Source organism: Trachemys scripta, chromosome 11 (genome assembly GCF_013100865.1).
Source record: "Trachemys scripta elegans isolate TJP31775 chromosome 11, CAS_Tse_1.0, whole genome shotgun sequence".
Lineage (NCBI taxonomy): Eukaryota > Metazoa > Chordata > Testudines > Emydidae > Trachemys > Trachemys scripta.
Genome location: NC_048308.1, coordinates 18,365,753 through 18,506,400, shown reverse-complemented (window position 1 = coordinate 18,506,400; position 140,648 = coordinate 18,365,753). Strand labels below are relative to the sequence as shown.

Below are 140,648 nucleotides of genomic sequence, written 5' to 3'. Positions count from 1 at the left end.
CGAGGAGGCGATTGCAGCGCGGCGACGAGAGTGATGAGGAAATTGACATGGACATAGACCTCTCACAAGGCACAGGCCCCAGCAATGTGGAAATCATGGTGTTACTGGGGCAGGTTCATGCCGTGGAACGCAGATTCTGGGCCCGGGAAACAAGCACAGACTGGTGGACCGCATCGTGCTGCAGGTGTGGGACAATTCCCAGTGGCTGCGAAACTTTCGCACGCGTAAGGGCACGTTCATGGAACTTTGCGACTTGCTTTCCCCTGCCCTGAAGCACCAGAATACCAGGATGAGAGCAGCCCTCACAGTTGAGAAGCGAGTGGCGATAGCCCTGTGGAAGCTTGCAACGCCAGACAGCTCCCGGTCAGTCGGGAATCAATTTGGAGTGGGCAAATCTACTGTGGGGGTTGCTGTGATCCAAGTTGCCAGGGCAATCAAAGACCTGGTGATATCAAGGGTAGTGACTCTGGGAAACATGCAGGCCATAGTGGATGGCTTTGCTGCAATGGGATTCCCAAACTGTGGTGGGGCAATAGACGGAACCCATATCCCTATCTTGGCACCGGAGCACCAAGCCACCAAGTACATAAACCGCAAGGGGTACTTTTCAATGCTGCTGCAAGCCCTGGTGGATCACAAGGGACGTTTCACCAACATCAACGTGGGATGGCCAGGAAAGGTACATGATGCTCGCGTCTTCAGGCACTCTGGTCTGTTTCGAAAGCTGGAGGAAGGGACTTTCTTCCCGGACCAGAAAATAACCGTTGGGGATGTTGAAATGCCAATAGTTATCCTTGGGGACCCAGCCTACCCCATGAGCCAGGGCTCATGAAGCCATACACAGGCAGCCTGGACAGTAGTCAGGACCTGTTCAACTACAGGCTGAGCAAGTGCCGAATGGTGGTGGAATGTGCATTTGGACGTTTAAAAGCGCGCTGGCGCAGCTTACTGACTCGCTCAGACCTCAGCGAAAAGAATATCCCCATTGTTATTGCTGCTTGCTGTGCGCTCCACAATATCTGTGAGAGTAAGGGGGAGACATTTATGGCGGGGTGGGAGGTTGAGGCACATCGCCTGGCCGCTGATTACGCGCAGCCAGACACCAGGGCGGTTAGAAGAGCACAGCAGGGCACGGTGCACATCAGAGAAACTTTGAAAACGAGTTTTGTGACTTCTGTTTGTTTCTCCTTGATGAGCCCTCCGCCCCACCCCCCTACCCGGTTCACTCTACTTCCCTGTAAACCAAGCACCCCACCCTCCCATCCCCCTTCGAGCACCACTTGCAGAGGCAATAAAGTCATTGTTACTTCACATTCATGCATTCTTTATTAATTCATCACACAACTAGGGGGATAATTGCCAAGGTAGCCCGGGATGGGTGGGGGAGGAGGGAAGGAAAAGGACACACTGCAGTTTAAAGCTTTAACTCTTATTGAAGGCCAGCCTTCTGATGCTCGGGCAATCATCTGGGGTGGAGTGACTGGGTGGCCGGAGGCCCCCCCCACCGTGTTCTTGGGCGTCTAGGTGAGGAGGCTATGGAACTTGGGGAGGAGGGCTGTTGGTTACACAGGGGCTGTAGCGGCGGTCTCTGCTCCTGCTGCCTTTCCTGCAGCTCAACCAAACGCTGGAGCATATCAGTTTGATGCTCCAGCAGCCGAAGCATATCAGTTTGATGCTCCAGCAGCCGGAGCATTGACTCTTGCCTTCTGTCTGCAAGCTGACACAACCTATCATCTTTAGCCTGCCACTTGCTCTGTTCATCCCGCGATTCAGCCCGCCACCTCTCCTCTCGTTCATACTGTGCTTTTCTGTAGTCTGACATTGACTGCCTCCACACATTCTGCTGTGCTCTTTCAGCGTGTGAGGACATCTGGAGCTCCGTGAACATGTCATCCCGAGTCCGCCGTTTTCTCCTTCTAATCTTCACTAGCCTCTGTGAAGGAGAAACATTTGCAGCTGGTGGAGGAGAAGGGAGAGGTGGTTAAAAAAAAGACATTTTAGAGAACAATGGGTACACTCTTTCACGTTAAATTTTGCTGTTCACATTACACAGCACATATGCTTTCGTTACAAGGTCGCATTTTTCCTCTTATATTGAGGGCCTGCCGGTTTGGTGTGAGAGATCACTCACGCAGTGCCAGGCAACAGATTTCAGCTTGCAGGCAGCCATGGTAAGCCACAGTCTTTTGGCTTTTTTCACCTTCTTAACATGTGGGAATGGTTTCAAACAGCAGCGCCCTCATTTCTCATACCAAGCACCTGTTGGGTTGGCCATTTAAAATGGGTTTGCAATGTAAAAGGAGGGGCTACGGTTCCCGGATTAACATGTAGCACAAAACCAACTAACCCCCCCCCCCNCACCGCGTGGCTAACAGCGGGGAACATTTCTGTTCAGCCGAGCAGGAACGGGCACCTCTGAATGTCCTCTTAATAAAATCACCCCATTTCAACCAGGTGACCGTGAATGATATCACTCTCCTGAGGATAACAAAGAGCAATAAGGAATGGATGTTGTCTGCATGCCAGCAAACACCGGGACCATACGCTGCCATGCTTTGTTATGCAATGATTCCAGCCTACGTGCTACTGGCCTGGCGTTGTAAAGTGTCCTACCATGGTGGACGGGATAAGGCAGCCCTCCCTCTCCAGAAACCTTTTGCAAAGGCTTTGGGAGTACATGAAGGAGAGCTTTCTGGAGATGTCCCTGGAGGATTTCTGCTCCATCCCCATACACGTTAACAGACTTTTCTAGTAGCTGTACTGGCCGCGATTGCCAGGGCAAATTAATCATTAATCATTAAAAACACGCTTGCTTTTAAACCACGTGTAATATTTACAAAAGGTACACTCACCAGAGGTCCCGTGTGCCCTCAGGGTCTGGGAGCATGCCTTGGGTAAGTTCGGGGGTTACTGGCTCCAGGTCCAGGGTGATAAACATATCCTGGCTGTTGGGAAAACTGGTTTCTCCGCTTCTTTGTTGCTGTGAGCTATCTACATTATCTTCGTCCTCCTCTTCCTCGTACCCCGAACCCTCTTCCCTGTGTGTTTCTCCAGTGACGGAGTCATACCACACGGTTGGGGTAGTGGTGGCTGCACCCCCTAGCATGGCATGCAGCTCCGCGTAGAAGCGGCATGTTTGCGGCTCTGCCCCGGACCTTCCGTTTGCCTCTCTGGCTTTGTTGTAGGCTTGCCTTAGCTCCTTAATTTTCACGCGGCACTGCTGTGCGTCCCTGTTATGGCCTCTGTCCTTCATGGCCTTGGAGACCTTTTCTAATATTTTGCCATTTCGTTTACTGCTACGGAGTTCAGCTAGCACTGATTCATCTCCCCATATGGCGAGCAAATCCCGTACCTCCCATTCGGTCCATGCTGGAGCTCTTTTGTGATCCTGGAACTCCATCACGGTTACCTGTGCTGATGAGCTCTGCGTGGTCACCTGTGCGCTCCACACTGGGCAAACAGGAAATGAAATTCAAACATTCGTGGGGCTTTTCCTGTCTACCTGGTCAGTGCATCTGAGTTGAGAGTGCTGTCCAGAGCGGTCACAATGAAGCACGTGGGATAGCTCCCGGAGACCAATAACGTCAAATTCCGTCCACACTACCCCAATTCTGACCCGCTAAGGCCGATTTTATCACTAATCCCCTTGTCAGAGGTGGAGTAAAAAAAAACGGTTTAAAGGGCCCCTTAAGTCGAAAGAAAGGGCTTTGTCGTGTGAACGTGTCCAGGTTTAATTCGATTTAACGCTGCTAAAGTCAACATAAACTCATAGTGTAGACCAGGCCTTTGAGACTCACCCTCTCTACTCCCTGTCCCCTCCTATTATGGCCACCAGGGCTGTCCCTAGGGGGGTGCAGGGCCCGGGGCGGAAGTGACATCACTACCGGGACCGACCGTGCTGAGGGCGGGTAGGACAGACGGGGAGGGTAGAGGAGGATGGGGGAGGCGATGCCTTCCCAAATAGCCAGGCGTGCCCCGCCCACCTCCGCTCCCTCAGGGCCCCACTTCAGCAGTGCCTCTGGGCTCCAGGGGGCTGGAGCCTCACCACCTGCCTTCCCGGGGCTGGGGCAGCTGCGGTGGTGGCATTGCGCACTCTCCCTCAGGTGAAAGGAGCAGGGCTGCGAGTAGCCTCCCCCAGCCAGCGGTTCACCTGCTGCCCATGCGCCGCCGGCCAATCGCACCGCCCTGCGGGGGCCCCCCCAAAGCACGGGGCCTGGAACTGTTGCTCCAATTTGCCATCCCCTAGCCACGGCTCCAGTTGCCACAGATAACTTGAAATAAGATATGTTGTAAACTCATCTGGCGAAGGTGTCTGTACAGAGCCCCGCCAGATGAGGTCCTTGCTCAGAATTGGGACTTTGAGCAGTACCACAATACAAATAATGCCTAAGGCTGCTCTTTCTGTTGTTGTTTCTGATGTCTTTTTTTTTTTTTTTTTTTTGCAGACATTCCATTATTTTCCCTATATTTGTTACTTCAGCTGGCTGAGAAAGCTGGGATAGATGCCTGTTTATTGCCCTCCTGATCCGAGGCGATTGCACTGCATACTTCAGTTCATCAACAGACCCTTCAATTCACTGACAACGATGTTTCAATCAGCATCTCTGTGTCTGTACCTGGCAGTTTTAGCCACATCAGATGCAAATTCAATTTCTGCTTCTCTCTATTCTCTTGCCTGGTTCCCAGATGTAAGGCAGTTTAAGCTCTTTCATCACTATGCAGTCAATTAAGTTTTGAGTTACCTTATCTTAACAGCTCCAAATAAGCTGGTGATCTTCCTGAAAGGTGATATGTTGTAATTGGTTCCAAATTGGAAATAAAGAGAAAAGTGAAATATGAGATGAGGGGGCCATTGGCAGTTAGCCCTAGATTTAAAAATAGGTACAGAAGAAGTTAACAGGTTATATGCCAAGATTTCAGTATCAGTCAGTTTGGATATAACAAATTAGCACACTAATTACTTACCAGCAATCTTTTCTTTTTGAGATTTCATTAATAAGGCAGAAGCTGCCAGTTTCCAAAGTAGGTAACTTGCAACCAGATGCCTTGAACAATAGCGATTAAGTGATTCAGAACTTTGTCTAAGAAGTTTTCATGATTATGGGAGGAGCAGCAGGAACTGCTGTAATTATGGTTGCATAATGTTTTCCTTCCTAATCCCCTTTCTTTTCAGTCACTCCATGCTTTTGGGAAGTTTTTCAAACTTGGTCTCTGTCACGATCTTAGGGTTCATTAAACAGCAAACCAGTGAATGAGAAAGAAATAAAACTTTAATAAAATGAACTGGAGAACGTCTCTGGTGAACCATTGCACACAGCCAGGCAGCGGTCCCAAGCCCCAATTCCAGGGCACACATCTCAACTCCCACACTCGCAACACAGTCCCTTATGTGAGCATCAATCTTTCATAAACATATCTCTACATCTTCCCTGTTAAAGAAAAAAGAATTAATTCTTATATAAACAGTTAACTATCTAATAACACACATTACATTCTCAACCCATCTAGTACATTTCTGTAAACCTGGTGTGTCAGAGGAGAGGAGAGGTTACCAGCACATCACTCTGGAGTGAGTCTTTACTACTCACTTTCCTCAAATACCCCTTCTCAAGTCAGGTTAAGAAGTCTCTATCAATCTTTCAGGATGTTTAATCTCCAACTCTGATCTTCTTAGTATCAGCCTGTCATTAGAGTCTGAGTTGTTCTCTTGTTCCTTGACAGGTTTCTCCTTTGTGCATCGATGATAAAGGATCAGTCAGATGGGAAATCCCTTCGATGAATTGAAATGTGTCACCCTGGTCTGTCTGGACTACAGAAGACCTTGGATGTAGCTGTTCTTTAATGGTATCCCTTTGGCCCCAAGTATTAGTGGTGTGATTCCTCAGGCACACTATCACCTGGGTTAAGAGATGGGAGATCGGCCAGTTGGTTGAAATAATATTTCTGCTTCCACTTCTGATTTTCTTTCATCTTCAGCATGGTGCCATTGTTATGAGATTGCAGCAAGTTATTAGTAATTGGTAAATTAGATCGGATCCTTCTTCCCATTAACAGCTGAGCTGGAGAAAAGCCGTTCTCCAGGGGTGTAGTTTAGTAAATCAATAAAGCTTTATACAAATCATCCCCATTGTCAAAAGTCTTTTCATAAGGTTCTTTATTATCCGTATAGACCTTTCCACACGTCCATTTGATTGGGGGTAATTTGGACTTGATGTTTTCTAATGACAATCCCAATCTAGGGCAAATTACCTAAAATCTGCACTGGAAAATTGCAGCCCATTATTGCTAAAGACGTCATCTGGAATTCCAGGTCGGGAGAAGATTCCCCTCATGCTGGCTATCACTGATTTACCATTAGTATTGTGCAGTGTGCACATTTCTGGATACAGAGAATAATCATCTGTGACTATTAAGTAATCCTTTGATTGCCAGGTAAATAAATTAGTGCTGACCTTCTCATAAGGCCTTTGTGGAACTGGATGAGGTCTCAGTGGTTCTGCTTGTTGGCATGGCTTGTATTTCAAGCAGGAAAAGCAATTTCCTATGACATTAGTGATGTTGAGATTGATCCGCAGCCAATACAGCACCTCTCATGCTTGTTGTTTGCACTTCTCAATTCCTAAATGAACCTCGTAGACATGCTAAGGAAAATCCTTTTGGAGGTTTATTGGAATTACAATCTTACTGCCCTGGAAAAATCACCCCATCTATCTCAGTAAATTCATGTCTGTGGTTCCAATAGTCTCTTATACTTGGACAGCAACTGTTTATTTCTTCAGACCAACCTTTAATTATCACTTCTTTAAGGATTTCCAATGATTCATCTTTCTCCATTTCCTCTCTTATTTGTCGTAGTTTCCTGTTAGCTCTGGGAATTGACTTTACAATCAGATCTACAGAGACTTGCTGTCTCTAAAGTCTTCTCTGGTTTCTTGGCAGCCACTGCTCTGGAGAATGCATCTGCAGTGAACATTAATTTACCAGGCATGTAGGTCACAACCAAATCATACTTTTGCAGCTTTATCATCATTCTTTAAATCCTTAAAGTACAGTCATTTAGCAATTTGCTAAATAACATGATCAGGGGCTTGTGGTCCATTTCAACTTCCACTGTCTGTCCATAAATATACTGATGTAATCTCTCACAGTATTCAGTATCTCAAACAATATTCCTAAAAGCTCCTTTTGAGCTGTGCATATTTGGTTTCTGCCTCAGTCAGTGATTTAGATGCATATGCCGCTGGTTGCCAACAATCCTCATGCTTCTGTAAAATCACTGCCCCTAGCCCAGACTGTGAAGTATCTCCTGAGATTTTAATAGGCCTTCTTGGTGCATAGAACTTCAACACTAGTTCTTGTATCAGTTATTTTAAACCTTGTCATGGTTCCTCCTGTTCTGCACCGCAATACCGACCACGCTGGGGGTGGGTAGGGCAGACTGGGGGGCTATTCATTTTTATTCTCTAGGAGTTTCCTCAAAGCCACTGCTTTGGTAGATAGATTCGGTATGAATTTTCCAAGATAATTAACCATTCCCAGGAACTGTTGGACATCTTTCTATGGGGACGTGGCACCATTTCAGTGGCTGAAATCTTCCTCTTATCAGGTTTTACACCTTCGTTGGAAATAATGTCCCCAACAAAAATCAGTTCTGTAAACCCTAAAATACACATTTATCCCTATTTAGTTTGATATTTGCAGCTCTAGTTGCATGCAGGACAATCATGCTCCTTTTCATTGAGCCCAAGATGATGTCATCCATTGAGGTGTCAACACCATTAATATATTCATAGATCATTTGTATGGTTTTGTGGTACACTTCTGATGCTGAACCTATGCTGAAGGGTAAGCATGAGAATCTTCCAAATGGAATAGTTTTTGAGCTTCTTACTATTAAGTTTAGCTGCCAAAAACCCGAGGATGCATCCAATTTACTGAAATATTGAGCATTTGCAAATTGAGCCATAATGTTTTATCTGGTTGGTAGTTTGAAATGTTCTCTTTTTATAGCCTCATTGAGGTCTCTGGGATATAAGCGTATGCGTAACTGGCCCTTACTTTTCTCCACAATGACTAGGGAACTTACCCATTCTGTTGGCTCCTCAATTTTTTGTATCACTTGCATTGCTTCCATCCTTGCAAACTCAGCCTTGAGTTTATCATGGAGTGCAAATGGTACCTTTCTACATGGATGGATAGCTGGAGGAACCTGCTTGTTTATCTAGATTGTATGTTCACCCTGCAAGCAATCCAACCCTTGCAACAGATCATGATACTCCTGAAAGGGTGCTCCATAGCCAGGTTCAATATGATCTTGAAGTGAGAGCACCCATTCTACCAGATCAAGTTTCTCACATGCAGCCAAGCCTAAAATTGGTGTCCCCTCTTTCGGCACTACAATGAGCAGGAGCCAGTATATGGTGTTTTTATGGTTGATGCTAAGAATGCACCTCCCCTTTACTGGTATATTTGTTCCAGAATAACCAGTTACTTTTATTTTTTGTGGGACCTAAATTTTAACTCTCTCTCAATCTTATTCAGACAGAATATTAACCTGAGCTCCTGTGTCCCATTTCAGTGGAATAATTGTTCCATTCACTGTGATAGGCAGTGTCCAGTCCCTCTCAACAGGCTTGCTAGATCCCAGTAAATCTATGAAAAACTCCTAACCTGATTGTCTTTAACTTAATACACCTGACTTGTCTGCATTTGGGATCTGCAGCATTTTGCAAAGTGATTATTTCCCCCACATTTATGACAGAGTTTCCCAAAGAAAATACACTGTTTGAGGCAATGCTGTGATCCACACCTTCCATGTGATTGACTGTACCCAGTCTTCCCCCTAGCAGTGGTTTTCATAGCGAGTAGTTTCACTCTTTGATTTGACCTATTCTGGCTATATCCTTTTGCACTAAGTACATGGATAAACCCACCTGGTAAATTCAGCTCTTTGGCTTGTGCTTTCACGCATTCTGCTGCCCTGCATATTTGGAGAGCTTTTTCTAAAGTTAAGTCTCCTTCGCGGAGCTGTCTGTCTCTTAACACATTGTCTTTAAAGCCACAAATGATTCTCTCTCTGACCACAGACTCTTCTGTCATCTCACCAAAGTCACAGGTTTTAACGAATTTCCTTAATTCTGTGACATATTGCTCTATGCTGTTATCAGTTTTTTGCATGCATGTAAAAAATTTGTCTCTCTCAAAGGTTTCATTCCTTTTTGGCATGCAATGTTCCTCAACTGTCGGCAGTATTTTACTTAACTTCATGCTTTCACCTTCTTCAAATTTAAAGTTGTTAATGCTTCCTCCCCACCAACATGCAAAAAGACTGATTTCATTTTATCAATTTTCTCCTCTGCTCAATATGATTAAAATCTCTGTCTAAATTTTTTCCAGTTCTCTGCAACTTGGCCTGACAACTGCAGACTGGGTGGAGGTTGCAACACATCCATTTTTGGCTTTTTTCCCCCTTCTTAAGCTAGTCAAGCTATTACTGGGCTCACCAAATACATGCAAAAGCTTCTGTGCCTGGTGCTCCATATGCTTTTCCCGTAACTCCCTTCGTCTCTGCTTTCAGATGTTCGTTTCAAAATGACTGCAGTTTGCTTCTCATTCAACACTTCTGATACCATGTAACGATCTTGGGGTTCATTAGATAAGCCAGTGAATGAGAAAGGAATAAAACTTTAATAAAAACAAACTGGAGCGCGTTTCTGGTGAACTGCTGCACACAGCCATGCTGTGTTCCCAACCCCAGCCTCCATCTCCAAATTCCCACACTCACAACACAGTCCCTTATGAGGGAGCATCTCCAAATCTGTCATAAATATATCTCTACAGTCTCATGGAAAAGTGGATTTAATTTTTATTTTCTTTTATTTCTGAGTTTGAGCAAAATCATTTCATCCATTTTTGAGTACTGAGAGTGTCTCTTTGCCTCCACACTTTCTCTCTCTCTCTCTCTCTCTCTCTTTTTTTTTTAAAGGAACTTAATTTTGAACAACTTTACACCTGAAACAGTTGGGAGTAGAAAGCTGAAATTTGATATGTGCCTCATCTAGGAGAGGGCCTATATTCCTACAAAGCTGGCTTTCATTTGAATAACTTGGGACCATCTGGAAAATTGTCTGTATGGTCCATTTTAAGCCAATACAACTTGTGCTCCTAAATCCCATAGAACAGGTTGGGTTTTTTTTTAGTGGTATTTGAAAAATATGCAATTAAGGAAGGCCAGACTGTGCATGCATGCTCTGCTAGTGTTGTGGTCTAGTGAGGAGTGTACTGAAGACACAAATTTGTTAGAAAAGATAAATAGAAACGGATGAAAAATATTGCAAGATGCTACACTTGTGTATTTAAGATTATAGGACAAAATGCATATTATATTGTATTTGTCATCAGATGTTTGGCTGTGCGTGTGTTCTCTCCGCATGCTGTACTGACTCGGGCCAGATAGCCCATACAGCAGGCTCTGATCGAACTGCCCAAGAAATTCACAGATTCGGTTTTCAGTGAAGGAACTTGGTCAGGTTTATTGCCAACGAAGCACGGTGCAAATGCCCCAGTTCAATGGTTACAGGTACACTAACACATCTATGCCCGTGACAATGGACCAGCTCAGTGAATGGCGGGACTTTCCATTCTCATTGCCTCCGAGATACATCTTTATACACAGACACAAACAAATTATGTATTACCCCACATATCAGGGTGCCACCCTTTACCTTGTACATATTGGTTTGATCCAAACATCTCTATCCATCATGCTGTCATCCTGACCTTATCTTTAGGATGGGTCAGTGTGTTCCTGTTATGTTTGGGGAATGTGCTGGTATCAAGATTTTCTGGTACCACCTTTCTGGAATGTGTTTGCGTATATATTCTTATGCCTAGCACTACTTAAGAATGTGCGTTTCTGCAAAATCAGCCCTGTTCTTGCCAGAATCTGTGAGCAGGGCCTGCCTCTTGCTCACAATTTAACTTTACTTTATATAAGCAAGTTTTGACCATTACTTTAGCCCAGGCCTCAGACTAGGTCTCTAATACAAGGCCTTATGTTTCAGGCCCTTATCTTACTACAGTATTATTTGATAAATATGATTGTGTAATTAGTCTTAATGCATACACACTTAACTGTAAAAAGAACAGGAGTACTTGTCTCCTCAATATTTATTCCACTCTATATGCATCCGAAGAAGTGGGCTGTAGTCCACGAAAGCTTATGCTCTAATAAATTTGTTAGTCTCTAAGGTGCCACAAGTACTCCTGTTCTTTTTGCGGATACAGACTAACACGGCTGCTACTCTGAAACACTTAACTGTGGCATTCCTGACTTGAGTGTTTAACTCCTGAAACCATTCCTTTTGAATACAAGATTTTTAAAGTTTTATTTTAGTGAACACAGTATCAATTCAGTGTTAGACACATGAAAGTTTTAGGATTTCATTTTAAACTACTCTTTCTTTTTGACATTAGGTATTCAGTAAACTATGGGAATAGAATCCTCTTCCCCTTGAAATTCTTTTAAAATGTAAATATCAGAGTGTGAGGATGCCAACATCATCTCATACATGATACACAATTTGGTAAAAGAGTCTATTGTAAATCACAAGATGCTCAGATTAGCCAAAGTATCCTGTTCTTCACTCCTGAAAAATCTAGATGGCTGCTAACTTCAAGGGCTTGCTATTGACTGTCCTATAGGGTGATAGCTCCAGCCTCAAAGAAAGTTCTTTTCATCTGGTTTTAAGATTTAGGGGGTGGGGGGAGAGAAGTGGCCTCGAAAGTGAAGAAATTGGATATTGCAGGAATCCCGTTTCAACCACAGCTTTTGGGACATACCCAGGCACAATATAACTATGCAGAAAGTAAAAGTGCCATCAGATTAAACTGGAGTGCTAGGCAGTCTAGATTGATAAAGTCAGCAAAGCTGGTTGATGCTGTCAGGAAATTCAGGGAATCCTCACTCTGCAGGAAGAAGGGAATGGGGAGAAAAGATATTTGGTACCTAATGCTGTAAAGCACCTTTAAAAGCGTACAGCCCATTATTAAAATACAAGTACTGAATCATCTTCCCAAAAGTAGATTAATTGGAGCTTCCAGTTTAGGAAAGAACTCAGAGCTTCTTTCACATCCACTTTTATTCCCACTTGCATTAAGTTCCTTATGCTGCACCATCTCATTTGAATTTTTTGAATTGGTTTTATATAGTATCATTTACTGATGTACTATCTTTAATTACATAACACATATACACTCTCCAACTGCATTGTTAATGAAAGTGTTTTTAATTAAATGGCTCTCTGCATAATATTCAGTCATTAATTCCACATGCTCAGGATGTTCAGATTCTATTCTTATGGTCTGGGAAAAGTTTTTTACTTTAGGTGAGGGATAATTCTGAAGTGATAGTTTTAAAATTGAAGTTGAAAATGATTATGAGTATTGAAATTACCCTCTCAGCAGCTGGCACTGCAGTTCCAGTCTACCATGCATTATTAATTCTTCAGCTCAAATACTCCTGCTCTTCCATGTGTAATAGGGTGGCTTGTCCCTTACAGGCTAGGAGGCCTGGGGCCAGCCAACCCTGGTTACTAAAGAGGCACACCTGAGCAGGAATCACCTGATTCCCCTTAGAACAGCAGGAAGAAGCCAGGCTGCTGGCCTTCCAACCAAAGAGAGATTATATTCTGCTCTGTTCTCCCTGAAAACAGATATTGCTGGGAGTAGGTAGGCTCCAGCATAAAAACCTGGAAGTTGGGGAGGGAGGGAAGTCCTGGAAGTGACCCGATAAAGAGGTAAATGGATGGGCTTGAGAACTGTATTTTGAATGTTTTGTTAATTTAATGATGCATGTCTATTCCACAGCAAATACATGTTCGTAATCTATTAAGAAAATGAATGCTTGGACAATCCATGTGCGATGACATCCCTGATTGTATCATTGCCAGGGACTGAATCAAAGACGTCTGGATATAATAGCATGGACAGGGCAGGGGAAACTGGTATGTGGAATAGTGTGACAGGATGGGACTCACCTCTGCGGCACCTCCTGCTGGCTGTCCTGGGGATTAGCTCTGTTCGTCAGTGCGCCCTCTTCTGGTGGTGCCTTGCCACTGTCACTTCTGCTCCTGGACCCATGTCGCTCCAAGGACTATGACATCCTCTTCAGAACATAGCCCTCCAGCTGCGTCACACTTGGTTCTCCCCCCTTCTGGGGGAAAGGCAGTCCACTATCCAGCCACTTCCTCTGTCACGAGTGGGGGAGGGGGAGACCCAGGCCTACCCACTACTCCGGATCCTGGCCCAGGGACCCTGTAGATGGCAGCCACATGCTGTGTCCCCTCCAACCCCTCAGTCTACTTCTCTGGGCCCCTTCCCCGCAGCCCCAGCTCCTTCTCCACCCTTGTCTCAGGGCCTTAGCATGCCAGTAGTCAGCTGGGAGCTCATGCTCATGATCCTGCCCAGCACTGCTCTGTCCAAGGTGCTAGCTTTCTTCCGCCTCCTCGGCAGCCAGGCCTCCCTCCTCAAGCTCCAGGGAGCCACTGAAATTGCTCTGTTCTGCAGCCCTTCTTATATGGGCCAGCCTGGCCCTGATTGGCTGTCTCCTGTGCAGCCTCCAAAGGGCTCTATTAACCCCTTATGGGCCAGTGTGGGGCAGATGCCCCATCACAAATAGCACTGACAGTCTGGTTCTGCTGTGTAATTATGCAAGTCCCTTTATAATATTACCACAGTATGTCAATTTTTCGGCTGTGAGAAACAGGCTGAGCAAACACTGAGATAAGAAAACAATATTGTTTAATAAATTCAGCCATCTGAAAAAGATACTGTTCAGAAAGATCAGAGGCCTCAAATGCTTTTAATATGGATTTCATCAGAGAAAAGAAATAACTCTTGTTTTTCATACAACAAACCTAATTACAATATATGCCCATACTCCAAGCATTTAAATGTCTACATAAAACATTGCACCATAATGAAAATAATTGAAAGTATGACTTTCATCACTATTTAATTAGCATTTGGTGCTAGCTCATTATTTCGGTACAATTAATTTGACATCTTGCTGTATGTCCTGCACAGATTTCATTCCAGAGGGCTGTTTTATTGGTCGGACATAAGTAAAGCCAGACATATGCACCTTCCCTGAGGCTTCTGGAGGATACACTATGAAATATGGATAATATGATTGACATTTTAATCTACTCCAGAATATTGAAAGCATTATATATTGAAGACTAACATAAGCGGGTATATTTGTTTAATACACTTTTGAAATAAAGGAAATATTTTTACTAAACATTCTCAGAGAAGAAATTGCACCATTATCCCTGATTTTACACTGACGGTACTGGTGGGTTCATACGTGCTGTTATAACTCAGTGAAGTACAAGCAGCAAAGATTTGGTAGTCATCCCAAATATTAAATTTAAATATTCCTTTCCAACCAGCAGTTTTAAGATGACTACCAAAAAACCTCATGACTCCTCCATGCCAGAAAGTAATGGAGAAAGGCATTTTTGAAAGTTATCACCGGACAATAAAACATCACTAATTCAAAGTAATGATTGGGAGACTCTGTGAGATAGTGAACAAGTGAATGGCAATGATAATCCATCGCAAAATGTATTTTCCTCATTTTGACAGTTGTAGTTTAGTTTTAATGATTTATTATAGTATTTTATTACTATTGGTGCTTTCTACGTATATAGAAAACCATTCCTTACTCAGAAGAGTTTGCATTCTGATGGTAAACATGGCATTACAACAGCAAAGAAGAGACGGAAATGTAGTTAGTGAGGAGTTATGTCAGTTTGATGAAAGAAACTTGGAAAATGCATCCTTCAAGTTTTCACATGAGAGGGGCACACTCGGTAGTAGGTGGACAATTTCTCAGGAAAATCCAGAGTGCTGCACATAATTAGAGCCCTACCAAATTCACGTCCATGAAAAATGCGTCATGGACCATGAAATCTGGTCTTGTGTGCTTTTCCCCTATACTGTACAGATTTCACAGGGGAGACCAGCATTTCTCAAATTGTGGGTCCTCACCCAGAGGGATTTGCAGGGGGATCACAAGGTTATTTTGGGGGGAGGTCATGGTAGTGCCACCCTTACTTCTGTGCTGAGCAGCTGGAGAGCGGCGGCTGTTGGCCGGGCGCCCAACTCTGAAGGCAGCACAATGCCAGCAGCAGCGCAGAAGTAAGGGTGGCAATACCATACCATGCCATCATTACTTCTGCGCTGCTCCTGACAGCAGCAGCTCTGCCTTCAGAGCTGGGCTCTCGGCCAACTGCTGCTCTCTGGTCGCCCAGCTTTGAAGGCTGCGTTGCCAGCAGTAACAGCAAAGAAATAAGGGTAGCAGTACCGCAACTTCCCCTACAATAACCTTGTGACCACCCCCCCACAACTCTTTTTTTGGGTCGTGAACCCTACAATTACAACACTGTGAAATTTCAGATTTAAATATCTGAAATCATGAAATTTATGATTTTTAAAATCCTATGACTGTGAAATTGACCAAAATGGATATGAATTTGGTAGGGCCCTACACATTACGTTCTGAAGTCAGTAGCTACAAATCTACTTTCTGAGATAATACTGAGGTAGTACCCCAGCAATATAAAGGACATTACAAGTGGAAGTGTTGCCTTTTAGATTGGAGATAAAACTGAGGTCCTGAACGTTTGCAGTAATTAGAGATTCCACAGCACTTTTCTCAGCACCATGAGTGTATTATTCCCAGCAAAGAAAATACCTACTTGGGTAATTGCATTTTGTTCAAAATCCATCAGCTCCTCATCATACAGTTTAAAGCAGATATATTATTCTTCAGTCCATATCCTAAATTGTTGTGTAGCACAGCCTTGTGCTGTTAAGCTGCTATAAGCCCATTGGGGCACAGACCATCCTTTTGGTCTGTGTTTATACGGTGCCTACCACAACGGGCCCTGGTCCGTGACTGGTGCCCCTACGTGCTACTGTAATACAAATAAACAAATGTTCCACTCAACTGGAGCCTGCATTTCATTGGTGGGGATGTACACTGAAGGCATACCAAGTACTGTAGCTTGCAATGAGTTTTTTAAATTCTCCACCATTAAACCTAAGAGTATCTCAACAGGCCCTTTCCTTCCATCACACCTTGGTTGATGTTGTCTGGGTTAGTCCATGTATTGCACGCTCTCTTTTAAAGTTCGTGCAGCAGTGCTGCTTTTTTAAAATGGTTAAATAAAACTTGAGTTTAAAAATATACCCTCACAGGGTAATTTCATGCTCTATTTAAAATATACAAGTGTTCAGTGGAGTGTTCTACTTACAGCCCCCACAAAAACACCACAAATAAATTTGATTATAGCAAGCATTAAGTCAGGTAGCGGTAGCACAGTTGGCAGCACTGCAATTCCCAGTTGCAACATATGCAGAGTAATGGCACAGGATATCCATAATTCTATTTACATTCCTCTTACTGGTAGTTCTTGTCAAGTTCTGAACCAGAGGGTCCAATACTGGGTAGTGAAATATTGCTGCCTCCTCTGCACTCTTACTAGCAAACACTTTTTTTTTTTGCAGGGAATGGGTGTGGCAAGTGTTGTGCTAAATATAATATTCTGAATTCATAAAGGTGGCATTCAATGGCAGTCATTCCTCTTCAGAAAACACCTCCATCTTGCCTTGTATCTTCCAAAAAAGTCTGATCACCATTCTACAGCTAAAATACCAAGTATTTAAAAATGTCAACGTTCTATATTAAATTCTTTTCACCTTTCTTCTGTAGATGTAAAAGCACTTTGCAAACACTAATAAGGGCCCAACACGACTCTGAAGTACACTACTGCTGTGCTACAGCAGTGGCCAAAGGTCCCCCCCAGTCCATCAGCATTAGGATCCCTTTGTGCTAGGAGTCAGATGAGCACATGAAAAGACACTGTCCTTATCACCGAAAGGTCATCCTATAAAAGAGGAGGAGCAACATTAGGGAGGGTATGGAGGGAAGAAGTACAAATTAACTATATACAGATTTATATACAAGTAAACATAAAACATATGTATTTTTCAATATACACATAGGCCACAGTTTTCAAGTGACCAGTGATTTTGGGTACTCAACCCGGGAAACCCTGAAGTGACCTGATTATCAGAAATTGCTGGGCAACCGCCATCTGAAAGGTAGAACTCCTAAAAGCCGTCTCAAACAGAGTATCCAAAAAAATGGAGGCACCTAACATCATTAGACATTTTTTAAAGATTTGTCCATACACTTTGGTAAACATTAGTAGAGTCAATAATTCTTATGTGACTTAGGTGTTATGAATGGCACTCCAACAGATGTAATCTGGAGGTTTAAGATCTGTTTTTTCTTTACTTTGTACATATTCACTTTTTCATAAAAGAAATCCCCTCTGCCTGACTGATGCTTGGAAATTTCCTCACTTCTAAAGAGACTTTGAATCATGTATTATTGCACTATTTAATGAATGAAAATCTCTTCTGTTTCTTTAATTATGTTAAGTGAAGTCCAATAGCTATATGGATGGAATCTATAGCTTTCAAAAGTGACAGAAAATTTATAAGGTTTAAATTAAACTCATGTATCTCAGTATGTCTAAAGAAAAAACTAAATGTATTGCGCTAGCTCTCCTTAAAATAGGATCTGTTTTTCATTGATTGAAATAAGCACGTTACTTAAAGGCCTGTGGCCACTGTCATTTTTAACATTACAGACTCCCGTGTATATTTTTTTCAAATCCCATTCCAGGGATCCAAAGGGCTGGATTTACATTACAACAAAATAGTATTCCTGTGTTAGGACCAAAGAGAAATTGCTCTTCCTAACCAGAACTCACCACTAAATACATTCTTCTGATCCTCCCAAGGATCCAATCCAAACCCAGAGAAGATAAACACCTATACACGTATTCTCTCATATCACATTTATGTGCGCGATTACTATTCAGTTGTCCCATTCAGTGATTTAAATTTGCCAAGGCACAATGGAAGCAGTTTGTACAACGTGCTAAAGAAAATAAACTTGTGACTATGTTGTCGGTGTCTACTCTCTACCCTTTGGCTTTTTTTGCCCTCAAAAGAAATACATACACAGCCACATGCAAATTAACATCAGAATTAAAACAGCCCAACGACAGAGTAGGCCTGTTACTCAATGAGGGGGGAAAGACAATAACAGAAAATGTGGAAATGGCAGAGGTGCTTAATAACTTCATTTCAGTTTTCACCAAAATGGTTGGTGGCGATTGGATGTCTAAAATAGTGAATGTCAGAGAAAATGAGGTAGGATCAGAGTCTAAAATAGGGAAAGAACAAGTCAAAAATTATTAAGACAAGTTAGATATCTTCAAATCACCAGGGCCTGATGAAATGCATTCTAGAATACTCAAGAAACTGACTCAGGAGATCTCTGAGCCATTAGCTATTACCTTTGAAAAGTCATGGAAGACGGGAGACATTCCAGAAGACTGGAAAAGGGAAAATATAGTGCCCATCTATAAAAAGGGAAATAAGGACAATCCAGAGAATTAGATCAGTCAGCTTAACATCTATACCCAGAAAGATAATGGAGCAAATAATTAAGAAATCAATTTGCAAACACCTAGAAGATAATGAAGCAATCAATTTGAAAACATCTAGATGATAATAAGGTGATAAGTAACAGTCAGCATTGATTTGTCAAGAACAAATCATGTCAAACTAACCGGATAGCTTTCTTTGACAGGGTAACAAGCCTTGTGGATGGAGGGAAGCAGTAGATGTGGTATATCTTGACTTTAGTAAGGCTTTTGATACTGTCTCGCATGACCTCATAAACAAACTAGAGAAATACAACCTAGATGGAGCTACCATAAGGTGGGTGCATAACTGGTTGGAAAATCGTTCCCAGAGAGTAGTTATCAGCAGTTCACAGTCATGCTGGAAGGGCATAACGAGTGGGGTCCTGCAGGGATTGGTTCTGTTCAATATCTTCATCAATGATTTAGATAATGGCATTCAGAGTACACTTATAAAGTTTGTGGACGATACTAAGCTGGGAGGAGTTGCAAGTGCTTTGGAGGATAGGATTAACATTTAAAATGATCTGGACAAACTGGAGAAATGGTCTGAAGTATATAGGATGAAATTCAATAAGGACAAATGCAAAGTACTCCACTTAGGAAGGAACAATCAGTTGCACACATACAAAATGGGAAATGACTGCCTAGGAAGGAGTACTGCAGAAAGGGATCTGGGGTCATAGTGGATCACAAGCTAAATATGAGTCAACAGTGTAACACTATTGCAAAAAAAGCAAACATCATTCTGTGATGTATTAGCAGGAGTATTGTAAGCATGACACGAGAAGTAATTCTTCTACTCTACTCCGCGCTGATGAGGCCTCAACTGGAGTATTGCGTCCAGTTCTGGGTGCCACATTTCAGGAAAGATGTGGACGACTTGGAGAAAGTCCAGAGAAGAGCAACAAAAATGATTAAAGGTCTAGAAAACATGACCTGTGGGGGAAGATTGAAAACACTGGAGAAGAGAAGACTGAGAGGGGATATGATAACAGTTTTCAAGTACATAAAAGGTTGTTACAAGGAGGAGGGAGAAAAAATATTTTTCTTAACCTCTGAGGATAGGACAAGAAGCAATGGGCTTAAATTTCAGCAACTGCGGTTTAGGTTGGACATTGGGAAAAGCTTCCTAACTCTCAGAGTGGTTAAGCACTGGAATAAATTTCCTAGGGAGGTTGTGGAATCTCCATCGTTGGGGATTTTAAGAGCAGATTGGACAAACACCTTGCAAGGATGGTCTAGATAATTCTTAGTCCTGCCTTGAGTGCAGGGGACTGGACTAGATGACTTCTCAAGGTCCTTTCCAGTTCTATGATTCTGCTCTCAACTCTATTACACAGCCATAGGAATATCCATTTATTCAATTCTTGCTTTGCCTACAGCATAATTCAGACACATTAACTCAATAGCGGCACACAAGCCAACAGTAGGCTCAACTAGAACTTTAATGATTTTTTACACAAATAATCTTTTCCTCCTGGTGCACACCAGAATGGTTTATCTTACAGCTTTTTAAAATTGTAAGCCAGTGTTTTACTATTGGTGAAAGGTGCCAATATGACAGTTCTGGAGACTGAAGTCCATTCTTCTACTCAATAGGCACAGCACAAAAGCTGCAGAAATACAAATTTCCCCCTTATCTTATTAGAGTGTCAGTTAAGCCCCCCTATCTCCCTGAAGAGTGAAAAGTTGATTCAGTCTCCGTGACCATTCATAGTTTGGCTTGTAAGATGCCAACAAGGATGCTAACCAGTGCCAATTGTGATGATTCTTCTGTGGCAGGTATACTGTATATGACTAGATAATCGACGTATTTCACATAGATCAATGCCCTGACTTCAAATGGCATTGAATGTTAAGTTAATGAGCTGCCACAGATCTGAACAAGTTATTTTTATTCTTTAATGACAGGTTTCAGAGTAGCAGCCGTGTTAGTCTGTATCCGCAAAAAGAACAGGAGTATTTGTGGCACCTTAGAGACTAACAAATTTATTAGAGCATAAGCTTTCGTGGACTACAGCCCACTTCTTCGGATGCATATAAAAGTACCCAGAAGTCACCTCCTACAAGACAGGCCCAACAAAGAAAATAACAGAACACCACTAGCTGTCACCTTCAGCCCACAACTAAAACCTCTCCAGCGCATCATCAGAGATCTACAACCTATCCTGAAAGATGATCCTTTACTCTCACAGATCTTGGGAGACAGACCTGTCCTCGCTTACAGACAACCCCTCAACCTGAAGCAAATACTCACCAGCAACCACACATCACTGAACAAAAACACTGACCCAGGAACCTATCCTTGTAACAAAGCCCGATGCCAACTCTGTCCACATATCTATTCTAGTGACATCATCATAGGACCTAATCACATCAGCCATACCATCAGGGGCTCGTTCACCTGCACATCTACCAATGTGATGTATGCCATCATGTGCCAGCAATGCCCCTCTGCCATATACATTGGCCAAACCAGACAGTGTCTACCCAAAAGAATGAATAGACACAAATCTGACATCAGGAATCATAATACTCAAAAACCAGTGGGAGAACACTTTAACCTGTCTGGCCATTCAATGTCAGACCTGCGGGTGGCTATCTTACAACAGAAAAACTTCAAAAATAGACTCCAATGAGAGACTGCTGAGCTGGAATTGATATGCAAACTAGATACAATCAACTCAGGATTGAATAAGGACTGGGAATGGCCATTACAAACATTGAATCTATCTCCCCTTGTAAGTATTCTTACACTTCTTATCAAACTGTCTGTACTGGGCTATCTTGATTATCACTTCAAAAGTTTTTTTCTCTTACTTAATTGGCCTCTCAGAGTTGGTAAGACAACTCCCACCTGTTCATGCTCTCTGTATGTGTGTATAAATATCTCCTCAATATTTATTCCACTCTATATGAATCCGAAGAAGTGGGTTGTAATCCACGAAAGCTTATGTTCTAATAAATTTGTTAGTCTCTAAGGTGCCACAAGTACTCCTGTTCTTTATTCTTTAATGAGTCAATTGAGAGAGAAAAATCAGTTATATCAGGAAAAGTTTGCTTTTCTCTCTGTTCAATTCCACTAAAAAAGAATTCTATTTTAAAGATAAACTTCAATGGACTAAGATTTACCTCTTTATACACTTTTATGAAGCAGCACCAGGAGGAAGAGATTAGTGAGAACTTTGCAAACAAGTAAAGGGGGAAGGTCACCATTTTGCTGATAGCACCAACTTATATCCTAAAAGGACTCAGAATGCAGAGATAATTATTTTTCCTCTAATTTACACAATACAGGCAACTGGCTTGGACTCACACTTGGTCTTCTCCCCAGTGGGCGGTCTTAAACAGCTGATTGATACACCAGTTTTCACAGCACTACCTTTAAAATTCTTAAGAAGCATTCCATGACATTTAAGCTAGCTCCAATTCCTAAATGGAACAGTCATAAGGATGTATCAATATTCCCTCTTCATTTCTTTCCTAAACACCCAAAATATAACCTAATGGTTAGTGCAAAATGGACAGTGGTCTAGAACAGTAATATTAAGCTTCATATTTCATGGATAACTTAGCTAGAGGCTATGCTTTTAATTCTCTCAGTAACTCGGCCATTCAGGACTACAAAGAATATATTTACACCAACCACATTTTAAATGGCTTTTAACACCAAAAGTTTCCAAAGCATAAGCTACAAAATCTGAGAGACAAGGATGGATTAGCAAAGGGAATCCTAGAAAGAACAAGTTGTTCAATATCAGGACTGTGGTTTCTAAAAATGCAAGTACTCAAAGGGAGAGCTACAATAATGGAAGATGAGTAAATATTACCAAAGATTTTCTTTGAGTTCACTCAGGCTGTGATTTTCAAAGTACCCTAAAGAATTAGGCACTTCATTTCTATTACCTGTCCATATTCCATGGAAAGACAACTCCTTTAGTCTACTTTGAAAATCCCAACAGCACATTCTTAAGTACATTTGATTTATTCACCTTCACACCCTCTTATCTCTCCCCAAACATCCATATGAACAAATATTCCCCCAGCATAGTCTTCGGTATTTAAAAATGCACAAAGCATTCATGGAAGTAGTTGTACACTCATCCATTCAGAGCACTTGAAACTATAGCATGTGACTTAATTGACCAACCAAATGGCCAACAGAACTGTAATGCGAACCACTTGCAGAGATAAATTAGCTGAAAAATTAACAAAAATTGAAAATTAATGAATAAATTGTAATCTGCTGGTAGAAATTCCAGGAGCAGAGGTGCTAAATTTGGATACATGATTCTTTCACAAGTCTTTGTGATTTTTGCAAATTTCCTGAGCTCTCATAATGTCACAGACTCTCAACCTCCTGCCCATTCCCACATCACCTTTCAGCAGTAGAGCCTCTTCCAGTCCACTCACCTCCTCCACTGCAGCTAAGAAATCAGTCATCTCTACTTCAGTCTGGGGGCCAGATCCTTGGCTATGCAGAGGTGCACACACCAAGGGATGGGAGTTAGATGCAAAGGAGATAAATATTTTACCTAGGTACTTATGTGATCCTCATTACCATAATATCAAAGTGCCTCACGATCTTTAGTGTATATCTCCTCATAACACCCCATGAGGTAGGGGATTACTATTATCCCCATTTTACAGATGGGAACTGAGACACAGTGACTTGCTCAAAGTCACGCAGGAAGTCTGTGGTGGAGCAGGAAATTGAACCCAAGTGTCAGCAACTGGGACATGGGGGTCTGACGAAGATGTTGGAGATGGGGTCAGGAACCAGCAGTCGTAAGGGTCAAAGCCAGAGTCAGGAATTGAGAAAGGGAGCATGCCCAGAAGCAGGAACAAGGCTGGGCACAAGTCAGGCACAGGAGTGATCACGGGGGCAGGCATAAGCATTGAGCAGCCAGGGACCTGCTGCTGGGCTTAAAAGCACCCCTGTTGACTTCCTTCAGCCACACAGATGGGTTCCCAATCAGGTGGTTCTGCTGTAGCTCATCTGTGTTCATTAGTCTGTCTGGAGACTGAGCTAGTTAGTCCCAGGCTAACCTACAGGCCTTCATTCCTTACACCAGGTCTCCCAAGTCCCAGGGCAGCATCCAATCCACTGGACCATTCTTCCTCTCACATCAAGCTCACTTTTGCACTACCCAGATGCTGGGCCAGCTACAGGCAGAACCTACTCCTCAGGCACAAGAACAGCCTGTTTCACCAACCCTGAACAAACCCAGGGGACTGACAGGGAATACTGGAGCTGCAGTTATGCTCCCTATGCAAGCAGCAGGAAAGATGGGCTCCTTTGCTTCACCTCTGTGCCACTGGAGAAGCCCCTCTGCACTGCAGTGATCCTCCCAAGACTACCTATGACAGCTTTACAGCCAGACCCTGTTGATGGTGTGGCACAACCCCTAAGAATCTGGGCCAATGTCATCAAGTTTAGATATTCTACACTCTGACTTCCCTGCCCTATTTTTACTAGGATTACTGGTCTTTTTGCACCCTTTTCCTCCTGGGTTGTGCCAGAGATTCTTTATTGCTATATATAGATTCCGTAAGCAATAAGGATTCCCTTTACAACTTCCTGACATTCTGTAGTTTCCCAGCTTATTGTTGACTTCTGAAAAAGTGATAAAAATAAGAACGATCCAATTGCTGCACTGATATATGGCATCTTGTTAGCCGTGTTTTTGTCCTGCGTTCATGTCAGAGCACTGTCAATATTAGCCAAGATCACCTGGTAGGTTTTTGGCTTTCCCATCATTTAACTTCCTAGTGAGATGGGATCTCCAGCCAGCAACTCCCAGTGTCTGGGCACTGTGAAAGAGTATAAACATTTCTGGGGAAAATACAGTTACCTACCTTTCGTAACTATTGTTCTTTGAGATGTGTTGCTCATGTCCGTTCCAATTAGGTGTGCGTGTGCTGCGTGCACAGTAGCTGGAAGGTTTCTCCCCTAGCAGTCCCTGTCGGGTCGGCTGAGGCGCCCCCTGGAGTCGTGCCTCCATGGCGCCAGATATAGGGCCCCGCCAACCCCCCGCCACTTCTGTTCCTTCTTGCTGGCATTGCTCTGACAGAGGGGTAAGGAGGTGGGTCTTTGAATGGACATGAGCAAGACATCTCGAAGAACAACAGTTACGAAAGGCAGGTAACCGTTTTTTCTTCTTTGAGTGCTTGCTCATGTCGATTCCAATTAGGTGACTCCCAAGCAGGAACTCTGAGGCGGGGTCAGAGCTCATGAGTTCGCTAATTGGAGCTCCGCTCTGCCGAAGGTTGCGTTGTCTCTAGCCTGCTGGGTAATGGAGTAAGGTGAGGTAAAAAAGTGTGGATTGAGGACCACGTTGCAGCCCAGCAAATTTTCTGGGTCAGAACTTGGGCCAAGAAAGCCACTGAAGATGCCTGCAGCAGCATGGAGTGCGCTGTCAGTGCAGGAGCAGATATTTTCGCCAGATCGTAGTGTGTCTGGACATGCTCTCAGCTCCCTGATGTTGATGTGAAGTGAGAACTCCGCTTGGGACCAGAGGCCCTGAGTCCTGTACTCCCCCAGATGCGCTCCCCATCCCATCACTGATGCGTCCCTTGACTGACCCCTTGTCGGGGCAGGAGTCAACGGTGCCGGGCTAAGTGGTGCCGCACTTATATGGCCCAACACTTATGAGTCCTTCCGTCCCGGTCTCAGTGTGAGTGAATTCCCTCTGTCTGGCTTCTTCTTGTGGGGCACTGGGGACTGGGAGTGGTGCTGCACACTGCCATGCATGGAGCACCTGTGCAGGGAGCTCTGTCGGTACTGAGTGTCTGAATCTGAGTCCTTTCTCAGTGCCTACGTTTCTTGTGTCAATGCTGAAGCACTGCACTCCAATGTTGAAGTGCTAGGCGTCAGTTCAGCCAATCTTGGCTCTGAGTGGGGATGGAGGGCAGCCTCTATCAGAAGGATCTTCAACTGTTGGGTCTCTTTGATTTTTAATCCTGGGACAGAAACCCCTATACAGACCTTGCAATGGTCCTTCTGATGCAATTCCCCCAGGCACTTCAAGCAGGAAGTGTGAGGGTCGTTCCTGGGCATAGGCTTGTTACAAGCTGTGCAGGGCTTAAACCCCAGGGACCGAGGCATGCCCCGGGACTGGGGTGGGAGGAGGGAAACAGGGAGTACCCCCAGAACAATTCCCTACTGGAATTCTAACTATATAATGACTTAACTAACAACTAATTTAAGTATCAGAGGGGTAGCCGTGTTAGTCTGAATCTGTAAAAAGCAACAGAGGGTCCTGTGGCACCTTTGAGACTAACAGAAGTACTGGGAGCATAAGCTTTCGTGGGTAAGAACCTCACTTCTTCAGATGCAACTAATTTAAGTATTTACAGAAAAACAGTCTGAAGACTACTAGGAAAAAGGCTTGCTGAGGCAAGAGAAACAAGCGTTCCGGCTAACCGTCATAGGTGGTAAGAAGGAACTGAAGTGGCGGCAGATCGGCAGGGCCCTAGATATGGTGCTATTAAGGCATGACTCCAGGGGGCGCCTGAGCTGACAGGTACTGCTAGGGGAAAAACCTTCCAGCTACTGTGCATGCAGCACGCACACACCTAATTGGAATCGACATGAGCAAGCACTCGAAAAAGATGTACATATTTAGTATTCCACCCCGCTCACCCTGATCTTTCACAACTGCTGCCTGAAGCCCTCTTTTGTCACCCTTAGCTGAATCCTGCTATTCCCTCCTGCCCCCCATCCCCAAGGCAACAACATTCTGGTACTGAGGTGGTCTGGAAAAGACTGACATAGACTTGCCAAGTCGAGAGCTGAATCAGAGTGAATGTCACCTCCTCGGACTTTGGTGTGATGTCTCCATGTTTAATTGAATTGCATTGCCTTTTTTGCAAACTTTCATCTTGTGTTGTTCATGATCTCCTCTTGGCATTTTTCCTGCATTATTGGAATGAAGTATCTCCCTGAAACATTGAATCTGTTTCAGTGGACCATTCTGCCAAATATTAAGTTTTGTTTTTAAAAGTTGAATTTCCTATTACTCAGTCCCAGCTTTAATGTTCCCTTCCTGTTCTTTTTTGCTACAGATTGTGGTTTTTGGAGTTCAGTTCAGCTGCAAGTAGACATGTGTCCATAGCAGAAAAGGCTCTCTTGCTGGCCATATCAGTAGAGATGACAAGATTGAGTAGACACACAAACCAAACTACATCACTAGATCTAGTGGGAATTTCTTAACTATTTTTTAATAGGAAAATTCAGATTTGTCAAAAGGAAAAACTTTTTTGTAGGAAGTTACCAGTTTCAACAAAAACTTTTGCTAAGAAAGGTTTCCCAGGTCCAAGATAGACTGGTCCAAACAATATGGAGAGAGTGATATCCCACCTGGTTATTCTAGGGGGCATGTAAGACCCAAGCTCTGCCTCATTCAGACCAGGGACTTGAACTTGGATCTTCCATATCCAGGATAAGAGTCCTAACCACGATAGAATTGGCTATTCTGGGGTGGCAGGGGGTGTCTCAACATCTCCTGTTGGACCCATTGCACTTAAATTAAATATTCACTGGAGCAGGGACATGAACCAAGATCCCCCATATCCCAGGTGAGTGCCCTAACTACTGGGCTGTTGGGAATTCTGGGATCTGTCTGGCTCTGATTTTTCACAAAAAATTGCATACCTTCTTGGTTTTGTCCTGATGCAGGACAGGAAAATCATTTCTGCCCAGCTGTACTACTCACCCCTAAAAGGTGGCCCTTCAGAGTCACAGTTGAGGCATGCTGTCAGAGCCAACATAAAGAAGCTTGCACTCATATGGACTTTGTATCTTATGTGGACAGTTTTCTTCCGAATCTTGAACAAACAGTATTTTTAAACACTAAATTTGGCCTCCCCTTGTGGGTGCACTAAACGGCCAAGCTGGTAGAGAGAGCCCTTCCCCTCCGCCCAAACAAAGCAAAGGGCAGTACATAAGAGACAATAGACGCTTTACAGACCAAAAAAACCCAAACACACAAATGGGTCCATGTCCTGGGCTATGCCCAATCTATTTCCTAGGGAAAAATAGGTTAAACTCATTCTAATCAAACGACTAGATTCCTGTTCATTTGAAAATATACTGCAGCAGTGCATTTAAAGTGTTTTGATCTCCCAAGAAAATACTTGGCTTGTCCTCACAACAAATCTGCATTTTTCAGAAATACTGGAGCCTGAATATGCAAATGATAAGAATGTATTAATTATCATTAGTCATTCCTTCACAAAGACTAGAAGTAATTGGAGAAATAATTTGAGAAAATTGAAGTACGTGACAGAATGCATTAAGATTCATCAAGTTTCAATTCTCTTGTTCTGTCAGCTTGTCAAAAGTAGATGTCTGCTACTCCAGCATTACTGGGTTAAACATTTCATTCCCCCTCCCCCCCCCAAAAAACTTGTGTACCATTTAGCTCTCCTTATAATTTGCTTTGAAATTAACTAGATCTGGCATGGTACATTTTCTATTTAATGGACAATATTACAAACAAGATTAACAGAAAGGCTTGTAAAGCATTGTTTTTAAGAAACTTAATTAGGTGTGATTCTCACTATTAGAGCTTAGAGGGACAAGGTGAGTGATATCTTTATTGGTGAGTGAGACAAGCTTTCAAGCTCTCTCTCACCAACAGAAGTTGGTCCAATAAAAGATATTGCCTCACCCACTTTGCCTCTCTAATATCCTGGGACCGATGCTGCTACAAACACTGCATATTAGTTATCGAGTTTGCTAGCTGAAGTATCCTGTATTGTAACAATTGACTTTGAAGGTGCCATCATATAAATATGCCAGTTATGCAATTGGAATTAATTTACCCATAAGGTCCAAAACAAAGCATTTATATGTTGCTCTATATCTACACCCTGCACCAATTCACCTTAAATAGAGAAGTCTGTGAATATGCAACACCTTCCAAATATCATTTACTCAAACATCTAAAGAGAATTTGGATAACATCACATCAATATTTAAAATTACAGTAAAAAAATTAGTTTAGAAGCTTATCCCTGAATAATTAAAACAGTTCTGATAACTTCTCAATATAGGACTTCAAAATCAGCACCACCAATTAAAGCTGCCCCTTAGGTCAGCATATATTACACACCCCCACCTAAATGGAACCCAAGGACATAATCCTTGAAGCAGCTCATTTGGCAATTTAAACTATTCCAAGTATCATGAATGGTCTTTTAGAGCTGTGGTCTCAGCCTTTTGCCTGAATTGGCAGGGTCTGTAATCTGCCAAGGCAGCATACTTATTTCCTGGTATGGGATCTGGCTGTCTTATTAAATAATGATTAAGGATTGGTGACTGATCGGATGGGAGTCTCATCCATTAGTCCTCCTATAGTGTAAGGGTAGAGGTGATGTTATGAAAGCTATTCTATAGTAGAGGACTTGCAGGAGGGGAGAGTAGAATTTTTAGATCTAGTCTACACTATCCCTTCACAGCAGTTCACAGACCGATAATACTTGTTCATGTTGAGCCTAGAATTTAAATTTTGTACTTTCATTCCAGTTCTCTTAGTTACACATGCTTGTACCACCCAAAGCTCTCCCCACACTTTTCTGGCATTTGTATCTTCTCCCTAGCTTAGCCAAGCTCTACACACATTTACATGCAGATCACTGGCTGCAGCCAAGAAACACACGACAACTCAAGAGATGGCTACTAGGAGCAGTTATGGCAGCCAGGCACTGCTGCAGTGTAGACACACCCTGGTCACGTTCCCTCTTTCTCCCAGCTGTGGGCCCTTATGCCAGTTGTAGGCAAAGGAATAAGAGGAGCCACAACTCCAGGCATATGCCACTGGAAGAAGGCCCCCTACACTTGGGTGATCCTGGTTGGCTATCCTGGTTTTATGGGCCACTATGAGCCAGCATAATGCATAGCAAGCCAAAGGCAGGAGAGAATTGAGCCTCAGTATTTTCCAATCTTTCCTCACAGGTTATTTCCCTCAGGCTTTTATTTTGTGTCTGAAGACATACAGACAACATAGCGGCATGAGATTAGCAACATTTAATGTGCATCTTACTTTCTACAATGCATTGCATGGTGTGTCTAGAAACATCACTCGGGTCTTAATTTGGTAGGGTAGGGTGGTAGTGGCACAATGCTGCTACAAACGTAACTGAACTCGGTTGGAAAATTATGTGCACCTAATACATACAAATTAACCTTAACCCTTTCAGAGTTACCATTTTAAACGTCAAAATGATTTACTAGGGAAAAAGGTCAAAATATCCTGGCTCCCAATAACTTTTGTTTGGCATCTAAGGCCTTGGCTACACTTACCCGCTAGTTCGACAGCTGGAAATCGAACTTCTGGGTTCGACTTATCGCGTCTAGTCTGGACGCGATAAGTCGAACCCGGAAGTGCTCGCCGTCGACTGCGGTACTCCAGCTCGCCGAGAGGAGTACCGCGGAGTCGACGGGGGAGCCTGCCTGCCGCGTGTGGACCAAGGTAAGTTCGAACTAATTCGAACTAAGGTACTTCGAACTTCAGCTACGTTATTCACGTAGCTGAAGTTGCGTACCTTAGTTCGAATTAGGGGGGTAGTGTAGACCTGGCCTTAAACATACCAGTCTTTGCAAATACTTCTAAAATGTGCTTTTAGCTGTTAATAGTAATCAGTTAGCTACAGTGAGTGATACGGTATTGCAAAACATTTAGCAATAAAGTTACAGAATATTCATATATGTAAATACACACAAGGAAAGAACTTCAAGTTCCAGGCCACAGGGTGCTGCACTGGGACACAGGGTGTTACTCCCAGCTCTGTCACTGACTTACTATGTGACCTTGGGAAAGCTTTTAGATAGATCAGGATAAAAGATTTTGCATGGAAACTTGCACAGTATCTGCTTATCCTATTGCGGTCTAGACAGAACTATCAAATGTGTGTTTGTGAGCCTAAAAATTATTTAACTATTGAAATTTAAAAATAACTGAATAATGATGTCATGGCAGAGAGCAAAATAACTGATAATTTTAAACTCATCTTAACACTATAGTTACTCTTTGAAGAATGACTAAAAATTGTATAGGCCCATATTCTCCAGAGTTACATACACCTCTACCCCGATATAATGCTGTCCTCAGGAGCCAAAAAATCTCACCGCGTTATAGGTGAAATCGAACTTGCTTTGACCTGCCGGAGTGTGCAGCCCCACCTCCCCGGAGCACTGCTTTACCGCGTTATATCCAAATTCGTGTTATATTGGGTCGCATTATATCGGGGTAGAGGTGTATTTGCTTAACTTTATGAACTGTGAGTAGTCATATTAACTTCCCTGGGACTGCTCTCCGTGCATAAAGTTAAGCATGTGCATATATCAAGGGGTACCCGTGTTAGTCTGTATCCACAAAAACAACAAGGAGTCCGGTGGCACCCTAAAGACTAACAGATTAATTTGGGCATAAGCTTTTGTACTGACTCGAAACCAAAATGCCTTTCTACTATTTCTATAAAGTCATGCCAAACAGAAATTCTGCAGTCTTGTTTTTCCCTCCCAGGAGTTCCAAATTGCAAAGTAGCTTGTCTGTCATTTATAATATTGAAACAATGAAAAATTCAGTGGCACATTGTGCATTGGGTTGTCAACCCTCCAGGATTGTCCTGGAGTCTCCAGGAATTAAAGATTAATTATGTCATGTGAGGAAACCTCCAGAGTATGTCCAACCAAAACTGGCAAGCCTAATTGTACATAACTGAAAACATGGCTTCACATAAAACTGTCAATGTAAAATATTGGATTGAAATAAACTTGTTTGCCTGTAGTTGCAATGCCATCTCCTCTTTTCCAGAACACTCATGAATATTGTCAGCAGAATCTGTCTTTTGTGGTAGCAGTAGAAAAGGAAGTCCCTTGCATCACAGAGCTGAAGTGCTTTATTCCATTTCTGTGCTTGTATTTCTTCCAGCTTTCTCTAGCAGAAGAATGAATCTTCAAAATAGATGATGCAACAATAAAATAAGCTACTCAAGGTAGACAGTGGAAAACTACCAAAGAGGCTACAGCAAGATAAGCAGTCTAAGAAATCTGGTACAATTTGAGCAATCATAATTTTAAATGCAAAGTCATTTCTGTATGATGCACATAGTCCGTTTTATCTTTAATACAATCTGTTAAAAATAAACTCATCCAGTAATATTTGTATTGGAATTTAATTGTCCAATAACCTTCTGACATGCACTGCAAACAACTCCATCATTTGTAATGGAAGTTCAGACTGAACCTCAAAACCTCAAAACTAAATGTTTTCAATAAAGAGCATAACTGAGTGCATTGTATACTTGGTTTAAAATAAAGGCTACAAGAAGTTACATTACGATCTAAAAACAAATCAACATTTTAGATAGTTAAATTAAGCTTTTTAAAACCAGTGTATGTTATCTTGACTATTAAATAACTACAAGAGCAAGTAAAATTCAAGGGAGTAGCACCAAGATATACATTGTATGAACTGGCACTTCCCTCATCTAACCAATTGTCTAGACTTGGCATTCTGTGTAGTAGGGAAAATGCCTTTTATTTCCATGACTTATCCGACCAGCACCATCAAGATTTGCTACTCAATTTTCTCTTAAAATATAAAGTTGAACTATACATGTTGAAACAAGTAAACTATCCTCCAAAAGTTGCTGAAGACAATAAATGTTGCTAATGAGACTTGAGCTGAGATAAGATCCTGTTATATTTTTACTGTAGAATATTTGTGATCTAAAGTATTCGGTGAGGAAAAGCTTTCTTACATGCCCATCAGTTTCCCAATATGAAAACAGGAAGCAACTCACTAGACTTTAGCACAGGAAGAAAACAATTTTGTCTCAATGCTAAATTTAAATCTAGTAAGCCGCACAAAGCAAGGAATTATTGTGAGATGACAAAGTAAATGCCTCATCTCCACAGAAGGAAAGATGTCTTATAAGGTGGCTCCTTGATAAAAATACAGTAGGTCTCAAGCAGGCAGAGTTGGAGGAGTTAACCAGAAGAAAGAGTTTTCTTTAACATCAACTAAAATGTAGTGCCTAGTTAAAGAATTATTTTGTAATGACCTGCATAACATAAGCTACATTTCATAGTAGGTTTGTTTTCTGTGCTAGACCAATAAGGGTTGCTTTAAACTTAACTAGGTGGGGACATTGTTATTAACTGTTGGCATGGACCTCAGAAAGAAGTAAGTTAATTGAGTTCACTAGGCTGACTCCGAAGTGAGGTAACTGCTTAAGATCCTAGCCATAGGCAAAGGGAGTGAAAAGGGCCATCGGTGCTGACCAGTGTCAGGAAAACAGTTGAAGTTTAAGTTGCCTGGGCATTGCTGCACAGGTATTTCCTTTCGTTACAGTCAAGATGATCTTTTGGTCCCTAGTAATTGATGTAGTAACTTACCTTGATAGATTTTCAGAAATGGACACTATCTTTCTTAAAGTTTTAGGTTTTCCTCCAAATCCAATGTGATTTATTTTCTTCAAATCAGCAATGCAAACAGTTCTATGCATTTTTGCAAATATTTTAAAAAAATCAGGATACAAAATATCTACAATACATTAAATAAGTGAGCTATCAATACAGGTCAAACCCTATGTCCACTCATTTTCTTGAACTTTCAGTGAGTCTTGTATGATCCTTTTAAGGTCTTGGTTCTGTGGGAATGTGGTGGAAATGGAAGACACACAAGGATATTTTATATTGCCTTCACTACCCTCTCATTTTTATACCAAAGGATTTTAGCTCGGATACCTCCCCCAGTGATCACCACTTGTATTGCATGGGGAGAAGTTGGTCTCTCATGTATGCAGGTCTCAAAATATTTAGAGTTTTATAGGTCAAAACATTTAAAAGTCAGCCTGAGGACTAACCAAAAGCCAGTGAAGATTGTGGAACAAGGTTGCGATATGCTCTCTACTGGAAGAGCCACCACTTATGGGGGCAACAACATTCTACACCATTTTAAATTTCTGAATTGTCTTATGTATATTTGTGTATTAATATACGCTTATCTCAAGAGAAGCGGCATAGGTAACTACAGTGAATTCAAATCCAAAAGAAAATACAAGTTGCACAGAAGAAGTCTGTATAAGTAACAACTTTATTGTAACTTGATGTGCTGAAATGCAAAAAATATTTTCAGCAACAAGATACAAAAAGTATTTCACCATTAACATCAGCTGATAAAAATGCTGGATGGTTTGATGCAAGTGTTCACATATCTGAATTCTCAATCATTTCCACCTCAAAACAGGTCTACATCATTTCATTAGTTTCATTTCTAAAATAGGACGCATTTATTTTAAGCCTTCTTTTTGAAGTCTCAAAACCCAGGATTAGCTAGGTTACAGAGAGTGATGAAGCCTACCAATGCAAACACTTAAAAAAATGAATTCCCTTTCCAAACTCAGTCCATTTATTGCAAACAAAAGCCAAGTTGTGAGACTAATTAAGACAGAATATAAACTACACACCTACCATGAGATCAATGCCAGTTAAGAAAAAAGTTAATAGTCAATTTTAGTGTCAATTAAAATTAAGAATATTTAATTTGGGTAAAGTGTAGATTTTAACGTTCGTTCTGATAGCTATTAGTTCTATCTCAGTTTGCACTCTGGTATCTTCTAGAACAACGGTCTTGTTCTATGAGGGTAAGCAGTACATAGGCCTTACACTGTCTCTACACCCAGTGGTGAGTTTCACTCTAAATATTTAAATCACTATGAGAATCAAATACTTGAAGTGTAAGACCCAAATCACCCCAGATAACTTACACCTTCCTTTGTGTTTGCAATTTCCACATTTAAGAAATCACAGAACAAACCAAAAAAAAAAAAAAAAAAATCAGACTGTAATCATACAATACAATCATACAACCAGTATTTTTTTGCAGGAGACCATTATCTAATACACAAGTCTGTAAACCTTGCTAAAAGTTATAGTATATATTATCCAGACAGTAATCTGAATTTAAGAACCAAATAAGAACCAAGCAAAACATGGTGGAGTTCAAATCAATATTCCATAACTTGTATCTACCTCAACTCCAATTATTTTTGTACCAAACAGCATTCTCCTTAAGAACTTGTAAAATACCTTTTTTAAAGATTTAATATCCTATTAATCTTGTATTCATTGCAAAGGTATCCTAGAAAAGGCACTCTGTGTTCATACTTCAGAATGCAGTAAATGGACTATAAAACAAGGATTTTTTTTAAACTTCATCCATTCAAAACACCTCCCCAGAAAAAGTTCAAATGGAAAAATGATGTAATCAGCTCTACCATCATTCCAACAGTGAACTGAGTGCTTATTTTTAGAAAGTCGTTTAAAAAAAAAAAAAGACTACCACACAAAATCGCAGCTACACACACACACAAAACATGCAGGGTTCTCCCTAGAAAAGTTTGGAAGTGGTAACTATTGTCTATTTAAGACAGTAGTGTTAGAAAGACAAAACAAGATACCGTCACACTTTGTGCTCCAAATCCTTTAAATGTACTAAATACATTTTCAGGATTTCTGTACGTTGGCCCAAAAAACGGTACTTTTATACTAGAGTTTTACATCTGTTGAACTTAAAACTGGTCACTGTGTTTTTAAAAGACACACTCTTGAGATGTGGGGAATAAAAACAAGGGGCTGAATCTAAAGGAGAAAGTTGTTCTTACCAGCTATTTATTTGGGTCCAGTGAGAACACTGCATGTGGTTCAACCAAGAATGAGGTGAATAATTAGTGCACACTTAAGAATACAGCAATTGTTTTACCTTTTTCTTAAGCGCTGACAAAACTTAAAATTATACATAAATTAAACCAAATATAAGCAGATCAATTGTCATGATTTTCCTTTACTGTAACGTATGGTGTGCTCTGTCTTACTGGAAAAATGGACATTTCCACAAATGTAGATATTCTTACAGCACAGTGTTGGACATTTTTTGGTACAAAGTGTGCTATTATGCTTTTAAAAAAATCTTCAGAACAAAATCCTTAAGCTTCGCATTAGATAGCAGTATGTTGTAATTTAGAACAAGCTGAACTGGACAATCATAATTACAGTATTAAATATTCAAGTCACTTTGTATATTAGAGCTGCAAGTTTCAACAGCAAGCTTGTTCATGATGAGTACGAATATATTAGTTCTAATTTGTTATACACACTGCAACAAAAATGTCACTATTTTGGAGGGAACAAGGATCCTTATAAACCCTATCATGAAGAATGCTTACAAAATCTTAATGTAGGTAAATATTTAAAGAAAAATTGATAAATGATAAATTGCTCCATAGATAGAGTCCGGTAAGATGCCCCCTGTACCGTTCAGACACTTGTCTAAGAATGCTTCTGATTTTATATTTAAGCCACATAAAGATTTAGTTCAAACACAGTGTGTGCAAGCATTTGGAGGTTTGTTTTTTTAAAAACTGGACTGGGCACTTATTTCTGGTTGGTCTATGCTAAAGGTTTACTTGGTAACAAAATATAAAAGCATATATACTTTACCCTCCTAAAACGTCATTAGGATTAATTCAGAGAACTCTTAAAGAAATTAGGAAGGAGATATCTTTTCAGAAGGTAAATCTTAAATTTCATTTTTCATGTAAGTCTACAGGCAAACTGAAGTCTTTATCTTAATATGTTTATAAATTACAGTGAGATCTCCTCCCATTTCCCACTGTTAAATGCAATCTTGCCAAACAACAGATATAGCATATTATTACCCTTACAGTAAATTCAATGTTATAACTCAGGAAACATTTAGAATGTGCACTACTGCAGCTTCCCCCCCCAGTTGTAAACAAAGCTATCAAACACTGAAAATGTTGGTATTAAAGCTAAGGTTCATATAATAAAGAACTGGCCCATGATAAGCAGTTTACAAATGTTTCATCCTTTTCACATTATGCAGAATTTCAATACCATCCACAATGCTAGTACAATAACTGAAATGCTAGAAAAAAGCAAGTCTATGCTTGCAAATACTATCTGACATTTCAGGGACCTATTCTTCCTACCATCTGTTACTTCCACTGGTGTGAATGGGAATTGTGCACACATGTTGAGTGGAGAACAGACCCTCTTTCCAAAGTTTTGTTTTGTCATTCACATGCCCTTCTCAAAAATGTGAAAATATTCAACATAGAACATGAGAGTTTACAATATTCACGTTCAATTAAGTCTTCAAAGACATGCTTTTCTTGTTCATAATAACAAAACTAAATCCCATGTGGCTGTGGGCATCTTAAAATGTATTTAAAAAGTTACGCCACAATTACCTGTACCTCATTAATTCATCAAAAGCAAAATATATATGTACCACACAACATACAAAAGTTACGCATTAAAAGTGCATATTCAGAATCCATTTGGCCCATTTCTTAAATTTACATTTGGTCATTCTATGCATTCCCTTACTTTTCTATGTAACCATACATGTGGGATATAAATAATTTTTTTTTCAAATACAATACTATTCTCTCTTCACAGAAAAATCTTTACCTCTCACCCTATTCTCCATTAAATGTAAACTAGCGATGGACCATAAAGAAACACAGGCAAAAGGTTTATTATGTGTTTCTTTTTAAACGCTTGTTGGACAGCTTTGACATACACACAATAGGCATTACAAACTATATTGAAAATACATTTTTGGGCCAAACCATTGCATATTTGCCCCCACAATGAAAAATAAATTATGTTCAAAGCAGTATATTGCCATTAACAGCCTGTTGGCATCCTCTGTAAGTAAACTGGTTCTCCCTATGCATTGTACTTGGACTGGGGGCACATTATGTGCCTTCAGTTCAAATGCTTTTAATGAGAGTCTAGTTGAAACCTTCCAGTTAGCACAGAACCAAACTATAATCTTCATTTTTTTTTTTAAATAATGGAAGATCCCTTTCAAAAGTTAATCTTCAGTTATCAACTTTACTGCATTATGGAGCTAGTGCAATCCTGCATAGCCTAGTCAAAAAGACAAGGCACGATAAAAAAAAAAAATCAAGATACATTAGACTATATGGACTAGAGAGTCATTGAAGATAATTTAAGGCCTTTCAGTGAATTAGAGAGTAATCAGTCTAATTTAAAGCTGAGGATTAAACCATAAATTATCCAACTGAAAAGCAAACAATAGGCTTTTTCAGCTTCTGTTCTGTGGACAAGGATAACAAAAATTCTTGTTATGGTTTGTGAAAACACCTCTGGACATAGAGGAGTAGAGTCATTTCAGTTTCTCTAAAGTTCATGGAAGATTTCATGACTGCTTTAGCCGTTTGCGTGGAATGCCAAACTGTGGACACTGTGCAGATGCTAACGCTCGAAAGGCCTCTGCCACTAAGTGAGGATGAGAGTGGATCATGGACTTCCAGCCTGCTGTTTCCATTATGTCTGTTGCTTGGCTGAAAACAAAAGGTTTAAGAATAATCTCAGTTAAAATGTATTATGTCCATATAATGCTGAATCTTATAAAAGCGGAATCAGGAAAATACTTAGAATGATTTGACATGTGGAATACTGTAACTGACTATAGTTGTATGTTATTTGTAACCAACATTGTATTCACTTATACTTCAGTGAAATTACAGATTAACTGGAAGAAATATATTTAGCATTGTTCTGCAATTGGAATTTTCCCCAGAATGAAATGATCTATGCCATGCCTTCAGCCGAGACTATACACCAATTGTGTGGTAATATTTAAGAGTATCAACATATCCTATATGCCAGTTATAATTCTTCACTATTGAGCTCACTGACACTGTGGCAGTACACGCTGTATCCTGAGGGACATATGGATATAAAAACCTTTTGTTGCAGGCGAGTAAAGGAAAGGTACCCTTAGAAACTGTTCAGAAGGTCCAGCTCCCCTGTGCACGCTTTGGGAGAAGGCAAGAATTGACAGGCCAGGCCAACTCCCTCCTCAAGACCCACTTCAGTTACAATACTTACAGGAAAGCAGGCAACCATAGAGAGCTAGGTTGTACAGCAGCAGAGGATAGCTGATTTTTATATCTTTGTTTTTAAAGTTACCTTTCTAAATGATTTGGAATAGTCAAATTATGTTAACCTAGCTAACCTAGTTACCTGTGTGACCTTATCGATCTAGGTTCTTATACGGATGCCCAGCACTGGAAATATGTTTGTCACCTTATTTCTCCCTCCCCCTACTGCTTATCTCACTTATTTGTTGCCTCTTCTTTCATATTAGAATGAGAAGTCTTTATGTCTGCCTGTGTATTTGCAGAGTGCCTAATACAAGAGAGTCCTGATCCTGGCTGGGGCCTTTGTACACTGTCATAATACAAAATAGCAGCCCCCCTCCCCCCCTCACCTAGGGCCTCTTACTTTGCTGCAGCCTCCCTGGGCACAAAGAGAAACTTGGCAGGCCTATATATAAAGGGAGGAAAAGATGCGTTTGCACAGTTTGCTGCTGCTCTCTCATTGCTCCCCACAGCAGCAAACTGAACCGAAGTGAGTGAGTAAAAGCTAATGTTGGCTGCTGTTATCTTCTGGCAGAGGCAGACTAGCCTCACCTCTTTTCCTTTGTGGAAGGGAAAGTAAAGTGGGGGAAAAACTGTGGGGAAGTATCTCCCAGAAAGCAAGGCTACTGTTGCAGCAGCTTTACTTCACTTGCAATCAGCAATTATCTCAATCATGTGAGAATGAAGGTGGCATCGATGTTTACAAAGGACGCCCTCCACTGCTGAACAGACTATAGCGGGTTCGTCTTTACTCCCCTGGCAGTCAAAGCAGAGTCTGGCTCTCTCATACTAGTGGGTAATTTGGGATGTACTCCTGTGTAGGAAAAGGTAACTTTAAACTCTGTAAATCATTTTACTTACTTGCTATTCCAGTTTTTCCCATCTTTACACCCAAGTTGTCTAAGAACACTGCACCTATGACAGGGGAAGTTATACAAAAACATTTAGAAGGAAGGGATATTTAAGTACAGATATTTAAGGCATTATTTCAGGTGTAATAAAGGAACATTACTTGCCTGTTAATAAAATCTATTGCTTGTGCTTTCAACTGTTCTGCGCTGTGCAAATCTGCGAGGATAAGAATGTCAGCAACGTTTTCTACTGAGAGGTTACTACAGAGTGCCTCTTCACACATGACCTTCAGCCGTTCCAGGGCATACTAATGAAAGAAAAAACTATACTAATCATTCTTCACACTTATTCTTTCTGCTGTAATCTGTAAAGTATAACAAATCTAAAAAACAATTTGCCCCAATCCTGTGAAGTGCTTAGCATCATTCCTGATGATTGACTAGTGTCCCTCACAGGAAAAAGAACAGGAGTTCTTGTGGCATCTTAGAGACTAACAAATTTATTTGAGCATAAGCTTTCGTGGGCTACAGCCCACTTCATCGGATGCATAGAATGGAACAGACACTAAGAAGATATTTACACATACAGAGAACATGAAAAGGTGGAAGTACCCATACCAACTGTAAGAGGCTAATTAATTAAGAGAAGCTATTATCAGCAGGGGAGAAAAACTTTTGAAGTGATAATCAAGATGGCCCATTTCGGACAGTTGACATAAAGGTGTGAGGATACTTTAACATGGGGAAATAGATTCAATTAGTTTAATGACCGAGCCATTCCCAGTCTCTGTTCAAACCTAAGTTAATGGTATCTAGTTTGCATATTAATTCAAGTTCAGCAGCTTCTCGTTGGAGTCTGTTTTTGAAGCTTTTCTGTTGCAAAATTGCCACCTTAACGTATGTCAGTGAGCGATTAGAGAGGTTGAAGTGTTCTCCTACTGGTTTTTGAATGTTATGATTCCTGATGTCCGATTTGTGTCCGTTTATTCTTTTGCGTAGAGACTGTCCGGTTTGGCCAATGTGCATGGCAGAGGGGCACTGCTGGCACCTGATGGTATATATCACATTGGTAGATGTGCAGGTGAACGAGCCCCTGATGGCATGGCTGATGTGATTAAGTCCTATGATGGTGTCACTTGAATAGATGTATGGACAGAGTTGGCAGCGGGGTTTGTTGCAAAGATAGGTTCCTGGGTTAGTGTTTTTGTTGTATGGTGTGTGGTTGCTAGTGAGTATTTGCTTCAGGTTGGGGGGCTGTCTGTAAGCGAGGACAGGTCCGTCTCCCAAGACCTGAGAGAGTGAGGGATCATCTTTCAGGATAGGTTGTAGATCTTTGATGATGCGCTGGAGAGGTTTTAATTGGGGGCTGAAAGTGACGGCTAGCGGCGTTCTGTTATTTTCTTTGTCGGACCTGTCCTGTAGTAGCTGACTTCTGGGTACTCGTCTGGCTCTGTCAATCTGTTTTTTCACTTCAGCAGGTGGGTACTGTAGTTTTAAGAATGCTTGATAGAGATCTTGTAGGTGTTTGTCTCTGTCTGAGGGATTGGAACAAATGTGGTTGTATCTTAGAACTTGGCTGTAGACAATGGATCGTGTACATTGGCCAAACCGGACAGTCTCTACGCAAAAGAATAAACGGACACAAATCTGACATCAGGAATCATAACATTCAAAAACCAGTAGGAGAACACTTCAACCTCTCTAATCGCTCACTGACATACGTTAAGGTGGCAATTTTGCAACAGAAAAGCTTCAAAAACATTCTTTTTGCTGATACAGACTAACACGGCTGCTACTTTGAAACCTCACAGGAGAATTAACTGCTAACTTAAAGTTCATTTACTCCATCCTTCCCACTGTACTAACATGAAGAAAAGCTGAAGAGAAGCCATAAATATTATTAATATTATTTAAATAGTAAGATTATAGGAACTGGAATATCAGATCAGACCACTGGCTCAATAATCCAGTAAAATATTTGACAGTGTCCAGTCCCAGAAATTTCAGATTAAAGTGCAAGAAACCTCAGAGGAAAATTATGTAAAATTCCACTGGAGGGGAAGGTTCTTCCTAATCCCTGCCAGTGATTTGCTTATTCCCAAGACAGAACATCCATAATTGCATTATTAGACATATACATCTTTTAAACTCCTCCTGACCTCTTACCTCAATGGTATACTGTGGCAATAAGTTACAAAGGTATACATGAGTCCAAAAAAAGCTCTGGTCAGTTATAAATTTGTTGTATTTCATTAAATGTTCAATAATTCTTGTACAAAGTAAAGGGCGAATAAGGAGTACCTAATTTTCCCATCGAAAGCTTTCTTTTTTGTATACCTTTATAATAACCCCAACCATTTCTTTCAGGGAGAAATTGTTATAGGTACTATGTAAATAAAGATCACAATCTGTCCTTAACTTGAGTCGCATAATACAGAATTTTTTCCATGCCTCACATCATTTAGTTTTCCCATTTCTGTACCTCTCACATATCTGCTATATTCTTGAGATAGGGTGACCAGAACTGAACCCAGCAATCTAGGTAAAGGTATGCTATTGATATGTAAAGGAATCATTATGTGTATTCTCTTTGGTATAGTATACATCTTAACAGTTTACTTTTTGACCACTGCTGCACACTGAGCAGGTGTTCATTAAGCTGTACATAACACCGCCCAGATCTTTTTTCTGTATTGTTAGTTACTTTAGAATCCATCATTTGTATAAGTAATTCCAAAGTCTCCATGACAAATTTAGAAACAATCGCTGCACAAGATATTGATGCTGCCACATGTATGTGTTACTTTTTATTTGCATTTTATTTATATTAATAAATATCTGAACAAGACAAAGGAAAACTCCACTGCTTTATTTCTTAGCCAAATTTTTCTATTCTCAGACCACATTATTTTTATTTTAGATGTATTGTTGTACTGTTCTCTAGGGTGCTTCTATTTGGATTATATAAATAAAAGCCAGTTATGATAAAGCCATCCCTAGCAGACAAGATAGATGTTTAATAGAGTTGCTTTTGTAACATTGCAGAACTATTTTTTCCAGACTATTATTTTTCATTCATGAGAAAGGCAGAGCAAGGAGCCTTTGGCAGTTTCTAGTTATTACATTCTCTGTATTTAGCAATCATGCCTTCGATAAAAGTCTTCATTCATACAGAAACACTACTTTTCCAGTTCTCTCCACTCTTGAGTGCCTTTAACATCTGTCTCAAACTCAATGAGATCTTGAAGATGAGGCACTGTCAGAGAGAGGTATGAGAAGAGACCTAAACTACTACATCAAAGCCTGGAGAGCACTAATCCAATAGTTCAGAAGGAATTTAAGAATTAAGTTTTTGACAAATTTAGCCAAGTCAGTGCTGTATGTATGTTAAAGAAGGTGCTAGGGTTGATCATGGGAGCCACAAACTTTACTTCAGTACTAGGAAAATTACTTCAAGATATAATTTCAGGTTAGTATAATATAATAAACAAACCAGTACAGATTCCATATAAGAAAAAATCTGCTTCTCTAACCTAGTAGGAGTCTTTATGCAAAGTCAGCCAAACAGATGATGAGGGACCTGGTAACAGAGCTATATTATTGGGCATGACAACATATAAAATGTAGACAAGTCTAAGGTAATGCACCTTGAAAGGAACAAAGCGAACAGTTCACATATGGCTGGCTTTTTAATTAGCTATACCCACTTAGAAGAAAACAACTAAAACTTCATAGTGGACAGCTAGATGACATTTCAGCTCAATGTGCAACAGCAGTGGAAAGAGCAAAGAAGATATTACATTTGTACAGTATTTTTAAAAGATTTTGGAATAGTATGTTAAAATATGAAGTGGTATGCCAACACCTTGAATACTGTGTTGTTGTTTAAAGTCCCCCATTTCAAGAAGGGCAGAACAGAAGAAGGAACATTTCAGAGGAACAGTGAAAATAAAGGCTTAAAGGGTAAATATTTAAAGGCAAGAATTAAGTACAAGGACAGATTAGAATTATTTAGGATAATAAGACAGAAAGATGACAAAGTTAAGGAAGTAGTAATGGTTTAGAGAAGGTAGTCATTAAAGCCCTGTTATTTACCTTGGCTCATAATACAAAGATCAAGGACACACTTTTGTCAATACTGATTTTCTAAGGATATTTAATGCTCCCCCAATTTCTTGGAAAAATCTTGGTAGTACATACTCCTAGCAGCCATGGAAGGTTTTATATATTTCTAATCTTCCCACCATTCAAAAAACTGTCTCCCTCCCTCCAAGTCAATCTATTTCTTATATCTGTTGGTGCATCTGTTTATTTTTCTGAGACATCAATTGTGGTAGTATTTAAACAACTCAAAATATACATGCTTAGAACAGGGATTTCTAAAACAACAATTCTGAGGACTTTAAGAGCTAATTACTTACTTTGTCTGCAGCTGCCAACAAGTTGTCAGCCATTTTGTCAAGGTTTGGTGCTTTCCCTGTGTAAATGAATCTCATCATTTCTTTAAAAACCTCAGGGTCTACATCATTTATTTCTACACGATTCTGTTGAATAAAAACAAAAAAAGGAAAACCATAAAATCTATAAATTTTGGAGTAAAAATTTAAGATCACCTGGTTTGCGTACTACAAGTTTTTATTTCATATCCATCATATAGAACCTTACAAGGTTAAGTTGGCACTTCTAGATTCAACTATAGACCTATAGTCAAGCTCCTCTTTTGCCAGCAGCTTTATCAGTTAGTCAGACGGACATCACAGAACCTTTTAGATGTGGCTGGATTTGTATGGAATCTGCAGTGCAAAAGTATATACAGAGAATTCTAAATATGGTCTATGGAGTTTTTAAAAATACATCCTGGCCTGGATTTAAATCCATCAACATTCCTTTGAACCGCAGAGATTACAAGTATTGGAGAGAGCAAAAAGTTAGCCAGCAGCAAAGAGAAGAGTGAGCCTTAATTTTTTCCATTTAATAGGGCCAATTTGTTCTGCAAGTGATTCTTAAAGGAGGCCTGGCAAAGATTGTATTTGTACCTCACCTGAATCCCACAGTTTAGGGCCCTCCATTAAGAAACGCCTGGCCCTGGTCTTTGCAAGTTAGAACCTGAATTTCATCAGCATCCCTAAATACAGCTGTTGCAGTAGCATAGGGTATTGAGGCACAGGCTGTAAAAAGACAAGGATCAGGATCTTGAAATGGATACAGAATTGGAAAGGCCATTATGCATTTTGAAGCAGCTGTAGTTTTTAGTACAGGGTCCTCCTCACATGTGGGATTCACTTACAAGAGGAAACATCATTGTACCCTGCAGGACTCCAGGTGAGAACTTTCAGTGAAAGTGAGAATTGCCCATTAAAAATCCTTTGCGATCTAACCAAGAGCAAAGCATGAATCCACATTAATGAAATTCCACCTACTGCTGCTGCACCATGCAAGCTCTTAGCAGCACACTGTTAAGAACAGAGTTAATACATACGCATATATGTTTGAGCTGTGCATAGCCCTATAATCAGACTCATGTTCACCAAGGCTCAATGGGACAAAATTCTGTTGCAAGCCACCCTAATATTGCCACAGAATGTAACTCGTATCTTCATAAAATGCACTTCATATTCCATTTCTCACTCCCCAAACACACCCAATGATGGTTTAGTTGAAAATCCTCATGAACATTAAAATTAGTTAGTGATATTCAACTATGGTTTTATTTTTATTTTTTTGCTAGGTTCTGCAGGTGATCCAGGGGCTTTCACTTTGTTATCCAGGTGGCCTGCCTCAAAATCTTACTTCCCATGTATGCTAAGGAAGAAGGAAGCTTGCAACCAACTACACCAGCTCGGTTTTTGAAGTCAACAGGCTTGAGCTGCTGTGGTATTCGCCAGCCAGTCCAGCTGTCCAACCTACATTTAGGGTTCCCTATGCTCCTTGGCTGCAAGTCTATCTTGCTGCTGCCTAGCTACATGGAACAGGCTAGAGAGCATGCCCTGTAATCCAATTAACACCCTCCCATGGTGAAAACTGGAGAGCTGCAGGAAGTCCCAACAGAGACAGAAAAAAAGCCTTTCAGACACCTGAATGCAGCAAAATGTGGAATTCCATGTCATCTTGGAAAGATACAAAATTTTGGGCCATGAAATCGAGTTCATAGGTCACTAATTGTGATGAAGGGTAGTCTGCAAACCCAGGAAGAAAATACTGCACCGTTTTATGCTTTGTTCATATTTTCAATGTTATAAAGGCTAGAAAGAGAACCAAGGGCTGAAATCCATGGCAAGTTCTATAGCTGCAGAACTACGGAATACACAGGTTCACGTCTAGAACAATTCAGATGAGTGTCATCTCCAGATCTAATAGGGACTAGAAGGGCTCCAAGATGATGTTACAGCTAAGGTACAACTGGAATAGTTTAGCCATTATCTACGTGATCACCATGCCCAAGGAGCAGAGATTAAGAGATTTTGGGATAACTAGCATGTGATTGTTTCTTGAGAATGTATGTCCTTCCTAGATTTTCAAAATTTGTTAGGTTGCCCTCTCTCTCTTAAGGAGGTGATGACATTCACGCAGTGGCCCCAACCACTGAGAGCTAGCTTTCACTAACCAAGAGGAGAACGGATCCAGTTTGCATGAAGTGGCACTGATTTACCTCAATGCTTTTAGAACCGGTGCTTGCAAAGCTAGTCCAAACCCAGTCAGAGCAAGCAGTACAGTTACCTATTCTGCACTAGCTCCCCAATTCTATGGTATTAGAGAAATTGCTAGAATTTGAAGTATTCTTTTCCACTATATAGATAGATGGCTCCTCGCTACAGGAGATATAAAGAGCACGAAGCAGTCTGGACTGATTAAACTACTATCCCTGTAGACCAGTTGTATGCGTGAAGTGTTTGTGGAATCTGTGGTTGAACAGAAGGATCTCAGTCTCTCTCAAGGCTTCACTGCGAAGTTAATTTGAGTTACAACTCTAACCCTAACTCTAGTCATGTACACATAAAATCCCTTAACTCAAGTGCGGTGGAGCTTTTCACTCTAGTTGGCTGGCTCATAAGTGGTACAGGCTACAGCTGACGGGCGTGCAACTTGCCAGCTGCTAATACAACTACGCTAGTGTGGAGGTGGTGTAGCTCCACTTGAATGCCACTAGTTCTGCAGTATTTTACCACAATTCTCCTTTTGTGCTCAGAAACGACAGACTGAGTTTTCCCAATGAATTGTGAAAATCTGAGTGGCTCATCTTACTGCAGCACAAAAAACCAGGGGATACGCCCCAAAAGTCTTAGCGTCACACAAAGATGAGTGCAGCACCAGCATGGACAGAGCCGCTCAAGTGTAATTTCGTAATGTGGCTCAAGATAGCTTGAGTTACTGACATAGGGTGGCGTCAAGTCAATGACACCTTGAGATATTAATCTGATTGACATAAAACTTTTCCATGTTAAGCACTCACTTTTATCTTTATCAATCCATGAAGTACAATTGAGTTTTCTATAAGTTTTTCTTTTTCTTTGGAATCAGAACGAGAGTAGCACCTTAAACTTTCAGTCACGCTTACCTTTTTGCTTTCTTCCATTTCATGTTCAAACATTGCATTAAAAACTGGTGAACGAGCTGTAGCAAAAGAATTAAGCATTAAATACAATTAAATAGCTGGATTTTAACATTTTTATTTAATAAAACAAAAATGTTACAATACAAAAGTAAAAAAGTACCTGCAAGGACAGACTTATGAGCTTTGAATTCTTGTCCTCCTACATAAAAACTGCAATCTGTAAATCTTGTGGTTTCCCAGAGATTCCCTAAATCTTCTGCTAGTCGACATTCAGGTACCTTCAAAGTGTTTGTATTAGACTGTCCTGATATATTTACTGAGTCTTGGACCACGCTTACCTAACAGAAAATCACAGTAAGACAGAAACTCCTTCATAACTGAATCATTAAATTATAGCACCTACACTATAACTTGAGTAATTCTTAGACAAAGCAAAAATATGTTTGGTGCTTCTGTCTCTCACCCACAGCCCTAAACCAGTGAAAATGCAATAGTGGGAAAGACTACATTTCAGAGTGTCTAGGTTTTATGAAACAATACTAGAGCCAAAGAAACAAACCTTTTAAGAAGTGTAAGAGAAATAAGCTTTTTCTTTTCAATTATACAAACATTTGTTCATTTAGCATACTTATCTGACCAAGACAAAAATCAAGAGCATGATGCCACAAACAGCATGATAAAAAGGCCAGAGATTAAATCAAAGGCAGGCACTATGCTTGGGAGAGAAATGGAATCTTTAATTAAAAATTATTGCTATTTCAGAAACAAATCAACAAAATATAAGACCCTTCACACACCTGAGAAACAGAACACATATTCGTAAACCAACAACACTTAAAGGCTCTCCCTTTACTAAATCTAAACTGATTATGTGAGCAGAGAAAAAGCAGAGTTTCATAAAAGTGATCGTGGGTAGTTCTTATCAGTAAATTACCCCAATTAGTCAAAATGAACTTATACAACTTTATTTAAAATGGTAGACTGATAAAGCAAATGAACTAGGTACCAGTAAAATAAAGCCCCTTCATTTATTCACTTTGCCTTTGCCCACTGGGGCACAAATTAAATGTGGACACTTTCCTCTTAAAAAGTTTAAAAGTGGTTCTTCTAGAAAAAAATGAGTCTATAATGTAGCATCGAGGCACCATGTAAACTCAAATGTTTGTGTCTAAGATATGAAATTTGGTTTTAAATTAAATTAAACAAAGAAGATTGTGAAAGATGTGCATCTGAAGTGGTTCTTGACTTTTCTCCCTGTATTTTGCCGGCTTTTGTCGTCTTTGGGAAGGAATGGGAAGATAGTAGTGGAGTTCTTCTGATGTGTTTTCAGGGTATGTCTACACTGCAACTAAAAACCTGCCGCTGGCCCATGTCAGCTGACTCTGGCTCGCAGGGATCAGGCTATAGGGGCTGTTTAATTCCAGAGCAGACACTTGGGGTCGGGCTGCAGCCTAGGCTCTAAGGACCCTGTGAGGTGGCAGAGTCCTAGAACACAGGCTGCGGCCCAAGCCCCAACGTCTACACCACAATGAAACAGCCCCTTAGCCCAAGCCTGAGCCAGCTGGCATGAACCAGCCACAAGTTTTTAATTGAAGCGTAGACATACCTTGAGAGTCTGCTCACAGACTGACCACCATCTTTTTGCTCTATGGTGATGGGGAACAAATGAGAAACAGCTCAGCAGGGGGTCTGATCTGGTGACAAATGCCTGGAAATTAAGCTCCCTAAAGGAGAGTAGAGAGTGAGCCAAAGCAGTGCTGAGAAACACTGGACTGGTGCCGGTCCCTGAGATCTCCTTGACACAGTTTAGGAAGGCAGCACGCTGGTCCCTGGTATCAAAAAGGTTGAGAAACATTGAGCTAAAGGATCTTGATCAGTGATTCTCCAAACTAAGCTATAGAAATGTTGAAGTGGAATAGATAAGGTGAGAGCACTCAACTGACTGCTCTGTTTGGATCTCTAGAGCCATAGAATATGGTACAAAGGCAGATGGATGTGACCAAGCCCCATGGACATGTCTGAGTTGAATAATCTAAACTTCATCTGAGCAGTCCAAATGTCAGATAAGGAAAGGAAGGATGATCCAGTGGTTAAAACACTAATGTAGAACTTGGGTTCAATTCCCTACTTCATCACAGACTTCATGTGTGACTTTGGGCAATTCCCTGAGGCCTGGGTCTATATTACAAAAATGCTGCCAGTTTAGTTGTCAGGCTACAGTGCGAGGAGGCACACCTCACACACCCTAACTGGCCACCCTCACAGTAGATGCAACTATACTAGCAGAAGTGTGTTTCTGTTGGCATAGCTAAAGTCGTTCAGGAAGGTGATGTAGCTATGCTAGCAGAACTCTTTCTGCTGGCTTACACTGTATCTACACAAGAGGGCTCTGTCCATACAGGCATGCCAGCCATGGCTCTGTAGGTATTCAAGACCTAAGCATGTCCCTCTGCTTCATTTCCCCCTCTGTAAAATGGGGTACAATAGTACTTTCCTATCTCACAGGGATGTTGAGATGATAAAAACATTAAAGATGGTGATACTCTGACATTATGATAAGAAAGTCCATACAAGTACCTAGGTGATCTAGATCACGATCCAGAAAAAGTTTATGATGTTAGCTTAAGTGAACAGGATATTATATAATTTTTACATCTACACGATTTTAACATGTTAGGCTACACATTTTATTACAGTAAGGGATAATGAATTAGCTACTTAAATATTACATACTGACTCCAAAAGCTAAGTTTCATAATCTCTGCTATAGCCATAATGATTAGTATCAGGTTTTGGATGCCTGTTACATAGGCATTTTTTCTATGGCTGTTTTAAAACAATCCTGAACTATGTTTCTTTCTCCACCCCCACATAAATCCTTATTATCACGAGTTTATGACTTAACCATTAAAAACTTTTCAGGGCAGAAATTTGCCACACACACATTTTCCTAGTGAAAACACAGCACATGGTGCTTTATTAGTACTGAAAGGACCACCAGTGGCAACATGCAACAAAGTGAAGGGCCACAGCTAATCTGCATATAAATGGTGCAATCTGGTAACAGTCCACATGATTCCAAGCAGTATTTCATCTATTTCCTAGCCTTTCTCCCTTTCACCGACAATCACACCATCCCCACTACGTGACTCATTTCTTATGTGAGGTTTATCTTGGTCTTCTCCCACTCTTCCATCCTCCAGTCCCTTTTTCCTTAGTCCCTTCTTTATGAGTCTATAAGAATGGAGAAAGTTTAAGGCCAGAAGGTATCATCATGATCATCTAGTCTCTCCTGCTGCACATTGAGGCCACAGAACTCACTCACCCATTCTTGTCACAGACCCATAACCTCTGGCTGAATTACTGAAATCCTCAAATCATGATTTAAAGACTTCAAGTTACAGAGATTCAACCATTTTACACTACATTAGAACCTCAGAGTTTTGAACATGTAGGGAATGGAGGCTGTTCATAACTCTGAAATGTTCATAACTCTGAACAAAACGTTATGGTTGTTCTTTCATAAGTTTCCAACTGAACGCTGACTTAATACAGCTTTGAAACTATTATGCAGAAGAAATATGCTGCTTTTAACCATCTTAATTTAAATGAAACAAGCACAGAAACAGTTTCCTTATCTTGTCAAATCTTTTTTTTAATTAAACTCCCCCCCCCTCCCTTTTTTTTTTTTTTTTTTTGAAGTGGTTTACTTTTAAACACAGGACTATATTGCGTGCGTGTGTGTGTGTGTGTGTGTGTGTGTTGGGGGGCGGGGAGCAGCTCTGTTGCTGCCTGATTGCATACTTCCAGTTCCAAATGAGGTGTGTGGTTGACCGGTCAGTTCGGTGACTGGTGTTTGTAATGCTGAGGTTCTACTGTAGTTTAAACCTGCAAGTGATCCATTCCCTATGCTACCGAGCAGTGTTTCTCAAATGTTTTGTGCTGGCGACCCCCCCCCTCCCCCCGCTTTGGACTCAAAAAATTGTGCCACCTCCATCCCACACTAACACTTGAAAAAACTGCAACCCCCCTTCCTAAATATCATTAAGTAAATTATGAATAATACTCAGGACTGGCATGAGAGGGTGGCAAGCAGGTCAATTGCCCAGGCCAAAGCAGGCCCTGCGAAGCTAAGTTACATGCCCAGCCCTGGGCTGCAGGGCTTGGGCTTGTGCCCTGGCTCAGGCTTTGACTTGAGCCTCACCGTGTGGGGCTGAAGCATGTGACTTAGTTTCAAGGGCCCCCTGTGGCGTGGATCCCTGCTTGCCACCCCCTAATGCCAGCCCTGCACTTGTGACCCCCTAAATCCATCCTGTGACCCCCCCCAGGTTGAGAAACACTGCTGTAGAGGAAGACAAAAATAACCCTAGGATCTCTGCCAATCTTGTAACATGGGAGACCAGAATTGCACACACTATTCCAGATGAGGTGTTACCAGTGCCTTGTATAATGGTACTAACACTTCTCTCTCTGTACTGGAAATACCTCGCCGGATGCATCCTAAGATTGCATTAGGATTTTTCACGGCTGCATCGCATTGGTGGCTCATAGTTATCCTGTAATCAACCAATATACCTAGGTATTTCTCCTCTCTGCTGCTTCCAACTGATAAATCCCCAGCTTATAGTAAAAATTCTTGTTGTTAGTGCCTAAGTGCATGACCTCGCACTTTGCACTATTCAATCTCATCCCATTTCTATCACTCTACTTTTCAAGGTCATCCAGATCTTCCTGTATGATATTCCGGTCCTCCTCCATTTTGGCAATACCTCCCAACTTTATTATTAGCAACCATAAATGTATATGAATTAAACTTTTTTTTTTTTTTAAATGCCACTGAAGGTAGAATTTCCTATTTAAATTTTACAAAACCAGCATAGGCAAAAAACAAAATACTGAAAATATTCTGAACAGAATATTTTCTATTTCTGGTAGAATATCCTGTAATATTGAAAATTAAGGCCATAATCCTGTAAACGCTTCAAAAGGTACATAAAGTTACTCACAGGAATAATCCCATTGACTTCAGTGGGCCTACGCTGGTTTACAATTAAGAATACACAAATATTTGCATTTTTATTGAACTCAATGATAAAATCTGTGTCATTTCAAAACAAAGTTGCGCCAATGTTAACAATTAAAAGTTATTTAGACTTTCAATATGTAAAGAAAGTCACTATGACCTTTTTTAGATGTACAGGCCAGGATTTTATTTATTTAGTTGTTTTAAGATTCTATCTCTCCTAAACCTGTATTTAGGCACCTCAGACTAAGATTTTCAAAAGCACCTACATGACTCACTGGCACAAGTCTCCCTGTCTTCAAACTACAATCCTGATAGAGGAGTGTGGCCCAATGAAGCAATTCAGTTTCTTGACTTGCGAGAGTCAATGTGTCAGAGGATGGTGTTGGTTGCACATATAGCACGGGCTATTTGTTTTGTTTGAGTTTTTGCTGTTCTCACAGTGGGAGGTTAATGGGGACCTGGACTTGCCTCTTTCACAAGAGAGAGACAATTAAAATTCTAAACTTCTCAGGAGAAAAGAAATCTATACAAAATTAAAAATTCTATAAATAATAAAGAAATAAATACATCTACATTAGTACTTTAAGAGTATAAAATGGGAAAAAAGTAAAGAACTAGCAACATGTAAATAAAAAAGGTTAAACTTAAAAATAAATTGAAATTGAAAATTGATTAAAAATCACGCTCTTTATCCATCCTGCTACCTGTCAGTGGTGACTCAGCTTGTTAAGCAGCTGAGCATAACTCTGCTTGGTTGTTTGGCACTCCAGTCTTTGCTGTCACTGAAATCATAACCATATCACCATATCCTGCTGGTCACAGGAACACTAGGCAGCATATTACAAAAGACAGTCATGTGTGCAGCACTCTACATTAAATCTGAGGCAGACTGAGTAATTCCCCTTCAGCCTGCATGGAAGGAAGAAGTGTGTGAAGTTCTCCCGCCCTGACTTGGAGTTCTGGAACCCCGTGCAGTGATTCCCCCTGAAAACCAGGGCTAGGTGTATCTACTCATTTTTTTTCCAAACTGTGCATACAGTAGATTCACTTACAGTAACTCCTCACTTAAAGTCGTCCCGGTTAACGTTTTGTTTCGTTGTTACGTCGCTGATCAATTAGGGAACATGCTCATTTAAAGTTGCGCAATGCTCCCTTGTAACATCGTTTGGCAGCTGCCTGCTTTGTCCACTGCTTGCAGGAGTCTCTGGAAGAACAGCCCCTCCTCAAGGGGATTAGAACTAGGGGGGCTGGCAGCCCCCTCCCCCCCCCAATCAGCTCCCTTAAATTCCCTGTAAGGTATATGGCTCAGCAGCTGCCCAGCTGTCCCTCCCGCACTGCCGTGCTGCACCTGCCCTGCCCTCTGCCTTGGAGCTGCTGCCAGGAGCTTCCTGCTTGCTGGGATGGGAGGGGTGGGGGTAAGAGAGGTGCTGATGTCAGGATGTCCCCCTGCTCCTGCCCCCAGCTCCGTACCCCCTCTCCACAAAGCAGAGGAGGGGGACAGGGCTCAGGGACAGAAAGGAGGGAGCTTGCTGGAAGCTGTTGCTTCCTGTCTGAACTGGCTAATCTGCTTAAAAGGGCAACGTACTTGAAGTGCGGTCAGCGTAGTTAAAGGGGCAATGCATGTCTCTCTCACTCATGCATTCTCCCCCCCCACCACACCAGCACTTTGGAAAGTCAGCACCTGTGCAGTCGTGCATGTGCTGTCAGGAGGAGGGAGTGGTGTGCTCTAGCTGGATAGCATTGGCTCATCTCCATGTTCAGTTTTTGCAGGGAAATGTTTGCAGCTACTGCCCTACATCTATTGTGTTTCCTCCCTCCTGCTTCAGTCCATGCTGCCTTGTAGAGTGTGAGGCTACATTAACAACAGCGTATTAACCCTTGAGAGCTCAGCTGAGTGCTAGTTCATCATTTAGCAGCAAGGCGTTCCCTGGGAAATATCCCACCCTCTGACTCCACCATCTCAACCAAGCTTCACAATCATTCATTGCTGTGTACAATATTAAACTGTTTGTTTAAAATTGTTTAAAAAACTTATACTGTATATGCATACAATGTCTTTTGTCTGGCAAAAAAATTTCCCTGGAACCTAACCCCCACTATTTACATTAATTCTTATGGGGAAACTGGATTCGCTTAACATGGTTTTGCATAAAGTTGCATTTTTCAGGAACAAAACTACAGCGTTAAGTGACAAAGGGTACATCTACACTACAGCGCGGAGTCGATTTAAGATACGCAAATTCAGCTACGTGAATAGCGTAGCTGAATTCGACGTATTGCAGCCGACTTACCCCGTTGTGAGGACGGCGGCAAAATCGACTTCTGCGGCTTTTTGTCGGCGGCGCTTACTATCACCTCCGCTGGTGGAGTTAGAGCGCCGATTCGGGGATCGATTGTCGCGTCCCGACGGGACGCGATAAATCGATCCCCAAGAGGTCGATTTCTACCCGCCGATTCAGGCGGGTAGTATAGACCAGACCAAAGAGTCCTGTGGCATCTTATAGACTAACAGACGTATTGGAGCATAAGCTTTTGTGGGTGAATACCCACTTTGTCGGATGCATGGGTATTCACCCACGAAAGCTTATGCTCCAATATGTCTGTTAGTCTATAAGGTACCACAGAACTCTGTCACTTTTTATAGATCCAGACTAACATGGCTACCCCTCTGACACTTAACGTTAAGTGAGGAGTTACTGTATTAGTAACCTCTTTGTTGCCAGCAAAAAAAGTTGTCATTATCCAGGAGTTATTAATAAGAAACAGCCAGGTTTGTGGGGTCCAGGGAAGGAAGTGCTGGGAACATGTCTTCTCTGGCTGCAGATGTGTAAAGGGAAATCATGCTTCACCAAAGCCATGTTGACACTTCCCCAACATATTGTGTTTATCTAGGTGTCTGATAATTCTGTTCTTTACTATAGTTCCAACCAATTTGCCAGATACAGAAGTTATGTTTATGTCCTGTACTTGCTAGGATCGCCTCTAGAGCCTTTAAAAAAAAAAAAAAAAAAAAAAAAAAAATCGAAATTACATTAGCTATCATCCAGTAATTTGGTACAGAGGCTGATTTAAGCAATAGGTTACATACCACACTTAGCAGTTCTACAGTTTCATACTTGAGCTCCTTCAGAACTCTTGTGGGAATACCTCGTGACTTAATAACTGTTTAATTTATCAATTTGTTCCAAAATCCATTCTATTGATATCTCAAACTGGGACAGCTCCTCAGATTTGTCACCTCTCCCTGTTGGGTCGGAGGCAGCAACAGGGGAGCATGAGTGCCCATGGAGCCATCCAATATTCTTGTCCCTGTGAGCTTGAGTGGAGGCTGTGGGGAGGGCAACCATGCAGCTCTGCAGGCCCCAAAACACCCTTGTCTTCCTGAGGAAAGCCTTAATACCTGCACTGCAGCCTCCCTCCCCAATGCTGCTCTGCCCACAGCCTCCCCACCCAGCCACAGCACCAAGACTCCAGCAGGCGATGCGGGCTACCCAGCCCCTTACTTCCTGTATGGTCACCAGGTACAGGGAAGGAAGCACTGGGATGTGCCAACCACTTCTTTCCTTGACTGCAACCCTGCTAATCTACCTGCGGCCAGGGGCTTCCTTCCCAAAAAGGGAACCGTCTCCAGGCCTGTGTATAAGTGATGTAAAAACAGGGATTCAGAATTAAAGTTGAAAAAAAATTGTCATTTGTAGGTGGGTTCCTTTGTCATAGTGCCTCAAAACAGTGTAAAGTCTTTCACATAGCAGCCTAAAATAGTTGAATAGTGGAATAAGTGCAGTTTAAGCAAGATTTCAACCTTAATTACATAGCCTTTGCTTGAGTGTTAAGCCAGAAGTTATTTTAACAAATTTATTGTAAACTACTAAATATGATGCTTCTTTCTGCTTTTAGAGGCAGAATATCTCTAACACTTAATATTAGCTAATGATATTTTGAAAATGCGGAGAATTTTAATAGAGAAGAAATATTTGTTTTGAGATTAAATAATATGTTTGAATTTATTGTTAGGAATACCTATTTCTTAATAGAACAGATAAGTCTCCTATGTTCAAAATTATATATGTATTTTATCTTTAAAATTATGTAGTGCAAGTCATTTTCAAATATAAACGCTATCAGGTAAAGCTAGTTCAGTGTAAATGATTTGATACTGGGCAGGTTTTAAAAATTGCTCATGAGGATCCTTGCATAACCATCAAGTATTTGCTACATTTGCTTTTATCAACCAAATAATTGTATTCAGAATAAATTCATCATGCAACTAATTTAACTTGTCTGTCTAAGTGAAAATAAGATGCACTATATTTGCACCATCTAGTCTCAGGGGCCACATTTCAATTATTCTTCCTACACAGCATAATGACATATAATTAAGTTGTAATCTTGCCAAGACAATTTTACACATTTCCTGTAAATACGCAGATCAAAGCAAACTTATTAGCAGTTAAAGCATCTATCATCCCCCTAAGCCACTAATCAGTCCGTGGCAGCAGTGATAACCTGCCAATGTATATATAATACCAGATGCACTAAGATCACAACTGTTTTCTCTGGGTTCCATTTTTAAAAAGTCATAAGCTGTTTTACTGGATTTTAGTAAGACCATTTAGGTTACAGGCATAATTTATTATGATTTACATTTTATTTCCTCATATGTTTCTCCATAAGGCTAAAATTAACTCCATGATATGCACTAAGTATACAGGTATTTATTCTGTTCTGCTTTAAGTAACCTGCACATCTGTTCACACTGTAATGTTATAAAGGTAATAAGTTATGCAACTAACCTTCAGGCTAAAATCCAAAATATAAGTCAGAGCAGTATACCTACAGTAGTTTGATTTTAAGAATTTAAATATATCAGTTTTTAAATTCCCTCTCATGAGCAGAAGTTGCTGTAGGAACCTTGCCACTGGGTGAAAAATTAAAACAGCTATTCATTAAAGAACTGATGTCCATTCTACTTGAGAAACTTGCTAAAATATACTAGTTACGAATGTAGTACTGTTTCCTCTTGACATTTAGCTTGTTTTGTAATAACAATCTAGGATCCAAATATATTCCTGAGCTAGTGGAGAAGAGTCTGATTGTTCTTCTAAATAGATTGAGTTTCCATCTATGGGATGCATCAACCACCTTTTGTATAAGACGCTCTACAGCTCATTCCCTAGTCACTCAGAGAAGTCCAATAGGTTCACTGTAATAAGATCACACCCGTTTTGGGATTTAGTACATATATATCAAAGAAGAAAATACTCAACACACCATATTCACATTTATGGTTTTAAACTTGCTGATTTACCATATCTACAAGAAAGTGCATAATTTTATTAAATAGAATCTTTTTGCTTAGATTTTTAAAAGCTAACTTAATTAATTAAAAACCATACCTCACAAAATAATGTAAGCTTGTCATCTGGTAACAAACCATTAGCTTCATCAAGTAAAAAATCTCTTCGGATAAATTTTTTAAAACCCCAATCCTTGCCTTGCACAAATCGATATGCTCTTTGGCTTTCTGGTGAAAGAAAAGAAACAGAACAGGTATGCTCAAGCAAAACAATTTGTTAAACAGAAAGATAAGGGGTAACTGAGCTTAAAAAAAAAAAAAAATACTGAGAAAGCTTAAGAGTTAAATTGATTTAACTAAAGTCAGTTTAATATAGTTCATGTATTGTGTCATTTGTTAGAAAATCCTAAACAATATTTACTTTGTTTTTAAAACTTCTCCAGAATAATTTTTGCTATATTGTTGCCTAGAATTGTCTAGAATAATTTTTTGGACTAAATCAAGGACTATTCATTTAGATAGTTTCTCTCTAGCTAATTTGTGTAGTCGCCCAAGCTGGTTGGGAAAAAAATTTCAATCAGACAACTCTGATTATTCAAAAGCAAAATTGTTTGTGAGAAAGGGTTGGTTTTGGTGAATTTTAAAAAAAAAAAAGTTTTGAAATTGTCAATTTGTTTTGACAAAAACAAAAAAGTTCTGTTTTTCAGGTCAAAATGACCTTTCATTTAGATATTTTAAAATTATTTTATGATCAAATATAGAACAATGAAAGCAGTTGTTTTGATTTTGAGGTCTCAACTGATCATTTGAATTTTTTAGATTTTGGTTCATGAATTTTCAAGATTTCAAGTCTCTCCCTTTTGGATCAGGAAAATTTTTCAAAATCTTGAAAACAGTAATGCAAGCTTTAATCTTAATTATAAATCTATTGAGGTCAAAGATTGCACAGGTGTAAATGAGTTAATGAAGGCACAATATGGTGTGTAGAACCTGTAGTACTGGGAATAATGAACAAGAGAACTTTGTTTGCCTCTCAATAACTATATTGAGTTTATAGGACTGGCAGTTTGAAAAGCAATCATATGATCTGAAGTCAGACGCAAACATGGAAAGCTCTACCCCTACACCACCAAATGCCACTTTTCACTTTACCCTGGTATTAGTTATCATTCTGAACACACTGAAGATCAGTATATATACAAGCCAATGTTATTCACTTTGGTAAACATTATGGCCAAAAAGGCTTACCTGGATCTTATTTAGGTATCAGACATCCTAAATGTTTTAGTAATCAAACCTTTGGTATGTAAAATTACATACCAAAACACCCTAAGTTATTTAGATTGGAAAGCCAGGCACTTGAAAGTGAGGAAATGCCATAAATAAGGCTCCATGGACAACCTGAATTCTCCCCTCTTGGGCATTATTATACTGTTTTTAATTCCATGATCACATACTATTCCCCCCCACCCACAAGACCCTGTCCCATTCAGTGCATAAGGCAGTTTTTCAATATTTCTTTCCTCATTGCCCAATGCCTTGTTTACTGCAACAATATTGAAATCCTTCACTGAATACAAAGTTACTCATTTCTTCATGGTCTTTTCTAGTGTCCTCATCACTGTAGCATCTGAAAGTCTCTCAAACATTTATTCATCTTCACATTTTCTCTAGAATCCCCATTTCAGATATGGGGAAACAGACAAACCAAGTGACTTGCCAGAAGCTATATAGTGAATCATCAATAGAACAAGGACTAGAATTCATGATTTCTTGAACCCCAACAACATGCTCATGCAACCTCTCCTCTGGACTCTTTCCAATTTGTCCACATTTTTCCTAGAAGTATGGCACCCAGAACTGGCCTCAGCAGTGCTGAGTGGAGCATAACAATTGCCTTCTATGTCTTACATACAACACAACACAGAATTATACTTGCCTTTTTTGCAACTGCATCACATTGTTGACTTATTCAATATGTGATCCACTATAACCCCAGACCTTTTTCAGCAGTACTACTTCTTAGCTAGTGATATCCCATTCTGCAGCTGTGCACTGGAAATTTTTCCTTCTTATGCATAATACTTTACACTTCAATTTCATCTTGTTGATATCTGACCAATTCTCCAATTTTCAAGGTAGTTTTGAACTCTAAACCTGTCCTCCAAAGTGTGTGCAACCTCCCTCAGCTTGGTGTTCTCCACCAATTTTATAAGCATATTCTCTATCTCATTATCTAATACAGTAAGGAAAATATGGACTAGTACCAAACCCAGGACAGACCCCTGTGGGACCCCACTAGATATGTCCTCTCAGTTTAATAGCAAACCATCGATAACTACTTCAAGTACTGTCTTTCAATCTGTTTCACAACCACCTTAGAGTAATTTTATCGTGATTACATTTCTCCAGTTTGCTTATGAAGTTAATATGCGCTGTGTCAAAAGCCTTATTGAAATCAAGATACAGCACGTCTATACCTTCCCCCCGCCCCAGCCCACTCCCCTTCCACTAGGCCAGTAATCCTGTCAAAAAAAGAAAACAAAAAGAAAAAAATTAGGTTGGTTTGGAATTGTCAAGAACAAATCATGCCAAGTTGGCTAATATTTATCACTCTATTATCCTCTAGATGCTTTCAAATTGATTGTTCAATAATTTGTTCCTGTATCTTTCCAGGTATCAAAGTTAGGCTGACTGGGTTTATAATTCTTTGGTTCCGCTTTGTTTCCTTTTTTAAAGATAGGCAAACATATAGTACCTTTCTTCTATCCTCTTGGACTTCTCCCATCCTCCAGGAAACTCAAATATAACTGCTAACATTACCAAGATTACTTAAGTTTTTCTAAGGACCCTATGGTGAATCCTGTCAATTTGAATACATCTAACTTATCTAAATATTCTTTAATCTGTTACATCCCTATTTTGGCTTGCGCTCCTTGTTGTTATAAACCCCTGGGGGGGGCACGTCCTGCTCCCAGCACCGGGCGGAGAACCAACCCCTGGCAGGAGCACTCACCACACTTGCAGCCTCGCCGGCAGGCTCCTTTCTTCCCCACTGCCTCTGGCTGGGCTGGCGCCCTGGGAAAGCCCAAAGCCCCCACACAGGGCACTGCCCAGGAGGAGCCGAGCACTACATGTGCCAAAGCCACCTGGAGCCCCACGCAGCACTGGCATGGGGGAGCCTCTCTGCCCCTCAGATAAGCGCTGAAGTGGGGGGAAGCGATTTCCAGCCTGTTCTTGCCCTGAACTTGCAAGCTTTGCAGCAGTTAAGTACCTTATCACAATTTACCAGTTTAGTGAAGATTGAAGCAAAATAGGCATTAAATACCTCAGCCTTTTTGATGTCGCTCATTGTTAGCTCTCTTTCACACTAAGAAGAGAACCTATGCTTTTCTTCATCTTTCTCTTGCTCCTAATATATTTATAGAACCTCCTCTTAGTGCCTTTTACGTCCCTTGCTAGGTGTAACTCATTTTGTGCCTTCGCCTTTCTGATTTTCTACCTACTTGCTTGTGCTATTCTTTTCTACTCATCCATAGCAATTTGTCCAGGTTTCCTATTTATATAGAATTCCTTTTTGATTTTCAGGTAAATAAAGAGCTCCTGGTGGAACCATATTAGCCTCTTCCTATTAAACTCATAGACTCATAGACTTTAAGGTCAGAAGGGACCATTATGATCATCTGGTCTGACCTCCCGCATGATGCAGGCCACAAAGCTGTCCCTACCCTTTCCCTTGACTCTGCTGTTGAAGTCCCCAAATCCTGTGGCTTAGAGACTTCAATTAGCAGAGAATCCTCCTGCTAGCGATCCCTGCCCCATGCTGCGGAGGAAGGCGAAAAACTATTGAAAGGAAAGACAGGAAGAATAGGGATAGTTTCCCATTGCACCTTAATGTTATCTTCTTGAGACACTGCTCCCTTTTAGATTTCCTTCCCCTGGGACTTTACTCACTACTACTCTGATTTTTTTTTTTTTTTAAAACATTGTCCTTATTCTGATGTTCTCCCGTCTACCTTTTCTCAGAATCATGAAATCTATTAGTTCATGATCACTTTCACCCAAATTGCCGTCACCCTTCAGATTTGCAACCAATTCCACCCTGTTAGTCAGAATCAAGGATAATATGGTTGTCTTCCAGATACCTGCTACCACCTTCTTGAAGCAGGAAGTTGTCCCAATACAATCTAAGAATGTACAGGACATTTTATGTTTTGCTGTATTACTTTCCCAACACATGTCTAAGTAGTTCAAGTCCCCCATTACTACCAGATCTTGTGCTTTGGCACTTTCTGTTATTTATTCTAGAAATGCCTCATCCACCTCTTCCTCTTGTTCCCCCCCGCCCCCTTTTCTTCTGGTCATGTTGATTTGCCAACACTAATAGCTGGTCATTATGATGTAGAAGGCTTGACATACAGAATAATCAAAACTGGCAATTTATTTGGTTACATTTTGTCATATGCAGGTCCTCAGCCAGTTTCAGAAATATCAAGATTTGTTTTAAAAACAACTTGCCTCTCCACTCAAAAACCAACCCAATAGTTCTGAAAAATTCTGTAGTCTTAAAGGTGCCACAGGACCCTCTGTTGCTTAGTACTGAAAAATGTTAATTTTTACCTTCTTTGGATAAAAAGAAACAGCTTTGAGATGCCTGGGAATTCTGAAAAATACTTCAAGAATTACGTCCTACAAAAACTTTTATAGTGTGTATGTGGAGAAGCCTTCTCAGAACTGTGCCGACATGAAATCGTTAGTGATTTTTTTTCAAAATAAATCCATCTATAACAAAGGAGTGCCCAATTCCTACTTCAGCTATCTTCATTTGACAGCTCAGTAACTTTTATAATATGGTAAGGTAAAAAACTGTAGCACTGTCAGTCAAAATAATTTAATGAATACAAATAAGCTCAAATATAAAGTTATAGGAATGTCTAATTTCTTTCTTCTGCAGTTAATTTTATTTTTGTGGCAACACTGGATGGGAAAAAATTGAATACGGCAATAGAATTGATTGCATGATATAATGGACTGGGAAAACTAACTGCCGTCACTTATGGTATGATTCTATAAAATCTAGTCAAGCAGCCACTACCATAGAGTACAGAAGCAGAGGCAAATTCAACTGGTATAATGTTAATCTGGGCCTCAAGAGGCAAGAGAATAGTGGAAGATTGCCTGCAGACCTGTTGATTTGCCAGGCAGCAAGATGTTGTCCTCCTTCTTAGCCATTTAATAATATATTGTTAAACAGAGTGGATAAAAGTAGTTTAAAATATATTTAATTGTAAATTATATTTAAAAAACCCTCTAATTTAAATCATGACAATAAGCTTAGGGCTAACATAGGTTCTCATAATTTCAAATTTAATTTAAATACAAAAATAATATGAAGCAATACATGTTTGTAGTCAAGTTTTAAAGAAAATCAAACCATGGAACTGGTGGAAGGCAGTGACTAAGCACCTGGAACCAGAGTAAAAACTAGCCTTTGGCAGTAGCCTCTACTGCAGGTGCAGAGAGAATATTTTCTTCATTTCAGCTTATTCAAGTAGTTCAGTTCAATGATTAGTACATGCAAGGTTGAGGAACTGATTGAGAGTTGAAAGTCAAAAAAGCTTGTTTTCCTCTTCTAATCTATGAATAAAAAACTAGGTCTGAGGAAGAGATCTACTAGTTCTAGACACTGTGACCAGAACAATCAGATCACATTTGTTCCTTCTGGCCTTACAGTCTATGAGTTCAATTCAGTAACTACAGAAAATACTCCCTTTGTTTAATAAATCAGTTAGTTTTAAATGCAAAATGTATTTTAATAAACCTTTTTCTTGTCTATCCAGCACATTTAAAATAGTTTTATTTAACTAAAAGATTTTAAAATGCTGTTTTTGTGCATTTCAATGAATTTTCATCCAAAGAGAGCTTGCACCATTCACCATTTAACATAAATAAAAAAAATGTAAATATCAAGAATCTAAATGAGTGTATGTCAAGCTATAAAATCGCCTAAATAAGTTTGTATAAATAGCATATCCTCCTGGATAGCAAAAAGTACCAAGTTTAGTGTAATGGCTACATTTAGTTGTAAAACAACCATGTTTTAACGGATATCAACCAATGAAACTCACCCTCTCTTTAGTGAAATACAAAAAAGTATAGATGAAAAATAAGATTAAAGTCATTTAAATCAAGGTTTCCTGCTCGCTGATTTAAAGAATTTAAATCAATGATTTATACTGCTTTGATTAGAGTCAATCCTCTCAACTTTAAGGTACCTTGGGGCATGTTTTTGATTCTTCTTGACCAACATCTCAAAACTCATAACATTGTAAAACTTCAATCACAAAATAACTTCCAGAAAGAGGAAAACAAAACAAAGGGTGTTCAAATTAAATATCTCTAGAATCAGCCTAGCAATAACCTCCAACTTCATAAGTTAAAATTAGAAAGCTATCTACATAAAATCAGCAACCAAAATTAAACTGAAAACACAGCAGTTTGTTAGGGGTTTACAATACTGGAGAAGTAAAGTATCAGAGGGGTAACCATGTTAGTCTGGATCAGTAAAAAGCAACAAAGAGTCCTGTGGCACCTCTCCTCCCTTGGTTTTCACACCTCAACTGCTGGAAGAGGACCTCATCCTCCCTGATTGAACTGGCCTTATCTCCAGACTGATTCTGGCCTGCATATTTATACCTGCCTCTGGAAATTTCCACCACATGCGTCTGACGAAGTGGTATTCACCCTCGAAAGCTTATGCTCCGATACGTCTGTTAGTCTATAAGGTGCCACAGAACTCTTTGTTGCTTTTTAGAGAAGTAAAGCAACATGAAAATAGTTACTACACTAGAATTTAAAAAATTAAAGGATCAGTTCTTTATCCATTCCACACACAATTCCCTTCATGTCAAGGAGAATTGTGGACAGGGCTCTGCATCTTTAGTCAACATAATGGATGCCTAGAGCTTGGATAAATACAACACAAAAGGATGACTAAGGCTAAATAAAAATAAAGCAGCTCCAGATTCAGGAGCCAATAGGAACCTAAATAAAATAATTAGAAAGGCAATGAAAACAAGATTCAAGAGTACAGATATTCGACCATAGGGCCCAAAAGTGTGTCAGCTGTGGACTCTAAACTTAAGAGTTGCCACTACAAAAACTGCAAGGGGTGGGAAGTTTGCTTATTTCTGATTTTCAAACTAGAGTAAAAAACCCAAAACACTGGCTTCAGCATTTCTTGCTTGTCAGTGTTTAAAATAAAAAGTGAGTGAAAAGTAATAGCTCTCTCACAACATATGATCCCTCTTCACTTCTTATTTGAAATGGATACATCTTTTAGACATCATGAACTACACCTTTAATTAATTGCATGAATGGATAGGGAGATTGTATTAAACTAAATAAAGAATGTTATCCTGTCAACACATACAGGAGTAAACTAGAAGGCTTAAAGGGATGGAATATGTTGTTTCCGCCTATGGTAGACAGGAGAGGAAGAACTAGCTCTGGCAGGCATATAATTTGCATATTATAATGTTACCCCAAGGCACATCTGTACAGGGTTCTATGTTGTATTATTTGGGGCCTGTGTTCTGTTTTTGGAAATTATGTAAGTAATGCACACAGGTGTAGTTATGTAAGGTGAGAAATTACAGGAGGTATAGCCTGAGGAGTCTGGGTCATCCTGAGATAGAAAACAATAAAGACCCAAAAATTCAAGTAAGCCCAGTGGTTCTGGTGTGCTCTGAATTTCCCATCCAGAGATCTGCCAACCTGTGCAGACATCATTTTTGAGTGTCTGAACATTTAAACAGTTAACTAACTGCATTGCTGCACAGTCTCATCATATTTGGTGTTTTTCTTAAGCACTCCAGCTCCTTGAATCGTGTAGTTACAGGAGAATCTGAACTTTCATGTAAAAAAAAGTTTCTAGACCTCATCCTGTGAGACAAAATTTTGAAAACATGAAACCAAAGGCTCAAAAGCAAGAAGGCATATATACGAAGAACCCCATTTTTTTTTCTTTTTTAATCTCATGATCTTTTGGGGACCTGGCTCATGATTTCTGAAAGCTTGGGACTGACTATACTGCAACTGGGAAGAAGTAGACCAAAGTTTAGCGTTTTCCACCCGCGTGTAAAGAGATGCCAATAAAAAGTATTTCAACGTAATTAATATGGAAATCGATCAGCAAGTGTCAGCATATGATCAACAATAAGTAAATAAATCCTCTATAAAAAGAAACAAAATTAGGGGAACATACAACAGAACCCACTACAAGAGCCAGAAAACAGAATAAAGATTGAATCTGAAATGACTGTGGTTAGCAATCTATTATAATTTACGAGATTAGCTCAATGTTCATAGAGGTACAAAATATGAAATAAGTTTTTTTTTATATTGAATGAAGATCATATGAAGATCTTAAACATTAGATACTTTAAAGTTTGCCTCAGTGTTTAATTCTCTATTTTAAAAGTAAAAGTAAGTTCATTTCAGAGTTTAATTTCATGGGGATTTCCTTAAAAGCCTGCATTTCACCATTTGTAATTCCACTTACCCATTGCTTTTGTTTCTTCTCTTTTAGCATTCAGAAGAGAAAATTTGAATTTTGCTCTGACTTCACTTTTTGGACAACTGACTAAAAGCAAATATAATGACAGGTAGTCTTTGCTTTCATCATCTAAACCCTTTGGGTTTACTCTCAGGCACCTGAAACAAATGTAAAGGACTAAATTTTAAACTGGACAGAACAAATTTAGAAACATTTTGATAATACATCATGATGATGTACACCAACAAGTTAATGTTGCCCTTGTATTTCCCTCCCCCTTGATGATTGCTGTAACCATGACTTATCTGAAAAACAGTAGATACTCAGTGTTATAAGCCTTTCAGAAACTTCTCTTGATTCAGTGTGTAATATGTTACTTAACTTTTCAACCCCTTAAGTTAAAGGGACCACAAGCAATTGACAAAAATAAGAGATCTTACCACTTCATTTTGTCATTTGGCCCTGATGAAAATGTAGAACTCTTTAAAACTTCACCCATTTCTTCTCGGCAAAAACTGAAGTTATTAATGGTCCACATGTAGGAAAATTTTACTACTTTAACCTGAACAAAAGATGTAGAAAATTACTTCAATTTGATACTTCAGTTTTTAACTCACTTGTCATATAGGTAACTGCAACCAATGAGAGAACTAGTTGAATTGTCAGCACTGTTCAAACTGTTAAGAAAAATTTGTCTAGACTGATCTTGTGAAAAGAAAAACCCAATCACTGAAGTTTGTATAAGTTACCTGTGTGTAACACCAGCTTTCGGCCACAGGTCCACTGGACATCTCTCCAGGTGGTGGAGGGGTGGGGACTCTCGACATTGCCACCTTTATTGCAGATTTACAGTATCAAGGCAGCAGTCCACACTTCAGCAATTTTCCTACAAAAAAAATAAGATTACTATATTTAATAAAATGGAGTGACCAAATAATAGTTTAATGGGGGGGAGGGGGGGGGGAGAGAGAGAATAAGCTTATTACTACATTTTGGTACCCCAGCTATTTGTTTTAACTGTGTAATTTTGAAATTCTATTAAGGTAAATTACTGAAAATATCAAAAGCAACATCTAGCAGAGAAGGCAATAGTTTGTGTCTAAATCTACACTAGCTAGGTCCCATACACTCATTGAGAAGCACATTTTACCCAAAGATCTGCAAGCTGGATCCCAATGTGATATTTAGTTTTAGAACAGTACAGACAACCTATATATCGTACATCAAAAATAATTGTGCTATTAGAACATCGCCATTACCCCCTTGACCCCCCAGTCATATTATAAGCCTGGTGGACTGGGTCTTTTTGTTTGTAAAGCGCCTTGCATGTTGTATGCAATACATTAATAATGATAAAGTGAATTGAAAATGCCTGTGGGGCCACAAATTGTGGCTGAAAGGGATTTTGGTCATCTGGGGCCACAAGAGTCAAATGGTACAGGGATCCTTAGAAGAAAAAGTATGCTATTTTAAAGAGTAGTATTTTCTTCATACTTTTATTAAGTAGAATTAAAAGGACAAGGCATAAACTCAATTTTTTCTAAACGAAGTAGCCATATTACTGGCAATAAGCCATGAGCACATCTGTATGCAACTGCCACAATTATTATGTAGTTGGGAGCTCATTTAAGTGCCTCCAAGGCATAGCATAAAATGTTCTCGCTGTAATTTACTCTTATATCTCAGTATCATGCTTTCTCCAACATACTAGAAGTAGAGACAAACTGGAGTTTTGTAAAGCATGTTCCTACAATAAAATATTTTAGAAAATTTTTCTCAGTATGTGAAGCCTCTTTTAACCAAGTCACTAACTATCACTGAAACTAGAACGTGACCACCATACTACAGGTGTGATAACCACAGGCAGTTTTGTTTCTCTAAATACCAGAATTATTTAACTAAATACCACAAACATTTAATATACAAGAAAGACTTCACATTTTCTGATAAAAGGGACTTAAATAAGTTTACCATATTTCCCCCAGTATTTTAGGAATCATGATAAATATGGATTTTTGCCTAACTTCAAGTATATCTTATCAATTTTGTCCCAAAAAATCAATTTTTTAAAATTGTTTCAGTATGGTTTATATATAAAGCAACATGGCTAACTCTTAACAGAAAAAGCATACATATTTGTATTAAAATGGTAATGACTGACTACAATCCAGATTAAGTTCTGAAATCTTATTTTACTCACGTTTGAGTCTAACAAGTAACTAAACACACCTATATTGACAATTATTGCACTGAATAAGGAGAAAGCAGTGTCTTGCAGATGGTACTGAAACAGGAAAAAAAATGCATGAAATTTTCTGTAAGTGAAAAAACCAACACCATCATAGTTCTGCCTGCTTCCCTACTAAATTTTAGTATTGTCAATCCTTTCAAATTAAAAACACAAATTTGATTAGTTGTGCCATTTAGTTAAAAAATACCAAAAGAGTCCCCCCTCCCCCCTTCCTCCCTCCCCCAGGTCTGTTCCCTTCTCTTTCTTCTTCCTACAGCTGTCTTCCTACAACTAAGCTTGAATGTCCCCCCCCCTCCCCTCCCAAGCCACAAAGATACTGGGCTTACTGTATCTACTCACTGATTTCTCAAAGAAGTTACTGGTCTGGAATTCAGAATGAAGTCTGCAGAAACTGAACCCCTCTCTACTACATGGAGTAGGGCTCTGCATTTCTCCAGCAAGACCCAGCCTGGGATATCACAGAGAACCCCAGCAGGTCTGTTACAGAGATGGATTAGGGGGAGGGAGTTGGGCCAAAAGGCCCCTTATCACATTCTATGGTGGTGGCAGTTATCCATGCTGTATCTACTGTCTTCCATTGGCAGCCTGAGGGGAGGCAGAGACTGACCAGTCAAGAGCATAGCTGCTGTTGGAGGCTCTATTGACTTATTATAAGCATGATCCTCCCATAGACACATTGGCAGCACTCCCTTCATGGTGATGAGAAGGAGTTGCTTGCCTCTGAAGCCAGTTTTCCCCAATCCTGCCCAAGAGCAAAGAATTGGGTGACCCAACTCAGTCTAGGCTGTGAGGGGGAACTATGTGCTGTCCATAGAGCAGGCTGAGCTCCAGGAGAGAGAGATTTCTTTTTGCCTCTGGCCTTTTCCAGCCTAGCTCGTTCCCTGAAGGGGCACCAGCTGCTGGAAATGCCTGAAAAGGGGAAGCAGTGCTGAGGAGACAATCTTCCTTAAACACAAATCTACTGGGCACAGCTAGGAATTAGATGACAAATGTTGTCCCAAATCGTTAGAAATTTGAACAAAGTTTGGAATTTCCTCTCAAAAATTCTGCAGCAGCAAGGTCTGGCTAGATCACCACGGTAGGCAAGTAAGCCTGGAGGGAATTCAGGGAACAGGACATTCCCTTCCCGCCAGCGGCAGATACATTTGTCTCTGTCCTCAAGCTGAAATCAAGCTGATGCACCCATTCTAACAGATCTGTGGACCTTTGAACGACGAAGATATTTCCTTCTTCTCAGCCTCAGCAATTTTCCTTAGCTGTGCTCACTGCCAAATTCTGGTCAAATAGTTATTCTGCTTCTAGTAACCAGAAATTTTTCCTTCCCCACACAGGACAAGTGGTGGTAGAATCTTCATCCCTTTCACATTCCCCTAAAACCCCTGGCCTTGGTTTAATTTTCTTGGCCAGCAGTGCCATCAACAGAAGCCCCCCATTTCATCCTACCCCTCATAATCCTTTGCAGCAGAGACAATGCAGCTTCCCTATGTAATCCTCTATAAGAAACTGGAGCCCCAGTATACTGAGGGGGAGGGGGAATATCTTCCACAAACACTTCTGGAATTTAAGATTCCAGGAAACATGCTACCACCAAGAGAGGAAAGTCAGAAAGTGTGTCACATCTATATCCTTTGATCCAAAGTAACTAGCTTCCTCCCTGCATCAGTCTTGGCTCAACAGTTTTTACCTCAAAAGCAGCAAAAAGTAAATGCTGCCATGCTTTCCTGCAGCAGCATAATCTTCACCTCCCTATCACAAAGCCAGACTTTCAGTTAGCTTTTTCCAAATCAATGTGTTAATGAGATTTTTTTAAGTTGTACATGCAGCATACAATCTCAATTTTATTGCAGTACATTTTTACTTGGGTATTACTTTGCTGCTGATTGTAGTTCAGCTATCAGAGGATCATCTATGTCTGTCACTCATTTTAGATACTTTTTAACTCTCAAAACAAGTCTAGTTAGCATTTATAAGAGTCTAAAACCTAAACTATCAGATGTTAAGTACCTTAAAATGAGCCACAGCACACGTGAAATCTTTATGGAAAAGAGTTATTATACATCGTTCTAAATGGGATTACATGCTAGACCTTCTAAAGTTGTATTTCAATAATATAACATTTTAAATTAGATGTATGGATACCTATTTAAATAATGGTCCTCCAATAATTTATCCTTTAACTATTCAGATCATACTCCACTCCTAAGCACAGAATAAAGCTTACTGAATACCTATGATTTGAAGTTTACTTACATTGTCCTCTCCAAAAGTTAAGCAGTGAAGAATGATTTAGGAAGCCTGTTGAGGACCAGTGTTTCAACTACCCACACCTCTTATCCTGTAAGATCTATTCCAACAGGAACTCGGTGCAAAATAATGTACACAGTCAATGAAAACTTGCTCTATTCTAAACAGATTTTGAAGCAGTTTGTATCTGACCATTCCATCTTAAAGAAAAATACTTCAGTTAAAGAAAATACACTTATACTCATAGCACCATTTTGCAACATAGATTGTTGATGCTCACGTCACTATCTTTGATAGCCTTTTCCCCACCTAAGTTTCTTTAGCGGCCTGCAAACTTCCGTGTTCTCCCATTCCACCACCATACAATTAAAATTGTACTACTGGAAATTCTGACATGTCTTCTATAGTAAATGAATGAACAGACTGTGGAACACATATCTGTGTTATAGGTTATAAAGAGGGGGAAGGGATAGCTCAGTGGTTTGAGCATTGGCCTGTTAAACCCAGGGTTGTGAGTTCAATCCCTGAGGGGGCCATTTAGGGATCTGGGGCAAAAATCTATCTGGGGATTGGTCCTGCTTTGAGCAGGGGGGTTAGACTAGATGACCTCCTGAGGTCCCTTCCAACCCTAATATTCTATGATTCTTAAGAGCTGCTGGTCTGAAACCACTGGGGTATCTCTCTCACCTATCAATTCAACTAATATTTTAATTGCTTTTGGCTATTAATATTGACCTTAAGTATAGTGCTTTCATACTTTAGCTGTAGGAATAGTACAGTGAGAATAAATCTCCTTTTTTTAATCTAGAAAAACCAATACAGAAAAGATTAGATAAATATTTAGCCAAAGGAAACAATGCCATTTTTCCAGACACTTAGAAAGACTGTGGATTTAAATCAAAGCTATTGAAATCACCAATTTTAATTATGGATTAAAAGTAGCAAGCAGGAAAGCATGATTTTAATCTTTGATTTTAATTGAGTTTTGCATTTGTATTTTTTAGTTATTTTCCTAAAGACAGGTATATTCTAACTGGTTGGTAAACATTAAAATATCCGATTTGCACATACACTGCCTTAACACTAAATTTGATGCTTCTTCTTGCTAACCAGGAGGATATACTATATGAATACACATTTCTTTAAGCAATTATATAGCTTAACTATTTACTAGATGGCAATTTTTTTTTTACTTCTGATTAGTGTCAAGCTCTGTTTGGATGGAAATTCAAATACAATTAAAAATACACAATTCTTTGTATTAAATAAATGTGCTAGATACGGAAGAAGAAAAGTTTATCAAAACATGTTTTGCATTTAAAATGAAATAATTTATTAAACAAAGGAAGTTTATAATTAGTTAATTGAACTGATTGTTTCTGATCATTATTCCCTCAAGATTTTGGAACAAGTACACCTCCATCCTCTTGCACCTAGTTTTTATTCATATTGGAAGACGAAACAAACTTTCCTGCTTTTTCAGCTACTAATTGGTTTCTTAATTTTGAATGAAATGAAGTAATAAAATAAACAGAAATGAAGAAACTATTCTCTTCTGTACCTGCAGAAGAAGATAATGCAATCAAAATCTGGTTTAGCAGTTCAAAGAACTCCACTTTCAGGTGCTTAAGCTCCAGATTTCCACCAGTTCAGTGGTTTGACTTTCTTTGAAACTTGGCAGTAAACATGTACTGCTTAATATTTTTTTTAATTTAATTTAAATGTCTAATAGATAATACATTACGGCCTTAACATAGGTCAGCTTTTTCAAATTTAATTTTAAGTAGGTTTTTTTTTTTTTCAAATGAATCTGGTTTTAGTTTAAATCAAAAATATTCAACTTAAGCAAAAAAAAAATGTATTTAAAAAACTGATTTTTATCCACGCTGATCTGAATACATAGACAGACAACCATCAACTAATAACCAGAGTGATTCTTCTTTACTTTAGCCTGGAAGCCTACTGAAATACAATAGCCGCAGTAACTTGGCGAGAGAAATTACCTAAAATAATACTGTAATATGCAATATGGTCTTTAGTCAACTGATCCTCCAAGATAAGAGTCTTTAGATCTTACTGCAACTGGTAGTAATGTTACTAAGAAAATATTAAGGAAAAGACTAATAAAATGAAAGTATTGGCAACAGATCTAACTGTGTATTTTACAATGTGTTTCAGTTGTCATAATATTTTTCTGCATTTAGATGCACTGAACATGCTTCAACTATCATCCTAAAGAAGTTGACAAGCAAGGTAATCTTTTGTAGTTTACAGCTACCCAAATTTTGTCTTTGACGGAAATTTTAAAAATGCAGACTACTTCTCAAAGGTCAGCTAATATATGAATCAACTCCAGTAATTCCTGCTTTCATTTATTAAATATCTAAATTTAGAAAGCAGATATAAAGCAGATAAAGACTCCAGTGTGCATATTTACATGGACGAACATTTGATTTGTTAATTTGAAGTCAATACAATCCCCTCCCGAACAATAAAGTGAGTTTGCTAGCTGATTCAAATTAACATGGTCTAGCTCCACTGATACCATTCCAACCCCCATAACCAAAGCAGTTCCACTGGATTTTAATTTATTAAGATTTCCTGTGATTGGAATCAATATAATACTTTTTGTCATTTACTATTTGGGAGAAGGAAATATTAAGTTTTCAAATACCTGATCATTTAAAATCTCATTGGCTCCCAATCCTAGGTTAAAGCACAGTGCAAAAACCCAATTCAGGATGAAGGATGTATCACAGTATCAAACCAGCGCATAGCAAACCCAGAATATGGGGCATGCAAAACTGTCACAAGAACATCAGACCCGTACCGGGTCAGACCAAAGGTCCATCTAGCCCAGTATCCTGTTTACAGACAGTGGCCAATGCCAGGTGCCCCAGAGGGAGTGTACCAGGCAATGATCAAGTGATCTCTCTCTGTCTTAAATGTCCTCTTTCCCTTAAGCACAGCAGCATGCATGCAGGAGCAGTGTACCAGCTATCAATAGATATAGGTCTCTTACACTAGGGCAATATACCTATGTCTGGTTAAGATAGGTTTAGCGTCACTTTACCAGGGCAAGGTTTAGCGTCACTTTACCAGGGCAATCTTCTTCCTTTCCAAATCCTACAAATACTTAAAAAAAAAAAAAAAAATCCTCAGTCATGAGAAGTCTTATTTACGAAGTTGTTCTGTCAAAATATTAGTCTTGTAAACTGACCATTTTGTTCTTTAAAATAATTAATAAAATTTTATTGGAAAGAAAATCTTAATTTGAGGACAAGACAGTCAAAAAGCTAATTTAAAGGACCAATCTGTTACCCTTATCCGGACTTCTGTCTGTAAATTACACCTCATGATACAAATAATATAATCATTACATCTAATTACAAAGATTAAGTACACTTTTGTTCCAAATGTCAAACTGCATTCCCTGTATACCAAACTACGCTAGACTAATTTCCTGCTGGAAAATGCACAGCATTTACTCAATATGTATTTGCAAAGTAACGGCTATGCAATTTGCCAATCTGTTCATTTGTTCCTTAGAAGAGGATGTTAAAAGTAACAGGTAATTCTAAAAAGCGCATACAAAATAGTATTTACTTAATATTTACTAATTCTTATCACACCAACTACTCTGGCACTGGTATCTAAGCACCTAATATATGCTAATTCAATTACTGTACTTCAACTACTAAACCTTTTTTGTTAGATATGTTACTTTTACATGCAGTTAGAAATATTCTGTGGCCAAGTATATCTTTAAATTAGATGTTTATACCTTAGAAATATTAGAAATATAAAGACTTGCTTTCTTTATTTTTTGGAGGACTTGTTGGATAACTTGTATGAGGAGCAAGAGTGTCAACTTCTTAAAAGGAGATTCTCTCAAGTGCTTTAAAATAGATGCTGACAAGGACAATTTTCTAGTCTCTGTTTCTACATCACTCAAGTCCCACTCTCTGTCCTACCTACCTTTGCCTCCTTTCCATCACTGTAGTTTCTTTTTTGGCAGATTTAGAGCTACATACTCCATACCACACTGAACACCCAGATGTGTCCAATGACCCAGATCCTGATCAGAGCACCCACTGAAGCAGCAAGAAATTGACAAGATGGTTCACTTTCACTTCTGCTCTAAAATCAAAGCAGCAGAGCATGAGTTTTGTTAAATTTCTATGCACTTAACTGTAAAACTGCTTTAGTCAAGACCCAGGTTATCCAGCAAAAACGTACAACAGCCTGATCTTCAATTTGTTGGTCTTACAGGCAATATGACTCTTCATCTAAGTCACCTATCCTAGCTGCCTCTTGTCCCAGAAATAGCATTTTTTCAAGTCCGACTATACTAAGGATAGTACAAGTAGGGGAAAGCAAGAAAGTTCACATCAAGTTTTTGTATCTTTGGAAAACTGCCATTTCTGGACATTTAGTTAATCAAAGGGGTTACCAGAAACTGAGTGGGGCATATTCATCTAAAGATTCTTCCCACTGGAATCAGAAATACATATAGGAGTTTTAAAAACACCTCACAATTACATTTACCCTCCCCTTCAAACCAACAATTAACAGTCATTATTTTAGTGACACTGGATGTGTATTATACCCATTAATACAAGAAGCTTTAAGCATGTGAGTTTACAGTAATAACTAATATTCCATTTCTAATCCAGTATATTTCTAGCCTTAATATGAAGTTAGATTATAAACAACAGGACTGTTAATAGAGATGTAGTTCATTACAACTGGCTGATCATAAGTTTCCCATTTTATAAAATGTCATCTTCTCCATGTCTGTCTTTGATGCTACTAGTAAAACAAACATGAACTTACATTTTGGGAGGGTTTAAACTCACAATAACTCAGTTTTATGCTCTATCCACTGACAATGACAATGAAAGGTGGGGAGGAGCCAGATAAAAATTCTCAGCGCTAAATAAATTATACTATAGCTATACTGAGGGATTGCCAGAGGACAGGGAAACATTACCACTTTCCTCCAACCATGTATGTATTTCACGTAAAGACTGGAAACCCAATATCCTAGTTATCTTAACCCATCTTATCAGTTCTTATTTTCCAATCATCATTTGTGCTCTCCTCTGAATCTTCTCTAATTTTGAGGTGCTCAAAACTAGATGCTGTACTTAGTGAATTTCCCTCAGTCGCTGCAAAAAGTATAGTGGTATCCTTTCTTGGTTCACATATATTCCTATTAGCAAAACTCAGAATTATCCTTGCATCGATTATTTCATAACACAATGGATAAAAATCTGATTAAAAATCAGTTTCATTTAAATTCAATATAGAAAAATACATCCATTTAAAATTAAATTTGAAATTGACAGCCTATGTTACGGTCTAAGCTTATTATAATCATTTAAATGAAATACAAAAAGATATGAAGCAGTACATGTTCACTGCCAATTTTTAAAGAAAATCATTGAACAGGTGGAAGTCAGTGGCTATGCACTGGAAACCAGAGTTTGCTGAAGTGCTAAACCAGCTTCTGACTGCAGTAGTGTCTTCTGCAAGTGCAGAGAGAATAATAAATAATAATAATAATAATAATAATCTTCAGTTCAGTTTATTCAACTAGTTCAGTCCAATGGCTAGTTCATTCACAATTAAGAAACCAACTGGAGTTGAAAAAGCAGAAAAGTTTGTTTTCCGCTTCCAAACTATAAATAAAACTAGGTGTGAACTGTTCTAAAATCCTCAAGGAATGATGATCAGAAACAACTAATTCAATATGCTAATTAGGTACTTCGTTTAATAAGTTACTTGGTTTTAAATGCAGAACATGTTCTGATAAACTTTTCTTCTATGTATCCAGCACATTGAAGAGTACTATTTAATAAAACTAAAATACTGTTTTTGTGCATTTTGAATTATATTTCCATCCAAACAGAGCCTGACACAAATCACAAGAAATTAATCTAGTAAATAAAATTCATCATTCACCATTTTCTAATATAATAAATAAAATAATTTAAATAAATGTAATTAAAGCTACATAATTGTTTAAATAAATGTGTATAGATATAATGTACCTTTCTGGTTAACCAAAAGGAGCTTCAATGTAGTGTAAAAGGCAATATGTAGTTGCAAATTAATGTATTTTCATGGTTTAATAAATCAAACCAACCAAATCAGCTTAAATAAAACAACTAAAAAATACAAATGCAAAACAGTTAAAATCAGTTACTTAAATCAACTTAAATTCCTGCTTGCGGACTTAAATCATAATTAAAAATCAGTGATTTAAATTGTTTTGATTTAAATGAATCTACCCTGCATAATATTATAGGAAACTGCTGAAAATACTGATTAGGTCATCTAGCCCATTTTCCCCAAGAGACATTAGTCCATTTCCATGGGAATCAAAAGCAAGATTGTTACTTACAGTATATTTCTTTTGCATTACCCAGTCTTGTTTTTTGTGACCCAAGTGACAGGTTTTTCACCTCTATTCCTCTTGGAAGAGTATCCCATTCTAATAGTTTATTGCCATTAGGATTTTTCCTGGTATACAACCAAAATGTTCCTTTCCCTGCTTAGTTTCCCCACATTACTCTCCTCCTTACACAAATTGTTAGCATGTGAAACTACATTAAATGAACAAAATCTCTTTTCAAACAATGACATTTTGTGTATAAAAAAACCCAAGTCTGAACAAGCTGAAAGTTTTTTTACAATTGTTACATGGATGCAGAAACTATTTCTTTAGCAAACTTACAAAAAGAGTAACCTTAATTTGTAGGTTTGGGAAGGGCACTGGATTGTCCTCTCTGGAGACAGTAGTCCTATTTTGCCACAGAAAAGATTCAACAGGCAGTGCTAGCATAATCTTCATCATGCTGTCCTACCAATGTTTCACAACTCAGAGTTCACATGAAATGGTACCATCTAACCTCATTGGCCAATAGTTTGTGCCAGCCTAGGAAAATTCTACTAACTTGGTTAATGTATTTTTCCTCCCCTCAATATCAAACAACACGGCAAACAGTGAGCAAATAAATTTGTACACTTAGGCTGGTACATTTTCACAACAATTTTGCAAGGCTGATTTAACCTATAGCTCCTCTGCCGAGACAGCCAACAAGAGTACCTCTCAGAGCCAAATGTGACTTTCCCTTATATCCTAGGAAATTGAGAGAAACCCCTCAGAGGTAACATCCTGGTTCCAGAAATCGGGTTTATACAAACACAAAGTAGCAGATCATGATGGAACAGCATTCACTGCCAGCACCACCCGTCAAATTTGGGATGTCAAGTGGAGAGCTAAACCCTGGATCACTCACCCTGTCCCCAATAATGGACCTATTGCATCCAGGATGCAGCAAAGGTACTGCAAACTTATATCAGAAGAAGAGATTAATAGACTGTAGTTACTATCATGCACTGTTTCCCATTGCCAAAAGCATGACCGTCTTCTCCTGTTCATAATGTTCTTGATAACAGGGTGTTTCGTTTTGTTTTAAGCTAAGAAATAGGGAGGGTGAGAGTCAGAAGTGAGCCTGGTGGCCTTATGTTGCCCAAGTTTTTGTCTCCATTTCAGAAGGCACCCACCACTCAGTTATGCCTCAACAGGAAATATCTGCTCCCAAGGTCTAAATTATACAACCAAGCCCAGAATAATTAAACTAGCTACAAAATATTTAAGAGGCATCAATTAAAATAGTTATTCATAAGGCTGTAAGAAAATCGTGGGCCCTAAGTTTGTTGCAGAAAACTTTTAACACACCGCAACTCTTTATAGTTGCTGCAAATTTGAGTGGCTTTGAGACCCTATGTGCCAGGTAGAACACTGCTCATTCAAATTTGGCCTGGCCACCCCTCTGTCATTGCAGCCTGTTGCACGGGGACACAATGCTACTCAAATATGGCCCAGCTACCCCTCCTGTCATGCTTGTCTTTGGGAGCCAAGCAGGTTACATAGCGTCTCTCCTGTCCCGCTGCTCTGTTTTGGAAGGCAGGCTGCATTCCTTGAGTCACAACTGTAACAAACTGTGGCCGCAACTTTTGAACCAAAGATCACAATTAACAATCTTAGTTATTCAGATGTGTTTATATTGCACTCTCAGCCTTTGTAAGGATAAGGCCTTTTCCTGTAGCCATATTGTAAGGCCTAAGGCCTTTTATTAGGAGAGCAGCAGCCATTAGCCAAGAGGCAGAAAGTCACATCCTCACATTCCATCTAAATTATATAAAAACAATGTAATATCAGGCTGTTAAGAAGGCTCCTGTCCTAATAGTACCCACCATCACCAGAGAAAGAAACAGATCTTAAGATGGTTAAAGAAAACTTTGTTCGATGGCATTCTGTCTGGCAAGCTATCTAACTACTGACTCTCAGAGAGGTAGATTAGCTACATCAACAGAAAAGCCCCTTCCCTCAACAGCACTGTAGCTATGCCACTGTAGTGTAGACAAACCTTTAGTCCCTAGCATGGACAGATTTGGTGAAGGTAAGGCAACTTTTTTTCCCCCACCCAGAGGGGTAGGGAGATAAAAGTTCTTACAGTAAAGTCTCAATATTGGCCAAACCCAACACTCTATAATTCAAGCAATGGACATTTCCAGCTCATTAGACAGCAAGTAGGCGCAGGATTGTCCTCTTACCTAGAGGTAAGATTTCTTATAGCTGCCTACCTTTTCATTCATGTGGGGTTGCGAAGAACTCCCTCTGAGGGCCTAGTTCTTGAACTAAACACCTTGACTAAGCATCCTGTTGATCCTTCGGTCAGAAGTGCCCTTAGGACTTTTCTATCTTTTACAGCTATTTGTGATTCAGCAGTACCAATGTGATCCCTTTGTAGAAAGATCTTTTGGTATCTTTGTTTTCTTCACATGTATTAGTGATGACCTGTGGCTCTGATGCTCATGTGCATGGTTTGACAGTGAGCATGTGTGCGTGTTGTGCTGGGAGTTTAAGAGAATTTCTGTGGCAAAGGAGGGGTGTGTGCGCTGCGGTTAGGGGCTACATGCAATTGCGTTTCCTATGTGTGCTGCCTATGTTGTGTGGGTGGTTTTGAAGAATGGCAGCAGTTGGGCCAAGTAATTCACCATCTGTCTAGTCTCCCTCATACAATCAATGAAACTGTTGTAGGCAAATTAGCTGTACAGTAAGGATGGTGACTGATTAAGTTACCTCTGATATCTCAATGAAATAGATACATGTCTTACTATTGCAGGGGTGTAATTCATAAAGTCAAAATGGCTGAGAACTTAAAATTGGACAGTAACTGACCACAAATCCCAGTGATAATTGAACCTGGTGATATTCTGAACAAAAAGAAGCCATGTTTGTAGCTGTTTCCATCACTTCACACTGACTCAGACATTCTAGGCTTCAGACTGACACACAGGCAGTCCTGGAACATTAATAAACAGATTAGAATTGTTTTCGTATTCCATATTTAGAAAGAGGGTTTGACCTTGTTCTAACAGGACTCATTTCATTTTTTAAAATATAAAATATATGTAGTTCAGATGTATAGCAGTTGTTCAAGGGAAGAGACAATGAAACAGCGTAAAGCATAATATACAAGGATATATTACAAAAGCAAAATTAATCCTATTCACTAGGGGTGGTATTTTGCAAGTGGCCATATTGACATGTTTCAGTGTAGAACCAAACACTATTAACCAAATAGATATTAGTTACTCTATCACACTGCAAACTGAAAACTCTGATTTATCAATAATGTGCAGCTTTGCCTCCGCTCCTTTCTTCTCTGGGGCAGTATGAGGCGAGAGACAGAGAGGCAGGGAACATTCCACAGCCTCATTATATTAGTAGATCATAAAGTTCACAGAGTTATCTTGTTAGTGATTAGTCCTGCAATAATCTGTACAAAATTTAATAAAATCATATTTATGTAGCCCCTGTATCTGAAATGTTTACAAATTTATATGCAAACATGAGTAGAAGGGGGAAGGACTACATTATGACATCTGCAAGATCACTGAGTTGAAGTGCAGCAGATGTTTAACAGCACAACACAACAACAAATTATGTCTTATCTCTGACCCAAGTATAGGACAATCCGCTGAATGCCAGTCTAGACTCTAACACAGACTTGTTCTGTGGTCTTGGGAACCATACCTCTGTCTCATTTTCCCTATCTGGAAGAGGGATCATAACTTACAGGTTTTGGTGTTGAGGCTTAAGTGCTTTGAAGATGAAATGTGCTTTATAACTGTTTGGCCAAGAAACTAACCTTATTTGAGCTAAAACTGCGTAGGTAAGCAGTGTAACTTGTTTTGACATTATCTTTTGGTGGTGCTGGCAGCGAATGCTGTTCTACCATGCTCTGCTGCTTTGTATAAAAACATGATTTCTGGAACCAGGATTATAACCTGCGGGGTTTGTCTCAGCTTTCTAGTGTATAAGTGTCAATCACCACATTTGGCACTGAGAGGTACCCTTGTTGGCTGTCTCGGCAGAGAAGTTAATTATGAACTGGACACAGATTCAACTATAGGTTAAATCAACTTTGCAAAATTGTCATGAAAATACACCAGCTTACGTGCACAAATTTATTTGCCCACTGTTTGCCACGTCGGGTGGGGTGGAGTGGTGAATTATCCAAGCAAGTAAAATTTTCCTAGGCTGGGAACTATGTGGTCACTCAGGAAAAGAAAAGATTAAGATACCCAGAACCAGGTTGAAGATCTGGTACCTCCTTTTGTTGAAGAAACACTGCCAAAGTATTGTAAGCCATCAGCCATCTTGGCTGATCAGGACTAGTGTTATGGCTCTTAGGTTATAACTGATTGTTCTCAGCTTGATCCAAGTAATATGTTGTTGAGGTCTGTTCTTCCGTTAATCCTGGATGAAGCTGTTCCTTGAATAAGCTTCCCTCTCTTGAACCTGGCATGGACTCTCTCCACCAACCCCTTCCAGTTCTAACATAGGGTGATGGTGGTCCCATTACCAAGGGCTGACAGGAATGATAGATCCTATAGGCTCAAGAAATTAGGAACTTTGGAGAGGACCCATATGAAACCTCACTCAGCACTGTTCTGATCTAAGACATCAGAGTCCCGATCAACATGGCTGGAGAATGAACATCATTCTGCCTTGTAGCCACTAGTTTCTGAATCCTGTCCTCTGACAGATATCAATCCCTACAGAAGTTTTTCTATGACAACTCCCATAAATAACAGATTGCACAGAATCATTTGGCTCTTGGTTTTATTGAATAGCATCTGGGTTATGCGACTGCTGCTTTGTAGACCTTTTCAAGGAAGACCGCTCCAATAAGCAAGACATTTTACAATGGGTATACGAGACCCCTTCTCTGCTCATAGAAAGAACCCTTAGAGAAGCAGGTAGGTTAAAAAGTAAAAGTAGCATACTGTACATTGTCCATTTTATTTGTAGCTGAGATACCACCTATTGGAGTTCATATAACGATGTACAGATAATTGATCTGAAGAACACCTGATAAAAAAAGAAAAAAATATATACCCCTTTTAAAATTCCTACAATTGTAGAATTTAAATTCTCCATCCTGATTTGTGGCTTCTGGACTAATCTTTCCCAAAACTTCAGGTTGAGCGCTCCTCTGTTTTTGGAACACTTAGGTACTTGGAAGCAGATGGACTAGAGTACTAAGCCTTCTTGTTTGCTGGAAAATAAGTTTCCCCACTTGGAAGATGATATATTTCAGTCTTTATACTCTGTTTTTTTCAATTGGTTAGCAGAAAAAGGGGATGCCAGTCTTGATGTTGGCTTTGAATTTAAGTGTATGTGCAAGTGAGGCTGGATATTTCTCCTAAGATCCATTTTTCCAATGTAGTACTGATCTGACACTGAGTTTCCCTGCTACTTGACCCCTATTTGGGGAGCACCACATCAGAGAGTCATCCTGTAGTCATGCTTGCCTGATATAGAGGGCTTTCCGAAAACATTTCCTTTCTTCCTTATGCCAAGTGGTTTATTTGGTCAGCTCGTTGGATATCCTTCCTATAATTATCCAGATTGGTATGTGTGCCAAGACCTAATTTAAAAGTGGTTTCTATGACAGTGCTATCTACAGACTCACAAGAGAGCCTACCTGACAGGATATTTAGAGGTACCTAGTATCTGATTGCCTATGGATTGGCTTTCCATGGCCTTAGGCAGGTGGAGTTGGTGTTGTCGCACAGAATTAAGTATTACACACTACTCATACTGTAAATCTCAGGCTTGTTGGGGTTGGAGCATCTCCCACAACAGCCAGTTATGAAAATCTTGCTTTAAAAAAATGTCTGCAAGTCCAGAAGAGCTTTTGATTTTGAATGGCACTAAGGAGTCTGACCACGTGCGGATGGCACTAGCACCAGACATACAGGCAGCATGTCTACTAAAGGCTGCTGATGTAGCTTCATTTTATTTTTCTTTATTGTTATTTTAAATGAGACTTTTGGGAGAATCAATCAGGACAAGTTTACTTGTGGGTGGACTAACTCCTTTTCAAGGGCTCCTCTGGAGGAATACAGAGTCTGCAAAGTAGTCCTGAGAATGGTTTCAAAAAAACCTGCCTAAAAAAATAAAATAAAATAAAAATAGTTTCTAAGGTTCCTCCTCCTCCATGAGCTCTGGCTCCAAGTCCAAAAGAACTGTCTTTGCTCCCAGGAAGATGAATATGAAAAACATTCTTTGTGCTCCCTGGGCCCTTTCCTGTCCCTCTCAGAGCCTGCACACTGGAAGGATTTATATTATGTTACTTTTGTTTTACCGGTGGGGGGGGGGGGGGGGGAGATTAAGCCTTAGAAATCTTCCTCTGTGGAGGAGTGGCCCCTGTGGTCAGAATCTGTACTGTCCTTCCTTGATGCCTTTGATTTTCTTTCCCAAGTTCTCAGATTTATTGTTGGGGGGGGGGGGAGGGGTGGCAAGGAGGGAGAAATTAACCTCTCAGGATTCCAACACTGAGGGCTGGTCTACACTGGGCGGGAGGGGAAAATCGATCTAAGATACGCAACTTCAGCTATGCTATTCGCGTAGCTGAAGTCAAAGTATCTTAGTTTGACTTACCTGGCCGTCCTCACTGTGGCAAGTCAACCGCCGTGGCTCCACCGTTGACTCCGCTTACTCCTCCTGCCGAGGTGGAGTACGGGTGTCGATTTGGGGATTGATTACTACCCGCTGATCCAGCGGGTAGTGTAGACGTGGCCTAAGTATCTTTTCTTTATAGGGTTTTCACCCCTTCTTTGTAGTATAGAGAGAGAATGGCCTCTATGCCCTGAGATAAAGGAATTGAAAGGGGAAACTGCATCTGTCGCTGTGCTGTAGAAGTATGTGTGACACATGAAAGGTTCACTCTTCAGAGGACTCCCTAAGTGGACATAACACAAATTCTGATATAACGTGGTAAAGCAGCACTCCGGGGAGAGGGGGGGGCCTGCATGCTCCAGCGGATCAAAGCAAGTTCGATATAACGCGGTAAGATTTTTTGGCTCCCAAGGACAGTGTTATATCAGGGTAGAGGTGTATCTCTCAATGAGCAAGGCAGAGTTACATAAGAGTGGCATGAAAAATGGGGCCTCTTACTCCCTACTTGTTCTTCCACGTGTGGGCTGCTCTCCGTCTCACCCCTCCAAGGCTGGCTGTTTGGAGGAGAGTGAGAAAGCAGTGGTGGTATGGTTAATGGATGGTTTGAGGCTCTGGTTAGCACAGCAGGAGTAGCATAGCTGATCCACAGCAAGCTGGATCCAGTTAGCCCAGACATTTTTGTGCTCTGTTCTGCCAGCTTCTTTATTTCTCTGGTTGCCTGAGAGATGTCCTTACCAAAGAAGCCCTCACAGACAGACCGCACTACAATCTGCTACAGCCAGCTACCTCAGTATCAGAAGAGGTGTTTCTAGCAAGCTTGCTATAGACCCAGTGAGGCTAAACAACAGTCCAGTGATGCTTATAATCAAATAAGTCAAACACTAAAAATAAAGAGGATCCCTTTTTGGTTGTTTTGTCCTATTTTCTAATTGCTCTGAGCAGGAGGTCTTGTAAAGCCTCCCTGCAACTGTTGGAGACAGAATGATCTGGTTGGGTCTTCACAGGAGTGACTACTGCCTTGATTGATAGGTCTGGTTCTGCCTCCAAGGTTTTGCATGCTGGGGTAAGATCCATCAGAATGAATCTGCAAGCTTTCCCAACAAAGAAGAATGTCAATAGCATGGACAAAGACACACAGCATGGATCACTCCTAGAATGTCTCACGGAACACCGCCCCGCCCATTGCGGATCATGTACTATCCCTGTGGCAACTACACCAAATTGCTTTAATAAAAAAATATAGAGAAGTGTTTAATGTAATTTAGTAGTTGGAAACCAAGAGGAGCGCCAACATCACGTAACCATCCTGCTCTCTGCAGACCACAGGTTTAAAACTGCTGTATTACAGCGTATTAATCTAAATGCTTATAGATAAATCCAAACTACAGTCATCGGGTATCTGATAAAAGTATATTTGATAATGCAGCTATTTGAAATAACTGTTCCCTCACAAAATTCAGTTAACTGCAGTGAGTGCCTCATTATTTTGGGAAGCTGTTTCTTGCTGCAATTTTTGCTATGATATGCTTCAATTTCTTATTAATCTTTAGACAGGTTCTTTGACTATTAACCTGATGCTGAATAAATAAGGATTGTATATGATGCATGTTAACATTTTATTGCAACTTTGCTTTAATAAAAAGATTTTTTTTAAAAAACAATGCCCAAAATGTAATGTAGTACCCAAACTGAGGACAAGCCAATACTGAGCAAGAATACAAGTTATTTTGCTTAAGTCACATGATAATCCTATTAACATAACCCGATATAACATTTGGCTCTTTGTAAAGCTAGACTGCTAACTCATCAACTTTACTCACACTCTTCTGTAGTGTTACTAATGTAGTTTTCCTCCCACCTCTTATATCCATGCAGTTCTTGCAGAGAGAACTCATCTCAATTAGCTACAGCCCCCAGGAGCAAGGGGTGTCTTTAGTAAGAATGCAGTGTAATTGTCCATGAAATTAGTAGCCATTTAGAGTGTCCAATGCTTTGACTGATTCTTCAAATGTCTTTATTGACTTTTTTTTTTTTTAATTTCAGCCATTTCTCCAATGTATTATTCAAAGTGTTTTAAAATTCTAACCTCCATAGCATTTGCAGTCTCTCCCAGCTATGAATCATACATGTTTGATTACTATAAATACAGCCCCTTGCCACTATTACTACTTTATTTTCAAAGATCAGCGAAAAAAAGTTTTGTTAAATGTATGCATTCAGACAGACAGGAGAACCAGCTCTGAGATATTCTGCAGGAAGATGAAGGATATACAAGTTCTATAAACTGAATTCTGTCCATTCTACTTCAGTTATTACTATTATATGCCAAATTCGTCACAGCCCTAGTTGGGCTTCTCTTGCTGGCAGCCCACCAGATGAAAGGAATTCCAGCTTCTGCTTTCATGGGTGTTTTAAGACTTCAAAGTCTGCACAGAGTCCAGGCTCAGGCACTGTCTCAGTTCTAGAGTCCTAGATGCACTGTCAGAGCGAGACCCTTCATCTAATACTCCTGCCTGAGAACTGTTACCACATGGCCCACACACCTATCCCATGGAACCAGTATGGACTCCTCAGACTCCCCTCATAACTTAAATACTCATTTTCTTAGAATTCCATCCACATGTGAGTGTTCTGATTTATCTCTTTAAAGGGAACACAGTAAGTGTAAAACAACACACACACAGTTTGCACAGGACTCAAATACACCATTGACCTTTAATAATGACCTTCCTTCCTTAGAGGTTTTTAAGGTCATGCTTGACAAAGCCCTGGCTGGGATGATTTAGTTGGGAATTGGTTCTGCTTTGAGCAGGGGGTTGGACTAGATGACCTCCTGAGGTCCCTTCCAACCCTGATATTCTATGATTCTAGGAGAATCACAGAGATCTATACAAGAAAAAAAAAAACCCAAACCTTACATACATTTCCCCTCTCTAGATCATCCTTCCCTTCGAAGTGCTTGGGGGACTATATGTGCTCAAATAGACAAAGTGTGTCTCCCCTTCACCGTTGACTCACTCGGTTCCTGCAGCTTCCTCATCTTAAGACGGTGAAAAAAATGGCCAAAGAGAAAATAAACAGAGTAGCCTCTTTATAACCTTCTAGTCAGTCTCCTCTGTCAGGTGACTCCCTAGTCAGCCAGAACAGGTAACCCCCAGGTCATTTCATTGCTAGGTGACCTCTCCCCAGATAACAGTTCCTCTGTGAAGGGAAGGGGTCAGCCTTTTTTCTAGAGTGCTTCCTTTTTGAACAGGACACCATCAAAGTTTAACAATCCTCTACTGTTACACCTTTGCCAGTACCCCCGTTGGAATTTCAGTCCAACATGGAGGTAAAAGGACAACAGTAAAGACAACAGGCTGTATGCACCTTCAAAGTGGAGTTTGCAACTTGATCAAGGTACATGCAGAGTTCATAATCTAACACAGAGTTCTTAAATTGTACAGACAGATTCAACCAAATCATTGTCATAGTAAATTTGCAATTTTATTTTGTAGAGATACATGCTTTTCTACATTAAAAAATAATAACTGATCGCTTTAGGTTACAATTAATCGTCCAACAAGCCAACTCCAGATTTTTCACAACAATTTATTTGTTTGTTTTAAAAAAAAAAAAAAACAGTGTACCCTTATAAAAATCTTTAAAGCAATACAAAAATGGAATGTAAACTTAAATATAACTTTTGAACAGGGTGGATAAAAATTGAGGTTTTTTTTTTAAAAGAAATAAAAATCAGATTTTTAAAAAAAAATTAAATCAGTTTAAGTTTAAATTAAATACAGGCTGTTTTTTTTTTTTTTTAAACTTATTGAAAATTAAATTTGAAATCAACTAATCCAAAAAATTAAGTAATACATATTTGATGTCAAGTTTTAAAGGAAGTCAAACCACTGAGCTGCTGGCAGGCAGTGGCTAAGTCTGGAACCAGAGTTTGTGGAAATTGCTAAATCTGTTTTAGATTCCATTAGCCTTTTCTGCAGGTACAGAGAATATTTTCTTCATTTCAGTTTACTCAACTATTTCAGTTCAATGACTAGTCCATTCAAAGTTAAGTATCTAAATCATTAAGTCGCAACCACACTGGAACACAGCCTTTAAACTTTTCGGGACAGAAACAGTCTTTTTATTATATGTTTGCACAGTGCCTAGCACAACGGGGTCCTCGGCTTTATCTCAATACAAAAGGAACAACTGGTATACTGTCAACGTCAAATGAGCAATCTGTCTGGTCTGACAGCTGTCCATGTACAGAGTGACAATTTCTCTGCCTTGCCTGGCTCTTCAGTCCCCCTCATTATCCCAGAAATGTTCCCTAGCCATGATTCCCCTCCTCCCATGCCCCAACTAAATCTTCAGCTAACGGTGGTTCACCAGCTGAAACCCTAACTCTGGAAAGAAGACATATGTGAGAGGGCATGACCAAGAGGTAAACAGTGCAGTCTCAGCCAGAGAGCCTCTGCAGAAAAGCAGAGAGGGAAGGGGATATGGTGGCAGTAGTTCAGAGAGAGGATTCTTAGCCTGTAAACAATGGGTACATCTACACTGGAAAAAACAAATGTGGCAATGAGTCTCAGAGCCTGCGTCAACTGATGCAGGCTTGTGTTACAGAGCTACAAATAGTAGTGTAGACATTCCTGCTCAGGCTGGAGCCTGGGCTGTGAAACCCAGAGAGGAGGGTGGATTTCAGAGCTCAGGCTCCAGCACCAGCATGAACACCGACACTGCTATTTTTCACCCCATAGCATGAGCATGAATCAGTTGACCCAGGCTTGGAGACTCGCTGTTGCAGTGGATTTTTTTGTTTTGTTTTTCTTTTTTTGCAGTGTAGAATTTGCCATCTGAGGTAGCAATCTGATCTGTCAGAATTGACAGAGCCCCAGTTGTGTCAGCATGTTGCATAGTCAATTGAGCTGAGAGTTTACTTCTGTAAAAACGTTGGGTTAAGTTGTATACCAGATGACAACCCACACCTCACATTGGGGTAGGGCGACCAAAGGATGGACGCAAGGGCAAGTGTTACACTCAGTTGTTGATACTTCAGTATATATGATGCTAACAACTGAAGCACAATTAATCGAGTGCTCTAGTCTAGACAAAGCAGAAACCCCAAACTCTTGGCTTGGTTTTAACAAAACATATTTAGCTCATTGTCAATGTCAGTTAAAAAGGATGCTTTTTAAAAATTTAAAATGTTCTAACCCTTCACGAGCTCACAATTTACATTCCCTAGAACTATCCACTCCCCACTTCAATCCCATTAGAAGTCCAACACCAAAAAAAGGGAAGAACACACGGATTACCCTCAATGTATCTGAGGCAATACTTCTGTCGAGGTAACCGGAATTCAGTCTGTGTAGAGTGCACTTGAAATCAACACAGCCTTGCCTCACCCTCTGGAAAAACAGCACAGGAAGGGAAGAAGTATTGATAAATTAAAATAAAGGTCAAATTATCAAACCGCGTATGTTACTTTAGTCCCTCCTGCAACAAAGTATTTGTACAGAAATGCAGAATGGTAGCTGTTCATTTTGACAGGAAAGTATAAGAGGTAAGTCACTTTTTGAGAGAAATAAGCCAGTACTAGTGATGTAGATAAGTAACTTGATTCACTAAGCTCGTAGATTCAGTCTTTCAGAAACTCATTGCTACTACAGGATCTAGAATCAGCAAAGAGAAATGTGTTACACTCCCTACTAAGTTTCCTAAGCGACACATGCCCACACAAATCCAAAGAACACTGGCAGTCAGTTAAGAGATCACATAACAATTTACATACATTATATCTTGTACATTTTTAAAAGACCTCTTTCTTTGACAAATTAAAATTTTCACTAGGTCACTGAAACTAGGGTCCTTTGCTCTGTCAAATGTTCTCAAAAATAGGCAAACCAAGTTAAAATTTTTAATAAGTTTGCTCCCAAACTGAGCATAAACCTGCAAAACTGCAGCTAAAAAAATTGTGAATGTTACAAACAAATGAAGATGACCCCTAAAAATAATACCTTCCATTGTTGTTTGCAGTATTATTGTAGCCGTGTCAGTCCCTGGATATTCGAGACACAAGGTGGGTGAGGTAATATCTTTTATTGGACCAGCTTCTGTTGGTGACTGAGACAAGCTTTCAAGCTTACACAGAGCCTGAAGAGCTTGAAAAGCTTGTCTCTCTCACCAACAAAAGTGAGTCCAAAAAAAGATGTTACTTAACCCACCTTGTCCCTAAAACTGCATTATATAGGCACAGCTACACACTTTGCTTATACACACATGCACGCACAGTACTAGAAAAATCTACTAAGCTACTGTGAGTAGTCATCTTCTCAGGATGAACAACAATTTCTACCGAATCCAGGCTTTCATTTAAAAACATTTCTAGCCTTTATGGTGCAAACATTACCTTCCAAACATGCATCAATGCAAATTAAAGCAGTGATGTCTGCCCCAATGTGTACACAAATAGTTGCGGCAGTGCGGTGTCACTGCCTCTGCTTAAGGGGACAGCCACTGCACAGGAAGTAAGGTGCCTTACATGGATTGTTGTGAAAAAGTATTCTGAGAAACCCAGACAACATAGCAATGGGATATGTGGGGTAGGACAGGGGAAAGGAGGCAAGAAAGGTTCCTGTCACTCCAACATGCAGAGGATTCTCCTGGAGTAGCAGTGAAAGGTTCCGACAAAAAGAACTTGCCACAGAATCATTCATTGGGTGGGATTGTTTTTATTGCAGCAGTGCTTAAGGGGGACTCAAAGAAGACACTTTGATAGGCCTCTTATAAAGATATGGGGAAGAAAAATAGCAAACAAGCGGGACAATGGTCATACAGTGAAGCTGCCAAAGAAAAGGACCTCAGTCAGTGCAAAAACTGGAGAGGCATTCAACTGCTGTCCATCCCAATTAAAATATTTACATGCATCATTCTAGACAGAACGAAGAAAGCTGTAGATTCAAGGGTATGACAACAACAGGCAGGGCTGAACAGGAGAAATCATGCATAGCTCAAATAGTAACCCTACATATCAAATATCAGTCACACACTATGAATTTAATAGATTTCCAAAAAGCCTTTGTTTGACACAGTGGATAGACATGTCTTATGGAAGTTACTATGCCACTATGGAATTCCTCCAGAAATGACTCTGATCATTCAGAGTTTCTATGAAAAATATGACACGTCAAGTAATACATAACAGCAAATTGACTAAGCCATTAGAGGTAACCACCAGAGTCAGACAAAGATGTCTTATGTTATCTAAGTCAAGACCTTCATCCTCTGGTAATGGATGGGGTACTGAGAAAGAAAACAACCAAAAGGGATACAATGGACTTTCACAGAAAAACCAGAAGACCTCGTCTTTGCAGATGACATCAGTGTGATGTCCCATACCCACAGAGATAGGCAAGATAAAACAAATGATCTCCAGGCTTATGCACAACTAATAGGGCTGAATCAACACCAAGAAAATAAAAACCATGAGAATCAACACAATAAAAGTCACCAACAGCACTTCCTGGAATTGACATAGATGAGGTCTGTTATATTAATTCTGATGGAGTCTGGGCCTAAAGTCAAAAAGTGTTAGCATGACCCTGATACTGTACAGTTTTAACCAGGGTTCATGGTTTGGTATATAGATACATCAATCTACTTAGAACCATGGAAACCACACCATTAATCTTTTTAAAACTTTTATTAAAGATACAGAAAAAGGAAAACAGTTAAAGCATTTGAAATGAAAAATATTAAATAAGGTTTTCCTTTTCGCTTTAGCTGGAGAGAGTTTTTAGAAAGAAAACCCTGTGGTCTGACAGTCTCTTAGATGGTATTAAAGATGGTAATAACTATCCTTTTCTTTTCCCCAAAAAGAAGTTAGCTGAGATGGGCTGAAGCTGACGTTTTGCTGCTGCTGTTCAAATCTGATTCTGTTTCCTAGAAGGCAAAACAAGACAAACACACAACAGGGGAAAGAAAAGAACAGCAGAGCTAGAAAATGCAGCTTCTGTCGCCTAGTGTTGACCCTCAGTTGCAACCTTGTTGATCGAAAAAACACAAGCACAGCCACATAGTCCTATCAGCCACTCCCAAGGCAGGCAAACTCGCACCAGTACCTGGCTGTTTAGGGCATTGCTTTTAGCTGTCTCTTTGGTCACAGGCTTACTGTAGTGTTGTAAAATATAGTCCTGGCCAATTGAGCCAGATTCTTATTAAAAAGAAGGCAAAAAAAGAAGGATAGGAAAAAAGAAATATGGTGGGGAAGGAAAAGAACACACACTGGGCAGGGAGGTTTGTGACAAAGTATCACATCCTGGGATTTAGCCAGAGCCACAGGAGAAGTCATTGAGGTCCCTCTCTGACCCAGATTGGTCAGTACATCTTTCAGAATTAGAACAAAGGCAGCCCAGGGCCCAGGAGGATGGGATGGCAGCCAGGATGGTGAAGCTTCCCTTTCTCTTGTTTTTCAGTCATCCAGAATTCACATCTGTGCTCAAAAATTCCCCCCTTAAGGATCTCAAAAGGGAGTGATGGGTGGAACATCCTTAATTATTTCAGCCACCAATTAGGCCTAATTTCCAACATACCAATTTTGGTTCATGGATTTCCAGTCCCCACTTTTCTTGTTTACCAGCCATTATCTTAACACAGTCCTTGAATTATATCAGTAGGCCTTTTCACTTGTACTAATTCAGTCTGTCTCCTCCCTTTTTTACCTTTTCCTTTCAACATTTATCATAGGTTATTAGAACACAAGAACAGCCATACTGGGTCAGACCAAAGGTCTATCTAGCCCAATATCCTGTCTTCCGACAGTGGCCAATGCCATGTGCCCCAGAGGGAATGAACAGAACAGGTAATCATCAAGTGATCCATCCCCTGTTGCCCATTCCCAGCTTCTGGCAAACAGAGGCTAGGGACACCATCCCTGTCCACTTTATGAACTTTCACTTTTCACAGCTGAGCTCACAATTAGGGTAAATTTGTAGGGTCAATTATCACAACAGGTCTGACATCACGTCTTGGCAGCACTGTAAACAAAACATGTGGAACAGAAAGATATTAGAGCTAGAATTTTCCAAAAGCCAAAATGGAGAAACAGAAATCTTGTCCTCCAAACTGAAGTTGAATATTTAATACTATTGTAAAATCTGTTTTACTACAGGACACTGAAACTTGGAGGTTCATCAAGATGCTACTATCTAAACTCCCAATTTTTATAAACAGCTGCCTTACACAATCCTTAATATCAGACAGTGAGGGGGGAAAATCATAAATGAAGAGCTTTAAAAGATAATGAACAAACTGATAAGACAGAAAATTATGGAACAAAAATTGAGATAGTTAGGACACACATGGAGGAACGAACCAAACAATACAAGAAGACAGGCGCTGGACTACAATTCCCAGGGCAAGAGGCAACAAGACAGACCAAGTACAACTTGGAAAAGCATAAAAGAAGTAGAATTGAACATCATTAAAATTACACACGGAGAAGCTAGGACTGCATCCAGAGATCATGAAAAGCAGTAGCGCAGGCCCTAAGTTCCAAGTGGAATAAACAGGCATAAGTCAGTAAGTCAAGCACTTACTTAGAAGCCCCAGTCATGCACTAGGATTCCACTGTGCTAGATGCTGTACAAACAGAACAGAGACAGTTCATGCCTCAAAGACTGTACAGTCCAAGATGCAGAACATCCTTAAAATGGGGTGTTAGACACCTGATAGCCTGGCAGTCCCCCTTCTCCTCAGCCTGATGCTCAGTTTTGGGTAGAATGGGGTCTGGTGTAGGAGAGAATCATTAGCCCCACCAACCCTCCACACTCACTAGTGCCACACCAACAGAAGACACTTAATTTGAATGTAATCTAAATAAATCAATTTGGGGGGAGGAGGTAAATCCATCATTAATTTATTGTTGACATGATTTACCAGTAATTAATAGTGTGTGTGGAAGGGCCACATAATTGATTAGTGTGGGGGAGGCTGGGCAGAAATAACGGGATGCAGAGTTCAGCCAGTGAAAAGCCAGGGTCTAGAGCCCTGCAGCAACGCTGGGATCCGGCGGGTCTGGCCAGATCCATTCCCATAATCGCAGGAGCAGGTAAAATGTAACCTTTGTTGTGGATGGTACTGGGTGGGCAAAAAACAAAAACCCACCAGACTGCAGTAATTTGCAGGAAAACACTAAATCTCTCATCAGTTTGTCAAATAGAATTTCAGCAATGTAAAGGTTTTCTTTTTTAAATAAAGGTTTCAATACTTAAATTTAATCAAGGGATAGAAAGAGGTGTGATATCTATTATAAACAGGAGTTAGTATTTTTACATGGTTTAAGCAAGATTTGTTTTTTTCTTTTACTAGTAAAAATTGTGTCTGAATTCCTTTTATATATTAACGGACTTTATTTTTTTTTATAACATGAGGGGTTTGCGGAATCTAAGATTTTTGTAGGTGGGAGTGGGATAAACGTGCAAGAAACAATGCGGGAGTGGGTGGGATTGGATATTGCGGGGCGGGACGGAAGAAGGGTTTAAAAAAGTAGGCTGTGTCTACAATGGCACTTTCATTGTTAAAACTTTTGTCACGAGAGAGAGAGAGAGAGAGAGAGAGAGAGTGTGTGTGTGAGTGAGAGAGCGCATCCCCCTGAACGACAAAAGTTTTAACGATGAAAAGCCCTAGTGTGGACAGTGTTTCATCAGCAGGAGCTGTGCTCCCGGTGACGAAGCTACTGCCCCTCGTTGGAGGTGGTTTTATTTTGTCACCAGGAGAGCTCCCAGCGATAAAGAGCAGCTTCACTGTGCACCTTACAACGGCGCAGCTACAGCGGCACAGCTGTGCTGCTGTAAAGTGCGCAGTGTAGTCATAGTCCCACATAGGCCTCTACCAGGGTCTTCTGGCCCATGTGGTGAGGGAGGGACTCAAGCAGCAGGAGAGGGCATGGCTCTGGGCTCCATATGTTTTGACTGGCGATTAGACTTAATCCTTGCCTTACTGGGTGTTGGGTAAAATTCCCAAGTAATTTATATACATATGAATTAATGTATTTGTGTCTTTTTCATTTATATTTAGCTGCATATACAAAATTTTAAATAAGGTAAGAAGATACCCAGAAAGCAAAGAAGGATGGATTAATAAAAAAAAAAAAAAGACATTGATTCTTAAAAATACTCCGCAAATCAGGATATTTTACAAAAGCAATACTTAGTCTGACGTTGCTTGTAATCGGTTACCTTAGTTTAACATCTAACGCCCTCATTTAGAATTCCTTATTCTGGCAGAAAATCTTAACTGTATTGCCATTTTGCATAAGGATTTCCTTTTTCAAAAACAACATGAATGCTTCTCAATAGCATGATCAGTCAGAGAATGCTACTAGAGGAAAAGCCATCCCAGATCTACTTCAGTACAGTGGAAAAAACAGAGAATGGGAAAATGATGAGGAATCTGGGTACTTGTAACTTCTATTATTGTATAGGGCCTATCACTGTAGCATTTGAGCACCATAGAACTCACTATGGTAAGAAACAGTTTCAGAGTAAGAAGTTCTGCAAGGATGCAGGATGTAAAAAGAAAAGAAGTACAGTACAAAAAGGCTGAGGTTTAAAAAAAGCTTGTAGCTCAAACAGGAGACAAAAACAAACAAGCAAGAGTCAGTAGAAAGAGAAATCATCAACTTAAACATTACTCAAAAGTGAATCTGAACACCTATTACAATAAACAAAACATTTGAAAAAATATTTTTTCAAATGTTTACTTTGTGCATTTGACAGTAACTGTTTAACTATTTTCCCTGCATAAGTTAGTCAGTTTCTTTTATTTGCAGCTCAAAAAGTTCAGATACTCCTAAAACCACAAAAACTGGCAAAGGGATTTACTAACTGAAATTAGTTTTATTGGATTTTCTGAAAATAACCAGCCATCAAGCTAGTATCCCTCTAAGAATTGTAATTAGTATGTAATGACTGTTAATTAAAAATAGGAAAAGCTTGTCTGTCTTTATCAGAAGATTTTTGTCATTGTTTCATTTTCTTTTCTTTTTTGTTTGCTGGCATATAAATTTATGGATAGCTACCGACAGCTTTAATTTATCATGGTCTTCTAGGGCCTCATGGATAATCATGCATAAGGCCCTACTTGAATTGAGGGATGATTGTCAAAAAATTGCAGCTGAGTTGCAGACAAGCGATAGAAAATTGTGGAAAAGTAATAATAAACCTTATTATTTGCGGTAATAAAGTCCATTATTACTTTTCTGCAATTTTCCACTGTCAGCCGCCCGGGGCTGAGAGTGGGGGCTCCCACTGTTGGCAGCCCAGGGCTGAGAGAGGGGTGCCCTGGGGCTCCCACTGTCAAAATTGCAGTGGAAGCCTAATATTGCAGAATCTGCAATATCGTAAGTTAAATAACGCCTTGATTAGTAACTAAAATTTCAACAAGTTACATTCTTTGACAACAATAAATTGTTAGTTGTTGACATTAAAATCTGGTAGAAGCCTGTTTAATATGTTCAGTGTGGTACAAAGACCCAAGCAGAATATTTCTGGATATTTTAAAAATATGTCAACTTGAGATCTAGTCAGTTTCAAAGGAGGGAGTTGGAAGTAGTTTCAGATACTATACTTGCTCCTGCAGTGTTTTGTGGTTTTACAAGTATTAAAATGTTTCTCTTTTCCCTATGGCTGTCTGAAAGATCCACACAAAGGAGAAAATGACTATGCAGCAGAAACAGTGAAACTGGCATACAAACACGCTGTTAAATGCAAAGAACAAACCAAGAATTAGGGGAAAAAATGCATTTCCCTACTCTCAGGTATAGGACTCCTAGGAGTTAGCTGTAAGAACATTAAGTCAATTTCAGACTTGTGTGTGATTTCTAAATTTCCTGTGCCCCCTTAACATCCTCACCATGTTTTATTCCTTCAGAACAGTTAAGTAAAACTGCAAAATTATGAAAATAGGAAAAAAATCAATCTCAGAAAAGCCTTTAGAAACTGATGGTTTTTGTCTGAAAACTTTAACTAAAAAAGCCCCATGTTATCCCACGTGATTCCTCAACTTCAATTCCAGAACCAGAAGAATTCCTTTGTTCTGTTCAAATCACATGAAACACTGACAGCATAATTTATTCTGCAGAACTGTTATAAAGAGTAGGAAAGAACCCAGCTTGAATCTCAGATACCACATTGACTTTGCATGGCTGACAGCTAGAAACTCCATCTTGTGATTCATGTAAACACATTTAATTTGAAAGCCACTGACCCTCAAACATCGGGAAAATGATTTTTTTTTTAAATTAACCCTTAGATATGTATGGATGAATGACACCATATAAGAGCTAGGCATTAATAGGAATACAAATATAAATACTTTTACAGAACAGAACTTCACTTAAACTAAGCTATCATGTTCACAATATCTTCAAAGTTAATAGAGTTCATTACAATACAAACAATACGCTTCATTCGTAAGTTATACTTTTGAAAAAGTTAGCAATATTTTTGTTCATGTTAATTTAGTTTATTCATATTCTTTCCCTTATTAAAATACTATTTGCCCTTTAACTATCACCTGTCTTAAAATGCCTTGCCTACAATACAGTACCACCACATCGAGACACTGAAATTGAACAGTAAAATTTGAGGTATAAGCTGGATTTCAGTGGATCACATAACTATGTGAGACAGCTTTCCTGTTCACGCTCCAAACTGTAGCAATTTTAATCAGGTAAGAGACAACTGTGTTATGACCAAGTCCACAACACAGCTATATTCATTAACAGCCCAAACTGTAGTGGATGAATCAAGGGTGATATTGAAAATACTGTTCATTGCCATAATTTAGAATGACGTTCTGCAAGTTACACAACCCAAAACAAGGCAACAACAAAAACTATGTCTGTTGTTGTTCTGAGGAGGAAGATGTGGAATTTTCTTAGAAGGCTACACTACAACATTGTGTCAGGAAATAAGTAGGAAAAGTCCAGGCAACAAGCACAGGATAAACAAACAATGAAATAAGATTTTGGATAGTCACTTTCATGTCTCCTCAGCCAATGCCTAAACTAATTAGTTCATGCTAGAGTGTGTCTCTCTCTAGATGTTATATAGATGTATACACAGAGGAAATAAATCACAAACGGACCTTTCTACCTCTCGAAGGTTAATGATCAGGTTGAGACAAGTTGTTTTGTGGGTAAGGAAGGACGCAGACCAGTGCTTTCTACAGTCACCGTTCATTAAAAAAATTCCCAAAATTAACTCATCTCTGTTAGAATAGCACTCATTCACAGAGTAGCTGCTGCAGCACTCAGACGCACAAGTATCAAGAGCTCAGCAAAAGGAACCAAGCAACCGTCCTGCCCTGTTTCCAAGCTACTACCCCAATGGGAATAGAAGCTCCACATTTGAAACAAGAAGTCCATAGTCATCATTGCCTATTCAAACCCCTAGATAAGAGGGGAAGGGGTTGAATACCTGATAGTTTTCAAGCAGAAAGAAATGTCTGAGGGAAAGCCAGAAGACCCTCTCCCCCCCTGCTTTCCTTAGAGATGTGTAAGGGATGAAAAAGTGGGGGATGGGGTACACTGACGCTTCTCTATGATTCTGCCCTGCACCGCATCACCCCCCCCCCCCCCAGATAAGCTGAACGCCACACGCCTTCCTTGCACAATCCCCCCTTCTTGGGGAGCAGCTGCCAGGGGAAGGGGGGTGGAGGGCCTGCCTCCTGCCTGTTCAGAGTCCCAGCTAGTGTTTAGGACTGGGGGCAAGGCCTCACTCCCCTGCCTGGGATTCAGTGTTGGGATGGGGGGCGGGGGAAGGAGAGCACAGGCCCTGCACCCTACCCCTCTGTGGTTCAGTGTGCCAGGCCTCGCTACTCGATGGCTACCGGGGTGTGTTGGGAGAGAAGGGCCGAGATCGCGGCCCCTCCGCTGGGGCCTGGGGGCGGGACGGGGACAGTCAGAGCTCGCTGCCGCAGGAGTGCTGTCGGGGAGAGGGGGCGGTGCGTAGACCTGCCCCCGGGAGTCCCGGGCACGCCCAGGGGCGCGGAGAGCCACTGTCCCAGGGATCGGGGCCTCCCTACTGCCTGCGGGGCCCGTGTCCCCCGGCGGTCCTAGGGCGACAGAGCCCGGGCTGCTAGCAAAGGCCAGGGGCGGAGACCCCCGTAGCGGGTGCGGACCGAGGAGCCCCGGGGGCTCGGGAACTTACCGGAGCGCGGCGCTGGCTAGGCGGCTCGGCGGCGGGTCTCATGCTGGCGGGCGGTCACTGGTGCCCGGCGGGAGGCGGGAGCGGCGAGGCAGGGCAGGAGCGGAGCCACATTTCCGCCCCGTCGCAACCTTCCTCGTTACCAGCGCCGTGGACGAAGCCGAGACCTCCCGCCCCAACCCGAGACCTCCCGGCTCCCGTACAGCTACAGCCGCCTCACTTCCGGGCAGGGAGGGGGTCACGCTGCGTGCAGGGATGATCTCACATCCGGGTTCTCGCGGGGATGGGTGCTGGCACGTGCTGCGCAGGCGAGGTCTCTCCTCCCCACGCGCGCTCCGCCCGGCCCTCTAACGGCGGAGCCAGTAGCGCTGAGTCCGCCCCGCGCCCGCAGGCTCTCAGCCGGGTGCGACGGGCGGGGCTTTGTCACGAGCCAGGGGGTCGCGTTGCCTCTGGGCTTGGGGCGGCCTCTGCCCGGTTTCCTTAGCAACGCTGCCTAGGAAACCAAGTCGGAGCTGGGCGTGCCCTGCCAGCCAGCCTGCAGGAGATAGGCGCTGGAGAGGGGCCCGCCCAACCCGCCTGCTGGCGCTTGGCCATTCTCCAGTCTCAAGTTAGGGCCCTCACCCCTATGGCTTTAGCCATGTCCAGACAGCCCCGGCACTACCCCGCTAACATCCTGAGTGGTGGCAGTGCTGCAGCAAGGCACGTTGTGTCTCAGGGGCACGTACCACTCAGCTTCCAGCGCAGGCCCACCGGTCTCAGCTCACTGAAGGGCCGTCCAACAACCACTCAAGGGGAACTACTTTTAATTCCCCCTAAGCTTCAGTCCATGCAGGAGCTGACCTGTAAGTTGAAGGCTCCTTAGCAAGACCTGGAGGCATCCAGACCTCTCAAAAGAGTCATTGTTACACATCATGGTTAGCAAATACTAGAATTAAGGTTACGCCTATGACCTTAGCTCTGCCCCCTGGTGCAGACAGCCTTGAGTAGTGAGATCATTCTGTTCTTTTCCTGCATGCGTAACTGGAGGATTTGAATGCAAGATCTTCAGCTCCACAGCACAGGCCTCTGGGCTGTTAGCCTTATGCTGATACCTGACCCAGCTCCTAAAGGGGAATACTGTCATATTAGAGACGTGTTGTAATCCCAGCTCTGCCTGTAGTAAAACATAGCCCAGGCTTTAATTTGATCAATTTATCACACAGTAAAGGCTGCATGCCTAGTCTACAATAGATCTTTAAAACACATTAGCTAATATCACACCTTTAAATCCTAGTCAAGTTAAGGTCTATGATGGTGAGTAATATGACTTGTGAGCTACACCAAAATATTAACAGCAGACAATAGAAGAAGATGACACTACAATCCAGAGTCTCCTGGCTGCTAACACAGTGCACCTTCCCCCAAACTACAGGGGGAAGTTCTGTGTCCCCACCCCATATGCATGATATTTTACTTGATATGGGAAAATGTAACAAGATGGCCAAGAATGTCATGTGAGATTTGGGGTCTCTTATTGGTTTTAATGGGATCCTTAGCCACCGTCCCATTTGCCTTCTCCAACTCCAGTTCATATTTCCCAGTTTCTCTCTCATCTCAGTGCTATGACATCTCATCCGCCCATTATGTCACTGGCACATCATCTTATTACATCATTGACATGGCATGTGTGGAAGTCCTTTGTGTAGGCAAAAACATAATTACATTGAAATGAAATATTGTTAGGATGTGTCAGGATGATACCAACCCACATCAATATTATTTGCATTACAGTAGCACTTAGAGGCCCTAGTCAAGATTACTGCCCCTTTATGACATTGTACAGAACACATAATAGGAGACAATCCCTGCCTCAAAGAGTTTAGAGTCTAATTACATGAAACAGACAAATAGTGGGAGGGGAACCACAGATATTCAAACACATGCAAGTGCCCCCAGAATCCACTCACAGCTCAGCCATCCATACAGCTGTGTTCTGTCATCCTCCTGTCCACGCTTTCTCTACTGTCTCCCGTCCCTTTAGCACTCCTAGTGCTATTAGCTGTTGGGAGGCACGGGCAGAGAATCTGTTGCAGGACACTCCTGCAATATTTTGCATCCTCTTCCACCTACAGGCTCTAAGCTAGGGCAGGAAAAGAAAAAATGTTTTTTTTTGAGGGAACATTGGAGATAAGCAGTAGGGCAACATGTTTTGGGGGTCAGGGAAGATACTAATTCTGCAGAAAGAGGAGATAGAGGTTGGGGAGCATTGCCAGAAAACGAGATTTGTGGGGAGGTTGTCTTGTGACTCCCATCCCACCCCTCTTGTGTTTTGGGGCTATAGTTCCATGTGGTTATTTAGGAAAATGCTAGGGAGGATGCTTAGCATGACAGGCTCCACCAGGAGACTCACTGGGGATGGAGCATGCTCTGTGCAGTTGGAATATTCAGTTTTTAGCAGCATAGTGCAGACTACAAATGGCAATATTTGGCCTCTTAAAGTTATAACTCAGCCAAGTCAGAACAAATTCTGAGAAATAGGCAAAGGCACTCCTTGATTGCAGTGTTATCACTCTGCCAAATTTCAAATTGTTGCTGCAAACCATGGAGGTATTTCCAAAACAAAAACAAACAAACAAGCCACAAAAACAAACAGTGGGGAAATTTTTCATAATGAAAAGTGGCAGGCAGTCTAAATACAGGGGGGGTCAATATCACTCCTCCTAGATAAAATTTAAAGTAAGACTGCAAATCAGAACTATCAGAAGAAGAACAACCTCTTGATTCTTTAGGAAAAGAATCTCCTGGTGAAGTCACCTGGGACAGAATAAATTCCTGATTTTGGTGGGGAAGTCTAGAAAATTCTCTAGTGAACAGGAGAGAAGGTCTGTTGTTGGTCTTATAGACTCACTTCAACTTTCTCCTGTAGTTAAAGAGTGAGAAAGCCACATTTCTGTTTTAAGTTTATTGTGATATCTATAACCTTCCAGTCCTAAAGAAAATGGAAATCAAGAGGTGGGGGAAAAAAAAAAAAAAAAAAAAAACACCCCAACCCAAACACCGTCCCTACATAAGCAGGAAAAAACCAAACCCAACCCTTTTTGTTTCAGAGCACACTTAGGCAGACTTCATACACCAGAAAGGAACAGTAAAAAGAGTGAAAGCTTTATTTAGTTTGCAGTTAAAAGACTTGACACTGGAGCCCAAGTAAACAGAGCACATACTCCTATACTCTGCAAATTCAAACTTCATATTCATCACACTACAAGTGACAAGAGATACTGGCTATAGCTATGAACAGTTTAAAGTCTGAGTCACATTCAGCCAAGAAAGCAAATGCAAAACTACCACAACAAAGCCTGAATCTTTTGTTGTGGGCACACAAGCTTCACTATTTACATGTCTAGAATTATGTTTAGACCTTCATCTTATGAACGGCTTAGTGGCATCACAAACAGCATTGATGACATCTCAGTATTAGGTCATTAAACAAAGATCATATTGCCAGCTTTCATGTTGTACTCCAAAGTCATGTTTAGGGGAGACCAAAAATCCACACATACATCTCACCCCAGAGAAAAGGATATGCATTTCAACAGTAGGTTATTTTGGACATTGTGACTTTTGTCACGTTGCCCCTTGAAATCATTGTCTTTTTAGCCCTAAGCAATATCCATAAGTGTGGTTGTAGCAAAGTTGCTGTTCCAGCACACCCCAAGTGGCTGAATGTAACCTTGCATCATCTGTGCCTCAGTTTCCCTGCTGTTCTTCAGCCTATTCTAGCCATAGGCATGGTCTGACCCTCTGGTCACCTTCAAGAATTGACCCATTCTGTGGCCACAGAGTCCTTTAATAAGCCCAACAAAAATAGAAGGCCATTAAATCTTCAGCCCTTGCTGGGGTCAGCTGGCCAGCCCTCTCCCTCACAAGAGAACCTCATCTCTAATGCAGTGTTCTCACATCTCTGTAGTCCTCAGCTCTCACTTTGCTGACCACCCACTCTCCCTTTCAGGCAAGCCAGAGATGCACCCAATATCATCACCTCTATCCTGTGGCTCCTGTGCCTCACTCCACCCAGTGTCTTGGGCTGGCCTATTTCTCCACCTTGCCAGGAAATCAGGAAGGCCATCACCCTTCAGTGGCTTTGATCTTTCCCCAGCCTTCAAGGTCATCTGAGGAGTAGACCTCTGCTTTTCTGCCCTTCCAGCCAGCCCCTTTGCAGGCAGGCAGCAGACACTCACTACATCCTCTCCTCTATGTCTCCTTCTCTACTGACCTTCTCTCTCCTCTGTTAAATCCATCCTCCACCTATCACCCCCTCCCCAGGTGCAATCAGCGAGGTGACTAGCACTTTCAAGCTCCCTTAACCCTTTCAATACTTGTGTGAAGTGGAAACACCCCCACACAGCACTTATTTCTTGGTCCTGGTAGTGAAGGCAGGGGGCTGGACTCGATGACCTTTCAAGGTCCCTTCCAGTTCTAGGAGATAGGATATCTCCATTAATTTATTTTTATTAATTTTTATTTCAGGAGGAATCCTTTCTACCTTCTCATCAATAAGCCCCTCATTCGCCTTATCTTGAACTGCTATACCATGTCTTGGCTAACTTTGGGCCCAGTCCTGAGAGACACAGCATCTCACAGGACTGGGCTCAAATTGTAAATTCTTTGGGTTAGAAAAAATTTACTTTGTAAAGTACAGTTTAAGTGTAAAACACTATACCCATGATTTTTAATAAACTATATAAATACTTAAAGCAAAGTATTTCCCTTTAACAGGTGTCTAAATTGTGCCTGCCAAATATACCAGCAGATAACTGCATTAGTTTGTGCAAATGTGCATTTACACATGCAATTATCCCTTTTGTGTGAGGTATTTACACATGCAGTTACCTGTTTGTGTCCAATTCTGCATATTTTGCATAAAAAATAGGCCCCTATTTTTTTTTTTTTAAGTTTTGCCCTTCTGTGCTTCTGTTGAATTCAGCACTTCACCTCAATCTGATCTGTACTTCCGGTGTGAAATTTTTGCAGTATCTGTGGCTTGGGTTGCAAGTATTCTGAGCTCAGGGAAAAAGAGCATTTAAATAGCATTCTATTCAGCTTACAGATACGTAATATAAGTTTATTAATGAACAGAAACAAATTTGTATAACCCGGGGTACAATAAAAAGTGCTATAGGAATATCTATGATGTTTAGTGCAATGCTTTCTGAGCTCTAAAGTGCAGATATGGTATTGCTACAGAAGTTTGCCCTTATAAACAAATTTTGGAAGTTTAGAGAATATCTGAATCCCTACTCATTTTCAACTCTAATAATGATATACAATATTTATACTGTATACAAAACAATCTGTAATAATATCTTGCATCACTATCGAAAAGGACACCAATAAAGTTGCTGAATCCAAGTATACAGATATTAAATGATTGTATGGTGTTGACTAATGCAGTTATGTTTGGTATATAAAGTTGTGAGGAAGTGTTCTATATTAAGACAATGCCGAGTTCTGTTAAAAGTTCCTGAGTGTTTTGATTTAGGTATCTGACAGAAGAATATGTTGTCACAGACTACAAATTAATTACTATTTTAAAAAGACATAGGGTACATTTTCAAAAACACTGAAATGATTTAGGATCTTAAGTTACCTAAGTACTTTTGAAAGTTTTATCTATAAGTAGCTTATTTTGAGCCGAAGTTTTAAGAATGAAATTCATCCCGTGTGGAAGGCCAGCACAAGTCCTATGCACTAATTTAGTCCCATATAAAATCAAAAAACAAATTCACATCCACGGAGAGGGTCTAATCCTAAAGAAATGTCTTCAGGATTCGAAATATCTATTTTTAAGTAAATACACTAATGTGTTGTTGAAATTAGTTGTTAAATAGGGCTAACATTTCAAGGAGTCAATAAACTTGCAAATTCATGTGGAAAATCTTAGAATGCTGCTATGAAGTCATAAACAATGGAAATATCTCCCTAGCGTTTGATGCCTATCATAGACTGTTACTGCCACTAGTCCAGATTTATTATCTTTCTTACAGCTCAATGTTGTTGTAAGTTCTGTATTTCTCATTAATAAGAGGTCTCCCACTGCTGATGTTTTCTTGTAATTTTTGTCCTCTTGGTGACAAAAGCATTTTAAATCTCGTGACATATTGTGATTCATAACTCTGGTAGTTTCCTTTAATTCTGGAGTTTGATGGATCAGAATGTGAACATTCAGATTCCTAGAGCAACAGCATTAAATCAAATAGCTCAGAGGAATAATGTAATATAAGTAGAATGCATCATTCAATACTGTATATGCCATCTAGACAGAAAGTTTAAAACTAGTGGTCAGGAGAAATGTATTAAAACAGACACTGGCCTCTTGAGTCAGACTCTGCTCACAGATATAAAGTATAATGATCTGATAGCTCCTGTTTGCCCCATGAATCATTCTATAATACTGTAATTGGATGAATGCTATATTTGATATTTTAGATATTTTATTTTCAGCTGCTACACCAAATTTACATAACATAAATGCTAATTGGTGAGGAAAATTAAACAGTAAACTCTCATTCATGCTATGTTCAGATAAGGTAAAAAACACATTTTTATCAAAGGTGAAATTAATTTTCCGAAGTAATCTATTGACACTGTTGATTTTTTTTTTTTTGGACAAAAGGAAGCCATGACTCTAGTAGTTGCACTGCATTGTATCTTCTCATATGCAGATTTCTCCCGTTATTTATTTTAGTGCTAGAATTACTAAGATTTCCATATTTAAGTCCATAAAAAGCCCCGGGTTCTTAAAATTCAAAGATAAATCATTTTTCGTGTTTTAACTGATTTCTGTCTTGATATTCTTGCAACATTTTTCACTAAATACTAGGAATTTAGGGTATGAACTTCTCTCTTGCCAGTTTTGCACCTGAGTTACTCCACTGATTTCAAGAGAGTTAGACCTGATTTACATCTGAAGGAGAGAAAAATCAGGCCTGCTGGTTCTACAATGGTCAGATCTTAAAAAACCGAGGTTGACTATAAAACAATAATGGTTACACATTATTTTGTTCAAATACATTACTTATAAATAATAGTTCAGTAGCATAACCTGGTTATGGGTGCCAGATTGATATATTTGTCCATGAAATGGTACTGAATTCTGATGAGTTAATTCATGGTCTATACTCAGCTATTTATAACTTCAGATAAACTAGAGAAACAATGCCAAGATATGATTTGAGGTATGCACTGAAGAAATATATTGTAGCCCTTTTGAACAAGAGGGTATTGCTAAATGAATTTTCGTATCATTTAAGCAAAGATTAATAGTTTGAACCAGTGTACACTAGACCTATCCAGTTACAATCAAAGGATGAGTTTCAATGATTCTGCTCAGTATGTGTATTAAACATATTTCAGTTCAAAATGATTTTATAGGCCACTCTAGCCTCTTCCCCCTACATTATCAAAGTGGTATACTGTGATTTAGTCACTCTGCTGCTAGTTAATAGGAGTCATACAGCTAAATCGCCACACTTTGCTTTGAAAACGTACAAGCCATCTTAGTGCTGTTGCTAAGCCGTCTCAACAACATGACAGTCTTACAAAGAAGAATAAGTACTAGCCTTCATCATGTTTACAGTTTAAAAGAATCATCCTAATAGGAAACTGGGTTCAGAGATATCATTGAGGGCTGAATTAAATCTAAATAACTCACAGATATTCAGATTTAAGTATGAAAATCCTTCGTAACTCACTACATTAAGCCTAGATTTTCCAGCATATGTGGTGTTGTATGCAAGATCACACACTATTTGGGGGGGCTAGAGTATGATTGTACCTATTGTATTTGGTAAGGCGAACTTAAAGAATGATTCACATCTGCGTTGTTGTTTGATTACTTATAGAGTTCAGATCTCACAAGTAACTAGCCCCAGAGGAGAATGTAAATTAAAGAGGAGTGTGGCTCTACCTGTAGTACAATGAGTAGACCTGGAGAAAGAGGATTGGAATGGAAGTTTCAGAAGAGACCTAGTTTGGTGTTACATCAGAGGCACAGGACTGTAGGTGGGGACGCAGCTGCTCTCGCTCTCTCTTTGACTGTAGAGCTTTAGCACATAACACCTGCCATTCAACATACTTAATAGAGATCGCTTCCCTGTAATTCACCCTGCTGTATTACTTAGTACTAAGGAAACATCCCCTGGTTCCTTACCCTAGCTTGGGGAAGCCCTGCTATCACAGTACTCCCCTCCTCCTTGGCTAGTGAGATGAAGACCCAATAGGCAAGGGAACCTGAAGTGGGAGCAGCTGGAGGATCTGATGCCTTGCTGAGGAGTTTCTGGGGCTCCAAGCCTTTCCAGCTAGTAGGTGGAGCAGCAACTTCTGGGAGAAGTGAGGTCCCAATCAGGAGTCCTGCATCCCTTTCTTTCTTTAACGGACAATCTCTCCCCCTGCTGGTTCTGACTTCTTTCCGGGATGGAAAAGGAAGAGAGAAATCCCTTGATGCGTCCCCTTCTTCTCTAGGACAAGAGTGGAAGACAGACTGCACAGATACACATACACGCCCCTTGGGGTCTCATTGGGGATGTGGAGACAGATGAATGATACAGAACAGAGTGTGATGGAGTTGGAATTCTATGTAATATTTTGTATGACTACTGCAGTGCCTCAGTTTCCCCCATATGCTACATTGTTTACTAGGTGCAGGGAAGAGGGCTGTTTACTCTTCGCAGAGGCCCAGAGAGGCAGGCGTGACTGACGCCTAGTTGTCTTAGGTTTGAGGACCAGGTCCATGAAGACAATGAAAAAACCAAACACAGGGACATTTGCTACCTAGCAACTAATGACCAGGATGGCCCTTCCCCTCTGCAGGAAGCCAGCTGTGTTTGACCAGCTGGACAACAAAGGACTGAGGAGGGGCCAGATGGGACTGTCCCAGGAACTGCAGCAAAGAGGACACATAGGGAGACAGAGCCAACGCAAAGGGTGGACACCACTTGGCAGTGGCTCTGGGTAACCAGAATAGCCCAGGCTGTAACTTTCTTTTCTCTGTGCTAACTAAGGAATTTCTACTCCAGACATTGAATAAATCCTTCTGTTTTTACAGCGCTGGCTGAGAGTCACTGCAGATGCTGAAGGTGGGGGTGCTTTGCTCCCTTTGGTGTACAGGTATCGCTCAGGTGTCCAAGTCAGGTGGACTTGCTGAAGGGAGCTCACGGTGTGACGCAGAGGTGCTGAAGGCTCTGAAGTTTGGTTCAAGGCAGTGAAGCCAAGTGGCTTACCCTAGTGAAAGAGTGCGACCCGAAGGGACTGTTCCAGAGCTCTTCCAGCACACTGGACCTGCAGATCCATGACAGAATTTGTATAAAATCTACTGAAATTTCTTAATCTTCTAACATGCAGAAAATCCCATCAGATAATTCAAAACTTTCTGGGAAAGGACCCCTTGGATTTTTTCAAGAGACATACATGTCTCTAACTTAGTCACTTGTAAGTGGTAGTATTTATGGAGTGGGAAACGTGCCCCTGTGTACCTAGACAAAGGACACACATATACACCCATACAGTTTTGCTTGCTTGACATTGAGTCTGCTTGGGAACACAAACTCTGTTTGGATATAATTATTCTCTTCTCTCTCTAAGGGTACGTCTACACAAGGATAAAAAACCCGTGGCTGGCCTGGCTCAGCTGATTCGGCCTCACGGGGTTCGGGCTCTAGGACTGAAAAATTGCTGTGTAGATGTTCGGGCTCAGGCTTTAGCTCGAGCTCTGGGACTCTTAAGGGTGGCAGGTTCTAGAGCTCAGGCTTGGGCTGCCCAGCAATTTTTAGCCTCACAGCCCAAGTACCACGATCCCAAGTCAGCTGACCCAGGCCAGCCACGGCCATGCCGAGCGCCTTTTATCCCTGTGTAGATGTCCCCTAGGTGCTCAGATACCATGGTAATGGGCCCAGATTAAAAACCCAGATAAAATAGTCCCCATTTTCTTCCACTTGCTCTGCCTCTGTTTACCACAAGATGCAATGCCACATCACTGAGACCTGTGAAAACAAAACTGGCACACTCGCCCTCCTCCTTTAACCACTGATTAGCCAATTTCCTATGGTGGGAATGTGGTTTACCAATTCCCTTTTATAGGTGCAGCACTTACAGCTGAACATAAACTCTTAATATCACTGTTAAACAAAGCTGCATATTTACATCGCTTTAAAGTCGACAATATGTTTGGGGGTTTTAATTAAAAAAAGAACCTCGTGTTTAGGTGAGTTGTTTATGCCTCGAAAAAGTGTACAGGGCAGATACTCTGCTATTTTTTTCTGCTTACACGATGACTAAAGATGGCCATACCTATTTTTGTGAACATTTGTTTTAAAAACAATGTTCTCCGGCAGAGACCTTCAGCTTAGAGTGAGTTTTTATGATCAGTTATAAAAATCTGAAACTAGGCATTTATATTAAAAAGACTGTCAGGCCCTTCACTCTGTCAGTGATAGCAGGTGCCATCACAGTTTACTGTCTCCAGGGAGAATCCTTCTCTTTGTTGCTTCTATGATTACATTGCCTGACCCAAGAATTTCATTTCAGCTATATGATCAGTTTGATATGTATCCCACACTCCACAAGTGCCAACTTACGAGGAGGGATTTTTAAATGAATTTTATAAAATAACTTTTAAAAATTAAAACATATGTTAATTTGCAGAGACAATGGTGGGCCCCATATGGTTGACAGTAGTTTCTTACAGGTTTCAGAGTAGCAGCCGTGTTAGTCTGTATCCACAAAAAGAACAGGAGTACTTGTGGCACCTTAGAGACTAACAAATTTATTAGAGCATAAGCTTTCGTGGACTACAGCCCACTTCCGAAGAGTCTCTAAGGTGCCACAAGTACTCCTGTTCTTTTAGTAGTTTCTTACTGCTTGTGATAATCTTTTGTTGTGTAATGAATAACGGACTCAGATAAAGTTGTTGAGTAAATATATGTTTGATAAAGAATTATTTTTCTTTCTCTCAAAGAGATCCTGAGAAGTAGTTTCGACTTAAAATTAGGTTTTATAATATTTTACTATAAATAATAAATAGTATTAGAATTTAATGTCAAGAAGAACAGTTTGTGTTTGACTTTAAATCTTTCCCTGAAGCATTTGAAACCCAAACATTGATACATGGGGCTAGCCAGGATGTCAAGCTGACTAGTGTATTTTTGTTATATAAGCCTAATGAAGTATAAAAAGTAAACAACAGCCAGCAAAAATAGCAAAGAGGAAATTACGGCCCTGATCCTGCAATTGGATCCACACTGGTAAATGCTTGCTCTCATAGGGAGCCCCAGCTAAGGGCTCCATGCAGATACAAAGGTCCATCCACACAGATCCAATTGCAGATCTGAGGCCCTAGACCTGCACAGACTATTCTCATTGTGCAAAGCACAATAAAGTGACATCACAATGAACAGTAAAAGCAACACATGGGAATCATTGGCCAGTCTTCACATGGGCTTGAGAAGTACACCATATCACATTCAGTCCAGTCAGCCACTTTGTTGAACCTCGCCCAATCCCCTGCAAAACTTGTTTCAGCAATCTTCCCCTGCTCATCTCACCCACATATCCTGCAAACTCAAGGTTTGTACATCTGATCGTCTTGATGATATGAAGTATCACTCCATGGTTATGCTGTAAATTCAAGTGACTATCTCTTCACTAGTCATGTGTGACATATAGCTAACACCCCGCAATCACCTGTAGTATTTCAATGCAACAGCAGAAAGCCTCTTACTCTCCTGTTTCTTTAGCATCCATAGCTTGCATTTTTATAACAAGATGCTGAAGACAAGAGACTGCAGCAATTTCATTTTACACTTCATAGCAATACCCTTGCTTCTCCAAATGTGGCTGAGCATCACTAGAGCAACGGTTGCAAGTCCAATTCTCTGTCAGATCTCTAAACAAAGATTTAGGCCTTGATTATACAAATACTTAAGCATATGCTTAACTTTATAGCAATGACAATGAAACTACTAACATGCATAAGGCCATGGTAAGCATGTGTTTAAGTCTTTGCCTGATCAAGAGCTAACATATTACGTTCTTTCAGTTTCAATACTCTATGCTGGTATTATTAACACAGATAAAGAAGTTAGTTAAAAGAAAATCTACATTGATCCAGATAGTGTTCTTTTAGAGCAAGTGGAGTTTGGATAACATTCCTTTAATTACTCCTGTTTTTCTCCCCCTTAAAATTAAGATGCTTATGCTATTGTGTAAAGCACAGAATTGTCATTTGGTTCTGAAAGCAGTCTTGAAAACAAAGTGTGTTATCTCAAAGTCATTGACAGCCATAAATGAAACTTTTAAAAGATGCATTCAAACTGTACAGTGAAAGAGTAGGCTTGTAATCCAAAATATCTGTTTGGTATAACAAGGTCTAAGATATTAGAAGACAATAACAGCAGGTTGAAAATAAAGAGATGGAAAGGAAGCAATAGTCACAGACACATAGTGTAGCTTGAGGCAATCCAAGGTTCTTTGAGTCATGTCTCGCTAATGATAATTTTAAGGACACTACTGAATATGATCAGTGTGTTTTGAGAGGCAAGGCATAGATCAGCAATGATACCTGGCAGAAAAGAAACTGAGATGAATTGGCACAAGAGAAAGCTTTAGTTCAGTTAATCAAAGTGTCTGTTTAAAATACTTTTGATTTGTGGCTTAGGTATCTGGCTGTTGTAGACATCTGCTTCTATTTTTCAGCCAATAGTCTATGAAAGAATAAATAATTTGGTAGTGTCTGGAGTGATAGTCAAGATCACTGGTTTTAACACTTTGATCAGCCTCTCTTTGTTGGCCAACTGGGCTTTATCAACCATTAGGGACATTAATTTCTCTGACTTGTTTTTTTCAATATGGTTTCTCTGCAACTGCTCTCAAGGAGTTAGGGGCAGGTGGTCAGAGTGTATCAACAGAAAAATCACATCAACTAGCCTGTAGTTTAAAGGGACTGTTATTTCCCAATTTGCCTGTCTGCCATTCTGGCAACATAATCTATGGTTGTAAATTTTGATGGGTATGGTGAGTCCCATAAAAAATGTGGACCCAGCCCCTAGTTCTCACTTCTCGCCTAAAGGAAAGTGCGTTTTTGATGAGTATGCATAGACTTTAAGACCACAAGGGGCCATGTGATCATCTAGTCTAGGGTTACCATACGTCCGGATTTTCCCGGACATGTCCGGCTTTTTGGGCCTCAAATCCCCGTCCGGGGGGAAATCCCAAAAAGCCGGACATGTCCGGGAAAATAGGGAGGGAGGGCCCGGCTGTGCGGGGCCAGGGGCCGGCGCAGTGCTCGGCAGGGGCTGGGGCCAGGGGCGCGGGGCCGGCGGCGCGGGGCCGGCGCGGTGCTGGGCCAGGGGCCGGGGCGGGGGCACGGGCATTTGGCCGGGGGCCAGCGCAGTGCTCGGCCGGGGGCCGGTGTGGTGCTCGGCCAGGGGCCGGGGGTGTGGGCACTTGGCCGGGGGCCGGTGCGCTGCTTGGTCGGGGGCGCGGGCACTTGGCCGGGGGCCAGGGCCGGGGTCGGCGTGGTGCTGGGCCGGGGTCGGTGCGGTGCTTGGCCGGGGGCCGGGGTCGGCGCGGTGCTCAGCCGGGGGCTGGGGGCGTGGGCACTTGGCTGGGGGCCGGGGCCAGGGGCTGGCGCGATGCTCGGCCAGGGGCCGGGCTGGGGGCACGGGCACTTGGCCGGGGGCCAGAGTCGGCGCGGTGCTGGGCCGGGGGCCAGGGTCGGCGCGGTGCTGGGCCGGGGCCGGGGGCCCGGGCAGTTGGCCAGGGGCCGGGGCCCCAGGGCCCAAGCCAGGCGGGAGACGCCGGGGCCAGAGCCTCTTGGCCTGGGCTGGCCGGCCGCCAAAGGGAGCTGCTCGGCCAGGAGGGCCGGACTAAACCGCGCCGCACCCCACCCCAGCCTACCTGCTGCCTCCCTGTTTCAGGCTTCCCGTGAACATTTGATTCGCAGGAAGCAGGGGAGGGGGAGGAGCAGGGGGCGGAGCGTTCAGGGGAGGGGGCAGATTTGGGGCGGGGCTGGGGGCGGGGAAGGGGTGGAGTTGGGGAGGGGCCGGGGCCCCATGGAGTGTCCTCCTTTTTAAAAATTAAAATATGGTAACCCTAATCTAGTGTGACCTGCATAAAACAGTCCACAGAATTTCACAGAGTAATAATACTTAACTCTTATATAGCACTTTTCACTACTAGATTTCAAAGTGCTTCACAATCTTTAGTGAGTATCTCCACTACACCCTTGTGAGGAAGGGAACTATTATCCCCATTTTACAGAGGAGGACAGAGAGACTAAGTGACTTGCTTAGAATCACACAGGAAGTCTGTGGCAGAGCAGACAAGAAGTAAACCTAAGTCTACCAAGTGCTAGGCTAGTGCCCTAGCCACTGAACCAGTAATAGCTGCATCAACATGACTAACTTCTGGTTGAGCTAGCGCGCATCTTTTAGAAGTTACTCCACTCTTGGCATAGAGCTTCAAGTGATGGAAAAGCCTCTGATGAATGACCAGCTCCCAGAATTTCCTGCAAAGATGTGCCTTCCTGAAGACCTGTCTTCATCTTTGTGATAATCTCAGCACTGATGCTCAGAGAACAGAGTAAATCCCTGGCTGTGTTTGGGAAGGTGAAACATTCACTGAAACTGAAGACCAAAGGCAGAGAGGCTTCATTCAGGCTACACTTCCCCATTGCACAAGTGCACACACATTATACATCTTCACTAGGAATGTTCTCAGGGTTGTGCATGTGATCAGGTGAAAAAGACAGGTCCTTTATACAGATTTCATTCCTTGACTGGCAAAAATAAGCCCCCACCTCTGAGTTGGGGAACAGAAGAGTCAACACAATCCAATTTCACTTTTTATACCCTATTATAGCCAGCTGCTTCTTTTCTGCCATTAGATTCTATAGCCTCGCCCAACTGAGGTCCTAATCTCTCCATTTGACAACCCAGAAAACATGTTTGATTCCCTTCCTTCAGTCCAGGGAGGGAGTTTAACTCTTGACTTTCAAACCCTGAAAGAGGTTGTGGAAGTTCCAACACACTGTCCATTAAACATCATCAATTGAATGCCTTTAGGAGGATAAATTGCCACTTCTGAACTAGTCCAGGCTGACCAAACTTCTAACAAGCAAGTTTTCTCCAAAGCCATCTTAAAATAACCATCATTTTCAATGTCAGTTTACATTAACCAGTCCCATCATTAACCATGTGGTCTCCAACCTAGGCAAGAGGAAGAATTACCAAATAGATTTTAAACCCTAGTTAGCTATCCCAGTCATGTTTCTGGAGCAACATTTCTCCCTTTAGACATCCTCCTGTCATCTGAGGAGCAAGCCTTCATAGGAACTATGATTATGTCCAAAGAGTAAGGGAGGTGTTAATGCTGCCAGAAGGACATCAGCTGGAAACAGCAGTATATAGGCCTTATCTCAGAAGTATATGCACCACTCCTCAGGCCCTTTCACCTCAAGTTAAAGGTTTGGCTATTTTCTCTTCAAATGCAGGGATCACACAATATCAAATTGAAAGCAATTAGTGTGTGATGTTCTCTCAGCAGGGGCAGATGTTTCTACCTGTGAAAAGACTATGGTTCAAGGGCACTGTGTTTTTGTTGATTTATTTAAAAGACAATTCTATCAAATATCTACTTGAAATAACAAGTATTACTAATCACGGTACTTTGCATTTAAATAGCGCCTTTCACCAGAGGATCTCAGAGTGTTTTACAACCATTGAGACATATGCTATTCTCTGTGTGGGAAAGTTTAGCAAAATACGCTGGAATGCAGCCATCCCACAGTAGCAAATGCTGGAGAAAAAGGGCACACAATGAGAGCTAAGGTTTGTGCACCTATTTTTGTACAGATGAGGGACTTTCTAGAAGATTTGACCTCATGCCATTAGAATACACACAGGCCCTGAAAGGTTGCCTGGTGCAGCATGGGACGGATCTGGAAGGATCAATTTGAGCCAGTGTAGCTCATATAGCAGCATGTGTAGTTACAGTGATACTGCAACTGTGTAGTGTGACATGCTGGTTAACACCACGCTTAGCACTAGGCCTTGACTTCCTTGCTAAAAAAAAAACTTGTATTTTTTTACTTTGGCAAAACTAATGCATGTGAGCTACCCCGAGTGACAAAACAGTGAAGAAAAGGCACTTTAGTCTTACTGTGAGGTAAATTTGGTGAGATCAGTTCTGTATCCCTGCCACAAGGTAAACACCAGACCCGTAGCACTGACCTCACCAAGTTTGCCCCATGGTAAGATTAAAATGCCTCCTATTCACTGTGTTTTTTGATCTTGGGGTAGCTTATGTGTATTAATTATCCCAAGGTAAAAAAAAAATACATCTTTTTAGCAGTGAAGATAAGGGCTTACTCAGAAAAAGTGCAATCATAAGAGTTGTGCATGTTGTGTGCCACTGCAAACTTTTGTGTCTAGATGCATGATGTATTAGAGGCAAGCTATGAGAGGGAATAGTGCTGGCAGTGCAATAATGTTACAGTGTAGAGAAGGCTTAAGCTGGCAGTGAAGGAGAGCAGCAACTGTGCAGCATTTATTCTTCTTTACCTTACACACTGAGGAAAGTCGTTCATGGGGATGGGGCAGGACAGGAGTTGGAGAGGGAGCAAGAGAGCAGCTGCTGGAGATGGCATGCTCTTTTTGGGTGTCGGATAATTTCCACACAGAATTTAATCCAGGATTTAATGTTGGTTCAGCCAGCAGTAGCTCCCTCAAGCGATTACACTCCAAAGAGGAATTCTGCAGCAGCTACTGGAAGACACCAAATAAGAAAAAAGTCCAGGCAGTTGCGTGGAAGCTCTTGGCTTCTATGGTGATGATTCTGACTCCTGAACGTATCCTGAGATCCACAGATCACAGGACACATGCAAATTTAGAGGGCAGAACCCCTTGCCACAAGGCTAGGGTGCAAATCCTATCATCCAAATCAGAGAACTGGAGGAAACTCACAGTTTCCAAGACCCTCCACAGGGATAGCTTGTGACCCACTGTTTCAGTGACTACTGAAAGAAAATTCTCTTTAAATCACTGCAAACAGCTTCCACGTGTCACAGTTTTACAAACCAATGTGTTTCTGCTCACATAAAATGTCACAAATGACACAATTATAAAAATAGTCCCAATTCCATTAAAACTGACAGGGTATAAAATTTTCTCTGTTCTATAACTTGGATATAAACTGAAAGCTAAGAAGACAGCACACATTTCTGCACTTGAAAAATATCCACCAGAATCTTCTTTCAGGGACAGCTTGAAAAGACAAATTGTTCTGGAGTCTCTCAATATGTCATAGTAGAGAACAGCTTCTAAGATGTTGAGAGAAGCTTTTGAATGAATCATATATCATTTTATCTTAGCATTTATAAATCCTGCTAGTTCAGGGTTCCCCCCCCACAGTATCAGAAACACATCACACAACCATGACCCAGTACATATTACCAAACTAACCATCCAAACAAACAAAGATGGAGTACCTCAGTTGTGCATTTATGTATATTCCCATCTCAAACATCTCCTACTTCTCTCTCCAAAACTGAAACATCCAGGGCTTAAATTCTCAGAGATTATTTCCCAGAACGCCCTCCCCTTCCCCCCCATTTGGGACTTGGAGCTTCAGGCCTGTGGGAGGTGCCAGGGCTCAAGGCTTCTGCCCCACGGGGGGCCTTGGGCTCAGGACTTTCAGCCCTGTGGGAGGGGCTGAGGCTACAGCGGGTTTGAAAATATTAACTGGAGCTCTGCTCTGGATTGCTCCAGCTGAATTTAAGCCCTGGAAACATCCCTATGGAATGGAGAGTAGAAATGTCCATGCTCCAGACTGAATTGCAGCTGACCCAACCAGAATTTCTCTTAGGACTCTAGGGGTATGTCTACACTACGGAATTAATCCTAATTTACAGAATTCAAATTTTGGAAACAGATTGTATAAAGTCGAATGTATGTGGCCACACTAAGCACATTAATTCGGCGGTGTGCGTCCATGTATCGGGGCTAGCGTCGATTTCCGGAGCGTTGCACTGTGGGTAGTTATCCCATAGCTATCCCATAGTTCCCGCAGTCTCCCCCGCCCATTGGAATTCTGGGTTGAGATCCCAGTGCCTGATGGGACAAAAAACATTGTCGCAGGTGGTTCTTGGTACTGCCTCACCCCTCCCTCCATGAAAGGAACGGCAGACAACCGTTTCACGCCTTTTTTCCTGGGTGAATTCTGCAGACTCCATACTACAGCAAGCCTGGAGCCCGCTCAGCTCAAGACAGCAGTCATGAACATTGTAAGCACCTCATGCATTCTTGTGCAGTTTATGCTGAACCAGGACCAGAAAAACTAGGCGAGGAGGAGACGGCGACGGCAGCGCAGTGACAAGAGTGATGAGGACATGGACATGGACATGGACACAGAATTCTCTCAAACTGTGGGCCCTGGTGCTTTGGAGATCATGTTGTTAATGGGGCAGGTTCTATCCGTGGAATGCCGATTCTGGGCCTGGGGAACAAGCACAGACTGGTGGGACAGCATAGTGTTGCAGGTGTGGGACGATTCCCAGTGGCTACGAAACTTTCGCATGCGTAAGGGCACTTTCATGGAACTTTGTGACTTGCTGTCCCCTGCCCGGAAACGCCAGAATACCAAGATGAGAGCAGCCCTCACAGTTGAGAAGCGAGTGGCGATAGCCCTGTGGAAGCTGGCAATGCCAGACAGCTACCGGTCAGTCGGGAATCAATTTGGAGTGGGCAAATCTACTGTGGGGGCTGCTGTGATGCAAGTAGCCAAAGCAAGCACTGAGCTGCTGCTACGAAAGGTAGTGACTCTGGGAAATGTGCAGGTCATAGTGAATGGCTTTGCTGCAATGGGATTCCCTAACTGTGGTGGGGCGATAGATGGAACCCATATCCCTATCTTGGCATCGGAGCACCAGGGTACCCAGTACATAAACCGCAAGGGGTACTTTTCAATGGTGCTGCAAGCACTTGTGGATCACAAGGGACGTTTCACCAACATCAACGTGGGCTGGCCGGGAAGGGTTCATGACGCTTGCGTCTTCAGGAACACTAATCTGTTTAAACGGCTACAGCAAGGGACTTACTTCCCGGACCAGAAAATAACCGTTGGGGATGTTGAAATGCCTATAGTTATCCTTGGGGACCCAGCCTACCCCTTAATGCCATGGCTCATGAAGCCATACAAAGGCAGCCTGGACAGGAGTCAGGAGCTGTTCAACTACAGGCTGAACAAGTGCAGAATGGTGGTAGAATGTGCATTTGGACGTTTAAAAGGTCGCTGGCGATCATTACTGACTCGGTCAGACCTCAGCCAAACCAATATCCCCATTGTTATTGCTGCTTGCTGTGTGCGCCACAATCTCTGTGAAAGTAAGGGGGAGACCTTTATGGCGGGGTGGGAGGCTGAGGCAAATCGCCTGGCTGCTGATTACGCGCAGCCAGACACCAGGGCGATTAGAAGAGCACACCAGGAAGCACTGCGCATCAGAGAAGCTTTGAAAACCAGTTTCATGACTGGCCAGGCTACAGTGTGACATTTCTGTTTGTTTCTCCTTGATGAAAACCCGCCCCCTTTATTGACTCATTCTCTGTAAGGAACCCACCTCCCCCTTCGATCACAGCTTGCTTTCAAAGGAAATAAAGTCACTATCGTTTAAAAATCATTTATTCTTTATTAATTGATTATAAAAAGAGGGAGAGAACCCGGGTAGGGTTTGGGAGGAGGATCGGCGGGAAGGAAAAGGCCACTAAAAAAAGGTTAAAAAAATGACAGCCTTTTGCTTGGGCTGTCCACTGGGGTGGAATGGGAGGGTGCACGGAGCCTCCCCCCCTGTGTTCTTACACGTCTGGGTGAGGAGGCTATGGAACATGGTGAGGGGGTAGGGGGGTTATACAGGGGCTGTAGCGCCAGTCTGTGATCCTGCTGCCGTTCCTGAAGCTCCACCGGACGCCGGAGCATGTCTGTTTGCTCACGCAGCAGCCCCAGCGTTGCATCCTGCCTCCTCTGATCTTCCTGCCGCCACCTCTCATCTCGAGCATCTCTCCTCTCCTCACGTTGGTCCCGCATGTCCTCACGTTGGTCCCTCCTGTCCTCACTTTCACTGGCATCTTTCCTATACTTTGAAACCATGTCCTTCCACTCATTCAGATGAGCTCTTTCACTGCGGGTGGATTCCATGATTTCCGCGAAAATCTTGTCTCACGTCCTCTTTTTCTGACGCCTTATCTGAGATAGCCTTTGGAACGGAGAGGGAGGCTTGAAAAATTTGCAGCTGCTGGAGGGAGGGAAAAAAGGAGAGAATTTTTTAAAAAGATACATTTTACAGAACAATGCTTATACTCTTTCATGGTGAACAACACTATTCACATTACATAGCACATGTGATTTCTGTGCAAGATTGCATTTTGCCTCTTAATATTGAGTGCCCGTGGCTTTGCTGCTAGAGATCACAGACGCAGGTCCGGGCAACAGAATTCGGCTTGCATGTGGCCATGGTAAGCCACTGTCTTTCGGCTTCTGCGTCCTCCTTTCCCACATACCAAGCAAAGCCCGTTGACTGCTGCGGTTTTCCTGTTAACCTTCAGCAGGAGAAAACAAACTACCCCCCCCCCTCCAATTCTCTGGATGATCGCTTTATCCCTCCCCCCACCACGTGGCTGGTATCAGGGAAGATCCCTGCAGGAACCAAACTAACACCCACCACCACCACCACCACCATGAATTCTCTGGGATGATCGCTTTACTCCTCCCCCTACCACGTGACTGGTATCAGGGAAGATCCCTGCTAGCCAAATACGAAAAGCTCCCTCCCGCACCACGCTTGGCTAACTGCAGGGAAGGATTTCTTTTCAGCCACAGGCAAACAGCCCCAGTAGGAACGGCCACCTCTGTCCCCTTAATTAAATTCCCGTATTTCAACCAGGTTACCATGAGCGATATCACTCTCCTGAGGATTACACAGTGAGATAAAGAACAGATGTTGCTTGAATGCCAGCAATCAAACACCGGGACCATACGCTGCCAGGCTTTGTCATGCAATGATACCAGATTACTTGCTACTAGCATGGCGTGGTCAAGTGTCCTACCATGGAGGACGGAATAAGGCTGCACGGCCCAGAAACCTTGTGGCAAGGCTTTTGGAGTACCTCCAGGAGAGCTTCATGGAGATGTCCCTGGATGATTTCCGCTCCATCCCCAGACATGTTAATAGACTTTTCCAGTAGCTGTACTGGCCGCGAATGCATCCCAAGTCCTCAGGGCAAAGTAATCATTAAAAAACGCTTGCTTTTAAAACAAGTTTTATATTTTAAAAGGTAAACTCACCTGAGGTCCCTTCCATGGGGTCATGGTCTTGGATACTGGCTTGGGAGGGTTGGGAGGGTACTTCAGTCAGGCTGAGAAAAAGATCCTGGCTGTTGGGGAGAACGGAGTGCTGTGTGATCTCCGCAAACTCGTCCTCCTCCTCCTCCTCCTCTTCCCCATCCACAGAATCCTCAGGTGTGGCTGATGAGATTACCCCTGCCTCAGAATCCACGGTCAGAGGTGGGGTAGTAGTGGTGGCCCCCCCCAGAATTGCATGCAGCTCAGCATAGAAGCGGCATGTCCGCGGCTCTGACCCAGAGCGACCGTTTGCCTCCTTTGTTTTTTGATTGGCTTGTCTGAGCTCCTTGACTTTCACACGGCACTGACCTGAGTCCCTATTGTGGCCTCTCTCCATCATGCCCCTTGGAGATTTTTTCAAAAGTTTTGGCATTTCGTCTTTTCGAACCAAGTTCTGCTAGCACTGAATCCTCTCCCCATATAGCGATCAGATCCAGTACCTCCCGTACAGTCCATGCTGGTGCTCTTTTTCGATTATCGGCCTGCATGGTTACCTGTGCTGATGAGCTCTCTGTGGTCACCTGTGCTCTCCACGCTGGGCAAACAGGAAATAAAATTCAAATGTTCGCGGGGGTTTTCCTGTCTACCTGGCCAGTGCATCTGAGTTCAGATTGCTGTCCAGAGCGGTCGCAATGGTGCACTGTGGGATAGCTCCCGGAGGTCAATACCATCGAATTGCGGCCACACTAACACTAATTCGAAATGGCAATATCAATTTCGGCGCTACTCCGCTCGTTGGGGAGGAGTACAGAAATCGATTTTAAGAGCCCTTTATTTCGAAAGAAATGGCTTTGTTGTGTGGATGGATGCAGGGTTGATTCGATTTAACGCTGCTAAATTCGAATTAAACTCATAGTGTAGACCAGGCCTAGGGGGCATATGCTGCAGTGGTAGAGCTGCAGGTGCAGCATACATTAAACTGGCTGCTGCAGAGGGAGGGGTAACATGACCCCACCACCATAGAAGAACATGATAGGCAGACACTGGGAGTCTGAACAGAGAGGCAGGGCTATTCTGCTGACTCGTGCAAGCCCAATGGATCTCATTTGCTCCAACATGGATGGCGGATATAAAAGGCCAAGGGAGACTAAACTTCCTCAAACAGGATGTAGCACATCTCCCTTTGGAGGCATGCCGCCAGCCTGCTGCCTTTGGAGTGCTCCTGCCAAAAAGGTGCCCGGGCCGTGGCCCTACCCAAGCTCCGCCCCAAGCCTCCCCTCCTGCATCTTGCTCTTCCCCCATGGCCCTGCCCATGCTGCTCTTCTTCCCGCTCCCGGTCCGCCTCTTCCCCCGAGGCCCCTCCCATCTGCCATTCAGGGGCCAGTGCCAGTTAAGCTGGGTGGCTGAGCAATACCAACTACAATGGCCAGGACAGGAAGATCCCCTGCCACCTCCACCTGGTGCATAGCCCTTCAGAGCATTCTGGTAAGCAGCAGGCAGCAATTAGGGGTGCCTGAGGGCTGTGAATCCTCCTCCCCTCCCCGCAGTTTTTGTACTTGCTCAAAATTCTGTGAGGGATGGGGGGGACTTCTCGGGGGAGGGGGCAAAAATGTGCGAGTGGCGGGCAGGGGGCCCTTTGGGGGAGTGGGTGAAGAGGCGTGAACACTGGGTAGGGAGGCTTCAGGGGAGGGGCGAAGAGGTGCAAGCGGAGAGTGGGGGCGCTTGAGGGAGGGTGAAGAAGTGTGAGCAGCAGGTGGGGGGGCCCGCCTGGGAGGGAGGGGGCAAAGTAGGGTTGCCAACTTTCTAATTCCACAAAACTGAACACCCTAGCCCTACCCATTCCCCCTTCCCTGCCTCTTCCCTGAGGCCCTGCCCCTGCTCACTACATTCCCCCTTGGTGGCTCACTCTCCCCCAACGTCACTCACTTTCACTGGGCTGGGGCAGGGGGTTGGGGTGAGGGAAGGGGTGAGGGCTCCAGCTGGGGGTGCGGGCTCTAGGCTGGGGCCAGGGATGAGGGATTTGGGGTGCTGGAGGGGGATATAGTTTTGGGGGGGTTCAGGGCGGTGGCAGGGGGATGGAGCTCGGGGTTGGGGCATGGCTTTCCTCAGGCGGCTCCTGGTCAGCGGTGCTACAGGGCTAAGGCAGGCTCCCTGCCTGTCCTGGCACCTGACTGCGACCCGAAAACGGCCAGCACGTCCGGCTCCTATATGGGGGGGCGAGGAGGCTCCTCATGCTGCTCTTGCCTGCAGGCACCGCCCCCCCAGCTCCCATTGGCCGGTTCCTGTCCAATGGGCATGCGGAGCAGGTTCTCGGAGCAGGGGCGAGTGCAAAGAGCCCCGTGGCCCCCCAGCCTAGGAGCCAGACCTGCTCCGGGGCGCAGTGCAGTGCCAGGAAGATAGGGACTAGCCTGCCTTAGCCTCACAGCACCAGTGACCGCACTTTTAACGACCGGTGACTCCCCCATACTTCTAGGGAGCATGAGTTCAGTTATATAAGTCAACTAGTCTATGAAAAGAGAGACTTTATGTAAATTGGTCATAGGCCAAAGGGATGCCTACAGCCAACGGGAGGCAAAGGGTTTGTTTTGCGTGCTGTGAGGCTGGCCATATAAAGAGGCATTGCTCTCTTTTAAAAGGGCAGAGTAGGAAAGAGGAAGGCATGGACCACAGTGGGACAGGAAGAAGGGGGTTGCTAGATAAATTGATTGGGACAGAAGGGGCCGAGGTTGAAATGGGAATGACCAAGAGGTGAATCAGGCTACTGTGGGGGCCCAGCCCAGACCCTGGAGAAAAAGTGTAGAGATGCAATGGAGGAAGAGAACAGGCTGTGGCTCATGGCCAGCGACCTAAGACATGAAAGGGGTGACCCGAGAGCCCAGCTGTGAGAGGTAAGGAGTAGCTGATTTAGAGAATACCTGCCCACCCCTGGGTTGCAGTCTTGAGGGGGAAGGTGTGTGATGGGGTGGACTCCTCACACTAGCCCTGCAAGAGCTGAATTAGGCCAGGTGGGCCCAATCAGCTAATTAGGCTGCAAGCCGGGGCGATTTAGGCTGGAGGCAGCTGATTAAGGACAGGCTCATCTGTGCAGGAACAGGCAGGACCTGTATAAAGCCAAGTAGCTGGGTGAGTGGAGGCAGTTGGAGGCTGGTAAACCCAGAGAGGAAGAAAGCCAAATATAGAGGAAGAAGCCCAGGAAAACAGCAGCAAGAGATAGGACTGCACAGGGATTGTGGCTGTTTGTTATAGGGTCTCTGGGCTGGAACCATAGGCACCAACTCTGTGGATGCTCTGGGGCTGGAGCACCCACAGGGAAAAATGGTAGGTGCTGAACACCAGCAGCCCCCGCATCAGCACACCTCCTTCCTGCTGGTAGCCCTGCCGATCAGTGCCTCCCCTCCCTCCCAGTGCCTCCCACCAGCTGCAATCAGCTGTTTGTGGGGGGGTGTAGGAGGCTGAGGGGAAGAGTGAGGATGTGGCATGCTTGGGGGCAGGGCCGGCACCAGCTTGGCAAGCAGGTGCTTGGGGCGGCCACTCCGGAGTGGGGCAGCAGGTCCAGCTATTCGGCGGCAATTCGGCGGATGGTCCCTCACTCCCACTTGGAGTGAAGGACCTTCCGCTGAATTGGTTTTTTTTTTTTGGGCTGCTTGGGGCAGCCAAAACCCTGGAGCCGGCCCTGCTTGGGGGAGGGGGTGGAACTGGGTGGGAAGAAGGGGGAGAGGTGGAACTGGGAGGCGAGAGGAGGTGGAGTGGGGGTGGGAAGGGGTGGGGTGGGTCCTTGGGGGAAGGGGTGGAGTGGGGCCTGGGGAAGAGCCAGGGGTCTAGCACCCCCCGGCACTTTGGAAAGTTGGTGCCAGTGGCTGGAACCTGGTGTAGAGGGAAGACCTAGGTTACCCTACCAGCCACTGTGGAGTGGCAAAGGATGTTGGAGGTGCCAGCCAGCAAGTCTGGAAAGACTGAATTTTCCCGAAGGGGAGGACTGTAGCAATCTGGCTGGAGGGCCAAGTCATGGAGAGGAAGCTGCAGACCCGGGAGTGAGCAGGGCAGCAGAGCAAGACAAGATGTGAGAAAAAAACACCGGAGGGAGAGCACAAGCTGGCAGAACTAATCCTCGGGACAGCTGGCAGGAGGTGCCACTCATGGTGAGTGGAACCCGTGACGGGGGAAACAGAGGGAGGTGTGATAGTTTGCCATAGTAGCCATGTGCTTGGAAACCTTGAAGGGTGATATCATGGAATTACCCTAGAAAGTAGGAATTCTAGCTTCATAGGTATTTTCTCTGGTCATTGGCCTTTATTTGAGAGTTTGGTATTCAGCTCCTGTACATTAGGTGGTAGCAGGGGTGGCAGGTTTGTATAATTTTTAGTGGTGCCCAGAACAGGTCCAAGTCTTCTCTCCCCCCCCCCCACCTGCCTTGTAAGCCAATGTATATATATTTTTTAAAATAATGTAAAAATGTGAGGGCTCTGGGGTGAGGCTGGTGATGAGGGGTTTGGTGTGTGGGAGGGGCTCAGGGCTAGGGTAGAGGATTAGGGTGTGTGTGTGGGGGGGTGAGGGCTCCGGTTGGGAGTGCGGCCTCGGGGTGGGGCAGGGCCGGGGATGAAGAGTTTGGGGTGCAGGCTGGCTGCCCCGGGGCTGGGGCCAGAGAGGAGGACTCCGTCTTCCCATCGGCAGCAGCGAGCTCCGGGGGAGGGGCTCCCCTCATCCCCCAGCAGCAACTCACCTTGCACCACTGTCACTGCGCGTGCTCCTAGGGCCCCTCTCAGGTCCAGGAAGACCCCTCACCTCCCCTGAGTTGGGTGCCGGGGGAGGGGGGCTGCCATCACATGTGCGCCTCCTCCCCTACTGCTGCCCCTCACTGTAGCCTCACTGTGCTGGTGAACACTGCAAAAAGGAGAACAGCGAGTCTCGTGTTACACAAGCTCACCATACTATTTGAGGGAAAGAAGGGATGATCCATAGGATGTCCAAATCATCCATGTGCTGCTAAAGACACTGGAGTCAGTCTATGGTGATACAAGACACTGTGAGTGTTGTTCAATTTTAGATAAGGACCATAGGTCACATCTCTACGTCCTGCAGTAGGATCCAGTGAGGTGAAATTTCCACAAGGGTCTCCTCACCATTTTTTCTGGACTATTCCCTCTAGTGTTAGGGCTGTCAGAAAATAAAATAACGGTAGATGTTTTCTCAGGTAAATAGAATTATTTTGGGTTTTAGAGTGGTTTATAAGGTGGCAGGGTTGTTTTATTCCATTGTTGATGCTCCTGTATTCTCACTATACAAAGCTGCTGAATGTGCTACAGTAAACAGAATTTTTGATTACATCACTGCAGGAGTGCTTCTTGTCATTGTACCTGCAGACATTCAGTCAGGGAAAAGGCACTGTCGGCACAAACAGTCTTTTAAAAAAAAAATATCCCACCAGAGGTTCTGTTTTGTTCCTGGATGTTCATATGCTCATGGGAAGTGTTTTCACAGACTGACTCTGAAGAATGAATCTTGGTTTTTGAAATGTTTGGGAAATATTGAAAGACAAAAATCTTCCCTCGCTTAAACACAGCTACATCTGCAAACATCCTTTTCAGAACATCCAGAAGATTTAGTTCCTCTACTTCACAAACCATTGTTTCTGTCACGTATGTCCTTTCCGTAACTTCTCTAAATGTGAGCAAGTTTTCCATTCAGAGGTCAGTTGCAGAAAAAATACAGGAGGCTTTGTACTAGATAAAAAAAAAAAAAAAAAATGCAACTTCATGACTGCTAAATGTTGGACCATTAAAAAAAGGAAACAAACAATTTCTATTTTTGTATTCTGAATGTTTAGTTTTGTTTTTTATTTATTTGGGCCTATGTCAGTAGCAATTTCTATCATCCAATTTCCGTTCAGTGGCCTATGAGAAATATGTTGGAAATTTCTGACCAGCTCCTGTTGGACAGATGCCCACAGCACAAAAAACTTCACTTTGAGATCCTGATTATTAGTCTCAGCAGAGAGGCCAAGAAGCGAAAAGGAATGAAAACTGATCTGGCCTTACAGCCATAGTGCCATTGAACACAGTGGAGCACTAGCAATTTACACTAGCTGAGGATCTGGTCTCGAGAGAGCTGGGGAGATACTTGTTCTGGCCCTGGGGATATGTTGCACTTGTTCTGATATTCTAGCTTCTTTATGTGCACTAAATCCACTGATATTTTTTCTTAAATGTTATTTATTCATTTAGATGACAAAATCAAAAAAATACCAGCAACTTAAAGGTTAATGGAACCACTGATACCACCTTAATTAGAGCAGTGTAAATGCATCTCTATAATTACTGGTAATGCTTATCTTTGTTTCTCATACTACATTCAACCAATGAGGTAGGGCCTCCAGCATGAGAGGAAAAGTGGGCATCTGGATCTGTTTGAATGAGTGACGTCTAACGGAGTTATCACACTAATGCAGAAATGAGTCATTTCAGAGCACACGCTAAATCAATCTTCAGGCAACCCACCTGGGAAAACTAGATGCCAGAATGCCAATAACAAGCACACCAGGAAAAATGTATTTTGTGAAGGTGGGGACGGTGAGAGAGACAAGCTTTTGAGCTAACAGAAGTTGGCCCAATAAAAGATATTACCTCACCCACCTTGTCTCTCTAATATCCTGGGACCAACACAGCTACAACACTGCATACAAAAGAAGAAGAATGAAATTCTAAACTGCATTCTGACCCCCTAAATTATAGGGAGGACACTCATCTGAGATGTTTATGATGTAAGGAGATGTCCTCGGAATGTTACCTTTTTTGGATAGGAAGCCTAATTCAGTTAATACTTGCGTTGGGCACCTGCCACAATGAGATGCCAGCATAAGCGTGTCTGCATAGGCTATCTAGGAGTTTGGACAATCCAATACCGAGATTATCCAGGAACAAATCAGGACCTGTATTGGTGAGGCACTCTCCATCCTCTTGATAAAGCTTGACTGCATTCATGACTCCAGCCATGTTGATACCTTCTGGTTCAGTGGTGGGCAACCTGCAGCTCACGGACTGCATGCGGCCCACCACTGTTCTGGTTGGACTTTCCCCCTGGCCCTATCTACCTTTTGTGGGTGGACTGCAGTCCACCAAATCCCGCAGGCCATCATCTGCAACCAAATTATTCCCATACCAGGAAACAAATCTGCCAGCAGTCCAATATTCCTTTAAGCCTTCTGAATCATCTTGAGCCTAGGTTGAACCCAGGTTGTTCTCGCCACGGTGAATAATGACAAAATCACATCCTACCCAAGACCAGGCTGTGAACCTCTAACTGAATTACATGCTATCTTCTATGCCCCATGCACAAGGCTGTGCCCACAAATCCATATTCTCAGCCTAGAGTGTGCGCCATTACGCCCTATATGATAGACATGGGGAAGGAAGCAGATATGGTTAAAAGCTATGGTACTTATGGCCCATCACCTGGGTTGGCCTCCCATCAGGCAACTGCACGTAGGACATATAGGCCCTGAATTGCCAGTGTTTTATAGCCTGGAGCTCTCATGCCCACAGACCCAACTGAGTAGTGACTCTTGCAGCTCCTATTTGGGAGTGGGAGCCATACTGTCTGGGTGGCAAGCTCCAAAATGACAGTCCATTCCTAAACACTCCCACAAACTGGAATTTGGTTTGGTTAGGAAGGAACAGTTGCCATGCTTGAACAGGGGACCCCCACTGGGGGCCATTGAGCCACATATGCCCACAGTGCCCGAACAGGTCACAGGTTCCCTTCACCACAGTGGAGTGGAGCAATAGCCTTGCCAACCCCCAATTTGATCAGTTCTTGACCTGTGGACTGTGAGTCAGATGGAGTCTGCTTCATGTTCTATAGTTTGATAGCCCATCTGGAAGTGTCCCCTGGCTGAAGGGACCAGCTCACTGACCTGGAAGGTGCTGAAGAAAGCCAACAGAAAAGCTGCCTTGAAGAGTACAGCCTAATCCCCCACCCCCACATGGCAGATCTGAGGAAGAACCTTAACTAATTTCCTAAGGACGTGCAAGGTCATCGGCATTCTGGCATCACTCAGTGTCCCGGCAGCCTGGGCCCAATCCTCCAGCATCCTGCAGACCATGAATCCCTGACAGGGATCTGAAAGACCCACAGACCTGCAGTAAAAGGCATTCTGGCTAAGTGCTTAGCTATTGTCAGCGGTGCGAGCCCCTGCCTAAGTAGTGAGATCACAAACCAACAAATTTGGGGTATAGGCTAGGCCATGGATAGACCCACAACCCCCTGGAATATACAAGAACTCCTCAACCACCATCATGTAAGCCAAAAAGGTGTGTGGTTTAAGTGGTCTCTTGGCCATGGATACTGCTTCTAGCAATCAAGATTCCATGGGGCTGCTGATATCTTTTCAGGCACCTCCGCAGACTCCAGTGCTCAGAATTTGTCAACCTGCAAACGAGAAGCACCATAGGCGATGCCATTGTTATGCCCACGTACATGCTTGACAGTGAAATGAATATTAGAGAGACAAGGGGGGTGAGGTAATATCTTTTACTGGACCAGTGGAGAATGAAAGGCCTCACCAACCTCATTACCCTGGCAGATTTAGCGGACTGAGAGTCCACTATATGGACAACCTCTTGATTGTGGCATCAAAACCTGACCATCTCGTCCCTGAATTCCCCGTCCCAGAAGATGACTACCACCAGAATGAGGATGTTCCTCAAAATTGCAGCTTCCATCCACTCCCAGAGCCACTCCCAGGCACTCCAGTGCCTCTGAAATAAAGTCAAAAGCTCTCACAGCTGTTGCATCTGAGTGGACCTGCAGATCAACCTCAAACATATAAACAGCCCTCCAGATGGACATGCCTTTACAGTGAATGAGGAAATGGTACCAGGTCTTCCTTCATCTCCAGAGTTACCCTTATCAAATGGTGTGGGGTCGGTGCCCCAATTGTCACAGTAGCAAACTGCATGCAGAAGGCATGCCTGGGTGCTATGACTTTGCACAGAAAATTCAAATGGCCCAATAGAGATTGGAGATCCTTCAGACAAACCTCTTTGGTCCTGTTGATACTGACAGCCATATGGTTTTGTGCTGTGAGCTTGTCCCCAGGAAAGCGGGACTGCCCTGGACTGTATCGAGCTCAATGCTAAAGTATGTCATGTGGTAGCAGGGCTTTCAGTTTTTTTTTTCATTAGCTAAGAGCACACCCAATTCTCCCATCCACTCCTGAAAAATCCAAAGCAGCCCTCATACTCGCCTGACCTGGCCCTCCACACAAACAAGAAATTGTCCAGATAATGCATTACCTCTGGGTGCCTCCTGACCATCCAGTCCAGCATTGTACTGAATTTTTCCAAGGCTGCCCACAAAATAGCACAGCCTTTGGGCATTTGTCCACATAAAAACTGACAATCGGACGGGGGGGAGCCCAAGAGGTCAAAGTCTGCTAGATAGACCAGGAGGCAGAAGGCTAACTTCATGTTGGTCTTTGAAAGCAAAATAGCAGGACCGCATGAGTTGATCATGTGCACCACTGTGTTGAATGATGCATAGCACACGGTGCACTGCTTGGGGTTAATTGCATTGTTTACTGATCCCCTTTTAGGGTATGAGAGATGGTGAATGAGGTGACAGTCACCAGATACTTTCTTAAGAAAAAGGGGAAATATGGAGATTAGATAATGATATTTGTCGGAAAAGACCTGCATGCCTGCCCAAACTAGTCTCCTTTTTGGATCTTGTCCCTGGCTGGGCCCCCTATGCCGTGATATGCACCCTCTCCCCTTCATAGGGGATCCTAAAATCCTGAACAAAACAATCCCACAAGTATATCGCTTTCTCCTATTTGGGACTATCCCTTAAAAGGGGGGCTAAAACACCCAAGTTAATTGGATATGTTGCCTTTTTCAGCCATGTTGGCCCAAGCCCCACTCTGCATGGGCTTGGGCTGCTGCCCACATTCCCTGGGGAAGATGCACTTAACATGCCAGCAACCTGAAGATGTGTGCCCACCTCCACAATGCCCACATTCCTGCCAAAACCTACCCAATGCACAATTTTTTCCCCCTGTCTCATTGTATCCCAGCACAGAAGTCTGGGCTGGTCAGGCTTCAGTGCCTTAAGCTAAGACCTGTCCCCTTTCTCATGCCCTGACTTTATCAGTATATGTCCACTATTGGTGTAGGGTCCCGTTAAAGGGGGCCCTTGAGCCATGCTCTCTTGTCATAGTTCCTGATCAATTTTATCCCAATGCAAAGAGGCATTCAGGGTGGCTCTCATTCTAACATGCTCATCATGCAAAAGCCCTGGAGTGCCTGAGAATGAATTATATGCCCTACATATAATAAGCAAATATTTCAGCAAAGGTCCATACATTGCCATAACTGCGCCATCACCCACATGTAGGCTGCAATTCCTCTCTATGTTGGGGTGCCTCATCCTATCTTTTTCTTTCCTTTTGGCCTCATCCCTCTCCTCCATTACGGGTTCCCAGAACAGCAGGGAAAATATGTCCATATACTCAATCCGCCATATCTTCTCACGTGTTGATTTGAGAAGATGCGCCACCAATAGATCAGAAGTGGCTGCATATTAGACCGTATTCAGATCAACATTAGTTTTTTGCATTGCCTTTCCTTCAGTTCCAACACTTGCCATTTCTCATCCTTCCTGTAAAATGCAGCATGAGCAGCAGCCATACTTCTGAGATTCATACTGTCGTCGTGCCTGTGGAGAGACATAGTCCTGAAAACAGGTTTGTATTGAGATAATTTTCATGGGTGGCACAACGTGCAGTTACAGGGCCTGGTTCTGCAAGCATGCATATGAGTATCTTTACTCACATGTGCAGTCCCATTGGCTTCATTGTGACTACTCACATGCGTGTTTGCAGGATTTGGGCCCATAAGTGCTACGGCTCATCCATCTGAAAGGCTACTTGTTTTAATTTTGGAAGATGCTGCTGCTGTTTGTCCAGTGCCAGCTACACTGTTAATCACATAATATTATAGCCTTAAAGAGCCAATCCTTCTCCACCAACCCATGGCATAGTTTCTTTCTTTTGGGCTTTTCTTTGAGGTAGTTTGGGCTTTTCTTTGAGGGAGGTGGGGGCGGAGGGAGGGAAGGGTAGAAGAGGCGAAGATGGGAAGGATCAAGATTTTTGATAAATTATGGCACATTATTTACATTTTCTGACACTGGGCAACATTTGTCTTGAGTTCTTTTGTACAATTATACATTCAAATCCCAATCCTGCAAATACTCACTCATATGACATGAGCTTTCTTGACTGATGTGAGAAGTCGTTATTATTCATTATTTCCATTAAGGTAGGGCCTACAATGTGCTAGGCACTGTCAGCCCATGTATAGTTAGACTCAGTCCTTTAACCCAAAGATGTTACAATCTATTGGCCCAACCCTGCAAGCATTTGGTGCTTAATCCTAAAAGGTGCAAATTAGGACAAGTGGGAGTTTAGGTCCCTAAGTAACTCTTAAGGAGTACTTAGCACTTCACAGGAGCAAGCCCTTAAACTCTTGAATGGGATTAGTCCCATGAGTAAAGTTAACTATATGCTTGAGTGTTTGCAGATTTGGTCTCTAAGAATCATAGGACTGGAAGGGACCTTGAGAGGTCATCTAGTGCAGTCCCCTGCACTCATGGCAGGACTAAGTATTATAGGCAGGCAACATAAGAATGGTGAGGGGAAGAGGAATAAGCCATACAAAGGCTTTAAAAAGAACTGATATTTTTTAATATGAAGTACTTGCCAGTTGCCCCTCTGTTGAGCCATTATTAGTTGGCTCATAGCTTGCAAGTGTCATGGTAAATGTGGATCTTGAGGAGCAATTTGAAGAGCGGTGGTTGTAGGGATCAGCTCAGGGAGGGCATTCCATATATAAAGGGTGGAGTGGAAGAAGTGGCAAATGGAAGTGGTTGAGGTTGATATCATTGGAGGAGTGCTAGATAATGTGATAAGAGACAAGAGCAGATAATAGTTAGAACTCCCATTACAAAGGGAGGAAGCATGTTAGGCCAGGAGGAAGATAAATAGGCCTAGGACATTTTAAATCTTTTCCTTGCCACTTTAGCAAATGAAAGTGAATTATGTTTGGCTGTGAATGGGTAGTTACGATTTTAAAATAGCTGGGTTCTTTCCTGACATTCACCTAGTTCAGTTTTTATTCTGAAATGCAAGCAGAATCTCATTATGTGATATATACCCATGAAAAGACAATTCTTCCAGAGACTATATTATTATAGCAGCAAAAATTGCTCTCTTGTATTATTTCAATGATCAGGATAATTTATATGGATTCTTACAACGCTCAACTAAGCTGGTCAATAGTGTCTTTAATGAATTTACAAAATTATAACATTGCTGTGCTAAATCAAACACAATATTAATGGATGCAGTTGCAACATATGCAATAGTACTGTACTCCTGAATCATCTAAAATGTTTGATTTTTACAGGTCCAGATCTTAAGCATATGTTAAATAGTGATAGGTGGTTAGGATAAAAGAAGAACTGATCTGAACCTTCATCAGAAACAGAACTAATCTGAATCAACCCAGTTAAAAACAAAACAAACTACAAACATTTTAGAACCTAATTGAATTTTATTATTTCCCATTCTCGTGTGCTTCTGCCCTTCCTGATTCTGACCTGGAGCCAGGTCATTCTTTCTCCCAGTATTTGTAGACCAAGTGAAACCAGGAAGCATATGAAATCTCAAAAGAAAATAGGTTCTGGCTAGATTTGTACCCCTGTTTTTTAGATGCAAGAAGTTCTGGCAGTTCAGCTATTGTCTGGATTAGAATATGAAAGTGTTTATCTTGACCAAATTTATGTCTTCAGAATCCAGTAAATCTTTCATGCCTTCAATTCACTATAATGACTTTAAATGGATAGTAATAACAACAAAAACTGGATCAAGCTAACACGGGGGAGGAGGGTCATTATTTATAAGCTACCTCCATCCACTTCATTCAAGGAATTGTGCAGGAAGCACTGCTGCAGCAGCAGGGGGACAACACAGAGGCAGGGCCAACTCCAGGCACCAGCGCAGGAAGCAGGTGCTTGGGGCGGCCAATGGAAAAGGGCGGCACGTCCAGGTCTTCGGCGGCAATTCGGCGGCGAGTCCCTCAGTCCCTCTCAGAGGGAAGGACCGGCCGCTGAAGAATGAAGTGGCACGGAAGAGCCGCCGCCGATCACGGCTTTATCTTTTTTTTTTTTTTTCTTCGCCACTTGGGGCGTCAAAAAAGCTGGAGCCGGCCCTGCACAGAGGGCACCACAGTGCAGGCTTCTACTTGCCTTTAATAGAGAAATGGACTGGAACAGGCACCTCTGGAACTAGGCCTGAGGAACCCTACCCTCTTTTGGATGCCCCCCAGGGGTCAAACTATGAACTGCTACTGTTTTATCTTGAAGAGTAACTGCTTAAGCCACTGCACCTGGGTTATTTGCAACCTTTCTCTTTCTTGCCAATCCTAGTGAAATATCCCTTCACTGTAGCTATGTGCTTATTGGGACCTACCAAAACTTGGGCCTATCTAACTGCTAAAATGCCTTCAGCACTTGCCTCTGAGTCATGGTACATCTGGCATTCTACAGAGTATCTTAAGAGGTTTCTAGCATCACAGCAGTGAGCAGTCAGTAATGGCAAGTGGATAAGTAGGAGATTATCTTTATCCATTTACAGAAGCTCCATGGCTATTAATTTAATGATAGTCCAAGCAGCACTTGCTTTATTGTATCAGAAAGTTGTTTGGCTCATCATTTAAACCAAACTGATGTCTTGGTGGAGGCTTGTCAACCCAATGGATCATCTAGGAAAGCCAAGGTTCTCTCCTTAATGCATGCTTTGGCTATTTGGCAGACTGGCTCTGTTATTCAGAGGAGCAAGTAAATGAGTTAAGAGCCCCAGGCTCCTTCTGTGGGTGAATTTGGCAGAATAAGAAGGAGCAGCAATATGACGCAACCACAGCCAAGGTTTGAAAACTGGCAACTTGAATTTTAGAGCCTTTGTGTGGAGCATTAAAACTGCACGCCTGTCTTGGGGTGTTCCAGAGAGATGAGGAGAGGCCTGGGCTTTGAAGTATTTAAAACAAACAAAGTTAAGAGAGAAAAATGGAGCATTGGGATCAGTGTGACTCCTGCATCACAGTTTGGAGGTGATGGAGAGACCCACCCCACTTGCATCATAGCTACAATAGCCTACTTTAGAGTTCATACTCTAGCACAGGGGTAGGCAACCTATGGCACCTGTGCCGAAGGCGGCACGAGAGCTGATTTTTGGCGGCACTCACACTGCCCGGGTCCTGGCCACCGCTCTGGGGGGTTCTGCATTTTAATTTAACTTTAAATGAAGCTTCTTAAGCATTTTAAAAACCTTATTTACTTTACATACAACAATAGTTTAGTTATATATTATAGACTTACAGAAAGAGACCTTCTAAAAATGTTAAAATGTATGACTGGCACGCGAAACCTTAAATCAGAGTGAATAAATGAAGACTCGGCACATCACTTCTGAAAGGTGGCCGACCACTGAGTCTAGCACATCCCTGGGAGTTGTGGTCATTCAGAGCTCTGCAGGGTGAGGCCCATGATAATTTGGTTAGACTGAAATTCATTTGAAGCCATAGAGCCCATTTAGCTTTATGTCAGGCTGTTTACAAGCAATACATTGATGTTTTATACCCATCATGAAAGGCCTCATTTAAATTATTTGTGGTGTGGAAAAACAAACAAGCCATACACATAACTGAGTTGACTGAAGTGAAGATCTTGGAAGTGAATTTGATACGTATTTAGTGCAAATATCGAAAAGTTGACAAGGAGAAATTAAATATTTCACAGACACAAACTCTCAACTAATAGGGATATCTTAATGGCATTTAAAACAATGAAACATTTTTGTAGAGTGAAAATGCATGAATTGAATCAGCATACAACTTTAAGATCAATAAACATTCATTTTTGTTCCACCTGCACATCTGCATAATTTACTTTCTTTTAACTTCTCAGTTCTTAAAGGTCCATTCTGCAAGATGATTTTAATAGTTTTTAGCTAATAAATGGATATATAATTTATATGCACAATCTTGTCAGCCTAACGCCTTGTCAGAATAGCAATAAGGTAATAGGATTGCTGTTGCAATTAAATATGAGTGATTTTTTTTTTTTTTTAATTTGGTAGTCTTCTCAGTGGGTACTGCAAAGAAACACTTAAACAGAGCTAGATAATCATTAGAAGAGTCTAAACTAGCTTTCAGAGTCAGACTACTAATAACAAAGAAGGAAAAAGAGGTAGTGTACATAATCTCCACAATGCCTCTTTTAATATGACTGTAATTAACATAGCAAGTGCTTTGCAGAAGAGAAATTTCAAGATTACATGTTAGGGTTTGTCTGAAACTAGTAACACTTTACAGTAACCCAAGGCCTATCCTCATACGTTTTGTTTATAGAAGCAGTTGGTACACTTTGTAAAGACCCACTTATCCATCCCAGAGAGACCAACTGGAACCTACTCTATCTGGGTCCTTCTTGTACCTATCGCCACAGTACGTGAGCACCCACTACGTGCCAGCCGACACTTCTGGCTTCCGTTCCTCCCTCACTGCAAGCTGGACTCCAGTTTTAGCTCCGCAGCCATCCCAATGGAACAATGTAGTGAGCATATATGCTGTACTCCAATGAATTCTACCCTGTTAGGAAAGCTGGAGAACAAGGAGCAGCTGCAGGAAGGTCCCAGCAGGTCACGAAGAAAAAAAATGCTGGGCACCTATTACAGCAAAATGTCAAATGGGGAACAGGAATGCTGAATTGCATAGTTCTGTAGCCACAGACTCTCCAAGTGCATGTGGTGCTGATTGAGATGAATGGGAGCAGTTCACACCACTCAGAGCCATTGTTTCAGCTCTTTGTAGGCTTAGGCAGTGGGCATCACTGCATCAGTTTACACTCGATTACTGTTTTCTTCATAACCATAAGGCCTAGAGGCTTATTTATTTTAACAAGTGAAAGCTGAGATTCCAAGGGAGAATTCTGAAGCAAGGGGTGATTTCCATGGCAAATTCTGCACCTCTGTAATAGGTGGAACCTTGCAGTTAACAGCCAACCCAGAACAGGTGCTCAAGCTGGCTCAACATGCATGGAAATTAATTACACTACTGCACAGCCCTGCTCAAATTCTGTGTTCCCTAACACTGCTAACCTGAGCATAAAATGAATAGGGGGGAAGTTTGGTGACCAGCACCCTTCTTTTATGAGCAGTAGAGTTCTTCAGCTCAGAATATTCCAGTTAATGTACTGGTGGTAAGAAATAGAGCATGTAAATGGCATACTGTGTAACGGCTATATCTGTCTGCCCCTCTCTCCCTCAATTCAATATCCATTCAGTGCCCCTTTGATCAATGAGTCTTGTACTGAACGTGCCCTGCTTTACAGAATGAATGTACAGCTATTTATCTAGAAAGTTAGCAAACTGGTAGGCAGCCCCTCATCTGGGTTTATTGAGTGATGTATAACACACTATGTGCCGTTGATCAAGAGCATTTCCCATTGGTTTAAAGACAGCCCATGGCTTTTTATAATCCTCTTACTTCCATCTGTTCACCTGGGTATCTGGACCTTCATTCTCTACAGGACATAGGGAAAGGTTAGGAGTTATTACTATGAATAGAGGTTCTTCATAATCAACAAGAGATTGAGACATTTACTGCAGTACAATAAACATATCATTCATTTCCCTAGAAAATAGGGCTATAAAATGCAACTACAATATTCATCAGGAGCTCACATCACAGCTCTATTGTCCCTACATTCCCTGGCATTGGTAACGTGAACCGAAACACTGTTTCTGTATCATGGTGTGTCTGAATCGCAGTTTGAAAGAGATTTACTATAAACACAATGGATAGTAGTAGAAACAGCAAGTGCCCCCACTGTATTTGGAATATAGCATATTACTTCACTGCATGAGTGTTATGGTACGAGAAAAAGTGTAAAGAGTTATATCGTATTTCAGTAGGTGCCAGTTCTCATCCAGTCCATACTGTCCACTCCAGATACATGGTAGTTCTTCGTTTAGTCACATGAGAATGTGTTTAATCCTTCATGGTTTGGCAGAGTACTCTTGCAGTTTGTACGATTTAATTTCAGGAATTGTCCTAGTTCCTACGTGACCAATGCACAGTGCATTCCATTAAATCCAAACCCCTTTGCCTTTAGTGTACTTAGTGAAGGGCAGATAAGCAGCTAGGAAGTGAGTGACTCTTTCGTTTGGGTGTATGGAGTCCACAAGTAATTGCAGCAGCCTGAAATACCTTAAATTCACAATCTGATCTCTCATGACTTGACTGCATTTCACTCAGCAAGGGGGAGGGATACTCAGTGGTTTGAGCATTGGCCTGCTAAACCCAGGGTTGTAAGCTCAATCCTTGAAGAGGCCACTTAGGAATCTGGGGCAAAATCAGTACTTGGTCCTGCTAGTGAAAGCAGGGGGATGGATTCTATGAGAGAGGTGTATTTCCATAGAGGAAAGCCCAAAAGGTTGCATTAGGTACACAACATGAGCATCCCCTGTATACCCTGCATGCTCTTCTAATATCACTGCAGTAGAAAGGGGATGTCCTCATCAGACTGAACTGTTTACATTATACATGAGGAGTCATATATTGCCACTATGATCAATTCTGTTAGCATGGCTTCACACTGTAAATAACTTAAGTTATAAGAATCTTTATTTATATGCTTAAGTAGTATTTTCATGAGTTCAATGTACAACCAATATTAATTTTGCTTTCATAACATACTACTAAGTAAGAAAAGAGTTTATTTAAGGAAATCAATTGTACACACACGGATATGGCTATGCAACATCCCTTAATTGTAGAGACAAATGTGTGGTTAATTTTCCCATGCAACAAATATACTGTAACCTCCAAAAGGAGGTTTTCACCTGAATTGAAACTACTGGTCATGTGCAGTTTTTCTTTAGCCATCTTTCATTCCATTCTTGGGTTTTGATTTGATAACAGTCGGTTACATTTGTCACAAGGTATTTAACCTTTCTGAAATTCACTGAAAATAGACTTGGGAGAAGACCTTTACTGTTTCTACTACTATCCATTGTGTTTATAGGAAATCTCTTTCAAACTCAATGAGTTTCCCAGGCTTACAAACTCTGTGCAAGATTAATTTGAGGTTTAAAAATTAAATCTGGAAAAAATCATGTCAGCAGGAAATATGAATAAAATGATTAGATCAGTTGCTAACACTATGGTAGAAGACAGAGGGCTTTATGCTAACTATAGATTTGAGGGGTCAGACGCTTTATTATAGCAAGGAGGGAGACAATCCTATGAAAATTGGAGCAAGATATCAGTACACATACAGTTGCCCTCTAATAGAATGGTTGGCTATATAATGGAAATGTTTGGTCACTTTCTTTTTGATAGGACTGCTGGAAATATTGGTCCCCTGCCCAGGAGTGTTGCTTATAGCCCCTTTATTCCTTTGTCCAACTATAATCAGTTGTCGTCCCTTTATACTAAAGTAATTGTACCAGAATGGGGTAAATTTTCCAAACAAACTAGTATGTGTTTTGCTATTAGTTTATTTTAAAAACCAGCTGGCAATGAAAGGTTAGCATGGATGGTCATGTCCCATTTGGGAAAGTCAGGTTTTATTTGCAAATGATGGTATGAAGCCATGGGAATAATGTTAAGAGGAAGTGTCTGGTTTTGATTTGACTGTATATAAACTGCACAACTCGGTCAAAGTCTACATCACCATCTGTACCAGTAGCAGCATCTTCAGGGTGAAAGGTCTCTGTGTTGTTGTTATCCTTTCAGAGGTCAGTTGCTTGGCTACTGTCAACATTCCCAGCTGCAATGAAAGTGAGTTTTGAATAAAGGGGGACAACTTACGTCCTATAAGAACAGGTATAATTAAGACAGGCCATGATTTCTATTTTAAAAACCCATATGCAAGTGCTTTATCCAGTATTGCTAAACTGTATTGTTGCCTGGCTTTCAGTTCATGAGAAGTAAATAGAATTAATCTTTTTAGGTTTTGGAGCTAGTAAGTACATTGGGGCAAGGATTGTGTCTTGATATGTGTTTGTATAGTGCCAAGTGCAACGTGACCATGCACCTGGCTGGGAATCTGGACATTCCTTAAATGTAACAGTAAAAGACAATAATAAAGCATTTCTTTCTAGGGCATTACTAATGAATTCATCACCAGAGGATTTTTTCCCCCTTGGTTCTTAGATATTGCAGTTCCCTATAAAAATATAGATAGAAATGTGGATACCAGTATGTAGGAGCCCCAAGTTGTATAGAGGAAGAGCTGTGGGAAGTACCTAAAAAAGCAGAAACAGCAAAATGAGGACTTTTCATATTCTCTCTCACACACTTTATTCTCTGGAGCATTATACTTGCATCAATATGATTTGACATTTTAGAAGTTGGCACCAATAAGAAAAGAGGTTTCTGTGTTATCTCAGATCGAGCACTAGGCTTAATAATAGGATTTTCTAGCATTTTAAATTGTAATGCAATCATTAAACTAAGTACAACGAAATCCAGCCACATAGCTCACAGCAGAAGTAGCACGAGTTCTTGTCTGTCACCTTTCTGTGTAAGCTCAAAAGCTTGTCTCTTTAACCAACAGATGTTAGTCCTATAAAAGATATTAGTCCCCACCACCACCAGCTTTCAGTATATTTAGCATCTTCTCTACTGGTCCAGTCCTACTTCCAAAGATTTCAAAAACTCCTATTATTTTATACAGGAACAAGAATGGATGTAAGACCTACATCAAAGGTAAGTGTTTGATTTTGCTTTGTTTTGTGGTTAAAGATATTAAGCTCCAATAACATGTTTAGCTCTGTAATAGAGGCAGAAAAAAAGAAAGATTGTACACTACTTAGGACGGGGACTAACAATAGACAGACAAAAGTGCACTGGGAACATAGGGAAAAGTTCTCCTCTAGAGAGGTTTTCTTTTTAATAATAGGTGGGGGCCTGACAGTGTTTATATTAATATGGGGGCTTCATGGGAGAAGGGAGTTTAGAGGCAGGATTTGACATTTCATTTGCAGATTTCCTCCTGTCACTTGCAGAGGGATCGGATCATTCTGCCATTGATGGCTGTGGTCATATGACCCCCTTCCTTTTGCTTTGTGGCATTTGGGCTACATTGTTGATCTGTACTCTGGATTTTGCATAGTGACTAATGTGGAGGAGTTTACTTACTGCCAAATGTGTAATTAGCACAGTACTAAGGCACATCATTGTATCAGCAGAGGAAACTTCCTTGGTTACACTGATGTCAGATATCACTATATAAAAAAAATAGTCTCCAAGGGAAATAATCTTCTTTAGTTTCTGATTTTTCGTAAGTCCTTCAAAGTAAAATTGATATATTTGGGCTCATCATTCCTCTTTCTTAGTTGTGTGGGATTAACAGATGCACTGCCATTTATTCCAGTACTTGTCTTCTTTTTTCTGTTTAAAATTAAAATATCTTTAAAAAAAGTAGTCAGATCTGTTATTAATCTGAAAACAGAAAATAATGCATGATTTTTTTCAGATACTATTATTTCAACTCAAAATGCTGACTACAGTGCAAAAAGGTAAATTACCCTGGCCCCGCTTCAGGAGAGCACCCCCATCCAGGAGATCACTTGGGCATGTGCT

At 41.6% G+C, this 140,648-nt stretch overlaps 1 protein-coding gene across 1 annotated transcript; it reads right to left on the bottom strand.

Annotated features, from left to right (window-relative positions):
• Positions 1-33,661: 33,661 nt before the first annotated feature.
• SPOPL (speckle type BTB/POZ protein like) lies at positions 33,662-98,780 on the bottom strand. Its single transcript, XM_034785368.1, has 11 exons — positions 98,590-98,780; positions 66,596-66,732; positions 66,287-66,408; positions 65,853-66,004; positions 57,390-57,517; positions 47,128-47,305; positions 46,971-47,026; positions 43,837-43,959; positions 39,581-39,723; positions 39,426-39,479; positions 33,662-37,982 (listed from the first exon to the last, which is right to left on the bottom strand). The coding sequence occupies exons 2-11, from the start codon at positions 66,671-66,673 to the stop codon at positions 37,838-37,840; spliced, it is 1,179 nt and encodes a 392-aa protein (XP_034641259.1). The 5' UTR covers positions 66,674-66,732; positions 98,590-98,780; the 3' UTR covers positions 33,662-37,837.
• Between the last annotated feature and the right edge of the window lie 41,868 nt (positions 98,781-140,648).

Bases quoted from the DNA above. Each gene is read 5' to 3' on its own strand.
- SPOPL (XM_034785368.1), bottom strand. From the start codon at position 66,673: ATGTCGAGAGTCCCCACCCCTCCACCACCTGGAGAGATGTCCAGTGGA. The intron at 57,518-65,852 runs GTAAGTGGAATT...TTCTTTCACCAG, and splicing joins AGAAGAAACAAAAGCAATGG to AAAGCCAAAGAGCATATCGA. The intron at 39,724-43,836 runs GTAAGTAATTAG...TTCTTTCATTAG, and splicing joins TGTTGGCAGCTGCAGACAAA to TATGCCCTGGAACGGCTGAA.